Source organism: Patella vulgata, chromosome 5 (genome assembly GCF_932274485.2).
Source record: "Patella vulgata chromosome 5, xgPatVulg1.2, whole genome shotgun sequence".
NCBI classification, from domain to species: domain Eukaryota; kingdom Metazoa; phylum Mollusca; class Gastropoda; family Patellidae; genus Patella; species Patella vulgata.
Window position 1 is genome coordinate 26,310,748 of NC_065883.2, and position 144,179 is coordinate 26,454,926.

The following is a 144,179-nucleotide window of genomic DNA, read 5'->3' on the forward strand; positions in this document are numbered from 1 at the left end:
TATACGAAGAATAGAGAATAACGAGCAAATAACAATCAATAATAGGAATAAAGGGAGGGGAGACACGCTAATCTCTCTAGCAATATAAAGACTAATATTGTATATGAACGTGTAAGTAATGAGTGTATTAGTCGCAGTCAAATGCCTATACTGGATCATATTGCACCCTATTATAGACGTATATACGTTATAAGCCCTTAATTCCAAGCATCGACTTTTCCCTAATAGGTCTATTTATTTCCATTGACAATTAAGCGTAATTCACGAACAAGGTTTGTCCGTTATAAGTAATCGTTTATTCTGATGGTCGACTGCCAAATCATTCATGAGATTACTGGGAGCAGTCCGGGTGATTCCAGTTTAGTCGTCTTTCAGTGGACGGTCATTCCTTAGTTACCAAACCTTATCAGTCGATAGAAACAACTGCTTTGTCGAGCATAGAATAATATATCCTGTTAGGAAACAACCTTGAGTTGGGTCGGCCTAACGAATTTGTCCTTAATAATAAGTTGAGAAAGGCACTATAGGTTAACATGGCATTCTGTCTGAGAGTATAGCAGGCTCACGTAGAGTAGCTTACTAGAACTTGTCACTTAGCCACTGAGCGAGTGACATAGATATGTTTTCTGTGAGTGTTCAATTTGGTTTAAAACAGCTAGCAAAGAAATTCCATATCGATTGAACATCTTGATGACGGAGCTTCTTTAACCATCTTCACACCTTAATGACCTTTTTGATGAATGTCAAGTATAGGGAGATGAGCAGCCGATTATAATACACACGCCATGATTGATCGGCGGTATTGCTATATTCATTAGCAATTGTTTCTTGTGACATATCGTTAGTGAGTGAAAAAAGCTATCACACATGAATTGGATTTTATGTCCTACAACATGAATCGAGAAATGGGATCATTACCTGAACCAAAGGTGAGTTGATTCTTACATGAACTATCATCTTTCCTTTGGATTTAAGAATTTCTAGGTTTACTTATTTTTATTTTTTTCCTGAACTACATTTTCAGTTTTCAATTTATTCTTTAATAAAGGTGGTTAGGAAATTATATAGTGCCGTTTGAATACTTGCTCGCCGGTCAAAACTTCTGACCCTTAGACGTATCTTAAGCTTTTAAATGAATTTGGTAACTTTTAATATATTTTTTTAAAAATGAAGACCACAATTAGCTTGGATAGCGCATAAAATAAAAAAAAATATTTAATAAGATGTGACCCAAACCTTGGACATTTAATAATTTGAAACGACGGATGTGTCTGTTGGGATAGCCCCCCCCCCCAATCTATTTCGTTTTTTAATTTGCAAATTTCATTCTTTTCAAGGTACAATTTTAATTTGCAAATTTCAGTCTTTTCGGGGTACAATTTTATATTGTAAACTATAAAAAGGTCGATAAATTGAACATAATGGTTTTGACATCATTTATTTCGATTAATCGATTTATTTAATTAAACTAGAAGCGTTTTTCGTGTAACGGAAAATTATTCGGTTTTTGAGAATTTCTAACATAATGGCAAAATTTATTAATCAAGAGATTATTCCCAAATGACAAACAACAAAGTATTGGATAATAAAATATTTTATTGGGTATAGATGTAAGTTAATCCAAATCAACTAAACGAGCTTTGTATACATAGAGGTAATCAAATACATATTTTTCTATAAAAAATAATAACGATGATATATCGACATTAATAGTTAGTAAAATGTAAGGGTGATATTTAAAACTGAGCTACATCCGTAAGCTGCGATTTAACATTTATGACATGTATGGCATTAGATATCATGTATAAATGATATTAACTTAATTAACTAACCACGAGGTAAATGAATTGATGAACTTTCTCGGCCAACACCAGGATAGAACCCGCGACCTCCAGGCTAGCGAGCCAGCGTCTTACTCACTTAGCCACCGGGGCTTCAACCATTAGGTATAGATTGGTTGAGAACATTCCTAGAGATTTTCTAACCTTGTTTTCCCCTTTTTCGGTTGCGTCTACTCGTTTAGATTGACATTACATTAAAGAACTCTGCATGGGCAGTTGGAAATAGAAATACGAGTAGACAATGGTGCCATAGACGTACGGGAAAATTTTTGACTGGGGGGGGGGGGGCGTTGGTGGTTGGTGCCCAAAAAATGTAGTTAGGTTCTTAGTATGTTACATAATAATAATAAATTCACTGTTAAATGGGACACATTCAAGAACGCAATATTTTTTTATACAACTTTTACAAAGTACAATATTGTGTGCCAAAATTTTCCCTGCATTTGGTGCCCAAAATGGGGGGGGGGGGCGACCGCCCCCCAGCCCCCCCCCCCCAGCTCTTACGCCTATGAATGGTGCCGATGTTAGGCAAAATTCCACAGGTTGGTGCAGAAAAGTAAGAGGTTAAACCCCCGATTTCCTTTCCGATTCATTTTTTATGAATAGTTATAAAATTGTTTTATCAGTTGAATGAATACGCTAAAATATTTAGAAATTGTATTATCTTGTATGTGAAAGTTCGGGGAAAATTATCATTTTGTTGAAGCTGGTTCTACAACTGGACTATCTTAAATAATTCAATTTATGGATATAATAGAAAATATTTGAAATCGAAGTACATCTACCTTTAATAGGAACGAGTTCTAGTTACTAAGCAGATCTGCACATTTTGATTTATGACTTGTAGGCCAATAACCTGGCTAACAAAAAACGAAAACCCGGAACAAAATGATTACATCTACATTATTATTAAATGATAAATATTGTCATAATCAAAACTGAACCAAGTTCGTGGATAAGGATGCTAAAGTTCTTGTGATGTAATCTAATAGTTTGATCTCATTATTCATGTATAAGTTAAGATTGGTATACATGTACATTATAGATACGGTACGGCACTCTAACATACTTCGTGTTTTATTTTGAGCTTATATCAAACAATTCATTTATTTATAAATAAACCAGATATAAATATATCTGATATCAGAGATAAACAAATAACGACCTATACACAGACAAACTGTGCATGTTGATCGCCCTGTTTCAATTAGTATTGTTATAATAGAGGAAAATAGTTTCGAAATAAAACAAGAAAAATCCATCATAAAATATCTTTCATCGGATTATATACTCATACCCCAGCATTTTTCATAGAAACCACCAGACAAAAGGTCCTATTAAAACCTACAGAAAATATAGTGTTATAATCGTCCAAATTCATTAAAATTTAAAGGTAGACCTACTGTAAACGGAATGCAACGTTGTGCTCTAGGTGAAGTGCTAAATATTATACGAAAACGAAAGGAGACGCCATTGCCAGGGTAAAAGTAATATGAACACCGTTATTTTATAATTACGACGAGAAGTTTCCATAAATTACTGGGCCCTTATTCACGAAAACTTAAACTAAGATACAATCGAAATTTTAAGAAATACTGCAATTCGATTGGCTGACCAGTAAAATCAATTTGCATATATCCAATGAAGTTGCAGTATTTCTTAAAATTTCAGTTTTATCTTAGCTTAAGTTTTCGTGAATAAGGGCCCAGATCATTAGAACGAGTAAAATTATAAAGAATGTGTAAATAAACTTAATGGAGCCTTGAGGATATAACATGATTATAATATAATGTTTATGTAAGAGAATAATGTTATTTGTATTACGTGATAGTCTGGTGCTTAAATAGTGTTGGTGTTTTATCTTTCAACGTTAGCTTGTTGGGATTATTCTAAGAACTACAATTACGACAAGAAGTTTCCATAAATTACAGATCATCAGAACGAGTATAAATATATAAAGAATGTGTAAATAAACTTAATATAAAGGCTTAGAAGCCTGGGCGATATAACATGATTAAAATAATGTTTATGTTAAGAGAATAATGTTATTTGCATTACGCCATAGTCTGATAACGCTTAAATTTGGTGTTTTATCTTCTAACCGTAGCTTGCTGGGATTATTCTAAGAACTACAAATACGACAAGAAGTTCCCATAAATTACAGATCATCAGAACGAGTAAAATTATAAAGAATGTGTAAATAAACTTAATATAAAGGATTAGAAGCCTGGGCGATATAACATGATTAAAATATTTTTTATGTTAAGAGAATAATGTTATTTGCATTATGTCATAGTCTGATAACGCTTAAATTTGGTGTTTTATCTTCCAATCGTAGCTTGCTGGGATTATTCTAAGAACTACAAGGAAGAAGCCTTTTTGTAATTATTCTAATGCGGCTATTAATCCTGAAACCAAAATCATATGTAATTAAGTCACTTAAAACGCCTGTAACTTTCGGTTAACAATTTTATCACGGACAGGCGACCCGCTTTTCTTAATATCCATAAACCCAATTACTTTTAATATTCAGTTTCCGTAAACATGAAAATAAATTCAGTATAGACACGCTGTATGCTAATAATTTGGAGGTTTTGATTATTAAAGAGTGAGAATTAACATTAGTGAATTCAATATAGGAAGGAAGGGATACTGACATTGCAATATTAAATATTGACAATCACGACTCCAATCACGACCGTCCTGTGAGTCGTGGCTCACATGTCGTGCGAATCGCCATACGACTGTTAGGTGACCGGAGAGTTCCACTACCAACCATTACAACGTAACACCACTCATGTTATAAGTATAGCACGGCTTTCATGAGTTAACAGGTTTAACCAGAGGCCGTAGGCCGAGGCGTTAAACCTGTTAACGAATGAAGCGTGCTATAAATGACTTAACATTGACACCTGCTCAAGATGCTTGTTGTAATTGCACAGAAAACCCACCCCACTTCTCCAAATAATTCCTACTAAAACTAGTGTAAACCAGCAAAAATGTGCAATAACATTGTCATTGAACATGTGTAGTTATTGCACGGTTAGGCTCCACCCAATCTACTAGAGGGAAAACAATCTGCTAATTCAACGAAAAGAACCAAGGAAGATTTCCTGTCCATGTTACAAGAATAATTATAGCACGGAAATAACACGACTGTTGAAGACCTACCTTACACCAATTACGGCCAGATTGGTCGCATTCAGGATTTTGAACATAATCGAATTCGATGTGGGACTGTATAACCAAGACCATCCAAGGGTACCCGTGACTTGTGACGGGACTTTCCAGTCTTAGTCGACCGTAAACTGTTGTAAGTTGCGTTATCCTTCAGTATGGCTTGCGTGTTACGTGAGTAAATAAATATAATTGAAGTATAAATTATTTATGACAGTTTATATTAAAGTTTGATATAGTTTTTTTGTGGACGTATTGTTGTTTATGATCTTATATGGACGTTTCTCTCACTGAAATGGTCCATTTTAGAATCATACGGTTTTATTATTCGGTCTGGTTCTGTTATTTTGATTCTAGCCCATTGTCCCTTTAATACATATTTGCGCCATTTGCTTAATCTGTTTAGTCAAATGTGGCGTGTATTTTTATCTCAGTATAATCGCTTTACATTTGGATAATCCATTCGCGAATGTTAATCTGTAAAATAACATGTATTATCTAATATGGAATTTTGTGGCATACATGTTTTACGTGGGAGTAGTAAGACTGACGTAATTCTGAAAAGTAATGACAAGACGGGCACCTGTGACCCCTGTTCTGGTCTATCTGATGTTTATACTTTTTTGACCAGGAACTGGGCCCCAAGCCCCACCGTATCTTTTTGTTCTTGTTCTTCTTGGGTGCGAAGAAAACAAATACATGGAGTTAGATATAAGACAGACCCTAATATTATTGTAAGACATTTATTGACAAATTCTATATTATCATGGGGAATTGGTTGGTCAGCGATGTTTTTATCAAGGAGTTAGATATAAACCAGACCCTATTATTATTGTAGGACATCTATTACCTGCGAAATGGTTTTGTCAGCTACCATGCATATTAGAAATAAGAATTCAAATAGATTCAGAATATTGGGTAGGGAACAAAAAAATAAATCCTCCTCAACGAAGGTTCAAAATTTATAACACCCATCCTATGATCCAAGTAAACATGTGATTAATTTATAATACACGGGTTTTGATTAGGTCAAACTATATTAGTATATTTCTAGCAATCAATATCGTTGTGGGAGGCGACATTTTACCCACTTTTATATCCTCCTTTTAAAATGTCCAACTAGTCATGCAAAATTAAACTAATTATTGTGAAGTGACATTTAGCTAAGATCGTTGATCATACTAAAATTTGTACCCATTAAAATATATTAAGGAAATAAAAAATGAAAATATTCTCCTCGACATCAACAATTGTTTCTATTTCAAATCGATATACGAGAGCGGGCTGAAAAGTTCAAAGTCTGAAAAGGATAGATCAATTGGGTTAAAATAAACTTTTGCCACCAACAAGTACAATCGTCGAATAAATCATAGACATAAGAGTGAGAAATGGGGTTTAAAGTCCACTCTACACAAACTAGGTCATTTCGGGACTAACATATGGTTTTTAATTTTATTTCAATAATTCGCTTGTGCGTAGGGGTCTTTAGCAGTGGGAGGAAACCGGAGGACCCGGAGAAAACCCATGAGGTTGGACAGGCGACCCTACTCCTTGTCACGTACAACCGGGGATTCGAAACCACGCCACTTGACTCAATGACAGGCTTTATGATACAGCACGCACGGGCTAACCATTCGGCCATCCACCCCCCACATAGACATCAGAACAGTAACTGTTGTGTTATTATTTTCTTTGTACCAGACCATCTTGTAAAACTTCCCATTGAAAACACCAGAAACGGACAAAAGTCGCTACAGGGCAGTCATCAAGTAAATGCCACTGAAACGACCAACCCCAACACAGATACACGCCGACATGGTCTCCACTTTAGGGGATGATGCCCCTTCCCTTTCCACAGTAAAGAATATGAGCGTGGCAGAGCGAAACTTGGAGGGCCACCAACAACAAACATTCAAGAAAACATTACCCGGGTGCATGACATGGTGATGACTGATCGACGATTGACCACTTGACATATTGTCTAAAAGATAAAGAGCATCTCTTATGAGAGGATTGAGCACATTATCGCCAACGAGTTAGGGATGACAAAAGTTTCTGCAAGATGGGTATCGAAGCTCTTGACTGCAGATCAGAAACCTGTCAGATTCCTGACGTCCCGAAACAATCGTCCTCGTTTTGAAGCAGTTCCTGATAAATTTTTGGCCAGATTTGTAACCATGGATGAGACCTGTTTCCAAAACTGAAAAAGGAACCAACCGGTCGTCATTTTTCTAGTAATGATGACGTCATGTCAGCTTTTTTAGGGTGGCTGAAGAATTTTTTTTCCTGGAAACCATTGTCTTTGTACAGGTCTTTCACAGACAGGCTTAGAACTTTTCAGCCATCCCTCGTAGCATGGTTCAGGAACCTGTCAAACCATTCATAGATTAAACAAACATGATTAGCCTACAGGAACTTCATATTCGGTCATGATGATTAAATGTCATTTAATCCATGTCAACAGTTCTGTTTTAAATTCCATCGATCTTTTGTTTTCTAAAATAATCAGAACTGCTTTCGGGCACAATTTCTTGGTGACGTGAGTTTGATTAAATGAAATTCTGGTAAACTAGGAGGAATTTTAAAAATCATTAACGACCTTGAACGTTACATAATCTAGTAAGGTTTTATTGTTATAAGAGTAGAAAAGCTCAACCGAGCCTTTTTATGCATTGGACAGCTGTTGATTTATTGGCTACACATTTTCTGGTCTCGTGAGTTTTTCAGAACATTGTCATTGAATTAGGCAGGTATTTCACGACAAAGCCGTTTGGCTTCCAAGGCAACCCACACAATTAGCTTACTAGGCAATGGAATGTGCATGACCACTTACTACATGGAAGTAAAGGCTATTCACTATTATTGTTCTCTGCCCCTGATAGCCCCTACTGAAAGTGTCTAGCAAGACGGCGGAAAGATATTACCAATTCTGATATAAATTAATTTGACTGATCCACTTGAACATTGGCTGTGAATATCTGTTATTTAATTGCTTAGTGTGTGGGTGTAGCGATGCATTAACACAAGATGCTGAGAAAGGGGGGGGGGGGTAACGTCCACTCAACACAAACTAGCTCATTTTGGGACTAACATATGGTTCAGTTTTATTTCAATAATTCGCTTGCGCGTAGGGGTCTTTAATAGAACGAGGAAACCGGAGAAAACCCACGAGGTTGGACAGGCGGCCCTACTCCTTGCAACGTAAAAGCGGGGAATCAAAACCACGTCAGTTGTTATATAACCTGCGTTCTGGATGATGTGAGTGATAAGTCAATGAAACGGTATGTAACGTTGAGTTTTTGGCGTGAGATGCACGGAACTGTGGGTAACCCACTAGAAACATCAGCACTGATTGGTTAATCAAATGTCTGACGTCATAAGGTCAAAAGTCGCTCGTATGACCTCTGACGCGATCTTCCACTACAATCGGTCAGATCTTCATGTAGTGTAGGCCATTGACAGTTTAAAAACGAAACAAAATATAGCTCTGTATTTTAATCAAACTGTGTTGTTTATTACTTGCAATGTCTATAATTTGTCTTGTCAGTTTTGTTTTGCCGGTAGTGCGATACCCCTGCACTGACTAATATATAATATGTTTAATATATTTTGTGTCCTAAGACAAGGTAAGATTTTAACTTTGTTTTACTCAACATTCACTGGTACTTTCCTGTTTTATTTGTTCAATTGTTTTTGTCCGATTGGGAAAATAACAGAAAACTAGCGGTTGACCCGGCGCTGTACGGGTTGTGCCCGTTACTCCAGAAATTGTAGGAAATCGCCACCAGGCCTATGGTACTCCCCTATGCATCAAATTAAAGCTTCGGGACAACCCTAATGTAACCTGAACAGACAAGCAGACAAACAAACGACAGTCACAAATATTAACCGTCATCCCGAATTATTGTCCAGTTCCAAACCATTGTGTTGCCGATTTTCCACATAGTTATGTCGATTTTAATAGCCCTGCGTTCTGAGTGACGACACACATTTATATTGTATAGCACAATCCGCGGTTTCCTGGACTGATACACGGTTGAACCTCTACATTGGTAGTGACTTCCTATAAACAGACCTTTCTCGATCGCATGAACTATACCCATGACCATGGAATGTTCCTCTACACATGATCAAGTTTCGCCGCTCGAGGTGTTCAGCTACACCGGTATACTTAGTATTTAAAAAAAACCAAGATTTACAAAAGTTATCGTTTACGCGATAACATTTAACTTCTAAAATCAAGGTCCAACCTAACAATTCAGTTAACCATGACTAGTGACGTGTCTCGTACACGGGGAAGGATATTCTTACCATTTAGGTAAATATTTTTAACATATCTACGCAAATAGACGAGTTTCTACCTGATTTTAACACTGGTTTTATATAACAGTAGTTATATATCAGTGTTAATTTTCACCAATATGTATCAATGAAGATTGGAATAATTAATGGAGCCGTAATCCAATCTGTTTGTAGCTATATGATATGTTGGAACAATGCAGGCCTTGTATGAGATTCAATTATACTATAGTTACAACTGCGTAATGTCATATATCGTCATAACAGAATACATTTTGGATTTTCCAAATACAGTATGTGACAACATAAGCGAATGTCAAGTTGTATTCATTCGAGTCAGGGGATGGGAGGGGTCTGTCATCTCAAATTCTAACAAACCAGTGTGAAAAATTCCGACAAGACAAGGACACAAATTTAATTGATGGCTAATATTCAACCAGATTGATTGAAGACTGATTGATAAACAGTATTTTTATAATATGGCGCGTTAATATTTTTCAGAAGTATTTAATTTCAATTAACCCAAGACTCTTATTTTTCTGCGTTCACTGTCAATTGATCTTTTTACTGCCAAGTTGCATGTTTTCTAATATATATGCTAACTGTATATCGTCGATTGATAAAAAGATTATTTTTTTATCAGAAATTGGTAATTGTTTATTTATCTTGTAAAATGTCGAGTAAATCAATATCTGCCCTCTTTAATCCAAGAACCCTCATAATAAGGGCGTAGTAGCTTTTTCGTTTTATTACAAAAAAACCCACCCTTTTATTCCGTACATCCATACAATCTACGTATATCAATCTACGTACTAATAGAATAAGCTAGATGGGCTACATGCTTTATACGACTCTCGCTAATTATGGTCTAGAAAAATATAGTAATTGCCCCTTCTTTTTGCGCGAGTACGATAATCGATGCTTGTCTGTCCATGATTTTTGTACGTTAATTAGCCTGTAATAACCCCACATAGATTTTTCAACCCTTCTTCCTTCGATTCCATTCAATCTTAAAATAGAATCGATCTCACCCAGTGATTGCAAATATTAACATAGCTGTTATGAAACAATCTTTTTGTAAACAATACCTTAATATTAATAATTTCTCAACAGCTTGGCATATAGTTTGTGTGAAAGGCTATTCGCCACCCGTAGGTGGTCTACCTTGTAAATTAGAATGTGCCTTGGTGTGCAATAATTATCACATCCGACGTAAAATATTTATGATTGACTTCCTGTCATTATAAATTATGACAATATCCTTGAGACTATAATAATATATTATGTTGCAGGTGCGTGTTAACGGTGTTATATGAGACAGGTAGCTGTAACATGAATAATATGTAAAGCACTACTGAAAGTAAAACAAAAAATTGTCAGCACATCCTGTCTTGTTCACGACACACGTCGCTACGTATCTGGAGCGATAGTTTAGATATGGAGGAAGATAATCTTCAGACCTGTAGTATAAATACAGCAATTTGTCAACTATAGGATAAAGTAAACCTGAACATGGTAATTACAAACCAAGTTTTGGCTATTCGTTGTAATGGGAGCGGTAGCGAGTCTTCGAGAACGTCACTTCAACCTCCCTGGCATCATCCTCCCTTAAAGACATGCACTGAAACGGAAACGCGCGACAAAATCTACTTTCTCGCTGCATACATTGCATGTAGATATTCAAGCTTTTTTCATTCTTTTATTATTTCTGTCAACGAGATAAGAAACTATCCTTCTGAAAAGGAGATCAGAAGGTCAAATCCTATTGAAATAACAATGAAACGTGTCTTAGATATTATCTTTCCAAGTTGTTACATAATGTGAATGTTTGTAATACATTTTTTTGTAGCTGTTGCATAACTCTCCAGTCTTGGAGTTGTTTTCTATTTCAAGATTTCTCCTCGTTAGACAATATTTATCTTCTTTTAGAAATGTAACACCACCGATTCTCACAGAACACAATCTTCCAGCCACGTTTCATCTTCGTCTCTTATTTGGCACAAAGAAGCAACGCCCTGAGACAAAAATACGCGTAGACAGAAATAGCAGTCATCGATGCATAATATTCCATTATAGACGTGACTACAATCATCATTAAAGGGGTTATTTTCTTAATTGCGAAAAATTCAATAGGCTGAATTTCTGCACAGCGGCTTCAGAACAATAAATAACCGTTAGATTTATACAATTTCTGGCATGTTCATGCGTAGAGTCTCTTAATTAAGGCATCTTGTGAGAGAGAGAGACACGTGAACCTGTAATGATTTGGTTTCAGTGTTTCGAGCAAATGACTGTATTTAATTAGAAAGAAAACCCGTTTTTGTCCTACTTGATTTTTAAGGACGTGACCTCTATTGATGCCGGTTGTTAACGTTACTACTAGCTTTTGTTTCTGTTTCAATTTTATGCTGTCTCTTTTGTGTATTTTTTTTCTGTGTAAATGATTGTGGTGTTTTCCCGGATTCTGTATTTGATTCAGATGGAAATTGGAAAAGTCTGTTTGATTAAAGTGCCGCGAGCAGTTACAACAATCTTTCTCTCACCTACATATTCTCCTCAAAGGGGCTTACGATAATTGAATATAAATAACTAATTTATTCTTTATTTATAGTTTGTAAGGAATGTAAGGAAGTGTTCCTAGAAATGGCCGACCAGGTGGTCATATCTCGACAACTGATAAATCTTAAATACTCAAATTTTGGAATGATCTTCCCTTGCGATAAAAATTTATTGGAAACACTCACATATTCTCTTTAAATGGGCTTACGACTAAGCCCAAATTCTTCTGATGCATAAGATGTTTCCAACAGTGATAATTTAGTTCAGAATAAAGTAATCTGACTTAAATTTTCCATACTTTCTTTTTTTATCATCTATTTTTAAACTGTTATATCAAGAATGGCCAACTCTTTATTAAAATCTTAACTAATGTATCTTTAAGGATAAATATTTTAAGTGTAACAGAAACGATTTGATATTCAAAACCAAAAGTTGTGGAATTTATCCCCAAGTTTACCCTTTTCTGCGGATTATATGAACTGGACTATGGGGTTCGGGGGGGGGGGGGGGTGGATGGCTGAATGGTTAGCACGTGCGTGCTGTATCATAAAGTCTGTCATTGAGTCTACTGGCGTGGTGTCGAATCCCCGGTTGTACGTGGCAAGGAATAGGTCGCCTGTCCAACCTCGTGGGTTTTCTCCGGGTCCTCCGGTTTCCTCCCACTGCTAAATAAAATTGAACCATGTGTAAGTCCCGAAATGACCTAGTTTGTGTCGAGTGGACGTTAAACCCCATTTCTCTCTCTCTCTATGGGGTTCGTTAGCATGCAGTGGTTGTACTGTAGGCCTGTAATATGGAGTGTACTTTTTTCTAACTTGTTACAAAGGACAAAGCACAAACGTGACGGATCGATTGGCTAGTATGATATACGTGCCGCTGTCCTGACAATAAAAAGTTTCTATTTTCATCGAGTTTATCTTAGTTATATTGGTAATTTTATAATATCTGATTGAGCGTGTTGTCAAAAACATTTTTTGTCATTAATATCGTGTGTAGAACCCTATTGCACTTGCTGGGATTCTTAAATACATTGCCACATAACGTGAATGGAATAATTAGCCATTTTGTTTGAGTTAATCTCGATTATTGAGTGGAAGTTTCAAAGTATTGCTGATACTCTATCAATAAAACAAGCTATATATAGCAACAGTGTTTGCTGTGTGTGCAGAGAATTTTATCACTTTAAAGGTCACCTTAATAGAAACACGGAATACCCCTAGGTCTGGTAATGGATAAATTACGTGAGATGTGGCCGTTCTCTTTATGGAATTGTATGCAGTTACAGACGAGTCATCGTCCGTTTCGCGGAGAATGCATAAAGTTACATACACGAAACGTCAACATAGTTGTATAGTAAAATGTTTGATTTACGTGCGTATGTGCGTTGTGAATGGGGAAGGGGTGTACAATGATATGTGCTGGGATACACAGGGACAGGTTAAAGCATCGAAGATAAGTCCAAATCCTTATGGTTATGGTACGTAAAAGGCCTTCTGTATTTCTGATTATTGTTATCTTCCATTCTGCTTCAAATGTATTCAGACTGTAGCATTTTCGCCCCATCTTCCAGTCCAACCTACACAATGGACACTCTGGAACTTAGATAAGAAACCTCATCTCTCAACCCTCCGTGTTTCAAGATAAGAGATGATGCTATATAGTTTTATACCTAGCAGTCCCCGACGCGAATAACACCGGGATTCATTAAGCGCAATTAACAACATTTTTCATCATTTATAACATTTCTACCACACCCAATTACAATTAAGCATGTAAACCTACCTTAAATGGGTACAAATCATCGTATTTTAAATCGATGCGTTGTAAGCCGTCACTAGGAAGCCATTTTGAAACGCTGCTTGTTATTATAACTCCGGTCCCAACAACCCTGCAATGAAAGCTCCGCACACTCTTCGAACGACGCCATTTTGAGAATTTCTTTCTAAGTTTTAATAATAAATAAACAGGTATCCCCATCACATATTGTATGGGTGTAGCTATGTATCGTCATGGACCGTATTTACGGCCCATGATATCACTTACCGTCATGCAGTCAAGGTTAGATGTAAGGTACCAGGCATGTACAATGGATTTCGATGGCGTTTTCAAGTTGGATAAAAAACAACGCTTCATTAATTTAAACGCGAATATTTGGAGTTAAGGCGATAGTTGTATCACTGCATTGGCCTCTGTGAGTTTAATTAGTCATAACAGAATAAAATTATTTTATTTTTAAGATGTTACATGTATTAATAAAACGAAATGAGCTTGCCAGGTGAAACTGAAGGCACCCAATTGTAGCTGAAAACAAATACACCAGTATATTATCTCAACGTTTTTAGTTACGTTCTCGTAGCTACCTGGAATTTGAACATAAACAGCAAGCACTGAAATGAATGCTGCGCTGTACTGACTGGGTGGCATATACACTTCATTCAGTATCAATATATACAATTTGGACATTGTGATTCATTGTCCGGTCCTACCAGTATTTATAGTTGTCGCTCCAATAGAAGTCCAATTCCACCCAAAATATCCCATAGAATACCTGACTATCCTTGTTATAACTATGGAATTGTGATAGAACATGAGTAGAAGATGTGATATGTTTTAAAGCATGGGTGCATTAATATCCGCGAACTTTTTTTGACTTTTTTTAAATTCGATAAGACGGCTGTGGTGACAAGGTTGCTTTTTTTTTACTTTCTTTAAATTCGAAAAGACTGCTGTGATGACGAGGTTGCTTTTTTATTGTAAAATTACAAATGACTCTTCAACAGATTTCAGTGATATTATTGATGTCTGTAGATATAAAAACGCTTATTACTAGCTTTCTGCTTGAAATTCTGTGTCAACTGTGGGGGGTAACCAGAACTGCTGAACATAAACTTCCATCAGCCGTGGATTCAAGCCAGAATGGTTATCAGTCATGCGCGGTGCTGCCTATTATATAGTTGTCATTCTTCATTCTTTACTCCAATGGGAAAACCCAGTTACTAGGCAACAAGCTCTAATCCTGCTGTTTTGAATAATTTACAAGTTTTGCTCAAATATTTTTCTTCTGGAAAGATCGTTTCCTTGTTGGTGATTGGAAAGTATCGCCAAGCGCATAATGTTAGGGATAAAACGTTCAGAATAATAAATGATTTTCTGTCTTATTGTTATGCTTTACTATCAGTATTTTTGTTGTGAAGGCATCAGTTTAAGCATTGAAAAAATATTAGACATCAAAGCACAACAATAAAAAAAGAAGAAATTATGGAGTGCAGCTATTAATAATTCCGTTTGCAGGTCGCACACAGCTCCTTAGAACAAAAGTTTTTATTGGCTAATCTCCCATATCAAATAGAACGCGGTTTATTTAAACAACTTTTCGGATCCTGCTGTCGCGAAGACATATAAAAAAGAAATTTGATCTTTGCAAAATGGAAACAAAATATTTGTCAATAAAGATATAAGTGGAGAGATTGAATTAATGGTTGAAAATAAGAGTGACCAAATATACTAAAACAGAGATAAATCATTTGTGCTTTACCGCTTTGTTTTCATTTATCCGGAAATGTTTCATTATTTTTTATATTGTTTTCTGTAATAACATATGGTATTGCTATGTAAGACTTGGGTTGGTAAGTTTGGAGGTTTGCACAATTTTTTTTATTAACAATTTATTGACGGCCTATTGCAGTGTGTCATGGTTGATATTTCTATCAATCAATCACTACGAATAGATATTGTGTAATACAACCTTGGAATTTGCGGAAGCATTATGTCAATTTACCCGCCCATGTTTCACATACCGCTTTCAGATGGATTGATTGATTCGGCCAATCATCGCTGAAGTATCGGGATTACGAGGTATTCTTCGGGGTGACTATGGAACGCCATTAGACCATCACATAGAATATTTATCTAAACGTACGTAACAACAATATACCACCTTAGGACATATTTACATTAGATGATCTACCGTGTTTGTTTTATTGCCCTTCAAAAAAAGTTAATATCGATTATTTAGATTAAAATCGATGTTAAGAATCATGACTCACTTGCATTGAGTTAATGGAAGGGAAACAAACGGAACGAAACCAGACCAGATACACTATTTTGATAGACTATTTTTTTTATATATAAAACGCCCACATTATCTGGGTACAATACTGTTAGACTCCCAGTCCATCCGTATTGTCCATATTTCACGGTAGTTAGTCATCACAACAATCGTTAATCGAAGAAATTCTCATTTAGGAATGATATTGGATGATAATAAAATCTCATGCCGGTCTCTTGCTGTCAAACATATCCACACGTTCCGATAAAGTACAACTTCTCATCATTATATAAATTCAGACTAATTTGTTTATTTTCTTGGTGAATTTGCAAAGCTTAAAAACGATTATTTCTTAAAGAGCTGCAGCACACGGCCAATGAACATTTTCCTGATCTAATTAACAAAGGCCTGAACAGCGTTGTCTGTAGACGCATTCGAAAAAAAAAGCAGCATACTATTCTGACCTCGTTTTTTGTTGATATAAAGAAATACGAACTTCAGATGAATTGATCAATTTTAATAACTTTTGGACAGACTACTTTTTATTTTGTATAGTTTTGAATATTGGTTCCTTTATATAAATATGTTATAATTCTAGGCACCCATGAATCAGTATAAAGAAACATTACGAAGACAGATGGCGAAATCCACACGCCTTGATTCATATTTGGAGGTAAGGCAAACCCACATCAAACCAAACCTGGTATCGATTCAAGCCACAACCCTGTCATTGAGAGAGTTGATGGTCACTTTACAAAAACGGATACAGGGAAACCTGAAACCCATTAACCAATAAATTTTGATGAATATTTTGGTCTCAAGACAACCAATAACGCACCCTTTTGTACAACTACTAACGAATATAATGCCAATGTAGTGGTTTTCCGCCAGTAGATTAAATAATAATGCAATCTTGTAATTAGTTCATACACAGGGGAGTGTAACTTAGCACATAAAAAGCAAATCAACGATCATAACTGGCTTCCGCAACAGGGACTCTTATCACCATTACCTTAATAGAAGACTATAGGTCATATCCTGGCAACCAGTATACTATTTAGGTTTACAAATTTACATATACATATATATATATCTGTGTATATGGTTTCAGTGTCCATACTAAATTAATCTACAGGCGTAAAAGGGATACAGTACCAAACATCTAATTACATTTTTAAAACTCATTTTTATAAGGAAATGTGTATAGGTGACGAAAGGCCTACATTCCAGTAGAGTATCATCTTGGATAAAGTACAGTAAAACAATCCACAACTATTTTACGATACTTTATACTCAGTTTCATATCACTTTCATATCCTTGTTATTGTCTTTCCTTTTTAAATTAAAGGATAAGCGCAAGAAATCCAAGAAAAAGAAATCGCGACATAAACTGGAAGCAGCAGCTGAAGAAACAGATATGGAGAGTTTTAAGAAAGATGGCAGATCTTCCTCGAGTGAACTTCGAACGAAAAGTGTTTGTTCCCGTTCAAAGAGTGTTGGTCTTGATTCGGATTTCGACAAAAGAAGTGTTTCGTCTCCAAGACACAAAACTGTGACATTCGCTCAGGATCGATTGGTAGAACCGTTTCAGGTGCAAGTGCATCCTGCTGATCAAAAAGATACGTTAAGATACGAATATGATTGTGGTGTAAGTGATAAGGCAAACTGTGATAAGGAAACAACCGAACGTGTGACGAATGATTCGTCTCGTGATCACGAAAACAAAAATTGTGTGTCTGCTAGTGAAAAGGTTGACATGGATTCCTTGCGTGAACAAAATGACACGGACGAAAATGAAAATAAAACTAATGTGACGGATAGTAACTACCCCAAACAGACTGTGTTTTGTGAACCAGACAGTGATATATTACAAATCTTACAAGATACAAGTGACGTAAAGGGTGCCTATAAAGACAGTCGGTCTTCCATAAAGACAATCAGTAGTATGGTACGTGGTGTAAAGGTAGGTTCCATCACAATATTGGGAATAACTTTTAAAATGAGATAGAAAATTCCATCGAAATAGCGTTTTCATATTTTCACATGTGTCCGAAATGCAATCGAGCCTCCATTACGCCCTTTGGTATCAATTTAAGTAAAAATCCTGCGGACCTTCAAGCGATAATGCAGTCATGTAGTCATTGCAGTGGGTTATGAGCGTACTCTTTCCGGGCAACAATTCCAGATATGGTTTTCTTACATGCACGTCAATGTGTATACGATGGAACTCCGTTTTTCGTCTGATCCGAACGACTGACAGCTTTTTAACACGACTAACAATGAGGCCCCGATGAAAGCCAAATGGGAAATCTTGATGCTTATTTAATAATATCTAATAACTATAAATTACACATTTATTATTCTGTTTCTGTGAAACGTGGAAATATTCTGCGCCCGTCACTGGTAGATTATAATATTACAGGGTTAGTTTTTCTGCTAGAATTTTATTTCTAATATAGCCTTTTATATCATCCTGGGTAGATTTTCAATTATTGCCTTCATATACCAAATACCAAAGTATCGGGTAAATCATCAACTCAGAAACTAATTTCAGCTATTATTACCATGTATATATAATACTTTGTAATCATTAATATTAAACATACATTTTAAGGTAAAGGGAATGGATACCTACACGGAACATATCGCGTGTGTAGACTACTCTCCATTTTACATAGCAGAATACCAATCCTTTCAAGAAAATTACTTGTCCGTCAAGGGTGCTTGATTCCTCTGATCTACTGTTTTTTACCGACTCATATCAAACGACATTTGTTACCAGGTGTTAATCCTTAGAGACCAACTACTTATTTATAAATATATGTTCATATATTTTATTAATGAACACGTGGGGTCAATGATTACCTGTATTCTATATACAGAGTCTGGGTAATTAGCTGATTAGACACCTATATTTACATTGGCCTTACGTATTCGCAAAATTCCCATAAAGACCACGGCAATGGCCTTTTAGAAATACGATATCATCCTTTCGGAAGGGCAATATTTCACGAATTTCTGAACAGTATTGGAAATAATTGCATTATTTTTAGTTTTGAAAACGACCAATTCTAAGATAAGCATCCCTATAAACTCCATAATTGTTCTTTGGATAGAATTTGGAGAAACTTTTGAAATTGTCCTTTGAAGATCTTGTAATGAATTTGGTCTGTGTACAATGTGACCCCCTTCCTCCATGATGAAAATATAGGAGATTCACTGCTTTCATTTCGCGATACTGTGTATGCTTACTAAAAACAAAGGGGTCAGAAATAAGGTATGTCTCTTGTAGTAGTACCCGACCCGTTACATATTTGATCTGATCAGACAAAGTTCCGACGATAAATGATGGAAGCGTTAATTCGATGAAATGTCCCATAGAATGCGATTGTACACATCTCTGAACGCTTCTTGATATTTCGATTGGCACTAGTTTTTGTTTACATTACATAACTCCCGTGGGGTACGACTACTGGGGATTTACGTACCCTAGGGGGTATTCCACGGAATCAGATCCTCTAACGTATGTCAATAATTCATTCTTTGCGGCAGCAATTCTTCAAGAATCGAAGACTCGTGGGTTTATCCATTGTTCTGTTTACGAAACACTTATTGTATTGTTTCTAAGATACAGTGATATGCATTTAACAAATTTCCTTGTGTTGATTGATATGTTTCCAATAGCAAGAGGCAGCAGTCATGTGGCATTCCACTGCTAATATAAACAATAAAACTTATTTAATATTGATATCATAACCACAAAGTATCACCATGGAGATATTGAAAACGACACGATGTAATTAAGATTAAGTGAATGATTTTCACTTGTCATTATTGCAATTAAAACAAAGCGTAACAAGCCATAATATTATACCAGATAACAACAAAATCGACATGACGCAGAAATCAGTACTATAAGTAAGCCTTAAGCTTGGCGCAGACGGTCAACTTTTCGTCGCTTGTTGCTGCAATAGGGAACTACTGGCAACTCCGAGCAATTGGCAACTCGAGGTCTCCCGTGTGCGCTGACTGGCAACGAGAAGCATGTCTTCCATCTCCACGGACCATGTTAATGTTGTTAGCTGTTCCATCTTGAAGTATCACATGACAGTAGAGCTCTCGCTGATTGGACAGTTAACCAGTTGCTTGTTGCCTGTTGTCGCCTACCGCCGCAGACGAGCAATTTTGAAGCAACAGATGAACAATTTCTCGGCGACGAGCGATTTTCTGTTGTCGAATATCAAACATGTTTGATATTTGGCAACGAGAAGCAACTCGGAGCAACAGCAGGCAACTATTGTTGCCCGTTGGCGCAGACGAGCGATTTTTTCTTTCAACGACCAGCGATTTCGCTGTTGCCTAAAAGTTGCTCGAAAAAGTTGCCCGTCTGCGCCTGGCTTTATGGAAATAGCGAATAAACAGTTTAAGCATTTAATAGAAAATAGAGAATTGATGTTCACATGATTGCCATAGTATTAGAAGTGTCAATGAACCCTTCAAAACAATGCATTTTGGATGTCGCCATTGCATTGCAGTCTGCTCGATTTAGAGAGAAAGAGAGAGAGAGAGAGAGAGAGATATGGGGTTTAATGTCCACACGACACAAACTAGGTCATTTCGGAACTAACACATAGTTCAATTTTATTTCAATAATTCGCTTGCGCGTACGGGTCTTTAGCGGGGGGGGGGGGGAGTAGGGCCCGGAGAAAACCCACGAGGTTGGACAGGTGACCCTACTCCTTGTCACGCACAACCGGGGAATCGAAACCACGGCAGTTGACTCAATGACAGACCGTTTGATACAGCGCGCACGTGCTAACCAGTCGGCCATCCCCCACCCTCCCTGCTCGATTTAGAAGACCCGAATCTAAACTGCAAATTGCTTGTATATTCCGGTGTATAACTTCCACATAGTATGCTGTAGACACCATAGCCATTTTTTAAAACAATATTAATATTCAGGATATCTGAATGGGATTGGGGAACATGCTTAGCCGATGTAAAAACCCTCTCCATTATTACAACAAGCGACACCCGAAACCTTTAACTTCACATCTTCCTGTTTATATTCACATTATGTTGATAGGCTATGAATGTCTTCCGTCAAGGGAATTCTAAAAGGAAATCATTTCACCTTACGTAATATAAGGTCTGATCAGTATCTGATGGTGGAAATCCCATATTTAATCCCCGTAATGGAAACGATATGATAAAAACTTATGAAGCCATTAAGCATATTAGTTAATAGTGGTTCTGTTTATTTAAAAGGATGACGAATGGACGTTAAACCCCATTTCTCTCTCGAACTCTATTTAAAAGGCCGTCATTTTTTGATGTTTGTGAAAAGTCAATTGATGACATAGGAAGTAATAATATATTCGGTAGAACGTCTCTCTAAATTTTAACATTTAAAGTACTGATCAACATTGAGATGCCGTGGATTGATATTTAACTACCCATACGAAACTTTACTAAAAGTAGTCGATCAGCCATTTCAGGGGGTGGGGAGGGCAGGGGGTGGGTGGCCGAATGGTTAGCGCGTGCGCATTGTATCATAAGGTCTGTCATTGATTCAACTGGCGTGGTTTCGATTCTCCGGTTGTACGTGACAAGGAGTAGGGTCGCCTCTCCAGCCTCGTGGGTATCCTCAGGGCCCTCCAGTCACCCCCTCCCCTACTGCTAAAGACCCCTACGCGCAAGCGAATTATTGAAATAAAATTGAACTATAAGCCAATTTACTTTTACTTGGCAAACTTAATTTCTTTATTAATGGATCATCTTGGAACTTGGTATATGTATGTATTCCTTATAGCCTAAGGACCATTGATTTTGGTGCATGCCCCGACTCCCAGGGGCAGAGCCACGCCCATTTTTTGTGTTTATCGTATACTGGCAGTAATTCTGAATGGATCTTTTTGATACTTGGCATATTTATTCCTTATAGCCCAATGGCGGTAACATTTCAATAACATAGTTGTACCTATTTATATTGTTCCATATCTAACCCCCATGTGAGAGCCACGCCTAATTTTTGTGTTTATCGTCTACTACGGGCCGTAATTCTGAATGGATCATCGTGGAGCTTGGCATATTTATTCCTTATACCGCAAAGACAGCAACTATTTATTTTGGTACATGCCCCGACCCACTGGGGCGGTGTCACACCCACCTTTTTGTTAATATTTAGTATATGTAAATTAGGCAAAACAAACAACAACGGATAACCTTCTTTGCCTCTTGTCATATTACAGTCATTGCAGCAATTTCATATATCATGCTCTACATTTTAGAATGCACCTTATCAATCAAAGCAGGAATGTGGAGGTATATTGCAGCGGTAGCGATGCTCTTGTTTTCATTCTTTACAGTAGATATTTGATACATTGTTAAAACATTGATTTTGAGAGCAAGTTGTAATATAAGAGATAACTGTCAATATAAACATGAAGTAAGTCTGATTTAATGTTCTAGTATTTATCAATTGTACCTTGAGTGAAGATCATTTTCTGTATGTCATGTATTTTTCTGTTTTAGCAAGATAAAACGGATACGGTGGCAGAATGTCGGAAAATGTTCCGAGAAGAAATAATGAGACTTCGACAAGAGACGGAAGATTTTAGAATTATGTGCCTTAAACAGGTAATTCATAAGCCTATATTTCTGTGTTTCTATGATCAAAACACGGTGAATGTGGCCTAAAGTCTTACTTTCTGCACCAAGCACGCTATCTTGTGATAACCATGTCTTTATATGAGTTTAGTTATATAGAGTCAACTTATCACCAATGAATATTCATATGCTTACCCCTTCCTAATTACATAGGCTACACTATTGCCATGCCTGTAAGATCCACTGCGGACGAGTTTGGTGGCTCATTATCAAATCTGCGTTCGACTGATGTGTTATTGAGGTCATGAGAATTGCATTCAAAGGGTAATTTTTGTTACAGTCGCGAACTAGAATGTTATTTATTTTAACGCCGTATTTTTCCCACAAAAATGATGTTGGCATTCAGAGTGTCTTTTTTATGGTTCGCCATTAATTCCACACTTCAATAGTAAGTGCAAGAGGACGGCACTGCACGCTAAACAAAATCGACAAGAACATAATAATAGAACACGGCATTAGGTATTTCTAATTAGAGACATTTGACATGCGGAATTTTTTCCATCCGTATCACGTATCCGTATCGTCAAGTGATACATTGCGTCAATGTAGTTTTAGAGTTTTGGCATTTGCGACACGTATGAGTATAGATAGCTGAGCTGAGCTGAGCTTAGTTCTATTACAGCATGATCAGCCATCAGTACTAGTCGAATCTTATTAAAACATCTTCGACTTCGACTCGACAGCAATTTTTGGTTTCAATAATTATTATTTCAGAAAATTTATACCCCTTTACCATAGAATTACATCATTTACAGATTTGCAAGGTGCACTTCCTAAATTTAGTACGTACGTAGATCAACAAGCATGCAGGCAGACAGAAAAAATGTGAAAATACCGAGAAAAACTCATCAAAAATAATGATTAAATTCCAATGTTTATAATGGTTAAAATCACATCAAATGCAGTTTCGTGTTCTAGGATACACATAGATTCATAAAAACGCTATGGCACAACATTTCAGCGTCTAAAAAAGCAAAAAAGACGGTAAAAATGATATGCGGACATTTTTCGTATCAAAGCTGTTCGATACGCGCTGCCGTATCTGTGTGCCGTGATACGCCTGAGAAATACACACACATTAGAGACTTTTGGCAAGCGGAATTTTCCCCTCCGTATCACGTATCCGTATCGTATACGTGATACGTTGCGTCAAAGTAGTTATAGAGTTTGGGCAGATTTTTGAGTCGCGTACGTATGTGTCGATGAGCTGTGTCGAATCTTATTAAAAATCTTCGACTTCGACTCGACTGTAATTTTTGGTTTCACTAATGTATCATTTCAGGAAGTTTATACCCCTTTACCACAGAATAAAATCATTTTCAGATTTGCAAGGTTCCGCCTCCCTAAATTTAGCACGTAAGATCAACCATCAAATATACACATTCGTGTTCTAGAATACACAAAGATTCATAAAAACGCTATGATACAACATTTCAGCGTCTAAAAGTAGCAAAAAAGTCGACAATGTTATATTTTTTTTTTTATAAACAATATTTTTATTCAGGATGTCTGAATGGGATTGGGGAACAGACTTAGCCTATGTTATATACGAACCTTTTCCGTATGAAAGCTGTCCGATACGTGCTGTCGTATCCGTGTGCCGCATCATGTATGAGAAATACACACACATTAATGACGTCACACGCAAAATCCATACGGATATGCGATACGGACCAGAAATGTACGCTTGCCAAAAGTCTCTATTGACGACGTCTCGCGCAAAATCCATACGGATACGCGATACGGACCAGGAATTTACGCTTGCCAAAAAGTCTCTATTGTCTGCAATAACCCTCTCGTTTTGTATACCTTGGCGTTGTGTTAATTCTATATTTAAAAAGAAGAATTTGAGTAGGAGACATGGACGATTAATTTCTGATCTGTTCTTTCTAATTATAGTTTTTGTTTCAATAGACCATAGTTTGATGTTTATTTTATTAAGAAGTAGTTTCCTATCTTTCATATTCCATTTCTTCTGTCTTACTTTTCACCTTTGTGTTTGATGAGAAATTTGGTTACCCTGACAACGTAATATCAACCATCAAAGCTTTCTATTTGTTTTTTAAAGATTAGAACAGACAAGATGTCGTTCAAAAATAGCAAAAATATCTTGACATTTTCATCAATGTTTAAGAACCCTGACTGAAGCATTGAATCTTTCTCAACGCCGGGTATGGTTATCGTGTAAACACAAGACTGCGATATAAACGGACCCGTGCAGAATATTGATTTACTTTCTGCAGGGTACGAATTTGTCGATTGTATTAATCTTAGGGTACGATTTGCCGCTTGATTAAAGAGTTGGACACAAAAGTAGTTATATTCTGTTTCATAATTCCCACCAAATTTCAAAAGTTTTCTGAGATTCATATAAAAGTATAAGGATATTTGCATTATTTTCTATATGCACACATTGAAATGTGGTTGTATATTGCCGTCGGTCCGCTGGTCTTGTTCACAAATTCTTACAAACAATCTAAAGGCTATATTTATTACCCAATCTTGTTAAAATTCGTGTATGCATATCAAATTTCGGCTATTTTCGATGATAAATTCCAGAGTTATTGAAAATACTCATGCTTTAGAGTTTTGTGAACGCTTTAACGATGAATATTATCATCTAATCTTCTTGAAATTTCTATGCATTTCTCAAATTGGTAGAACAAAGTCATTTCAACGATATCCGATACTAACTTCCAGGGTTAATGCTCTTGCTCAATTTTGTAGAATCTTGTAAGCTTCCGCGCGACATATATTATAATTATATCTGTTCGAAAATCCTAAACATTAATTGTATTGGTGCGTCGGCGATTTTTGGTAATGATTTCTAGATCTACTACCGTTGATCACCCTCTCCACTCTCAGATAAGAGAGACAATGAATCGAACTTCTCGGAAGACTTATGCTAGGGTGACCCATGTACACACAGATATACAGTCCACCGCTGATAGTTCGAGACTACCACTGAAGCGTACACATTCGCCGTGCCGAGACCAACTTTCTGACAGTATGATACTATAAATAGCCATGGCACGTGCAATTCTCTACAAATCTATCAACTATTACAGCCGTAAAAAAATTATTGTTGACGATTTTGAATAGCAGTAAAATTAAGCTTCTTGGTTATTACAGCAGATTTAGAAATTACGTTCGTTTCATTTTTTAAATCGCTTTATCATTAACTGTACCGTTAAGAGCGGCATCTTTTGGTTTAGTACAAATAGTATCTCTGAATCACTCGGGTTAGGCAGGAACATGATACTAGCAGTAGTTTCATTTTACTTTTACAAGCTTCTTAAAACGATTGTTGAGCTACCTAACGTGCTTATTTATAAATTCAATTTCTTGTTCTAGCTTTCTGTTATGTTTCGTAAAAAAGTAGTCTTGATTATCCCGACCTGTCAATCAGACGTAGAATGGTCGATAGACTGGTTAAGCGAGACTAATTTCAAAACAAGGGCACGTAACCTATCTTTTACTCAAAAGTGTCTGGATGTTATGGACGACTCTTGGAACCAGTTTTCAGTCTATTATTTATACATGATTAATGGTCATAGCTTATTAAGTACAACATGATCGTTTATTTAGTGACTATAATTGTGTGAAACTGATTTGAGGCTTGGCATATATATAAATATTGTGGCGTAATTCTCGAGATATATGGAGATATTTATTTATGGTGGGTCACCCTACTTATGCTAGGTTCCCACTGTCGTGCGATGCGTTACGATATGATTGTCCCGATTGAGTTCACGATCTGGTGCGTGCAGATATGTTCGGATACCTTCCGATACGATCAACACGATTGTTACGATTGGCCACGATGTATGATTAGGGTGCCCCACCATAAATAAATATCTCCAAATATCTCGACAATTATTACACCACGATATTTATATACCAAGCCTTAAATCGGTTTCACACATTTATAGTCACTAAATAAACGGTCATGTTGCACTTAATAAGCTGTGACCATTTAACCATCAATAAATAATAGACTGAAAAATGGTTACGAGTGCCCTTAACCAGTCTATTCACCATTCTCCGCCTGACTGACAAGCCGGGATAATCAAGATTATATTTTTACGGAACATTATAGAAAGCTGGAGCAAGAAATTGAATTTAGAAACACGTACGTTAGGCAACTCAACAATTGTTTTAAGAATCTTGTAAAAGTAAAATGAAACTACTGCTAGTATCATGTTATTGCCTAACCGGAGTGTTTCAGAGATATTATTGTACTAAACCAAAAGATGTCGCTCCTAACGGTATAGTTAATGATAAAGCAATTTAAAAAATAAGACGAACGTAATTTCTAAAGCTGCTGTAATAAGCAAAAAGCTAAATATTACTGCTATTCAGAATGGTCAACAATAGATTTTTTACGGCTATATATAGTTGATAGATGTGTAGAGAATTTCACGTGCGATAGACTCATAGACTCTTTTGCTGGGTGTTATCGCACAGCGTGACTAGCTAGAAATCACTCCGAGACAAGCCATTGAAGCGTGCACATTCGCCGTGTCGATTTCAACTTTCAGTAGGGTAAATTTTGGCTGCATGGGACACCCTATATGATACGACCTGATAGGATCACCACGATTAAAACCATGAATTCAATCGTAGCGCGAATCGTGATAGTGGGAACCTAACATTAGCTGCTGCTGGCGTATGTTTCGTTGCCAGGCCCGTAACCTGCAAAAAGTTTCGCCCACCCCCACCCGGTGAAAAAATTGTCGACCATAAAAAAAATAGATATACATTATCCGTCAATTTTACAGCACCCCTGAGACCCCCTCCCCCCTCGTTGCTCTGAGCTAGTTACGGCCCTGTTCGTTGCCTGGTAACAGATCTTTAGTTCTTTAAGTTAATAGAATAAAAGCCACCAAGTATTTGTTCGGATGATAATTTGTACTGTAGTTTTAATGATCGAGTGGAATATTCTAGTAATCTGGTTTGCGGAATGAAACAAAATAAACGATGATGTAAAAACCTTCATATGAATTTTCGAATCCGGCAAATATAATCATTTGTTTTTTTATTTAAAATCATCTGCTCTCTTTTCACGTATTCTTTTTAAACATATTAATATAACGAAAGGTGTGGCGTTGGGTTTTATTGCCAGAACGTGATTTCAAATGGATATTTAGCAGCAACAATTCTCTTCACACAATGAAATGCATTTAGCATTCTCATGTTTGCAAGTTGTATCATTCTGTAAATATCATACAAATATTACATGATAAACCCCACTGACACGTTTACAATATTTGCTATTTACGTTGCAATTAGTCCTGACATTTTACACCATTGATATAGATAGCATTTTGAAAAGCAAAAATTACATGCAAAATTTTAGGACAAATATGAGTTATTACTAAACTTCCTTAAAAATAAATAAGATAGTCAGGTAATGTAAATAAATAGTTAATATCACACGAGTGACAATAAGTCTGAGAATATAGGCGAGAGAGGGAGAGAGAAATGGGGGTTAACGTCCACTCGACACAAACTAGGTCATTTCGGGACTAACATATGGTTTAATTTTATTTACCTATTTCGCTTGCGCGTAGGGGTCTTTAGCAGTGGGAGGAAACCGGAGGACCCGGAGAAAACCCACGATGTTGGACAGGCGACCCTACTCCTTGTCACGTACAACCATCGATTCGAAACCACGCCAGTCGACTCAATGACAGACTTTATGATACAGCGCGCGCACGCTAACCATTCAGCCATCCAACCCCCCCACGAGAATATAGGCCCTTTACTTCAATGTGATAATAAAGGTAATGATATATGTACATGTAATAATAAAAGTAATATGCAAAAAATGCCAAAATTTAATCTGATCTACAAGGTGTTCTCAAAAGACTGCAAAATTAATTCCCATCATCAAGACAATTCCTTCCCAAATCCGCTTGGAGGTAATAGGTATTCCTGAAATAGAGAGCGTTATTATTAGTATGCCCCGTCACGTCACTTATAAAAGGATTGTTTTTGTAAGTCAATTCTAATTTACCATATACAACCACTTGCTCCAGAAAACTGATATAGATTTAAAGGTGCCAATCAATATTGATATGTGTCATATTTTAGTGTAAGTAGTGTAAATAGTCGTGTAAATGTTGGAACAACCATCATTCAATATTATGGTTATAGTGTAAATATAGATATTGTTAAACATAGTACATATCTAGAATGCTTAAACCCTCCCTTTTGAAGCAAACATCAATTATGAATAGTTTAATCAAATGTTAGTTTAAATTGCGTTTTAGGAGGCGCGCCGATATGTAAATATTTAATAGGGGTTATCTAGTGATAACCTGGCTTCAAAGTGAACGTACTTATTAGAAATCCTATTAAACATTAAAGCGCGTGTTTAGTAGTCTTTCAATCTCACAGAACTTACATGTCTGCTATCCATTTAAATCTTCTATAATTTAAATCATTGATTAATTTGTAAACTGTTTCTTTAATATATTCAAGATTTGCGCATGTACATATACTATCCCTTTAAATATTCTCAACTTTAAAATATTGCTACGTTTGCAAACTATCCTTTAAATTTTCAAGATTTTATAACATTGACAGTGACACGTGTGTCTAATATCCCTTTAATTGTTCTAGATGTTATAACATTGACACGTATGTCTAATATCCCTTTAATTGTTCTAGATTTTATAACATTGACACGTGTGTCTAATATCCATTTAATTGTTCTAGATTTTATAACACTGACACGTGTGTCTAATATCCCTTTAATTGTTCTAGATTTTATAACATTGACACGTATGTCTAATATCCCTTTAATTGTTCTAGATTTTATAACACTGACACGTGTGTCTAATATCCCTTTAATTGTTCTAGATTTTATAACATTGACACGTATGTCTAATATCCCTTTAATAGTTCTAGATATTAAAACATTGGCAAGTGTGTCTTAAATCCTTTAATTGTTCTAGATTTTAAAACATTGACACGCCTGTCAACTCTCTTCCGTCGTTACATAAATCGTAAAAAGTCACGGTAACTCAGCTGTATAGGGTGCAGAAAATTGTCATGTATAATTGACATTTTGATATAGCCTACCGTTATTTTTTCATATGTTATTATAGAATCATAAAACATTGATTCCTACACTTGCTAAAACAAATATTCAATCTGATAGGTCGGTGCCATATTATGTCAGTTCAGATAACGAATGGCATTTTGACATGATACTGCATTCTCGCGTGTCGTGATTCTCTTTTCTAAGTTTGTCCGCGGTAGTGCTTGATATCCGTTATTCTTTTGGTGGAATGTTTTCAAGAATTAACTGAAACCGATTCAGGATTTCAGCCTATGAGAATAAATTAAAATGTTCACGTCTACTGAATAATACAATTATTTCACAATTTTAAAGCCTTGAAAATGGAGGTCTACGTGTGTGACATAAGAACCAAGAAATATCTGATAGACTTTACCCAAATCCATCTTCAATCAAATTTAGATTTGGCACCGCGTTAGATAAGAATTCGGCCATTTTCTAAGCCAAATGGCTTTCTACAGCGGCGGCGTCCGTTCGTGGTGAACAGTTTATGTTTTCTACTTCTTCTTTATCAGCGCATGTTTTTCTTTTGAAAACAACAACTGATTTTGTTATAAATGTATATATTAATGCACGTGTGTTCTTAACCGATAAACTAATTATAGGACAATATGATAGTAGAACGTGATGGCGTGGAGAGAGAGAGAGAGAGAGAGAAATGGGGTTTAACGTCCACTCGACACAAACTAGGTCATTTCGGGACTAACATATGGTTCAATTTTATTTCCATAATTCGCTTGCGCGTAGGGATCTTTAGCTGTGGGAGGAAACCGGAGTGATGGCGTGGTGTACGTGGTATACAGTAAGTGTTAAATGGCTAGGAAGCATAAATCCTGGACGATGACGATGACTCATATTAGTTGCGTAAGATTGTATTGACATCCATTAAAATAATTAGTTCGGTGTTTCCTGAAACATGCCGATAAAAATGGTTAATATTACTGAATAAATCATCCATCAACGAGTAACTACAGTGAAACAATTTCATTCGTGGACAGACGAACTACTGATAACAAAGCAGCGGGTCATTAGTCCGCGACTTTTCTAAATGCCAGTATCATGTAAACGTTCAACTTTCAAAGTAAAATCGGTATGAAGTGCTTTTAAACAACAAGTTCAAACAAATTAGCAACTGGATTTAGATTCTAAAAATGGAAATTACAAAATAAAAAAACCTTTATAAACCAGAAACGACTTCTGCATAATTTAAAATAAACTTTGGATTAAAAACATTTTTTTTTAAATTTAGGGTTTTGTGCGAGTTAGCAAACACACAAAAAATATATCTTTCAGTTTAAAATTCCATGTTTTGTGCTAGTTGACAAAAACAAAAAATAAATCTTTAACTTTAAAATTTTGGATTGTGTGCGAGTTGATAAGGTTAGTTCATGAGGTTCTTGAAAAACTTTACCTTTCCCAGATTATAAAATCACTGTTGACAATCGATTCAGCGATCCTCCAAATTTACTTGAATAAAATAAGCGAACTGATAATCAGCGAGAACCATTATAAACGATAAAATCGTTCACGGTTGACGAAAATAAACACTAAGTATATCCGTGTATTGACACATGGCTTTTATAAAAGTAGAAAATGTTGTGGGTTGATAAGTAGACTCACTTCCTTTTTATTTAAAACTAATTCTCAGTATAGCTTTATTCGGAAATGCGATTGCCATTACGACTACTGCCAGCCATCTTAAACGTGAAAATTTATTAGTTTCTATTCACCACATCTCATACTAAGGATGCTATTTTTCGTCTCCCACATTGAAACACAGCCACAATCGTTTATTTTGTCCATGGGGTACTTTGGTGGTTATCCTACACGGAGTATTTTAAAATGCGGTATGATTATTTTTTTTACAGCATTTCATTTCGTTTTATTTTCGGGTAGTTTATCTACTTTGTCTTGGTCAGCAATTGGTCGAATCCAATTAAACCTATCCAATCTAAATCTGATAATGTTTTTAAAACATGTATATCTGTTTTTCGTTTCGTCTTTATGGTTCTGATTTTCTGCACTACATAAGACATAGATGTTCAAAACGACTGCCGTTCACGCCCGAGGTCGGCTGTGTTATATGTATGTACAAAACGTATGCTGAAATGAAATGGGGTTTAACGTCCTACTGTTCTGCTCCTAAACTGGGCTAATGAAGACGGGCACTGGCGCTACGGCCTACCCATATATCGAATTCCAACCGCTAAGGGATCTTTTACGTGCACGCCAATATGTACACGGGACCTCGGTTTTTCGTCCCATCCGAACGACTAGACAGCTGTCCTTGTCAGGCCCTCCGTCCTGCATCACTGACAAGGGGAAACCACGCCGGAAAATCGGGATGAACTTTCTCGGACAATGCAGGGATCGAACACCCGACCTCCAGGCTAGCGAGCCAGCGTCTCACCCACTTAGCCATATGATCCCCAAAACGTATGCTAGTTTATAAAAGGAGGCTCTTTAGAGTACACGCGTAAGATGTTCAGGTATTCTGTAAATGTAAGCCCAGTAGAATATAAAATACAACAAATCAGATTTTAACCACATTGTCAGAACCAGTGATACGAAGAATCGTTTTAAAGGAGCTAAGTCGCTGATATTTGGAACCTAGAATTTGACACAAATGGGTCGCAACACAGATATTAAAGATACATTATGGGAGATTCGATAACGAGTTGGCAGATCTCACTGTAATAGTTAAAAGCTAGATAATGTATAGGCAATTTGCTGAAAATTTCATTCAAATTGATCCAATATGAACCGAGAACTAAGCGGTTGAAATTTCCGGCTAGCCTTGATCATCATTACTAAAGTCAGTACGATAAACAGCATAGTCTCGATTATCCACTTAATCGTTAAATCGTGAAGGAAAGTTATGCAGTAAATCGGCTCACAATCCACTTAAGATCGCAGGCTAGCGATGCCATCTAGAGTTGATTATGGTCTGGATAGGTTAATTAATGTTTAATTAATAATTTATTAGATAACATTTCAGGCCTAAAGAAAGACCTGCAATAGACAGATTTAGCTCTTGCATAATGTATGTTTAATGTAATATGAATGTATATAAACTGATTTACATCCAATCGTTTCTGTTTTTACTGTAATTTGTAATCAGTTATATTCGGCGAAATACGTCAGAAATCTCGACCGAAGGGCAATCTCTAGCGTCTTGTTATTCCAGTCTACACCGATAGTATTTATTGCGTATGCCCTCAGATAAGAATATGGCGTCACCGTTTGACATGACTTGTGGAATATGCCTAGTCTCGTTCTTCGAGTCTCTTGTTACAAATGACGCTGAAACACATTATGTTACGCGATTCATGTACCAATGGTAAAATGTTTATTTTGTCTTAAATATTGAATATCAGAAGCCCATATATTCCCGGTAAGATCACAACATCAATGTTGATTTAAATTGACAAATAATTTGTATTTCCAATGTCGAAGAATTTGGATGATTTTGAGTTAAAGACTTGACTACTTTATCAGAATATTTGATTGGCTATCTAATCAAGATCAACCGCACTATTATTCTGCTATCGTCGAAGATCCAGAACGCGCTTTTCTTAAACGTGCCCTTAGATTCCCAAACACGTTAAATACTGTACTGTTATTGGGGGAGATTACCCGTTTGTGAGTTACATATTTGGAGTAGACAAAGACAAGTAAATCAAAAGATATCAATGCCAATTGCAATAGTCTTACCATATCGATAGACGCGTCTACACTATTGGATGATCGAGACTGGTGTTACTAACATTTTGGTGCGTATCGATCATCGTTTTGTGACTATCAATAATTTAGGTATTCCCAGTTTTATGTCAATGACCTATCCAGTGATAACATCTTGTCTGCTTGAAAGGTGATGAAATATTTAAGATGACTATTTGAACTTGTTAATGACATGGAGCTGTAGAACGGACTATAATGAGAAGTAAATCACTTTATTCATTTCCCTGGAGATGCATCCAAATTTTGAACGAGCTGTAGATGAATTATTTGTGAAAAGTATGGAGGCGGTTCTAGTCCTTAAGATATACCAATTACAAATTACGACACTCAATTTCAGGCCTACAGTTGCAGTAGTTAATGAAGCGAATTATCAATAACACCACAATACGCTTCAGTATCCTATTTATATCAATTTGTGGAGAAAATGACATGAATGAAATACAGGAAGCTCAAGGTCAACAATACCTTATTGTAACATATAGTTGCGAATATTATAATGGGAAATGTATTACCAAATATGCTGTTACCAAATTGCAGAAATGTTGAAATTATAACAGTATCCAGTCCATTTTTACAAACATAATACGTTTATTTTTTTTTTTTTAGCTTGATACATAATTATAAGAAGTGTGGAATATGAGCTAGTTTCCGTCATTTGTGATCTCGGCCATCACAAGAAATTTGATGTATAGATGGCTAATTTTGATTAATTATCGAGTTTTTAATTAAAAGTGTATTCCTTCGGAGATAGTTTCTCGTAAGATAAGAATATAGTTTCCAACCGTGGTGATGGCTATATTTAGGATCTCGGTTCTCAATGAAATATAACTATAATTAGATTCCACTCTAAAATATTATTAGTACACCTTTTTAATATTACTGACAATAGATATTGATTTTACAACTTGTTTTTTTTTTCTTTTGTCAAAAGGTTACTATAGATAGTGCCCTTTCAAACCATGTCCATAGTTAGTAACGTAGCTTATATCATTTCTTACTTTGTCTGGTTCATTAATTATTTAATCTGTCATTTCTAGCAGATACCATTTAGCCATAAATTGTTCATGGTAATAACCTAATAGCGTGTCGCAAGCACAAGATGGTTCTGCACTAGAAAGAAACGAAATGGACTTAGATGATACCAGATCGTAGATGACAGACAGATCATTTTCTGAATTTGAATGACAAAAAAGCGAATTAATGATTATTGCCACCACCGCCTTGCAATCCAAACTTTAGGCTTGCCCAATGCATTGGCAGTGTGTGTAGAAATTCCTATTCTCAGGCGTGAAAACAAATCAGACAAACAGCAAATACATAACGCCGGTCCCAAATATATTACATTCTACGTCAGAGAATTGAATTAAACTATTTCTAGTCTTTGTACACCCAGGTTGATTCATGTAAATGCACCATTATTTTTATACGAACTAGAAACTTGACGCGGTGTTTGCTCATATAAAAAAGCTTTTTCAATTCCTCAACAAGAACCACCCATTGTGATAGACCATTTTGTAAATCATTTCCATCACTTTCGAATACACACTAATACACACTAATGGAAACATAACCACTTTCAGATGACAAGATAATTCTTTCAAACGAGCATATGACCAATTCTTTCAAACGACCATATGACTAAGCATTTATACACCTGGACATAAGTTATTATTATTTATTACGTCAACAGTCCACAAAATGACCAATTCTTTCAAACGAGCGTATGAATAAGCATTTACGATTGACCATTGGACATACTGCCAGTGTTGTCGGCATCTCTCATAAGAGGGTTGAGCACATTATCGCCAATGAGTAATGAATGACAAAAGTTTCTACAAGATGGGTGCCAAAGCTCTTGACTGCGGATCAGAAACGTGCCAGATTCCTGATGATTTTTTGGCCAGATTTATAACCATGTATGAGACCTGTTTCCAAAAAGGAACTAGCCGGTCGTCATTTTTAGTGTAGCTGAAGAAAACTTCTTCCTGACCGGCATTCAGGCCTTGCAACATCTTTGGCAAAAATGTGTACACCTCGAAGGGGATTACGTAGAAACATAAATGTAAACCATCGTCTTTGTAAAGGTCTTTCACAGATAGGCTTAGAACTTTTCAGCCAGCCCTCGTCGAATGGTTCAAGAACCTGTCAAACCATTCATAGATTAAACAAACATGATTAGTCTACAGCAACTTCATATTCGGTCATGATGTTTAAAATTCATTGAATCCATGTCAACAGTTTTCTTTTAAATTCAATCAATCTTTTGTTTTCTAAAATAATCAGACATGCTTTCGGGCACATTTTAATGGGTTCATTCTTTGTGACGTGAGTTTGATTCAATGAAATATTGGTAAACAAGAAGTTTCTGCAAGATGGGTGTCAAAGCTCTCGACTGTGGATCAAAAACGTATCAGATTCCTGACGTTCAGCTAGCCCTTGTGGTGTGCAGAGTTCTATCACGTATTTCGCACCTTTTCACAAAGATTCTTGCAGGGATTTCCACTGTCAATTAATCAGGTACTAAGTATCTCTTAGTGGCAAAATATAAAGCTTTAGAAATTTGTATGACATACTAAATTATAATGGTGAATCTTGAGTCATCGTCTGTAAAACTATTGTAGAATTTTTTCCTTTAAATTAATAATAGGATTATATTAATAAAAGTGTCCTTATGCGTACCATATTGATAGACAGGGCATTCATATCTCACGCACTCGAATTCGGTGAATGATAGGTTGACACATAAAAAAAAAGCTGTAATTGATAAACATAGCCGATTCTGGGTGAAACCAGAATATCATGTAGGAAAGTCACCATTCCATATTTGGCACGAGTGACCAATCACATAATTAATTACATCATAATTAGTCAATAGAATAATTAATAGCTGTGAATCTGGGCGTATAGAACAGATAAAATTTTAATGTAGACACCATGTAGATCCTTAGAGCACAGACAGCGGCTAGATTCTTAGAGAGCAGGATCGTGTGGATTTCTTGGGAGAGACCGTTGAGGCTCAAGAGATACCATCTGAATTGAGTAGACCCCATTGATTTGTCGGAGAGCCATATGATGTAGTGTGTTCCGTCAGTAAACACATCTGCGAGTTAGTTGTAGGAGAGAAAGGCATGTTAATTTTAAGTATTGTAATGTAACTTATGCTTGTAACATATGTATCCAGTGCTTGATATAAAATGTAGAAATGAACTGTAGCATTGTTGTACCTGGTAGACAAACGTCTTAGCGGCGGAGATTAAAAAGAAAATACACAACGTGGAAAGGAATCCTAAGAAGAGAATCATAAATACAACCAGATACAATACTAGACGATCACACGTCTATTAAAATATGTAGCAGGAGAGGAGAATATGCGTCACACGTCGGCTGTGGGGAGTTTTCACGTGTACTTTCCATATCGACCAGCGACGCATATCAATGCACAGTACTACACGTTTTGTTGACCTAATTCCTACTGTAACTCAACAGCTACAGATGATATACGTATGTTATCGGTAAATGTTATTCACTGTTTTATGGAAACTAATAATTGTTATTTTTATTTATATCTACCTCATTCGTGACATTGAAGGCCGCGATATTCGAAACTTTACTATGCCGAGATATAAATAAATTTTACCAATAACATTTTATAAAACTTAATCACGTTTGAAAATTTTTAACGGTTTAAGCCCCCCCCCCCCCAACAACACACCACAACATCACCCACATATTAGTAATAACGTTCAATTATTTAACTTATTGTGTATGAAATGGGAGTTAGCGTCCTAAAGTCTTGCGTATGTTTAAAGCAAAAACTAAACGGACATAGAAGTAACACACAGCGATAATAAATATTCGTAAAAGTGCGCAAATATAGTAAAACAAAAACGTTTAATCATCAACAGAATACCGATTGAAATTTTTAAAATCATAGGCCATGATTTCTTGGTTGAAGGATAGGTCTATTGATCGGGAATCTGAGTGTATTTCAACAATACGTTTTCTTTTAAAGCGTATATCTGACCTTCTTATTGTCGCTACTATGATTCTAATGATTACATTTTCTATTCTTATTGCGGGTAATCCAATAATTAAGGTATAAATGACAGATGAAACATTATTCTACGCCACCAGCAGTGAAAGTATCGTCACTCTGTGGTTTTATTGCCGCAATTGTAGAAGTAGTATGGGATTAATATGGTTAATATCACCGATCAATAGTTATTTATATTGTTATCAAGGATGAGAGGGTTATTAATTTCTACTTTGTGATAGGACAAAACTCGTGTTGTATTAGTTGAAATGGGGCTTACATTGACCAGTAACTTACTATTATAACTATCAATACAAATTAATACAGACTCTTAATTTCCGTCTTTAGGAAACTGATTCCAGCAGATTCGCCAATTTATTATAAAACACTAATCAACTCAATCGATTGTTTTTCGACGCCTTAAAAACTTATCAAGAGATCTGCTCGCAAGAAAACAGGGCACTGGTAACCGATTTCAGCACACTCGCCAATTTACCATAAGATAATGCCACCGTCAGACCGGGGTGGCGTCCTTATTGCGCTGCTGCGACCGAACGGCGACTAGAAAATACACAAGGTCGCTGGCAAACGTGAACACAACACGAGAAAATGTCCCAAAAATTTACAAACTTGAAAAAGGTTGCGTTCTTACAGCTTTCCAGGTCAGATCGCAGAACCTTGGTCGGCGATCTTTGGCGACCATAGAGACCACAGCACCACGCTTATGGTGATCTTGAGTGCTTTGAGACTATTTTCCGTCGCCGTAAGGACGCACCCCCTGTCTGGTGGGGGTATTATCAACCCAAACGATGCGATCTTTTTTTGGGGACTTAAAATCCTTTCGGTGGATCTTTATAAAATGGTATAACACTTCTGGGTCACATTTGGCAAGTTTATGATTTTAAATTATTAATGTAAGCATTGTATCTGAATATACGGATGCCCTGATGGTGTATACAATAAATATCAGACACTAACATTTGTTTTATGACAGTCAATATATAAAAGTTAGTCATCTTAACATTTGATTGGGAACAGCATTATAGATGTTTCATTCATATAATTTGATAATATTGAGCTATATTGGCCAATTTACAATAAAACTAGACACATTAAAAGCAAAACTTCGGGCTGGTATATCTATTGGGAGATATATTGATAGTTATTAGATTAGCTGACGCTAATTATATTTTTAAAATATAAAACACGACAGCAAAACCCTTAGTTATCGTTAAGAAACCTAAAATAGCAGACACAATGCCGTTAGTAATGATGTTAATGCTGACAATAAACAGACCGTTGTTGTTGGGGTTTTTTGGGTTTTTTTTGTCAAATTTAGTCTATTTATGTATTCTGATCAATTATTATTATACCATAATGTTTTTACAAGATAAATTATAATAATAATGTACATTTGTGATTGCGATCACCCCATCCATATTCCATGCTCTTAACGGATGAAAGATAATATCTTATCCTGATAATAAGTAACAAAGGGGTTTTCTGGAGGTGGTGATTTGAATTTCGCACATAAAGCACTGTTGCAGTAATCGAGTCTTGAGAATATCAATGCACGAACAAGCTGCTTGCAGGCCCGAACTGCCAAGAGGTGTCGAATATTGCCAAAACATCGGAGATTGTAGTAACACGTGCGACAAAGTTGTTCGACCTGTTTCTCCATGGTTAACGAGGAATCCAGTAGCACAGCAGGATTCTTTAAACATGCTGAGACCTGAATGTCGGTTTCACAGATTACCACACTTGAACTTGGTTTATACTTAGTCGTTGATATGTCCCTACAAGCATGGCTTCCGTCTTGTGATCATTCAGTTTGAGCTTACATGTACTCTCCTTTATCCACGATTTTACAGAACTAGAGCAGAGTGTTGTCTGTTGAAGAGACTCGTCAATTTCATTTTAATATGCGTCACTGATTAATTGGGTGTCATCAGCGTAGGAATAGTGCGTGATCCCGAAGCTGTCTTATTACATCACCAAGGCATTTTGTGTATAAAATCGGCGCCCTGAAGGTGCCCTTTCCATTGGACGCAATGATCTGTGACGAGATCATGTGCGCCCAACCAAGAAACCGACCGCATACCGACACCCGAAGAAATCAACCATATGAAAGCCAACTAGATATTGTATGAATTTTCCAGGTCAAATTCACGATGTGGATGAGATTGATTCAAGCCCTCACCAGGCGTGATAACCTACAAAATTCAAACAAGTCGCACTCTAACCCGATTCTGAACTTTTAATTTCTCTTATAAATTATTATAGGTACGCTAAAGTCGTTTTCCTTCCTTCAAATTTTTATAATACATAATACGCCAATAATAATCCATCATGTTCATAGTTCCTCTCCTCTGGTGCAAACCCTATTTTCCAAAAATTTTTGGGGGGAGAGCTCTCTAGACCCTTCTTCGAAGGGAAGCGCGTCTACGGTGCCGTTCGCCTTGGACCTTGAAGTGTAGGTACATCGTCGCCCCCAGAAGACCCATCAGCACCCCGGGCTAGTCACGGGCCTGGATATATGCAAGTATTGACGTAATCTATTAACAAGAATCGGGCGGATTTAGGATGCAAGTTTACCACCATCAACTATCCGCAGGAGATCATTCAACACCCGAACTATAGTTGTTTCAGTGATGTGATGAGGTCGGTGGGCTGATTGGAATGTATCCAATAAGTTATTGTTGTTGACAAAAGCCAACACTCATTGTTAACAGCTTTTTCTATCAATTTGGAGAGATAGGACAGATTGGACACGGGTCTGTAATTTTTGAGGATGTTGCGATCCACGCCAGCTTTTTGGATTAGAGGTCTAACTATAGCCTGTTTAAATAATTCTGGAAAACAATCTGTTTTCAGTCTAGTGTTGACAACTTTGGACCCCATCGGAAATAAGCAACGGATGTTATATCACTGGCTTTATATGGACTATCCTAAGTGAAGGTCTTTTCATGACACCATACTTGCCATACTTTTCTATTCTCATCCCGTGTCACTTTGTCAATCATATAATGCAACATATATTTCTTATTTCATATACATAAGGATGAATAAATAAATAAATAATCACTGTAATGGCCGGCAGAAGAAGATCAATGTGTTCTGTTAAAGTTTGGTTGGTATAGGGTCAATTGGGCAAGTGTCTTTTTGGGTGTATTTATAATCCTTGCGATTTCATCTTCACTATAAGGCTCAAAATCAGTCAGATTGTGCTGAAATAAGAGTTTCTGTTTCTGAGTTACACTGATTTAGTTGCTTCCTTAGTATATCAATCTTATTTAGAAATATTCCGAGAACGTGCTTATGAAGTGATACCTAATAAGGATTTTATAAATGAATAACGCTGATTACCTGTTCATGAAGCATTGGTTAGTTTTTCAACCGTACTTTGATTTATCTTCCTTGGTAGTTCTTGAAACCTTATACCTATTTTCCTTGTACATTTGTCGGTGAACCTCTAATTGAGAACGACGCCTTTTACGTTCTGCACGTCTGCGTTTTTGAAACCTTATACCTATCTTCCTTGTACATTTGTCGGTGAACCTATAATTGAGAACGACGCCTTTTACGTTCTGCACGTCTGCGTTTTTGAAACCTTATACCTATCTTCCTTGTACATTTGTCGGTGAACCTATAATTGAGAACGACGCCTTTTGCGTTCTGCACGTTTGCATTTTTGGTTTGCCTTCGCTACATTTTCAGAGTACCATGATCTGCCAGGAACAAGTAACACCACTTTTGTAACAACTGGTGCGTGTTACCGAGAAGAGTGATCAGTGTGTTGTTAAAGGCACAACATAGTTCAGTGATAAGATGAAAGATGGCCCACACTTTCAAAGACTAACCAAAAATGAATTGATGGCGGGTCCAGTTATTGGATAATACCAATAACGTAATTTGAATGTTTTACTTACATAGTGAAACGATGAGGAGTCTCTGAGAATTTAGATGATTTCTTACACGAGTTTAAGATACCACTAGCCGCTCATCACTTCGATTACTTGTAGTGAACTTGGGATAGGGTTCCGATTCTGTGGACATATTCTCAAATCTAGTAGTGTAACGGTCGTAGCTGAAACGGACCTTATTAAAGGAAATATTCCTATCTGTGGAATAACCAGCTGGTCTCATTTTAATTGTATGGAAATGATGTAGTTGTGGCAACGTTATACAACATGCGAATTAAGCCCTTTTGTCATTTGGCAAACCTCGTTAGGCTCTGGTACCCTACATCTAACCTCGGCTGTATGAGGAAATCCGCCATTGGAACTAATTTCAAGTTCCTTAATTAAAAAGGCGGCTCCCTTGAAGCTAGATACTCAATCTTGGCCATCATACAAAGCTTTCAATGTCTGAAGCTGTTTTCCTTTCAAGTTTATCTAATTTTCTTTAAACAAAGGACAACTTTGCAATGAAAACTCTACATACTCTTTGAACGTCGCCATTTTCAGAACTTCTTTCTAAAAGCGATAAGTTTTCCTAATAAATAATCTGGTAGCCGCATCACAGTTGAATGGATGTAGCTACATATCACTTACCGTCATCATACAGCCGAGGTTAGATGTAAGGAAGACCCGATGTTTGCCGAATGCCGCTTGTGCACGGCAACTATTGTGAAAATAATGACGATTTTCTTAAACCGCTTATATAATGGAATCATCAAGTCTTATGGCTACTGTATTTGCTACATTGTAATAGACATCTAGCACCATATTTCTGGCGTGTACAAATCTCAAATTTGCCCCAGAATTGACAATTTAAGTTTTGACCAAAATTAGAAATATTTTATTGGATTAACCACATAACAGTGTCATATCTGATTTAATTTGTCACGTAGGATGTCTCATTGATATAAAATATGTTTTAACAATGTGAAATGGATACAACAAAGTCATTTACCGCCGCCCCCCCCCCCCCCATTTCATTTGCGACAACCTTTACATTTCACCTTGTCATAAGTCTGTGTTCTTCATAATATCACCCCTGCTGATATTTACCACGGCAGTTTGTTTCACTGATATAAATAAATATTAAAATATAACTTTTATGTTTATTTTCCAAAAATTGCTATAACCGAAACACCATAAAACAATGTACGAAACAAAGTGATTGTAATCCCCCCCCCCCCTCGCCCTGCTACTTTATAAAAAGAATTCAGTCATTAATAAATATAAAAAATGGTGGATGGAACCAGGGCTTAGGTCACATGTATTTACAAACGTTAATGATTCTGTCTATAAATCTATGTGTGTATTTTCTCCATATAATCATGGCCACAAAATTCCATGTTGATATGACTATAATAACAGTCATCAATCATTATCAGGAATATTTCCTTCAAGACTTACAGACTATAATAAATGACGCGGATATCACATAATTGCCTTAACAGTGTTACCTCATAAGTTATATCAATATTTAAGATTTCCATGGTTATATCGTCTTAATGACATGTTCATGTTGTAATAGATTTCAAATACAAGAAAGAATATCGGTGCTTGACGTATATCTTGAATGTGGTTTCGTTTTTTGATATCTTGCAAAACTTTAGTTCTTGTACTGGTAATACTTTCATTGATAAGGATTTGATACTACCAGATAGCCGATGGCCTTTTTAGAATGCTAGGTTTTTGATATCTTGCAAAACTTTAGTTCTTGTACTGGTAATACTTTCATTGATAAGGATTTGATACTACCAGATAGCCGATGGCCTTTTTAGAATGCTAGAGATATAAGCTGTATTTCTAAGAGTTTTATTCAAGAAGTATTTAAGGAAAGTTATTATATCAACGAAGTTTTCAAATCAGACTGATATGGGTCAAACTTTAGTCTTGTAAGGTAATATTCAGAGATAAAATGGAAGATTCTTGTCATGGTTCACCTTTCCATATCCAAGTGTGAATTCTCCCTATTCTTGACTCAAAAAGTTGAACAAGGTTTTGATCTGAAAGTGTCTGCCAAGTAGATTTTAGACAGCCATTTTGATCTGTTATTTTTATAGCATATATACAGAACGATCAGTGAATATCATTAGGGAGATGAACAGAAGTTGGAATTGTAATAATTATTACAACATTTATATAAATGGTGTTTTCTTTGTAATTAATGTTACAGATAGAGAAACAGAAAAAAGCCGTTGAAAAACACAGAAGACGTAGCTTAAGTCAAGTTACTGACAGGTAGGTAAATGTATGTTTCTGACGTTCTACATATTAGATCTCATATTTGAGGCTTTTCGCGGAGACTTGAAACATGTCCCCCAATAGAAGTAAAATAAAATCCGAAATAAACACTTTTTTGACAATTAAAACCGTTTCTATAATTTTACTTTTTATGCCAGAAAACATACTGATGGAGTAAGATTTGGAATTATATTCGTTGAAAACTCAAGAGAATTCATTGAAAATAATTAATATACATATTAGGAGCTTAGGCGTCATCAATATTGTAATGGAGTCCAAATTGTATCAATTCTTGAAACTTAACTCAGCAGCAATAAAATTCCAACAGTGTTAACGAGAATCAAGTCTCATTAAAAAAAACCCCAAAAAACAAAAGAACTAAATCGGTTGACATGCATGGCCTATTCTGAGATTGTCAATTATTATCACGGGACGCTACGTGTCTCGGTTTGTAATACTCTCAGGAAAGGTTGAATGTCAATGAACAAAATCTGATTTGAAAACAGAAGGTGCTTCATCTACTAATTATACTAATACACTAGATTAAAATACAGATTCCAATTCCAAGGTCACTTGCGGAGCAGCGGTCTCGCAATAAGTTAATCATGGGGTGGTTATAGGAATCTCTGAATGTTTACAGTTATTTATTTTCGCCTGCGTCTTGTGAACACTTTGTGTGACACTACAGGTAGGGTTACGTCGTGACCATCCTTCGTCATGGCATTAAAAAATAGTGATGTGATACCACGGCACAGATATGACTACCTAATCAGCAACTTCCAGAAACCAGCCCGAAACACTAGGGTGACACTTATCTAGTCAGGATTTTCACGCTGTGTATATAATCAATTAACTCCGGAACACTTTTTTATAACTATGTTTAAATATGAAATACATGAAACTACAACATCTATGATAGCACACTGGTCAGCAGTGAATATTCGCTAGGCCCCTACAATCACTGATAAGGATCACATCGATGCGACTTAATGAGCCCCAAATATTACCTTTTTTCCTCTGACAAATTAATTTCTAAAACATTTTTTTTATGTATTAGAAAAATAAATAAAGACGTTTGAAGTATTTGTATGTAAAAATTATTTTCCATTTAGTGTAAATGAGTATTAAAATGAGTAAATGGCACCATTCTGTCCGAACAAGTAAAGTAACATCTTATATAAACAATTGAGCTAGTGATTGGCGCCGCGTGATGTGACGTCACGTGTTGGAGACAGTCATCTTTTACAGAGATATTAGAAAACTTTTGTAATCCTCTGTGAAACAGATTGCTATGATAGTACATTATATTATTGTGATATCTACAGTCTGAGTTTAACAAGCTAAGAACTAAGACCTAACGACTGAAACGTGGCAAGAGCCACACATTTTATAGTTCTACATGATGCTCTTGCCCGGCCTGTAAGCCGAGATGGCTAACGGTATATCTCTCTAGGAAGCCCACATGGTGTCTTCTCTAGTAACTCTAAATGACGTCTTCATCCTAGCCTCTAAGCCGGGGAGGCTGTGGGTATGATGTTCCCCCAGGAACTCCGATTGCTGTCTTAAGGGAAATTTAACCCCGCGCTTTCTTACATAGAAAGTATAGGTGCGTCAGCTATTAGGGCGGGGCAATTACCATTTTAGGGTAAGAGTTTCCTATGGGCATCGTGTTACGTCAACATTATTCTATTTAATTGGACTACTTTCAGCAATTGATGGTGGCAGGGAATGTCTGTTAGTCTAAGAAACTTGAATCTTGCAAAATACCATATTCTTGAAGTAAAGGCCCGTGAAATCCCTCTCTGGCCATTGACCACTTTCGGCGAATCAGTTCACAATTTTTGTAAACGCAATTTATCACGAGCTAGAGGATTGCTTTACTAGTTATTAAGATAAACCCTATCGAAATTCAGCTACTTTTGAGGATTTACCAGTGTGATTGAAAGCTTGTTACCATGGTCAAAAAGTTTTTAGTTTTGCTTTTCACGCTTTTCGGATTTCATACGAATTCTTTTTTAAGAATTCAAAACATTAAACTGCTGACAATATTTTTAAAGAGCTAGGGCGATTATGCTGCTGGTTAGCTTATATAAAGTAGTATGGCTAGATTACATAGGCATTTGTGACTTAGAGGATACCCTAATTTGAAGCTGGAAAATTAAATTAGAACTCAGTTGTGCACTTATTGTAAAGTTATTTCCACTGTCATTGAACTCTTATAAACACGATTCGTACGGGTCCGAATTTTTGTTTAGTTTTAGTATGGTTATTATCTTAACAATACTAGTCAAACTCATTTATTTTTCTATAGACAATCAATGACAAATGAAACATTACCAGAATTAGAATCGGAACTACAAGGTTTATCTCAAAGTATGGAATATCTTCAACATAAACAAATAGTTTTAGATAAAGAAGCAGATTTGCTAAACCGCGAAGAAGACATCGAGAAAAAACAAAAACATCTCGAAGATTATGAACAAGAGGTTAGTATAAGCGGTAACAGTTACCGATAATGGTCCACTGCTTATGGACGATTTTATTCTTTGGATTTTTCTGCACTGTGGTTAGTGGCATTTATTCACGATGTACTTTGATACTTTTTCGACGAGAAGCTGTGACATAGCGGGATTTTACCGTTTCCGTGCTCGGTACCTACGGTTACCTGCCCTTGATGATGTAGAATTCAGCATAAATTATGTCCTCAGATCATGTGCCCGGAAAAGAAAAAAAAAACGGTGTACTTTGATACTTCTTCGACGAGAAGTTGCGACATAGCGGGATTTTACTGTTTCCGTGCACGGTTCCTAATGTTACATGCCCTCTGCCGCACCGGGCATGCCCCTTGATGATGTAGAATTCGGCATGTTATAAATTATGCTCTCTGATCATGTGCCCGGAAAAGAAAAAACGAGTCGGTGCTGCATTTTGACTGGGTATCCCGTTTGACCTCGTTCAGCGTGCAGTGACCTTGAGTGAAAGCATATGCATGTCTATTGGTTTTTTCACATGGAACATATTTTACTTTTTTGAAAGAATATGGGACTGTATTTTTTTTTATTTATTATCACTTTTTGGCGTATTATTAATATGTCTACCACGCCTTCTGAATTTGGTTGATCCATTTCCTATACCAGTGCTCAAGATGTATCTGTGTTGTTTCTAGTTTTACGTCTTCATTAGCCCAGTTGGTGCAGAACAGTAGGATGTTAAACTTAAACCCCATTTCAACTAGTTTTGCATTTTGTTCAGCAGTTTGTACTGTCTGTTTATTGTCTATATTTAAGGTAAAAAAAAAACAAGTATTAGGCGCCCAACAAATTGTGTAAGATTGGGCTAGTACAATAAGGAATAATGGAAAATAATTGACCAAACTTTTGTATATAACCTTTTCTCCCCTACAGATTCAAGATGTAGAAATAATGTTACGGCACAGAAAGGCTTTATGTGATAGAAGACAGGTGGCGCTAATAACGTTAGATGAGGTAATTAGAATCACAGACTTCTTCGTTTTAATTTAGGCCAATACAGTTCTTTTTCAGAAAAGCATTTTAAAAATAAACATTTAATTTTAGGGGTTTGGAATTGTGATATCCGATTCCATATAATTCCCTGGCTCTGCATTTATCTTTCGGATGCTGTCATCTTTTGACGTGGTAATCATGTATGAGAAAATAATTAGGCACGTTATTAAAGCCAGATCCTAAAGGACACTTTCTCATTCCACAATACGATCTTGGATTATTTTACAGGAATTAAATAAGTTAAAACATGAAATTGAAGAAACTAAGGATCAGATGGAAAAGGATGGTATAGATACCACAACAGCATCGGAGAGAGCAAAACAGAATTGGTAAGCATCAAATTCAATATAGGGGAACGGGGCGTGGTAGTCGTGCAGTTAGGGACTGGACTCTTGCCTGGATTGTAATGGATTGTGCTGGAGAAGTATCTGGGGATTTTTCACGCCCGGTTGTCAGTTGTCAGGGCAGGGCCGTAACTAGCTCAGAGCAACGAGGGGGCGCCGGAAGTGTTGTCAGGAGTGCTATAAAATTGACGGACAATGTATATCTATTGTTTTTGCAGCCCCCCTCCCCCTATTTACGGGCCGGTGTCAGGGGTAGCTCCTGCGGTGCTCACAAGTAAAGTGTTGCCTAGTCAACCGGATGGCACGAAAGACTGAGATCCAGTCGTTTACACATTGATCTGGACGTAAAAGAATCATTAGCAGTTGGGAATCGATGATGAGTATTAGAAAGAGAACAAAAAGATATATAGTCTTTAGAATTAAATGTTGAATCTTTAAAGATGCATTGTGTAAAACTAAATCTGCCAATTGAAGGGCTTTCCTGGCGTCAAATCTTATATAAATTATTATTTAAACATTAATTCACATGTCAAATCTAACATCAACTCCTTAGACCATCGGATGACCGAGCTACGTTACATCTTCAAACAGTCATAACTTCACCCACAATAAAGTACTTTGAATGAAATTTTCAATATATTCATTCTTTATCTATATTTGAACTATTATAGCAAGAACGGTCAACTTTTTATCTAAATCCTACATAATGCATCTTTAAGAGCAGAAGATCGATCACGAGTGTATCATGTGATTTTAGCTATATTTGGAGACCAAAGAATACATACGAACAGTTTGGTCGATATTTGTGAATTCATATGTTATCATTTCCCAAGCTTACAATGTTTCTTGGGAAAAAAGATATTTACATAGCATCCGATATATTTTCATTAATTGACGTCTTCAGATCTAATCTAAATATATTTAGTGTGTCATTGCATATTGCAGAAAATATAAATAAATAATGAAAATAAACATGAGCTATTAATTTTAGGCGTTATACAAGAAGTAACCATACTACAGAATGGTAAGGTCATAATTTAGACCCTCACATTTCTATTCCAGTCTCGTAGTTTCACAAGATAGCATGTTTGTTATATTATTTTTGTAAATAGTGCACATTTTCCCCCTAATTCCTATGAAACTCCAATCGACCACCATATGCGCATTACGGATGTAAACGCCCATCCATGAAATGATTAAATCGTTTAACTTAGCTATTATTTCCTAATATCAATATTTAAAGACTCTCTGGCATTCCTGTCGAAGCTTCGATTTTTAATTTTTTTATGTTCTTTTTTTTTTATTTTGTTTTATTTTCCCCCCTGATCACATTACTGAAAAACGAGGTACAACTGTAAGCTAATACTAAAAATCGATGCTATTTTATCAACTTAAAAAGGCCTGTTTTTCATGTATAATCGAAATAACACCCGCTTTGTTATTATCCATTCTGGTCCTCCTCTAAATCCACTGAAAAAAAATCCAAACAAAGCAAGAATACAACACCGCAGACCTAAATCAAGTACATGTAGTTCGCGCCGTGTATGATCCCAGCATGGCCATGGAATGAAATGGGGTTTAACTTCTTATTGGTCTCCACCAACCGGACTAATACAAAGTCATACGCTGTGAGTGTGCTTTGAATGAAAATTTACCTACTCTTAGTCGAATCATGACTGCCGCAAGGGTTCTTTATATACGTGCACGCCACGGTTTTTCGTCCAACCCGAACGACTAGAAGCTGTTCGAATTGTAGCTGCTAGGGGTTAGTTTACGCACGTGTGTACAGGGGACGGTTTTAAAGACCATACGAACGTCCTGAATCATTGACAAAGGGATACCAGGTTGCAAAATCGCAAGGAACATTCACGAACAACATCTGGATCGAACCTTGGCCACTGAGACAAAATTCTCTCATAGCAGTCGCAATTTGTAGAAAAGTAATACCATTTCATTTCATTACCTTCCCGAGTATTTGTGTTTAAAATAATCATAAATAATGGTCTAAGTATGTGTTATAGTTTATTGCTCTATCCAGTTACTAAATGCCTCAATGAGAATAATGATCTAGGTAGTTTTTAATATCGACGAGATGATAACCCACACCCAAGTCTTGTTTCTAATAACACACCTCACGACTAGGTTTAATTTATCAAATAAATTTGTCACTAATGACAAACAATACGCAGGATGAAACATTCATTGATTTCTAGAATGGATACGATGTTAAATATAGTCCCACGGCTAAGAGTCCATATGACCTAAAACAGGAAGTGTTTATACGTCGTTTCTATTCGTGTAAATAGAGACTTTTGGCAAGGGGAATTTTTTTCCATCCGTATCACGTATCCGTATCGTCACGTGATACGTTTCGTCAATGTAATTTTAGAGTTTCGGCAGATTTGGCGTAGTTCTATTACAGCATGATGGCAGTTTTCTACCATCAGTACTAGCCTACAAATTAATGTAGGGAGTGAAGTCGCCCGACAGTCGCTGAGCTATTAAAAAAAACAACAACATTTATGTCGAATCTTATTAAAAAATCTTTGACTCGACAGCAATGTTTAGTTTCACTAATGTATCATTTCAGAAAGTTTATACCCCTTTACCATAGAATAACATCATTTACAGATTTGCAAATTTAGCGTGTAGATCAACCAGCATGCAGACATGCAGGGAAAATATGACAAATTCAGAGAAAAAGTAAACAGAACTATTGATTAAATTCTAGTCTTTATCATGGTTAAAATCACATCAAATATACACTTCGTGTTCCAGGATACACATTGATTCATAAAAGCGCTATGCAATCTGATTAAAACACAGATCCTATTTCGTTTCGTTTTTAATTGTTCAAAATTTCGATTTACACTAGGATCTGGAAGAGTTGTTATCATTAACGTGTTATGGATGATGTGAGGGATTAGGCAATGCGCTTTTGGCGTGAGGTGCACGAAATTGTGGGTAATGCACTAGAAACATCAATGCTGATTGGTTAATCAAATATCTGACGTCATAGGGTCAAAAGCCGCTCTATAACCGCTGACGCGACCTCCCAGAACAACTGGTCAGATCTTCATGTAGTGTAGGCCATCGAAAGTATATCAAAAAACGAAACGAAATACATAGAGGATATTTGTCGTTTTAGAGTGAATAAGATATTTTATTTCATCTCTAAGCAAGAAAACTTATATAAACGTTTTCTTGCTTAGAGATGAAATAAAATATGTTATTCACGACAAAACGACAAATGTTCTATTTATTTTATGATTTTACAATCATTTTAGGTAAAAACAACATGGACTACTGCTAGCCAGTGGAATAACAAATTTATTTCACTGATAAAACGCGGTTTTCCACTACTGATCATAAAATAAAGATCTGTATTTTAATCAGATTGAATCACTATGTCACAACATTTTAGGGTCTAAAAGTAGCAAAAATGGCGGTAAAAAGACGACGATGTTATACGGACCTTTTCCGTATGAAAGCTGTTCGATACGTCCTGCTGTGCCCGTGTGCTGTATAACGTATGGGAAATACACATACATTGATGACGGCACACGCAAAGTCGATACTGATACGCGATACGGACCAGGAATTTACGCTTGCCAAAAGTCTCTAATGTATTGTTAATTATAGTATGTCCAAGCTTAGCACAATGCACCGCTTTATATCCACCATCGCCCTCTTATTGTTCGATCTTTCGTGTAAACACACTACTGTGTAAAATATATCACTGACTCACTTTCTTTGCGGAAAGCATTCACGGCAAGCGTTGCTAGCCATTGGGCCATAAGGAAGAAGCGCATCCAGGTGCAGAATTACCCCCCCCCTCCCCACACACACACACACACACACACACACCGATGAGACCACGTAAGCGCCCCCACGGTTCACAAAACATTATAACAATATCAATAATAATCATGATATGGCATGACCTTACTTGAATAAAACTGCTTCCCGGTGAGATAACGATCGGCTAACAACTATACAGGCAATACCAGTGACGTGGGGGAGGTGGGAGCTCCACGGCGACAGGCCCAGTCCAATAAATTAGTGCTCAGTATATTACATATTATGCATCGCTATCTGAAATTTTTTCGCGCCGTACGCGTTCGATTCCATTATGTCATCATTCTCTCACTGTGGTCTATCACAAGGCAAATGTCTAGATTCTGTCCCTTCTCCGATCATCTTGTACACAAGAATTTGCTCCCAACAATGACCTCAAATGCTAGGAAATTGACTCAAATTTGTCCAGATTGATCTTGCGTGAGACTCATCCCATTCACAGCTTCTAGATCCGCTACTGAACGCATCCAAAATTTAAAATTTTCCGATAGCCAAGTACGGAGCTTTCACACGTCATCATTCAGTCTCTTGACTTCTGTACGAAATCAGGAAACAACCTCACCAGCTCGGTCTATGACATGTAAAGTTGTTTAGTTCGTAAATATCTAGCGTTAAGGCAGTACTTGCAGTCCGTCTGCCGCAATTGTCACATGCACCGACCATTTGAATACTTGGTATTAAGACATTGTATAAGTCTCCAGTTCACAAAAATCATTTTCAGAGTTTTGTTATAGGCTAAACCTTGCGTCATGCTACTTCAAAGAACAACGTTTAAAACACATCCGATCTTATACAAAGAAGACCCAGATGATAAATAACATATAACCAGCCCCGTTAAAGGTTTTGTAGTGGTGGATGGGTTTTCTTATGGATGCGTCTGTATTATGTAATACAGTCCTAACTAAAACATATACACCTTTTCTTCTATTCATCACAAACCAATTGTCCCCGAATTAATTGTTCCGCCAGTCAGACATACTAGGTCTAAAGAAGAATACAAACCAAAAGACCTAGTCCTTGGGCATTTACAATCAATGATCGCTGGTCTTGGACTTCCATTCGGCATGTCTAAACTCGAAGGGAGTGATTTCTAATAATTCGATTCCCAGTCATATGTATGTTTATTGTCTTTTCAGGGAAATGCTGAGAAGAAATATGATGGACAAGCAGAATGTTTTAGAGAGCACTGTACAGAAATACCGATCTGAACTGGCATCTGCCGCATCCAGAATGGTGGGAAAAGATATCCTTATACAGAAACTACAAGAACAGGTAAACCCAATGACTTGCTTTAAGGGTTTTTTTTTATTAAACTGCAAGAACTAAATTTACGATTTTTGTTTATCTCTCTTGATATTTATTTATGTTTTCAATCAAAATTTCAGCTGAAAGATCAAGAAGACGTGCTAAAGGTGAAAGATAAAAAGTTAAAAAATTTAGAACTGAAACTAGAGCTCGCCTTAACCGAAATACATAATATGGAATCCAAATTTGATTTGTTGCGTTCGAATACAAATAATAACAACATTACTCTCGACAAACTCCATCTTGTGAGAAAATGTAGTCAAGATTCAATGATACTTCGGGACTCCAGTCAAGACTCGGGAATTGGACCTCGAGACTTGTCTCCACGGAACAGTCAGGATTCACACAACACTAGTCATGATTCTCCTGGTTCCAGACATAGTTTTACTGGATCCCCGGACTCACAGTTATCTGTTAAATCTGGCAATCATAATGAGGTTGGGTCGTCTTCTTCCATCAAAAGTCATTTACTGTTTCCAGAAATTCCCGGAACCCCTATGTCTCAACCTAGCAGCTCTGGTTTACCATTAACAACAGATGGGTCGTACAGACCCTTTAACTCGGTGGGTGCTGAAAATGACATTACTCACTATCCCAACAATTTGGTGCTGGGTAAACAAAAACTTCGATCTAAAGACAAGATAGTCCGGCATTCATCGGCAAGCAGAAAGCAGAGTATAGCTAACGGAAATCTGACGAAACTCTCAATGTTGAAGCATGTTGGTGATGATATGAAAAGTGGAGCATGTTCTGTGATGTGATATTAGTTATTTTGTTCGTTTTTAAAATGAAGCTGCAAAAATTCTTTCTTTCTTTCTTGGTGAGCGTTGACCTTCAAAACGATGCACATTTGTTTGAACTGTGCAAATAATAAAAGATTTAGTATACTAGTTATCCACATATTTAGACTTGCATCTTCACCATGTGCCATGTCAATCTATATGGCAGCAAGATTTTCCTTCAGGCGATTGTGAAAGTTAAATGGAAAGTGACCATCATAATAATTCAACTAACAAAGAGCCTAGTCAATATTTCCTGCATGGGTTGATCTGTATGGCATGTAAAATGAACTATAGTATCGTATTAGTTTCTGGGTTTGTTAATTTGGATATTAAAGATACAAATGTGGAAAATGACCTTTTATAAACTGAGAAACTGTACTGTGATAGGGGGGAGACTTTAATGTGATACAAGTGGTAAAGTCCTTACACGAATAGATAGATTTTTCTGCTAGTGGTTATTGTGCTTTGGAAAACCGGGATCGAAACTGTGATATACTGTGTTAAATTTTTGATTCAGGATACTGGCTGGACAATGGGCCTACATGACTGGACAAAGGGCCTACATGACGTGGGAAATTATGCTATATGTAATCTGGACAAACACCACAAAGAAATGGTATTAGTTATGTGTTACCATCCGTATGAAAACAGACTGATCAATACATAATTGATTCAGCATTTGAATATCTTGTTTTATAGGTAGCCAGGTATAGGCACACATTTTGTAAGCCATTTCAAACTTCCATCTTAGTGGAAAGATACATTTTGATTTGAAATATAAACAATGAGAAGTGGATGTGTTATTAACTTTGATTACTGATATTCACAACAAAACTTTGATATATCTTGTGTGTCAAGATCTATGCATTAAGTAAATATTGAGTTTCTCTCTTGTGGGATCAACTATCTACTACAACTAAATTATATGCATATGTTGAAAACCATGTATTCACTTTTAAAAGAGCAGTCCCACTTGAAAGATTTTCTATAAAATATGGAAATTATTTAGACAATTTGATCTGACAAAATGCAGTAGACAACCATTTAAAGATCGTCTAACTTGAGCATTGTTAAGTCATATATTAGATCTCATACCTTTATACTGAAAGGTATGGCTATGCCTATTTGTGGACATCTGATGCCAGCTAATAAATGTATGTGGCAAAGATCAATCACATATTGGTCTTGGACACATCTTTAAACCACTGTATTGATTTTCAAATCACTTATGCAACTGTTTTATCGCTCTATGGCAGTGGTTCATAAAACCTCTGCATGCCACTCAAATTACTGATATGCAACTATTTTGTAATTCTATGGCAGTGGTTCCCAAACCTTGATTTAGGCTAATCAAAATATTTTTGCTTGTTTTAATCTAACTATGCGTAAAAAAAGTTTGGGAACCACTGTTCTATTTAATAGAATATAATCAATGCCTTAACTTTCAAAGGAGTAAACGGGATGGGTGTCCGAATGGTTAGCGCATGCGCGTTCAATCATAAGGTCTGTCATGGAGTCAAAAGGCATGGTTTTGATTCCCTGGTTGTACGTGACAAGAAGCAGGGTCGCCTGTCCAACCTCGTGGGTTTTCTCCTGGTTCTCGGGTTTCCTCCCACAGCTAAAGAATCCTACGCGCCAAGCGAATTATTGAAATAAAATTAAACCATGTTGGTCACAAAATGAAATAAGTTTGTGTTGAGTGGGCGTTAAACCCCATTTCTCTCTCCCTTCAAAGGAGTATATGTATATTATTAACAAAAAGTGGGATTGTTCTTTTAAAGTTACTATGTTTATAATTCGTTTTCTACAATTTATTATAAAACATCTTCCATTCATCATTTTGCTTCACATTTTATTTATTAATTTTTAATCAGAAATGTTTCTTATTCTTTCGATATCTTTGACAAGAATAATTAATAAATAAATCTTTAAACACTTTTATGATTGTTTTTAATGTATCGATAATATTCACATATCTATAGAATTTCAAATTTGTTTAATAACATCCCACCAATGACTTGTTTTATCAAAAATATTTTTTCTATTTATGGATAGGCAAGGTATAGGTTGGGGGAATATTTTTTGAAAAATGTATTTTGCTTTATATCAGGAAAACTTGGCACTAAGCACCCATATAGGGCAGCAACTATACCTTATATTGATTGCATCACAATCCATACCCCACCATACAATTATCATTACAATGTAGGAACATAAAAGAAACAAAAAAAAACCCCAGAAGAAATCTGTTTTTTGTCTTTTAATACTGAAATACAATATCATTATATCAAAAGGGTTTAATAAATTTCAAACTTATACATGATACACCAACACTGTATAATGATATAACAATATTTATTGAGTATCAGAATATTGTTCCACAAGCTTTAGATATATAATAACAGCACTATCTAATTATACAATAAATATATATCTATTTATATACACAAATAATTTATCCAAATATGACCAATCTACATGTATATATATCTTGCATAAGAAAATTATGGACAAAAAAAAAAGAATGGAATTCGAATTCTTTTGAATTAATTGGGATCCATTTTAGAGAGAAAGTACTGGACATGAAAGTGAAGGAAAAATAAAAATGTCTGTTAAATATAACTAAATATTCAAATTATAATTTAATATATTTATCATACAAACTTCAATCCTTAGGTATATATGCCTACTTCTGTCAGTTGTTCATTACAGTTCGTCAAATTCCCAGTACTGTGATGTCTTGCATTTTCAGATAAGCCTTTAATAAATAATACAAAATCATCACCAACACTGTAATTAAATGTATTTGGAATACTCCCTATTATCAATTGTTATTCATTGTCAAGAATCAGTTGTAAGAGCAGCTGTAGCTCAAACTGAGGACTGTCATTCGCTATTCAAATGGTGAGAAATGGAGGAGAAGAATCTATGTCACAATCAATCGATTAATTTGACATTCCATATTTTCCATAGTCTCCAGTCCAGGGCCAAAACAAAAGGATCTAAATTTCACTAATGTTACTATAAACTAATAAATTACAAATATGCATTATTTTGGAGTGATATTCTTTTTATATATCTACATGTGGAGGTACTTTGTTGTCGCCCCTGTCCGTCCAGGCGTTCACAATTTGTTTGTGGATATTCTACAGGTCACAATTTTTATCTGGTTTTGATGAAACTTGAAATATGATTTTTCATACCATCTGGTGCCATTATCCATGCAGTTATCCATAGAGGGTCGACAATCTTGTTATTACAATCTTTTACGCTATTGAAATTGAACTTGACCATTATTATGGTGAAATAGTGACCACAAGTTAAAAACATGATTTTTCGTACAATCAATGTGCCCCAATATCGAAAGGAACCAAGATCTTTGAGATATAAACATACATTTTAAGTTTCGTCAAAATGGAATAAAGATAGGTTGCCAGGCAACAAAACAAACACCCACGACAGCTAAATAGTCCGACAAGGGTTGTAGATTATTTATTCTATTTAAGGTATTTGGGGTCATTTGCAAGACAATTTCATACAAATCAGATTGTAATTTTTGTTGTTGAAGGTTTACAAGGTTCTACAAACTAAAACAAGGGCCTTAATTCTGAAAGTAATTTACAGAAATTGTTGAAATTCGACATGCTTTTTCGTTTTACTAATTTAAATAATGCTTATAAATTTCACACAGATCGGATGATAACTTCCCATGGTTCAATAAAGTAAAACAAGGGCCATAATTCTAGAAGTAATTAACAGAAATTGCTGAAATTCAATTCACTAATTTAAATGATGCTATAAATTTCATACAGACTGGATGATAACTTTTGTCGTTAGAGCATTTACAATGTTCAACAAAGTGAAACAAGGGCCATAACTCCAGAAGAAATTATTGAAATTAAAGAGGCTCCATCATATCACTGATGTAAACAACATATATCAATTTCAAAACAATCAGATGATAAATGTAGTCTGTAGAGTGTTCAAAAGAAACATGGGGGCAACAGCAATATACAAACACATTTGCATTGGGCTTATAAAAATTGTGGACATTCCACAGGTCACAATTTTTATCCAATTTTGACGAAACTTGAAATATAGGTTTATCACCCAATGATATGGCCCCTGATTGTACGATAAATCATGTTTTTAGCATGTGGACCCTCTAAGAGGTGACAATTTGTATCTGATTTTGATGAAATTTAAAATATATGTTTATATCCCAAAGCTCTTGGGTCCTTTTGATATTGATGCATATATGTCAGACCATAACATCCTGGATTATGGCCCCTAATTTTAGCTTGTGGGCGTATCTTGCATGTTAGATAAGCAAGAAGCTTACTGTTATTATCACATGGAAGTATTTACAGAATTTTCCTTAATTTAACTCAAACTACTTACCTCCATTTCTGAGTTGGCACCATTTTTAGCCATATAGTTCATCACATCATTCATCATTTTATTATTAGAGTTGATATACAGTTGAAACAGTGCTTTAGCTTCCTTTAATCTAAAAATAAAGTGATTAAATTCAAACATTTGAAGATTACAGTAGCCATTTATTTATCACAAAGATATTGTTTTGTTTCATTTAAAAGTAAAAACAAAACAAAGATGATCGTCATTTGTGGAAATGTTAATTCCTTGCAAACTACAATATTATGAAAGATGAATCTCTACAAGTAATTTAAGAAATGATTCAATTCTATTTAGGAGATAAACACTGACTGTTAATTTGGAATTTAGAGGATTGTTATTGCTCATTTAATACCACTTAAAACTAAAGATATGTTGCCAGGCAACGGAACATACGCCCACAGCAGCTAAATCGTCCGGGCAGTCGCATATATTTTTACTTTTGTATGTAAAGAAACATTCATAATAAACTAAAATCTGAATAAGAGTAACAACTCATTAAGTAATTATCAGAAAATCATTAGAATTTGTTTGGCCCATGGTAACCGTTAGTATACAAAACAATTAATATCATGGATTTAGCTGTTCAAGTTATCAAAAATCAGTGAAAATCAATATACTTGTTGGTCTCAAGACCTTAAACACTGTGTATCAATCTAAAGTCAATCAAAACGATTATATATAGGCGTAAAAACGGAGTATAAATATAAATTCATTTAGATGATAACTATGGTGCCTAAAGCATGCACAAGATTTTTCATTATCAAGGACCATAACTCTGGCAGTAATTACCGGAAATTGTTGAAAATCAATAGATTGGATATTAACTTTAGCCTCTAGCGTCCACAAGATTTATCAAAGTGATCAAGGGTCATAACTCTGGCAGTAATTATCAGAAATCATTGAAAGTCTATAGGCTTCTTTGTCAATCAGATATTCACTTTAGCCTCTAGAGCATTGACAAGCAATTGTGGAGATCGCCGGGTCGGCTGGCTGGCCAGAGAGGGGTGGCGACAATATACGACCACATTTCAATTTGGTCGTACAAAAATGGAAATGAAGATCAGTGGCTTTAAAAAATGCAACATAAAATCTATTAAAATTATAAATTAAGATTAAATTTTTACCTTTCGTTGCTAAGGGCGAATTCCAGCAAACCATTAATTTGATCATTTTTGATGACATAAACAAAAAAAGATTTCTCTGAAGGAGAATCAATAACAGCAACATAGTCATCATCTTCTAATATCATTGCAAAAACAGCTTCACGAACCTAGATAAAACAAATCATTATGTAAAAAATAACCAATAAGGTCCCACTCATAGTGAAACAAAGAAAATAGAAATGTTCCTTGTGACATTATGTATTATTAATAGGTGAAACGACAGACAATCTTAAAGGGACAGTCCCATAATTAACTGGACACCGTATATAAAAGTGAGTTTAAATAATATGTATATTTAATGCTAAGATGTGATGAAATAACTTTAAGATTTGAAATCAAAATATTGACCCTAGAGGAAAATCATTGCCATTGTTTGTGTATTTATTTTCGCTAATTTGTTTCTGAGTAGACTCATTAATTTAACCAAGTCTTTTGGTGAGATTAATTATGGTTGTCATGCCATTAATCCTGATTAATTTCAGCAAGTAATAAAACTGTCATTATTTGTCAACAAAGCATGGTGTCCATTTTTCTGGAGGTAGCATTGCTGGAAATTAAACTATATTCAATGAAAAAGGCACTAAGTTTGTACAAAATACATTTTTATTTCAGAGTATATACGTTCCATAATCTACAGCTCTAATCGACCATGTTTCTTTTCGAGATCTAATTCAGCATCAGTTTAATTAAGATTATGTAATGATCATGAGTAGGTTGTTTTTAATAAAAAAGAAAACATTTGTTACTAACCAGTGTAACTGCTATACTAGTCATTCCTAGTTTAGTTAATGTCTCTATTTTCTCTAAATAATCTCTCTTACTACCTCTTAATACACTCTACAATAATAATAAAATACAATCATTCAAGCTCTACCAATGTCTAAATCACATGTAGAATTCCTGTAAACACTGAGTTACAAGGTAATCAATAACTAATATTTCTGTTGAAATCATTAAAAGAAATGGGGTTGAACGTCCTACTTTTCTGCACCTACCTGGCTACTGAAGTCTGGAATTCGACATGCAGAGTGTTATTAGGGAAATTTTGCCAAGACAGTGGCTCTACATTCTGCTTTTGTTTTGAATTCTAACTGTTGTATCTTTTTACACGCACCACAATGTGTACAGATGAGGAACTTTCTCAGCCATCATAAGAATTAGTAAAATATGTCTATTCAAATTTGGATACCTAATTCAGTAAACCTTCCATTTATCTTTCCAAAATAGGTTAGATTTGAACTTACCTTAACACAATCTCTATCAGAATCAGGTGACATCAGTAAACAGGCAGCAGCACAGATATCAAGATCTAGATTTTCATATTGTTGGGCTAGCTGTTGTAAGTTTAAATTACATGTAACTGGACATCTAGAAATTAAAATAATATCAGTAAAGAAATTAAAATAATATCTGTAAATAATATTACCATTACTTCATGATTACAAACATCAGTCGGGTTGCCAGTTAGTGATACTGTGACATTTTTGCCCAGTGCTTGCCCCGTGGGTGTTTTTTTTGGTAATCCAGTTTTTTTCTAGCAAGATTGAGAGAGAGATGGGGTTTAACATTCACTCCACACACACTAGGTCATTTCGGGACTAACATGGTTCAATTTTATTTCAATAATTTGCTTGCCTGTAGGGGTCTTTAGCAGTGGGAGGAAACCGGAGGACCCAGAGAAAACCCATGAGGTTGAACAGACGTCCCTACTCCTTGTCACATACAGCAGGGGAATCGAAACCACGGCAGTTGACTTAATGACAGATCTTATGATATAATGCGCACACCCTAACTATTCGGCCATCCAATCCCCCACAAAAAATTTGAAATTTTATCGGGATCTGCCTTATAACCTAATGTGTTCAATCATATATAGGGAGATAACTCTGAAATTTGTTTTCAAATTTTTTTTTAATTGTTCCTTACGACTAAAGACTAAATGAACAATCCCTGCAAATTTGAGATAAGTACAACAAAAGCTGTTAAATGTATGGATATAAAAACTCACTGGTAAAGAAGGTTGAAATAATGAAGACATTCTTCTATTTGACTGTCATCAAGTGGAGCTGAAACTGTTCAAAGAATTAAAACATAACTATGAATTAAGTTTTATAGGAAACTAATTCAAGAGAAAAATATTTGGCAGACGGTGAAGCTACAGGTTATCATGTACCGTAGCAGAAAACATCTGAACCCTGGTGACTGTTGTATTGGAGGTATATACACACTAGGATGGTCAGGATAGTTTTCCTTTTAATGCAAACAATTAAGATTAAACAGCCATTTTTAATTTCAATCTATCTCAGAATCCGTCTTATCTGGGATCAAAGCCTCAACAATAAAGGGAAATAACTCATTTCAACTCATTCAGCTGGAGTTTTGACTGAAATGAATTTGGATTTTTAACGTCCTACTTTCCTGCATCTACTAAGGAAGTTTCAGACCACTTTTCCTTACTAATAACGACTATATATGCAACAATTGAAAACCAGATTATATCATGCAAAACTACTGAAGATTGTTACAGTGACAGACTTCTATTTCAAACCTGATTCAACCCTATAAATGGATATCAAAATCCAACATTAATGCATGCATCCCAAATTTATTCAATTAGAATTTTATTTAATATATATGTGTGTGTCAATATTATTTACCTTGAGAGAGTGAAGAAGATAACAAGTGTTGCCAGGCTTTAGTATAATAAGGTAAAGACCAAACATTAGCCACAGCTGAAAGTCGCACCAACACATATTCTAAATTCTTTAACTGAAAAAGAAATTAGCTCATTGATATCATACATAATTCCACATACTAATTACATGTACATTTCAAATCATTTTAATAGAAACATATCCTACTTATAGATGTAATTTTGTTTACTTACATTACTGAGCAAAAATAGTTGTTTGAGAATACCATCCCATAATGGTGGACTGTTGATGTTATAATCTAAACACAAGGCACATACCAATAGAATACCCTGTAAAATATAAATATATGTTTAATACCCTACCATCTATACTAATATTTGTGAGTTGTCACTGTTGTTTGTTTAGGGTTGGTGGCTACACTAGGGCTGTCCCAAGGCTGAAATTTGGTGTATAGGTGTAGCACAGACAGGGGAGTAACATAGGCGAGGTGGCACTGGTCTACCGCTTCCGGTTTCACATATTTTTACATACCTTGGGATGTTATGAAACGTATCAACCTGTTGTGATGTCAATAGAGGGTGATATCTGATATCAGCCCTAGGGATGTTATCACCCTCTGATGATGTCACCACAGGTTTATACTACTCTTTCTTTTAACATTAGGTGGGTAATATTCATCATTTTAATTTGCTTACTTCCAAGACGAATCTAGACATCCAAAAAATAAGATCTTATATACTCATATCTTCCAGTGCACACAGGATTTTTCGCTCACTATCGTGTTTATTATTCTGGCACACTGACCCAACTGTTAAAAAAGTTCACAGCCCACTGATTTCTGTGTAAGGTATTTATGGACACGGCATGGTTGGCACATTCACTGACATCTTTTTGTCACTCAAAATTGAAAAGCATTTATCATTTTTATCTTCCTCACAATCGAAATATCTCGAGTACATTAAATTCTTGTTAAATATTTTCTGCATAAGTTCTGCACTTTGACTAGCTTTAAATAATTCTTTGTCGGCAAATTGACTTGCTCAGATCACTTCGTTGTCCGAATCGTCTGACAACATTGTACAAAATGAATGCCAGTTTGTGAACACGTGGTTACTAAAATGTAATGCAAGTGCAACTTACGACATGTTTTTTTAATTTTGTCATATCAGTCGCAGGGCTGATAAGGGCTAAACCATTGTCTTATAGGTGAAATCAATTAGGATAGATTTAACATTGATGTCGGTATGTAAGACAAATATTACCCTAATACCCTTCGGCCTTAGGTTATTCCACATCTTCTACTCTTAAAATTTAAATACATGTAGTCAAGATGATGAAATGGGTAACCAGAAATAATTTACTGATACATCCCCTGATCCCGACTGTTCATTTTTGGGACAATGTCCATACCCATGTTAAAATGTATTCAAAATGATCATATAACATTTAATTAAAGATGCATTATGTAAGATTTAGATAAAGAGCTGGCCGTTCTTGCTATATTAGTTCAAAAATAGATAATGCAAAAAGAATATATTGAAAATTTCATTCAAATTACTTTATTCTGAGCGAATTTATCACTGTTTGGAGTTTTGACAATATGCGGCATTGATTGATTATTATCGTAACAACGGTACTGGTTATTCAAGTGTTAGCCTCACTTCTCCATTTTTAAATTAAATCATTCAATGGCCGAAGCGTTCTAATCGACTTAAAATCAGGGTCTTCCAATGGCTTAGAGAGTAGATTAAGGGGTTGTCATGTGTAGTAATATCAGACTTCCCTGTTGTTTTTCCTTTGTGATCGTAAATAAAACTACAGGTTAGTTGGTTTCTACAACTTTATAGATGATAACTGCTCGGAATATCTGGGTGAGCTCTGATCAATTTTGCTCAACACCCTCTTTTATGACCCCCCTGTTTCTGCACGTTATAGACTAACCTTGGTGTTAATTTCCTTCCCAAATATGGAATAAACAAACCCCATTCTCCCAAGACCAGGGGAGAGAATATTACCTTATTTGGTCTACCAAACACATGTCATAAACAGAATTTGATGGATATTTTGACAATTGTAAGGATTTTCACAAAATATCACTAATATTTTATATATAAACATGTCATCTACTTCCATTAGTATGTGGGATTTGGCTCTATAGAAAGTGTTAACCAACAATTAGTTAAAGATACACTATGGTCTTAAGGACCAAAGTACTACACATGTTGATAAATGTTTAAATAATAGTTTATATAACATTTAAAGCAAAATATAGACCTGCAAAAGGCAGATTTAGCTCTTACATAATGCATGTTTAAAAAAACAAAACCAAAATATCAATGGTAAGATAATCTCATGCTTTGGATTTAATTAAATTAAGAAGCATAACAGATTTAATTGGATTAAAAAGAGGCTTAATGGACAGATAGGGGTGTATAGAATAATTACACGAAAATGCGTACAGTTTTCTGATGATTATGATTTTTCCAGATTCCTCTTACTAAACCTTCTTTGTTACATTCTTCAAATGTTGATGCAGAGTGTTGAATATGAAGTTCACTTAAATCTACCAAGTAACTTCGAATCCTCAACTTATGCCTGTAATAGAAAAAAGATATATAAACTAATTGAGCTTTTATAAGAAAAAAACTTAAAGTTGGATATTACTTGAATTCCAACCTTTGATCCATGTGTATACCCCATGGATGCTACTTCGCCTGTATATTCCTGACATGTCCCACACGAATTTCGAAACGTCAACCAGGAATATGCCCAATCGGACATTAAGATACAGTGAATAACATTCAGAATTCCAAAATATAAGCTTATTTACGGTATTAATTAAGTGATAACTACTACTCATCTCGATTATTGTTGATAACAGACTGGATTGATTAGGTAATTAAGTGATTAACCTATTTATCACGTTATACCGTCTATACACCTACCTTGATTAACTACTATTAAAAACTTCATATATGTGATAACCTTGTGGTTTCTCGATTGTCAGACATTTTAGATGTCTGCTGACAGCATGTAGAAACTAGTCATAGATGTCACATATCCTAATAGTATATAACACCGCAAATCAATGGACAGTCAATATAACTTTCAAAATGCTTTGATTCTTACCTACAGCCCAGTCCTACCAAGCATAAATGTGACAATGCTGACACACCTATGTCCGATGGTTCTACTTCCAAGTTCTGTGCCATAACAGAATAATTTCTATCTGTAACCATTTTCCTTCGTAAGAATTGCCACATGGTTCTACCTGGCAACCTATTCCCCATTACACAATATTTTAACCATTTCCCATTCACCGACAACAAAATATTCTGTACGTATACACAAAATGTATCCATACGAATCGCTACCTATTATTAGCTATTAACAAACCCCTTTAACTCATTTTCTGTAACCAAACTAAGTTTTTTTTAGACTCCATATAGAAATTCCCATCTGTAGTGGCACAGTCGCATGAAAATCATCGCTGGTCATATGTATTGCTTAATGCCAACTAAAAATGTCTGATGTGCTAAACGTTTTAATAGCATCCCTGGTAGGCCCCAGTTTTTAGTTCAAATCCAAGTTGTCTTAGTAGTGAGACCAGTAGCATGTTTACCTCCAAAATGATCACCGAAACTCAGTCAAAATATTCACCTAATGAATATGCTACGTCAATTAGAACCAGAATTAAAGTGTTCTCAAGTTTCGACCAATCAAATTGATTATTCCTGCTTAACTTAAAGGGACAATAACACTCTTGCTGGCTTGAAAGCTCCAGAAAATAAATAATATCTCTATCTAAGTACTAGATGTTTAAGTGTCCTACCTGTTGTGTAAATTATCCATTACATCCTATTTTACTTGTCCAGAGGGTTCGAAAATATTTCTAAATCGAAGTTTCATTTGAAAAGGGTTACATTAGATGTTTCAAACCATTATGTTGAATTTTTCAAAATTTTTAAATAAGGTGTGTTAAGATAAAATTTGTATCATCAATTAATTGAAATAGTCTACAACAGTACAATTTGTTGACCAGAATAAAGATTGGGACATATTATTCAGTTACAACAAGAGTGGTATTGAGCCTTTAAGCAGAAAATGCTCATCAAACTCATCAAGATATTCACCTAATAAACATCTACACCAAGTCTGAATGTTCCAACTCAATTATTAGCAGAATTATTGCGTGCCAAAAACTATAGACAGACAAACAGAAAAATTCCTGTCTTCTCTCAAAGGCAGGGGACAATATACAAATAATAAAATATAGGAAGTGAGAAATCTAAATGCATCACAACTGTGATTGTCAACAATGACATTTCTGATACATAATTTATGATGTCCAAATTGTGATCAGTAATATAAAATACTTCTTACCTTACATCTTGTATTGAAACTGACCATGTTTCTTTTATTGTTATTTCATCCACTATTTTCAACAAACACAGTAAAGCTCGTGCCTTACAAAGACTGGTGATAGTAGAATTATTCTGATAAATAAAACCAAACATAATTAATTAACTTACAGAGAGAAATCTTTTAAACAATATACAAATTAATTGTATCTCACATAATATAATTCACTGTGTACACGTACAAGACCTCAGTTTTTCATCCCATACAAATGACTATACGCTGTCCCTTGCCAGGCCCTTTATAGTGCACCACTGACAAGGGGGAACCATGCAGGGACATCCAGATGAACATTCTTGGCCAAAACAGGATCACCAGGCCCTTTATAGTGCACCACTGACAAGGGGGAACCATGCAGGGACATCCAGATGAACATTCTTGGCCAAAACAGGATCACCAGCTGAGCGAGCAAGGGCCTTACTCACTAAGCCACTATGGCTACCTGACTGGATTAAATGAAATGAAATGGGGTTTAACGTCCTGCTGTTCTGCTCCTATACTGGGCTAATAAAGACGGGTATACGCCATACAGTGTGCTATGAGGGAAATTTTGCCCGGGCAGCGGCACTATCGCCTTCTCTTATATCGAATTCCAATTGCCAAGCGATCTTTTACGTGCATTCTAATGTATACATGGGACCTTGGTTTTTCGTTTCATCCGAAGGACTAGACAGCTGTCCTTGTCAGGCCCTTCGTTCTGCACCACTGACAAGGGGAAACCACGTCGGAAAACTGTTTGGAATAAGAAGTATGTAAACAGTTACTTACACTCTCAGCAAAATTATATAAATAAAGGGCATTTTCTTTCAAAGCATTCTTTTGTAATATATACATCACTCTATAAAATATAGCATAAAATTTTTTGCAAAAATATATTTCTCTAGTTATATATTTTGATGAAAGGAGCACAAAGAGTGTTTTATTTTTCTAATGAATATTTTTAAAATGGAAAATTTGAATTAGATAATGTGCCTCAATCAGTAAAAACATACTGGTACATTATATTTGAAAGTGACATTTAAAGTGGGTACTGTTAATTTGAGAGAATTTTCTCAAGAACATTATAAACCATACAAATAAAAAGTTACCTCTTTAAATTTGCATCATCATCATCCATTTCAACAGGTTGATCAGACAGTTTAAAACTGTTAAAACTAAATGTACAAGTCTAAAAGAGAATTGATAAATATTTGTTAGTTACTTGACCTCCTCAAACGGCGTTCTTGAAAATAAAAGACCCTCTCTTGTGAATGACAATGACACCCATCTTTACTTAAAACTAAAGGGGGTGGTAGTTTAGACCCAGGGTTTCATATTACCTTGAGACCATAGGCCACCAGCAGTTACTAATTCTATTCACCTCAAGTCCATAATGGGTTAACCGAGTCACTAATTCTATTAAACTCAATACCAATAAAGGCCACAGACAGAATAACCAATTCTAGTCACATCTGATTCAGCTCATATTGTACGAAAAATACGGTTGCTGATAAATGACAGGGTACACATGAGCGTTCTTTGAACCCTCTTCCATGATTCATAACACTTGTATACTTACTGCATCTTCATTTTGTTTTGAAGCAGACGATGGCAGCCATTTTTCTATTAATGACATACAAATATTTCTCAGATTTAATCCATGAATTTCTACTATTTCTTTTACCATAGTATTAACATCTGGAAAATGAAAGAAATATTTATGAATAATAATTGCTAACATATAATCTTCTAACGACATTGAGAAATATGGTTTAAGGTCCATGCTAGGATTTTTCAAGACCAATTTATGGTATATTTCTATTTCACAAATTTGTTTGAGGCAAGAGACATGAAGAAAAACCACAAGGTTTGACACACTCCTTTCATGCCAAGGGCATATAATTATGTGGATTGAAGTCACAAATTACATAGATGATAGACCTGTGATCTGCAGAACAAGATCTTGACTATTTGACTAACACCTTCAATCCCATTATGGTCCAGTCAATGCTATCTGATTTTAATAATTCAGTTCCACATCTCAATGTTCACTCTGATCATTATTAGTATTACCCCAGTTTCTAGGATACACAGAAAGCCAGATTATTCCCCTTCCCCCCCCCCATCTCAGCTTTATATCCCTCCAACCTGTACTGTGTGTAAGGCTCACATGCTGCAACACATGCACTACCCTACCCAGTTAGGAAAACCAAAATACACAGTGATAAACTGTCTCTCTAAGGACCCATGAACACATCACCTGGTCTGGGGATCAAACACAACCGTGTGAATATAAATATAGCTCTGTATAAACATGACGACAAATCTCATGTTTTTTAATGCAAATGAAATCAGGTTTATTATCTGAATTAACCGCACCAATAGAGCTAAACAAGACAGACATATGCACAGGTCCCCGGTTTACCATCCTATCTGAGCAACTAGACACATTTCCATGACAGATCTTCCATCCTTAACCACAGACAAGGAGCAACTATTCTGGTAAACCCTATGGAACTTTCTCAGCAGCTAACACCAGGATTGAATCCTGGACTTCTTGGTTAGAACCATACTTACCATGTTTTTCAATGGAGACATCTAATGCATCAGCTGTAACACACGGTAACTCATATAGTTTATTTATTAACTCTGATGGTTGATTAGATAACTTTAATATATCTGGATCAGTAATATTATGATAAAACAGTACTCTTTGTGTTGAAAGTTTCTTAAGAACTGTAGAAAACTTAATATAAGCCTGTTCTGCTTTCTTTTTTTGTGGATGCTGAAATTAGCAGTGAGTTCTTATGAGTATTAAAAATATCAGTCATAACACATACATATCGGTGTTGTCTATTTTCAGGATGATTAGGAAAGAGTTGAGGAGGTCATTTTGGAAATTTCATCTACCCGGGATTTGGGGTTATAAATAGTATTACCTACATCCTGTGGTGCGTAACTCAAAGTGTGGTCATTTTCAACATTCACAACCAGCCTGAAAATAGACTCTCCTATACATGTTGACACACCCTGACCTTCGCAATATTTTTTTTTATTTATATAATGTTTGAAGAAAATAAAAATTCTCATGACATTTTTAATTAAAGGACAGCAAAAATTTGAGATTAGTGAATAACTATGAGTAAAACAAGATGACACTGATACACCCACACCAATCCCAAAATAACTTGATGACATCCATTTATCACAAGCTGATTTTTATCTTTTTGTAAGGCATCAAGCAATCAAATTACTAATCAAGTTTGATTAAATAACACAGTGATTAAATAGGGGTGAGGCTTGATTAAATAATTATGTGAGTATGGTGGACTAAGTAGATATGTCTTTGATTAAAGAACAAAGTAGGCAGAAGTGAGTAAATGTCAGTGCAGTTTGATCAAATAATAAAATTGAGTAGAAGTGAGTGATTAATTAGTTAACCAGCGGTTGCCAGACATGCAAGAAATGAAGAGAGAATATGCTAAAAAAACAAAACATAATTTTTCGTACAATCAGGGGCCATAATTCAGGAAGTTATGGTCTGAAATGTGTGAATATTGAAAGGGACTAAGATCTTTAGGAATAAAGATATATTTAAAGTTTCAACAAAATCGGACAAAAATTTTAATTTCTATTTCTAGTTTTCTCAAATTCAGATAAAAACTGTGACCTGTAGAGTGTCCACAACAAATTGTGGATGGACAGGCAGGGGCAACGACAATATACATCCAAATGAAAATGTGAGCGTATAAAAATAGGGTGAGAAGATCTGACCTAAGTTTGATTAATCAATAGAATGAGATCTCAGGTGATTAGAAGGTCTTAAAGCAAGGTTAAAGTCTGATTGAGAGAGAGAGAGAAATGGGGTTTAACATCCACTCGACACAAACTAGGTCGTTTCGGGACTAACATTTGGTTTAATTTTATTTACATAATTCGCTTGCGCGTAGGAGTCTTTAGCAGTGGGAGGAAACCGGAGGACCCGGAGAAAACCCATGAGGTTGGACAGGCGACCCTACTCCTTGCCACGTACAACCGGAAATTCGAAAACACGCCAGTCGACTCAATGACAGACTTTATGATACAGCGCGCGCACGCTAACCATTCAGCCATCCAACCCCCCTAAAGTCTGATTGAATAATAGAATAAGCTGATTAGAGTAAGATGTGGGTGAAATTTGCATTCATTAAAAGTACTCAGTGAGTAGAAGTTGAGTGGAATAATCGAGTGAGTAGATGTACCATAATTGAATTTTGATTAAATCAGAGTGAGAAGGTGATTAATATCGTATACAAGTGAGTAAACTCGGATTAAATAATGTAATCAGTAGCTAAAGATTTCAGCGAGAAAATTTGATTAGATAAAGTAAGAGCATGTAACTGTCAATAATCACAATAGGAAATCTTACATCATCATCTTTACAACTATGTTTCATTTTTTCTGCAAACTTGACACTGCACCTTAATCCTAGAATCTTCTCACCTCCTATAATATAACAAAAGATGAAGTAAATTATAACAATACAATGAAACGATTATCATGAAACAAATAATTATTTAGGTGATTCTGAATCATTTACAATCTACTGTTGAATAAGAATGTCTATAAGGAATACCCGTCCATAAGATGATTCAATTCTGTTCAATATTTAGCTACAAAGCTAGGATAATTATAATCTACTGTACCATTAATATTTCGATTTGGTTTTGCTATAAATAATGAAATGTTAAATCTTCAATGTAATTGATAATTGCAAGGAATGACAGTTACTTCCTTTTTGATGAGCCAGAGCTGTTTAAACTTTTTCAAAATTAATAAATACATATCCAGGGCAACTAATTTATACTTACCCATAGGAAGTTCTCTCACCAACCAAGATGAACAAGCAAGAACTAGGCTAATTTCACTAACATTAGATAATAAAGCTTCTATACTGTCTAAAAATCGAATACTCCTTTCATCAAAATTCCAATTACATTTACTTTTATCAGCAGATGCACTATCTGCCTGTTTCACTTCTGACTTTTGACATGCTACATGTTTTATCACCATGTTCTGTACAGCTATTAGATAAATCTCATCTACTTTTAGCTACAAATAGAGAGAGAGAGAGATTAAGTCCACTCAACACAAACTAGGTCATTTTGGGACTAACATATGGTTCAATTTTATTTCAATAATTCGCTTGCCTGTACCGGTCTTTAGCAGTGGGAGGAAACTGGAGGACCCAGAGACAGGCGACCCTATTCCTTGTCACATACAACCGGGGAATCGAAACCACGCCAGTTGACTCAATGACAGACCTTATGATACAGCACACACATGCTAACCATTTGCACCCCCCCCCCCCCGATCCCCGCAGTTACAAATAATACATATTTTAAACTTTAATGGCTTCTTTTAAGATACACTGTGGTGAAAAGAATGTCCATGGTTTTGATCTCTGGCATGGGCGGAGAAAAAACACGGGATTTATAAAGGCCAGCCTTCACTTGTCAGGGCTGAAACCTGTGACGCAGATAACCAAGTGTGCCTAGTCATTCAGATGGGACCAAAAAAATCCCCAAAAAAACAAAGTCTACGTGTGTACATATTAAAATATAGAAATCAACAAAGAAGAGAACATGAAAACACCTCTGTATGTGCAAAATTTTCCTACCTTGAATTGTACTAGTAACTAAGTACATAAAGATTTCCATGTTTGTCTAATAATGACAGAAGTATTATGTTGATGGGATATCAAACCCCACCCCATTCCATTCTTAAGAATAACACAATGTAGGCTTTGTTATGTTAATGCTTGCATTTAGCACAGTGTTTGTCTTCACCAGCTGGGATGGAACATAGTGTGGTTTGTAAATATACAAGTTTACTGATGTTTAGTTCTTGATGACAAACAGTAGCTAACATAACATTACATAGCTTTACTGAATGCAAGTTTGAACATTCTACCTCAACTAGAAGGAGAGTTATTGTGTTTCAGAGTCTCGACCAATCAAATTGCTTTTCGCTCTGCTTACCCTAAGCAGAAAATGCTGTTTATGGAACTTAGTCAAGATATTGATGTGATAAAACCATACACCAAGTGTCATCACTCTCACTTAATTAGAACTAAAGTTATCGTGTCCCAAAGCATCAACCAATCAAATTGCTTATCTATGCTTACCCTAAGTAGAAAATTTTCATCTTCTAACTCCCAACTCCATCAAGACATTCACCTAATAAACACCTACGCCAAGTGTGAACATTCTAGCTCAATTAGAATGAGAGTTATTGTGTTCCAATGTCTCGACTAATCAAATTGCTTGTCGCTCTGCTTACCCTGAGCAGAAAATGCTCATTATCGAACTTAGTCAAGGTATTGATGTAATAAAACTATACACAAAATTTTCTCTCTCTCACTTAAACATGCATTATGCAAGAGCAAAATCTGCTTATTACAAGTCTTTCTTTAGGCCTGAAATGTTATCTAAATTATCATTTAGACATTAATTAACTTATCCAGACCATAATAAACTCTCGATGTCAAGGCTAGCCTTCGATGTAGGCTGGATTAGATTCCTATATGCTGCTAACGGCCAAAGATAATTAAATTAGAAAAAGTGGATAATCGAGACTATGCTGTTTATATTAATGATTTTAGTAATGATAACCGAGACTATGCAAAAATTTCACCGTGTTCTTTCTCGGCTCATGGTGGATCAATTTGACTGAAATTTTCAGCAAATTACCTTTACACTATCTAGTTTTTAACTATTATAGCGAGAACTGCCATCTCTTTATCTTATCTCCCATAATGTATCTTTAATTAGAACTAAAGTTATCGTGTCCCAAAGCATCACCCAATCAAATTGCTTATCTCTGCTTACCCTAAGCAAAAAAAAGCCCACCTTCGAACTCCATCAAGGCATTCACCTAATGAACACCTACACCAAGTTTGAACGTTCTAGCTCAATTAAAACGAGAGTTATTGTGTTCCAAATTCTCGGCCAATCAAATTGCTTATCGCTCTGCTTATCCTGAGCAGAAAATGCTCATTATCGAACTTAGTCAAGGTACTGATGTAAGAAACTATACACCAAGTTTCATCACTCTCACTTAATTACAACTAAAGTTATCGTGTCCCAAAGCATCAACCAATCAAATTGCTTATCTCTGCTTACCCTAAGCAGAAAATGCTCATTTTCGAACTCCATCAAGGCATTGACCTAATAAACACATACACCAAGTTTGAACATTCTAGCTCAATTAGAAAGAGAGTTATTGTGTCCCAAAAAGTGTGACGGACGGACAGACAGACGGACGAACCTATTTTAATAGTCCCCTGCTTTCTTCAAAAGGCGGGGGACAAATATTATACACCTACCTTCAATACATGGGCAATAGGTATCCACATTTTAACTGAACTGCTATCTAACTCTGGAGCTGAAATAACAACAAGGCCAAAATATTTTAAAAAACGGATGAATTAGTTTATGTAACTCTTGAACTCGCACAAAATGTATAAGACAGTTTTTATGAATTTTATTCTTTAGTTCAAGGGTTCTTTGTTCTAATGAAGTTCATTTACATCCCACCCATGCCATTTTCTTACACCTAATCAGTTCACCATTTAAATCTCAAATTGTCCACAACTTGATAACTTCAGTTGGTCAATTGTTGACCGATTTTCTTTCCATCAAATTAGTAAGAATTTATTTTCAAAGAATATAATAACCAGGGAAAGTATGACTAAAACTAGTGCACAATATGTAATACATGTATGAAAAGGAAAACTTACTGATTATATTCCATGACTTCTCACCCATGAGAAGATGATAAGGCATTCTTGTCTTTCCTATCGCTGGTATTGTACCTAATACAGTTGAAAGCTGCAAAATAATATCTTGATAAATAATGTTTATCAATATTATGAGCTGCCCTTTTCTGTTTTTTATTAAAATATTTGTGCCATAAGATTAATATTGTCAATGGCCTGATTGTGGTAACACCCCAACTGTTATGCGGAATATAAAACTAGCACTGGACACCAATCCTGGTCAAAATATTCACAGAAGTTTATGACAGAGAGTATATTTTTGGTTGTCTATCTGATATACCTGATTTTGATAAGACCACTAATACAGTATTTATTTCAAAGGCGGTACTAAATACACCTACCTCTAAACGGTCATTGTCTGAATCATATTTTAATTCTTCTTCTGATGGAGTTCCACGTCTCTTATAAACTTTTAAATAATGTAACAATTCTAAACCCTGAAAAATAGAGACATTGAATATTTGAATCAGGAGACCCAGATGTCTTCCAGTTAAGCAATAAATATGACCAATTTTGAACCTGTCCTTGACTTTGATTTTATACTTTGGGTAAGACAGAAATAAAGCTATATTACTGTCTCTGCATGATGGAGACAGATATTACAAGTGAGTTGTCCAAATATAATTTTTAAAGAATTTTTCAGGAAGGAAAATTTGATACAAATTTTTACGTTTCTACAGTTACATATACAATGTAGTGTGAATTTTGCGTAATTTGTGGTGTTTAGACTTGAGCAAACATATACCTGTTGAGTATTTGGATCAACATCAAATCTATTAAGTTCTGTCAGTATAAACTCTAATGATTCATAATCATATAAACTTGTCTGAAACAAAACAAAAAAATCATTTAGTTTGAAACAAATAGGTAAACCTGGGACTAACACACAGTAAATATATTTACCTGACACCATGGAGCAGGTATTTGGGACAGTGGGAAGAAACTAGACATAGTGGAGAAAAACCACATAAGGCACCTTGCCTAGTCAATTACAGTCAAAACCATCAAACTTATGACTGCAATGATGCGATCAACGTTCTGCAATGTGTAGCTCTAGACCAGTCCAGAATTATGTTAGCAAACTCTCAATTTAATTACAAGAGCAAAAGAATCATGGCATGCTAGATATTTTGTTGTGCTAAATCAATTAGAATAGGCCCATTTCCTAGTTATTCCTAATGGCAAGATATCTTACAAATTATACCTTCAGAAGAATCTGTTTCAACTTTTTTCTGAGAGTTCCCTTTTCTTTAACAGCTTCAATAATCTCGCTAGCCTTGGACAACCTTGTCCGTAATTTCTTGGTATCTTCAACATCCCAGACAGAATTTTCTTTAGTTAAAACATTTTCTAAATACACATATAAACCATCATCTCTTTCAAGATTAAATGCCCTGAATGATAAAAAACCAACAACTTCATCCATTTCAGAAGATAATATCACAATTACTATACGATCCATCTACTTTACATATCAAATTTTGATTTTCTCCAAAACTGAGCAATGAACCATTCTAAAACCTTTACAGCTATTCTTGGTGTTTTTGACAAATAAAAGAGTTAAAATCCTTACTTGCAAAACTGTTTAATGGTGTCAACATCAGCTACCCCACTCTGCGCAAACTGGGTTATAACTTTTAATTTTTCAGTAAATCCACCAGTAAAAGCATCTTTGAAAGGAATCTAGAACGAGAAATAACGTACATCCATGCATAGTATTCTAAGTGTGACAAACCCATAATGTAGCCCTATTATCGTTTAAATCAATCAGAATATCGAGCTGCATTTGCCAAATTTTGTAAGTACTACTTTTTTCCCCATTAAGTCATTGAGGGTGTTTATTCAGACTGTCTCTAGTTCTAAAGGAAAACTGTTCAGATTGTCATAAAAAATTACTGTCTCTAGTTCTAAAGGAAAACTGTTCAGATTGTCATAAAAAATTACTGTCTCTAGTTCTAAAGGAAAACTGTTCAGATTGTCATAAAAAATTACTGTCTCTAGTTCTAAAGGAAAACTGTTCAGATTGTCATAAAAAAAATTACGTCTTAACAGAATTACTATCATGATAAATACAGAATCGTGGAATAAACATAAGATATAATGATTTAATAAAACTATTACCTTGAATTTACCTAACCTATGACCCCAAGTACCATTAGTCTCAAGTTGTTGACAAATTTGTATTATCGCAGGATCATTATATATTTCACCAACTCCAATACCCACTGTAGCTACAGCCTGTACATAAACATAGTAATATCAAACATTCACATTATATGTACCAATCCTGTCCAGGATGGTGCATGGTTATCATATACACAATCTGATTAAAATACACATCTATATTTCATTTTGCTTGTTTTATACTTTCGATGGCCTCTACTGAGTGAAGATCTGACCAGTTGTAGGTCACTTCAGGGGTCATACAAGCGGCTTATAACCCTATGACGTCAGACATTTGATTAACCAATCAACATTTATGTTTCTAGTAGGATACCCACAGTTCCGTGCATTGCATGCCAGGAACTCGCTGCAACAGACGGTTCTATTGGCTAATCCCTAACATCAGCCAGAACGCAGGTTATTTAACAACTCTTCCAGATCCTAGGGTACTAAAGACAAGTAAAATAAAATTCTGAACTATAAAAAACGCAACAAAATAGGATATGTGTGTTAATCAGATTGTTATATACATCACTGTAAATAATGTTCAATACCCTGTCAATTGGAAGTATGGAAATTATCCAGATAGTGATCTTGAATGTCACACTGATGGACTTTTATTCACATAAAAAAATGTTCATAAAAATTTCAATTCTCTATTAGAACATTGAGTAATGAACACATTATAGAATGTAATGGAATGGGCTTCAACATCAACACCACAATACTTTGGTTATTTTGAGACTAACATGTTAACTTTCATATCAATGTCTATGTGTGCAATGCAAAGGGTTAATTTTGCCTGGACAGTGACGTTCTTTGTATTCCAATAAATACATGGGTATATCTCGGTTCCCATCCATTCTGAATGACTAAGCACTTCTATATGTTGTAATTTGTTATTACAAATAGACATACCATCAATTTTTTATAATTTAGCCCAGCAGATGACATCATTTTCTTCATGGTTTCCGTACATATCTTGTTGGGTAATGTAAGAAAACAGGCCAAACCTAATTTGTGGTCAACTTTTGTACAGTTAAACAACTGAAATTGACAAATACCTTGTAAAGCGAAAATCAAAACAACAAATCTTTTTCACAATGACAGCAACAACTTTGTGGAATGTGGCACAAGCACCACTTACAAGTTCATGATTAGTTTTAACAAAATACAAAGCATTACACAATAATAGCACTTACTTTACATAAAAAAAAATAATCTTAAATCTTGCTTTACATATATACTGCTATATTTTACAATGCAGCAAAATGATAATCTTACCTTTGCCAGAATTCCAAACAATAATTCTTTAATCAAAGGGAAATACTTCTGCTCTACTTTTTCAATTTTTTTGATCAAGGTTGCTAATTCGTCCTGAAGACAATTGCAATACAATTTTAATATATAAACAAAATCTTGGTATTTTTCTCTTGTTTTACAGACAATTGGGAATTTATTAGTTTACAGAAAACAAAAAGAATCCTTTGATTGTTCTTCTCAAAAGGCATTAGCTCCAAATTTTTAAATTTAAAAATAAAATATAACTATATCAATATGACAACAGGTGTCGGTACATCAATCAAGATCCTACCTTAGTTTCTAGGAAGCTCACATCAAGAATCTGCATCTCCATAGAGATGATATACATCACAATTCTGAAAGTTAATTCAAAATGGCTGTTTCCTTTTAGGTGTTGAATTAAAAGTATGGATGCATTAAAACAGGATTCTAACATACTAGAATCAGCTTGTTCTACGGATTCTGCAATATAAAAATTTAGTATTTTTAAAGGAATATTTTCTATTTGAGAACAATGTCTTTTCTTCTAAGAAACGTACAACCAACATCTATTAAATTTTATTACTTTCTGCAAAAAAACATTTGTCATATCTCAGAACTACTAATATTTAAATAAATTATTAAGTTCAAGCAACAATACCATTGTTGCACACACCATTTTGCAAACAAAACCCATAAGACAAACCTGCAGACAAGACACTCAAACTACACAGACATTGAAAGCAATAAACAACAATGTATATATCAAATGAAGTGAATGAATCCAAGGCCAGCTGTCAGCATCCACTGCACTGTACAGTCCCAGGTATGTAATGATACAGGCTTCACTCAAAACAAGACAGTGGCAATTGTTTGGCAATTCCAGAAAAAATTAAAACTCACAGTAAATTTTCATATAAGATATCAAAGACAATGCCAAAAACAAGGCTCTTTCAAAATCAAAAGATAGGTTGCCAGACAACGGACATACGCCCCACAGTAGCTAAATCGTTCGAGCGGTCTACAAGGGTTGTCGCATATTTATTCTTTTGTAGGTAATTGGGGTCATTTACAAGACAATTTAATACAGATCACATTATAATTTTCGTTGTTTGAGGGTTCACAAGGTTCTACAAACTGAAACAAACTGGAAGTAATTTGCAGCAATTGTTGAAATTTGACAAGCTTTTGCGGTTTACTTATTTAAATAATGCATATAAATTTCATAGAGATTGGATGATAATTTTTGTCATTCGAACGTTCACAGGTTCACAAAGTAAACCAAGGGCCATAACTCTAGAAGTAATTGACGGAAATTGCTGATATTCAATAGACCTTTGTTTCACAAATTTAAATGATGCGTATAAATTTTATACATATCAGATAACTTTCATACATATCAGATGATAACTTTCATCAATTGTGGTTAAACAAAGTGAAACAAGGGTCATAACTCTAGAAGTAATTATTGTAAGTTGCTGCAATTCAATAGGCTTCGTTGTTTCTCTGATCTAAATGATGCATATAAATTTCATACAGATTGGCAGATAACCTTTGGCGTTTACAAGGTGCAACAAAGTGAAACCAGTGCCATAACTCTAGAAGTAATTAAGGTAAATTGTTGAAATTCAATAGGCTTCTTCATATCACTAATGTAAACAACATAGATCAATTTTAAAACAATCGGATGATAACTTTTGGCGTTCACAAGAAATTGTGGCCGAATGAATGGATGGAGTGACAGACGGATGGGGGCAATGGCAATATACATCCACATTTCCATGTGGGCGAATAAAAATCGGAAATAGTCTTTTAACTAGACAATTATCTTACCTATTTTCAAGAATGGATTGGTTTTTAGGAAATTAGCTACTAATGGTAAAACAATAGCTGAATTCATGACAAGTGAATCTTCTTTAAATGATGTATCAAACGTCCATGTTTTATATCTGTCATCTTTACTCTTTCCACTTACACTCGGTTTTCTGGTATTTCTCTAGAAAACAATGTAAAATAATAACTCTTATATCACTATGTTGGAACATTGAGTGTAACTCCACATGAGATTAGTACAGGAGTCCATCCAGATGCATAGTAATAATTGTCTCAAGGACTATCATGGGGTCCTGCCAATCCAATGTGGAATGTACTCATTGTTGACGGTTATTTACTTACATTATTTATCAGTGTTAGTCCTGTAGCTTCACATTCATTACTGATACTAGTTAATAGATGAGTTGATTTACTAAGCTCTAAATATTCACATAGTCTGTCTGTAAAATACACATAAATATTCACAACTGTAAAATATAAATAAATATTCAAACTTATGTAAAATATACAAGCATATTCTCACAACTGGAAAATAGGAATAAATATTCACATAACTCAGGAGACTGGGCTAATGAAGACAGGCATATGCCATGCAGTGTGCTATGAGGGAAATTTTGCCTGGACAGAAGCGCTACAGCCTACTCTTATATCGAATTCCAAATGCCAAGGGATCTTTTACGTGCACACCAATGTCTTGACGGAACCTCGGTTGTTCATTCCATCCGAATGACTAGACACCTGTCCTTGTCAGGCCCTCCTTCCTGCACCAATGACAAGGCGATACCATGCCAGAAAATCATGATGAACTTTCTCGGCCAACATCGGGAGCGAAACCGCAACCTCCAGGCTAACAAGGCAGCATCTTACTCACTTAGTCACCGTGGCTTCCAACAACTATAGAAGCCATTCAGTAGAGGTTAAGAGTTTAAATATCTATACCTTGTGAGCATTCTGTAAGTGCTTGAGATGCGAGTTGATAAGCTATTTCAGGTAATGTACGTATCTCATCTAATTCCATATCACAATCTGACAATAATTTGATAAAGGCTTGACATACTTGAAATATAGCTTTTTCTTTCACTGGTGAGGGATCGCAGTCAAATAATTTACTGAAAATAACAGTCAAATAAACGAATATTGAACAATTGAAATACTTTACCGTAAAACAACAAATTCCAAAAGTATGATCTCTTTAAATATGGGTACGATTGGACCAAATGGAATTAGAAAGCAAGTAGGAAGGAGTCACTACTAGGAATAAAATTCTGCATGAATTATCATGATCTGGGGTTTATTTATAATGGTAAAAGTGCAAACTCAAATTACTGAATAGAAAACAGTTTCAAAAAGCTGCCAGGCCCAGGATGTAAAATGTCGGGAACCCCTGTACTGGACACAATTGTATTATTGGTTCACTAAGAAATGAGATCTGATGTATAATCATATTCTATGAAACGGTAAACTTACTTGCACAGATTAACTGCTGTACTGATATCACCTTTATTGGCTGCATATACAGCTAGTCGACTCTGAAACTTGACTCGTGGTATCATTAACAAGTCGGCTAATCTGTAATCAAATACAGTTACTTAGTAGTAGGAAAACAATAATTGCCAACAAGCTTCAAAAGCTCTAATTAGAGAGGTTCCTTATTAGAGTATTCAGTTCTTTAATACAATATACATTATTCATATTTTAATCACATCTACCAATTTCAATGCCAACAAATATGTTGGTATAAATTAAGTAAGTATTAAAATTAAGACTGACTTTTATGCAAATTACATGGATGCTCTATTACCTGTAGATTTCAAAATAATTGACAGCTTTCTGAAATATAAATGTTCATAGCATAATTTATAATCTAAGGATAAAATTACTGATTTTCACTATGTCCAAAATATGGTTTAGAAGATAATCCAGTTCAGTCTTCTGACTGATTTTCAAGAAAATGCTAGAACACCCTACATTGTTGATGACCTCCGTTAAAAATATAGCTATATAGATAACTCTGACCAGAGTTTGTGGACACATGATTAACATTTCCGAATAAATCAAATCAACAGAACACCATTATATGGGATCAAAATATAAAATAAGACGCAGCTAAAAGTCAACATGAAGACCTACCTACTCTTATCTTGGTAACATGTTTCATAATCATTATAAAGATAGGTTGCTAGGCAACAAAACATAGGCCCACAGCAGCTAAGTCATCCGGACAGTCAACGAGGGTTGTTGCATATTGGTTTCTTTTGTCAGAAATGAAAACATTTACAACATAGTAAAATCTGATTACGACTAACAACCCATTCAGTAATTATCAGAAATAATAAGAATTTGTTTGGCTTCTTGTTCTGCAATATACCAACATTTAGTATACAAAACATTTTTTATCAGGGGCCATAACTTTATCCTCCAGAGCGTCCACAAGATTTTCAAAGTGATCAAGGGCCATAACTTTGGCAGTAATTATGGGAAATTGTTGAAAAAAACAGGCTTCTTCGTCTCCTGACCGTAACAATGTGTATAAATTTCAAGTGAATTGGCTATTAACTTTAATCTCTAGAGCGTCCACAAGCTTGTGGATGCCCGAAAGATAAGGGTGACGCTAATATACAACCATATGTTAACGTGGGCATATAAAAAGTGTTTTACCTTGTTATTATCTGTAGAAGATGAGGCTGTGAAGAATTTAACAGCATGTGATATAAATATAACATCTTCTCTATAACTTTCATCTTTATATTGTTCAACTGTCATATACTCTCCATATTCACACTGTAATTTATAATAAAACAAGTTGTAAGAACATATTTTTGTGCGAACTATTCTAAGTGAAGCTTTTAAATAGGACAATCATACAATCATTGTTAATAGATGTATTATAGAGAAATTTGGTTTTAAAACAAAATATTATTTAAGAGTTTACATCTGATTTTGTTTGAGGAACCAGGGTTTAAATTATAAGTACCTGTAATGCTAGTATATTGTGAAATATTTTTTGTAGATTCTTCCATTCATCTATTTCCATGGCATCTAAAACCATAAAGATCAATATAAATTATTTGTATTGCCAAAAATATATATTTATCTATTTCATAAAATAGAATCAAAGAATTATAATAAATATTTTTTTGAGCTTTGTGTACTAGTGAGTCAACCTATTAATATTTTTTTCCTCCAGTGCCATAAATAAGTAAAGCAATAAAAATAAAAATTATACCATGAACTAATGTCTGTAGATATGTTGCTGTAGCTACAGCAGCTTCTGTATATGATTTCTTCTTCTGCCTTGATACCTGAATTAAAATACATCTTAGTCTATCTGTAATAAAAGCTCGCTCACTAAAGCATTTTATTTAAGTATTCATTATTTTATAAAAATTTTCCAGCACATTTATTTTCAATCCTTCCAGACTGGCAAACGTAATTGAAATGAAAGCCATCAACAAAATCTACTGTAAACTGTTTCAATGATGATAAGTAACTGAACTGGAAATAATAGGACATATAATTACAGTAATCTATCTATCTTGTACTAAGTTATAGGTTTTAAATTGAAACCTTAATACTTGTATCTATTAGATAAAAAAATATAGAAACATTTCTATTTACTTCTCTAAGTGTTATGACCGGAAAATAAATGTATATAATTATAAATTCTATTTTTGATGTTACCTCAAAATATTCTAGTTTAGTATCTTCTAGTAGAAGAGTATAGTTGACTATATGTTGACCTGTAGAAGTAGCTAGATCTGATGGTAGTGATCGTAGTAACTTAACATAGTCTGATATCTACAATAAATATTAATATAATACAAGATTTCAATATTTCTCTTTCATTACACTAAAAGATCTGAGAACAGGGCTAGTGAAATTGCAGAACTTATTTCTCCAATATGACCAAAGGAAAATTATGTTGACAGTATCGTGATCTATACAAAACAGATGTTAAGTATGTAACCCCGCCCCCCCCCCACACACAAGAAAGACTTTACATATAAAATAAAAAGACTTTACAAAAAATCAGAAAAATATTAAAATATGTAATGTTAATCTTACACACATGGCTTCAATAATATCTAAATAACCATTTGTGAACATACAATAACAATTCCCACTGTCTATCATACTCTACAAGTGATCAAGTATTTTGTTGCTGTAACCTACCCTATTTTCTTCTATAAGGAATAAAGCTCTAACTTTATATAATTCCACTTTACATGTTAATTCTAATGCCTCTGATACTTTTATAGCATCTTCTACTGCTGTAGGTAAATCTCTTTTTAACATATACTTTATTAGATGCTGTAATATAAACATATACTTTATAGATGCTGTAATATAAACAAGAATCTTAACATATATTCTTTATTAGAAGATATAATATCAACAAGGACCTAGGACCTCCAGGTTAGTTAGCCAGGGCCATATACTCACCATGGCTCCCTTATTACATTGAACTTCTACAATCTATACGCTTATGTTTTGCAAATGATTCGGCGAGAGATTAATAGATCTTTCGCCAAGAATAATAATGATAGAGTAGAAACTGGATGGAAATGTAGCTGTATCGGCTTAACTGACCAAAATATATACTAGAAAGTCTTTTAATGCCCCGGAAAGACTATTTGCTTCAGCTATGATCATATACTATGGACTAGTTTACATACCGCAGCCTTGTCTTGAGATGGAACTTCCATATTCTTCAAACCATATTTGTACATTAGTTTTTTCACTTCTACCAATCGACATTGTTCTTTTAATTCCACCACCCTGGAATGAGTATATTAATAGGTGATCAAACTATTCATATTAAAAAGTTGTTAAACAAGAAGATATATCTTGGGGGAAAAAATTGGAAAAATATATTCATTACAAAAATATCCTCATAATATGGGATGATAACATGGCTATTGCTGACACTCATCACGATATACTTATGATACGAATAATTAACATCACTTAAAAGAGCTATTTTTACAAATCATGAAGGGGTTTAATATCTTACGCTTCTACACTAACCTGGGCCATGAGACGTGCATATGCCATGCAGTGAGACAAGAGGGAAATTTTACGAAGCAAATGTTACGGCCTATACTTATTTTGTTTTTCAACAACATGTTGTTGTTATCTTAAACTGATTTACATTTTATAATAAGCTCTATGTATTAGACCTCCATGTGATTACGAGTCTTGATGCAAATTACGGGAACATTAAGAGTTAGGGGTGGTGTCCATTATTTGATACGGGACAAAATTTTGACATTAAGTTACAAACTCACATGGGATGATTAAGTTTTAGTCCAGATTGAATCATTTTTTCTGTATCTTCCGTCCATGGTAGTGGTGCTATCCTCATAATATCTAATATTGCTAAACATTTTTCCTAGAAATTAAATCAACCCAATATACAATAGTAATTATTAGGCACTTCAAACCACATATCCTTTGTCTTCCTACATAAAGGTGATTGGATTGAAAATCAAAGAATATTCATATCAATATCTCCAGATCATGTAAATAAAAATAGAAGTCAACAGTAATGTCCTCCGCCTCAATCCCAAATTAATAGCTGACACTCATTAATTTCTTGAACAATTAACATTTTATAAAGCACTGAGCAATCAAAGTCCTTGTCAGTCTGCTTAACCTAAACAGAAAATAATAATTATCGAACATACACCAAGTTATACATCACTTAAAAATTAATATGATCAATACATCTCTTTGACCAGTTGATAAATATTCTTACGGTACTTACTCTTTTATCTTTTATAACACCAATAATTGCCTCTGTTTTAGATTCCCATAAAGATGTTCCTAAAGTTGGTCGAATATGTCCACATCTCTCCACCAGATCCTAAATATAGTGAAATCTTTTATACATAGAATACAATATCACACAATATGGAGCCCAAGATAGGTTGTTGATAAAAATTGGTGGTTTTTCAAAGGCTTGGGTTTCAAACATATTTTATTTATTTCAAATAATTTGCGAAACATCTAATAACTAGTTTATCTTTATCTTCATACTAACCTTCACATATCGTGATAAAATATAATCTACATCTAAATCATGTTCTTCTAGATATGGAATAATTTGTCTCTGCAAGGCTGGTACGATTAATTCTGCAGCTTTTATCTGATCTAACATACGAAATGTTATAGATTCTGTTGTTTCCTGAAATAACAATAATTACCTAGACATTAACATAATGTTATTTACAGAAATAATCAAGGATTGCCTACAAATACAAAAGAAATAAAATGGGGTTAACGATATTCTACTTTCCTGCATCCTAAATATGCCCACTGCCAGCCCAACTTTTTATGTAATCAACTTAATAGAAGTCGGCACATTATAAAATTGAATACCTTATGACAATCACAGACAATTCTTGAAAGTAAGATATTCAAATGACAAAAATACATGCTCAGTATGATAAGAATCAGAAACATATGATACTGGTTGTTTGCAATATTGACTCAACAACTGATCACATAATTTTAATATTCTCAAACAGATAACATAAATACATCAACATATATGAAGCAATGCTATTAAAATATTACTTATATTTTACCTGTTGAAACTGAGCTAGTGACAGACGACAACTGTTTTTAATCTCTAGATTATAGAGATTTTGTAAATCTATCACCATTGAACATAATGGCTGAACATCATATTTACTGTTTATCTCTGTCTGTAAATAAATAGCAAACATATCAAAACTAACTCAAAATTTATAAAAATAACTAACAAAGATTGTTTTTAAATATTATGTTATTGGAGTCAGGATTTGTTTGCCTTCCCATAACATAATTCAGTTACATTTAATATGCACTACTACAGATCGACTAGGTAAATATTTTAATACTGAAGTTTTGGCCAGCAACTTCATTCAAAATCACCTACCTTAGCAGCATTATCAGCAGGTGAAACAGAATCTGTTAGATTTATCTGTAAAACTTCACTAATTTTCTTATATAACGTTTGTCCGAATTGCAGAGCATTTAAAGGCCAGCCTTTCTGTACATAAAACAAAACAAAGAACTATGAAATAATGAGACATGGAAGATCTAATCAATACTAGCTAACAATTGATAAAAATATATTTTTTGAGTAGACCTACTGACATTAAACAAAGCAATTTTTTCTAACCCTATAAATTTCTCTAGAAAATAAATATGCTATTCCCCAGATAAGTAACACCAGAGCTTTCGAGATCGGCAGTGCGCTTTCCGCCCTTAACAATATATATTTCAGAATCAAATTAGAATTTAAAGTTTTTGCCATTTTTTTTTTTTTTTTGGCTTCACAATCTGAAATACAAAGTATTTTAAATATTAAATTAATTTCTTCTATGGGTCCTGCATTAGATGAATTATAACTTTTAATTTATAGTTATATATACCTTTTCTAAAAGTTCCATGTTGGTAATCTTATCTAGAATCCAGTTAACCACCAATTTCTAAAATAAGAGATAATAATTCAATATCATTAACCTTTCATGAATCACAATGGTGAACCAAAACAAAAAACTTTAAAACATTTTTCAAACAAACAATTTTTCAGTAAACATACTTTGTTTTCAGCAAAATAGAAAAAACATTTAACACAATAAACAAACTTCAATGTTGTATTTATGGCTGAATCAAAAACAAAATAGTGCATCTTAACTACTCAATTTGATGCATGCAAAAATGGCATTCATTTCTTAATATAGACTGACAGCTGCAGATTACATTTTTTTCCCCAAAAAATAACCCAATCAATTTACCATAGCTAAGGGAATAGTTGTACTTATGTAAGGTATAAGATCATCCTTAAACCAATCAATTAGTTCATTAGCATAAAGTTCAACTGGTATAGTATGCAACAACTGTTGAATCACTTTCACATTCATCATTTTGTTCCATTCCGTCTTAGAAAAAAAAAGAGAAAAATATATATAAACTCTCATTTTCATATAAATCATTATTTACTTTATTTAATTAATAGATGCTCTAAATTCTCAATCTTAGACAATCTGTAAATGTCAGGTTTACTAACAACAGAAAATGTAATATGAAAAAGGCCAAATAATTATTTTACACACATGTGGCAAAATTACTTGCAATAGAAGAATTTTGTGCTGTACTTTTGAATCCAAGAAAGTGTAAAAATAACTATATTTTCCATCAAAAAAAGCACTCTAGTACACAGAGACAGTCAGAGGTTTCAGTTGGGACAGTGACTAAAATATTTTGGGTTAAAATCCTTATGTGGACCAGATTAATCGTCAAGATTTTTCAAACACAGTTCCCAGTTTTGAAGGGTATGTTCTGCTAGTCTAACAAGTGAGGTAGTTATTTCAACAGTACTAAAAATTAAGGCCCTGTGTAAAAATAAGATAGTGCATGAAAAAAAAAATCCCATGGCAATTGAAAATCAAAGAAAAAGTTATATTTGCCAATTAAAATACATACCTTGTGTCTCTTCCAGAGAGTTATGGTTATATGTTGTTGACCTCTACTAAGTGCATTAATACTATTCTTTAATAGATTAGCATTCATAAAAATATCCCAATCAGATGCACTGCAAATAAATATCATTAGTACTAGTAGGCATCTATATGCTCATCTTATATTCTTTTAGCCTCAGCAGGAATAACACAATTGGCTAATATTATGACTTCCACTACATTTACTTATATTCAATTCTCGAAATTATTGAGTAATATCTTTAAAATAGGATAGGAATAGAGTTTATTGGCTTGATAATTCAGTTATTGTGAGACTAACATACAGTTATGTTATTCTATGGTCATCTGTGAAATGCTACAGAGAATAATTTTGCCCAGGCAGCGGCATTTCAGTTTACACAAATTTCAACTGTCCAGGGTTGGCAAAACTTTCCTTGTCAACTACTACTGTCTGGGTTTGAAAATTCCAAATGTTTTTTCTCTGCCCATACCAGGATCTGATCCTTGATGTTTTGTCGTATAATTACTGTTATATGTAGTTCGTTCCAACAATATTGGAGTTCGTTCCCTTTTGTTCATTCTTGTTGTTAGAGTTATTTCCCGTTGTTAATAAATGACCTTGACCTTCTTCTGGTGTAAGGTGAACTAAAGCATGGTGTCGTTAGTTACTTAACTGCTTTAGCGAGTTTGCTCAATCCAATAACATCGGAATGGTGACAAGTTAAGAGATCCCAATACCACAGTTTTAATCAAGAATCCAGCACCCTTTCCGCTCGATTACCTCAGTCCCACATCATTTTAAATTAAATGTGCTTCTACACAATGAATGATTACCATCATCAAAATGTGAGTAATAATTCCATGTGTAATACATGCTATGTTGTATCAATTTAATTTTCATAGACGTATATACCTGTATTCATCAATACCATATATTATTCTATAGGTTAGAAATCTATGTAAAATTTCTAAAACTTCTGTTAGTAGATTCTGTTGTCTTTGTGCGGTTTCTGGTGAGGGCTTTGTTGATGCCAACTTTATCAACTATTAACAGAATAATACAAAATATTTCAAATTAGGCAAGACACTGAAATTATGAATTAAAAATATTCAAGTTGGAAAGAAAGAACTGTACGAATATATATCTCCATATAATTGCAAATCAAACTGAAATTTTTAAAAGTGAAACTAAAGATATCCAATTTAATACGCTATATTTAGAAAAAAGATTATTGAAATACCCTATTTTTACAGTATTGTAGAAGTTTGTTTGTCTCGTGATATGTTGGTAAAGCAGCCTTCATACAAGATTCAGCAATCTGCAGATCATCCTACAAAAAAATATAAATCCTACATTAAGATAATGCTGAAAGACAAATTGAGAAGAATAAAAAATATTTTTACAGTAGAAATAAGTGTTACAATATACCCAATGGTCATATAACTTTAATCTTAGCAGAAAGATAAGATAATTTGTTTGTCAATATACACTTCAGCAGACACCATTTTCTATACCAAGTTCCTCTTAATCAACCATTCAAAACTTTTGCGATAAAAACTTTAACAATATGCAAGGGAATAGTCCTATAAAGAAACTAATGTCTAAAATAATACACAAGTCTATGGAACACCATAAGAGTTTCCTCCTAAGCAAAGTTTCGACTATGATACTCGAGCAATGAAGCCTAGCTAGCTGTAATCCATTGAAACAAGTCACAAAATGTATTATATAACGAAACTTACTGTAATCAGATCTAAACATCGCCATAGGTCTTCTATCATATTGTCAATAGATTCAGAAGAATGGTTGCTACTATTCCATGATGCTACTTGATCTAAGATATCATGAACTTTAACAGCATACACCAGCTATGGAGCAAATAGTCAAACATACATCTCAATAAAATTGAAGAGATAAAAATGAAAGTTTTAACAGCCAACTGACCACTTGATTGACTACAATCGTGATGTCAGCAACATTGACATCTTCATGGTTACCATGCCATACATTCTTTATATTTTCCAAACTCAATTAAGGAAATGAAATGGGGTTTAATGTCCTACTGTTCTGCTCTGACTGGGCCAATGAAGTGTGCTATGAGGGAAATTTTTCCACAACAGCAGCACTACAGCCTACTCTTATATCCAATTCCAACTCCCGAGGGACCCTTTACGTGCATGGGACCTCAGTTTTTCGTACGATCTGAATTACTAGACAGTTGTCTTTGTCACACTCAATTGAGAGAATTCATGAGATAGGCATATTTAATGGAAATAGAATGTTAATTCAAATAGATAAACATACTGTAAATAGAAGAATTGGCATTTTAAAAATTCTCTAGTAAACTGGATGACATGAATCGGTACCTTGTTTAAAATATTACATAATCTGCTTTGGGGACTATTGTGTTCGGTGCATGAGGTACTACATAACCCATTGAACCAAAAAAAAATAAAACTTTATTCTTGATTTGTTACATGACAGTTGTTTCTACATACTGCCAGTAATATATGCAATGGAAAGATAGGTTGTCAGGCAACAAAACATACATCCACAACAGCTTAGTTGTCAGAGATTGTCGCATTTTGAATCTTTTGTTAAATAAAAAGCAAAATCATCATACTATCATAGGCAACAAGTAATTATCAAACACTGCTGGAATTCGACAGGATTCTTTATTTCATAAAAGAGCATTCGCAAGATGTTACCAGGTGATCAAGGGTCTTAACTTTAGAAGCAAGTGTTGTTCAATGTGTTCATCTCACTAATAGCAACAATATACATATATTTTAAAAGATCTGGTGATAAATGTAGCTTGTAGAGCTCTCACAAGAAATTGTGGACCACTGGACGACGGACAGAAGCAATGGGAATATACCTCAACATCTAGATTAAATTTCTTTGCAAATTCTTCAGCTTGCTCAAATAATTTCTTGTTTAATAATCGACTCAATCTGTAAAATAATATATGAAATATGAAAAGACAGCAAAAGGCAGATACATTCAGTGACTATTAACAGTAAGTGGTCTGGATTGTCTTAAGAGTGTTGGTGACTAGATGAAATCATATTTGAAAAATGAGTGATTAATTACCTTGTTTCTGGTCTAGCTTCAGTTAAACATCTATATCTTATTGTTTCTATAGTAGTCGAATTACTACAAAATAAAATCATTTTAACATTAAAAGCGTATCTGCGAAAGAGCACCATGCAAAGGGGGGTGGGGGGAGATAAACCACGGGTCAGGGATTTTGACCAAATGTTTTCTGTGAGACTGGTTGGTACCCAGATACATCCCCATCCCCACATAATATTAGAATTGATTCAGTTGACACCGACCTGGCCAATTGGAAAAATATTTTTTAATAGAAAAATAATCAAAAAATGGGCTATTTTGACACCATATTTTGGATGATCATTTATTCGGACAATAATTGATTTGGACAAACAAAATTTTGGGAATTCGTAGGACCAATCAGGCTTCTTCCACACACCAAGTTTGAAGTTTCTACTGCAAATGATACCTTGGTACTGTGCGATACTCGACTCTCTCTGAAAATTGAACTTAAGGAAAACCAAAGTTTGAGAGGCTACAGCTCGTTCTTTGCATGGACTAGGACCAAAGTTGGATGTTACACTCAACTATCAATCTTCCTACTAACAAAATAAAAACGACCAGTACAGGCATAATAAAAACAGGAGAAATAAATTAAAATCACCGAAAATTGGGACAAAATGTTCATTTATCAATATCCCAGACTAAGTATATGTATGGACATCTTTACAAATTTAATATATTCCATTTAATTGTTAGCAAAGATGATTTAGACTTGAGAGAGAGACAAAAATTGTGTTTAACGTTCACTGACACAAACTAGGTCATTTTGGGACTAACGTATGGCAATACATATTTAAATCAAATCAGTTAGTTTAAACAAATTTTATTCCATGAACTAAATCGGACTGAACAGGCAGTTGTTTCATATACAAAATTGTTCCTCCCAAACGGTAAAACCCTGTGTGAATACCTGATTATAAGAACAAATTCTTACCTTTCCTCACAACAGCCTTCAGCTACATACAATGATTCCTGAAATATAAACAATTCATAACTATTAATACAGTGGAGGTCTTTTGGAACACAAAATAAATGATACACAAAAGCCACATGGAATTATGTTTATCTTATTCTAATGATATCAAAGATTGTAACACTGGCTACAATACTGCCCTTCTTATGCTTTGAATAAACATATCACTTCACAACTTTGGGCATGACAGATGCAAAGCATACCACTGCGATGAACACAGACATACAGCACTATATACTTATATTTATTTATATACCATACCTGGTAGGGATTACAATTGGCAATATAGGTAAATTCATTTAATTGTAATGTATAGACAGTATTTAAAGATGGTAGCTCTTGTACAGATAATACAGAACTTTTAGTGTCTTTTGTAAGAATAACCAATTTCATCCCTTCAGTTCTGAAACAAAAAGTAGTGATTTTATTTAATAAATAAAGCAGGAATTTTGTTTACTTTGAATGAACAATATCTGGTTAGCTGAGATAAACAATATTATATGATTATCTTTGAAAATGTAGAGTATGCTGACAGAACTTGCCAGTGCAGAGATATTACAAGAAACTGCTAATTTCAGATGTTTCATGCTCCATTTTTACATCCAATCCAGGCAAATAGGCCTACTTTTATCAAAAACAGAAATGACGCATATGCAGATAATGCTCGAGTAGTCAAGTACTTAAAATGACTTAATACACCCCCCCACTTCGGCTAAGTAATACTTCACATCTATATTCACCTTTTAATACCATAAAAAAGGTAAATAATTTAAATATCATGTAAAATAAAAATAGCTCTTTACAATGACCTAGTTCTGACAGGTGACTGTTTCTATTTTTTCTGGCATAAATTTGACTTTTTCAAATAATAAAACTATGTCCATGTTAATAAACTAGATAGAGAGAGAAATGGGGTTAAAACGTTCACTCGACATAAAGTAGGTCATTTCAGGACTAACATATGGTTCAATTTTATTTCAATAATTTGCTTGCGCTTAGGGATCATTATGAGTGGGAGGAATCGAGAGGACTCACAGAAAACCCACGAGGTTGGATAGGCGACCCTACTCCTTGTCATGTTCAATTGGGGAATCGAAACCACCCCACTTGACTCAATGACAGACACTGTGATTTCACACGCACGGTGACTCCTTTAATTAAACATCTAGACCACCACCCCCATTAAGTTAATCTGCAAGATATTCTAGCACTAATATCATATATTTATTTAATTAACTTACCCATTATTTTTGATTTCACTTGTTTCTAGCAGTTGGAAATCCATGATAACAATATCATGCCATATTCTAGCTATTACAAATATTTGCGTATTCCACATACTTAGTATTCTCTGTGAAAGTGAGAAATCAAAATAAGAGACATGAACCATTCACCAAGATAGGTGAGAAACAAGCAGAAATCAAAATATTTAAAATATACATTCACAATTTATTTATTGTCCTTTTCAGTCTTTCAAAGTTTAATGTAAAAAGTTTTAAATTCAGAAGTAAATCAAATTATTTCAGTTGAATCAATCTTATTTTGAGTTATCAGAAATGAAATGAAATGGGGTTTAACGTCCTACTGTTCTGCTCCTAACCTGGGCTAATGAAGACGAGCATACGCTATACAGTGTTCTATGAGGGAAATTTTGCCCGCTACGGCCTACTCTTATATCGAATTGCAACTGCCAAGGGATCTTTTACGTGCATGCCAATGTGTACACGGGACCTCGGTTTTTCGTCCCATCCGAACGACTAGACAGCTGTCCTTGTCAGGCCCTCCGTCCTGCATCACTGACAAGGGAAAACCACGCTGGAAAATCTGAATGAACTTTCTCGGCCAATTCAGGGATCGAACACCCGACCTCCGGGCTAGCGAGCCAGCGTCTTACCCACTTAGCCACGTGATCCCCCTTGAGTTATCAGATATGAGATTATAGATTCAAATGGGATTTAAGTACATGAGAAAACTTACATCCTCATTAACTGTGAATAAATGTTTACCATCTGACGACAACTTAGCAAGAACAATTCCAGTATCTAAAACAAATTTAACTAATTATTATATCATTGACATGATTGACTGTACCATTAAATCAGGATGTTCAAATTAGACTGTATAAAATATTGGAGACCATCAATCAATTGCTGAGATAAAGATGTTTTAAGTTTCAATTCACCAAGTTGTAGATTTATCAGTAGTATTCAAAAAGTATTAGGTATGTGTTGTGCAGATATAGGCCAACACTTTGATATTTGATATTAACCTACAGGTACATATGTCTAAACTTAAAATGAATATCATTTCATAGCATTCAAAATTAATATGTATTTTCATAGTAAAAGTGATAATGGCTCTTTAAAGGGTGCTAAACCTCTTTGATTTAGGACAAAATAAAGTAGAGTTAATCTGATGTGTTGCTTAAAATGGTGATAGAGCGAGCTCTATTCAATATCATTTTTTTGTTTTTCAAGATAACACATTTGCATGTTTACTAATTTTAAGTTAAATTTTCCCTTACTGTGCCTACAGTCGAACTCAAAATTGCTTTAATCTCAACACTGGCATTTATAGACATAAAAATTTCAATGGAATCAACATTTTTATTTTTGACCAAAGTTTTGCATTGTTATTTGAAAATTAGATAAACCTTGAAAACGGATATTGTTTATTTTTTTAGAAAACATACCATCTCCATAAATATTGCCTTCTTCATTAATTAATCTAACCTCATCTCCTTCAAACGACCATTTACAGATAATACAATCTCCTTTACCCTGTAAAACAAAAGATTCAGAAAATGCTTCACTACCACAGCCTTATGATCTATGGTCATGAAACAAATCCTGATCAAATTTTAACAAAGTAATATAGACTGTCTCATAATCTTATTAGTTTCACAAGTTGTTTCAGTCCATTGCAAAATGTTTTGACATTCAATGAGCATTACAGCATTTCTCTACCACGAAAGAAACAGGATAGAAAAAGAGAGGAACTGTTTAGTTTACAGAACATTTTGTGTAATCGATTGATATTTAAAACTGCATCATACTTACAAAAGTATAAAAGTGATGTTTATAAGATATAATCTCTGTTGTAGATATTGTATGATATTTATTTGTTTCTATCCTCTCTAATTTCATCTGATTTTTTAGAAGTGCACCCAGATTTTCTGGTCCTGTCAAATATAGATATATTAGGCCACACCAAAAAAATATGATGGTTCTCAAATAATTCTGATGTGGAAGGACAGTTTTTGTTCTTACTTTTTCAAAATTTGGCTATTTTTTTTCATTTTTAAGAAACACAAAATTATTATAATTTAATATTTAGATAAGAGTGCACAGGAGAAGGCATTATGATTGTAAAATAAGGCAGATGGACAGGAAACTTGCTCTCTTCATTGTCAAATAAAAAATTAACAGTTGATTATCCAGTGCCATTCGTGATTGTCAATAGTGAAGCGACCCATTTTTGATGATGCAGCATCCGAGTACCAGAATATTTTTTTTGTGCAGCCTTAGTAAAATCAAAACAAAAATAATAATATGAAAATAAAAACAGAACATCACCACATGGTACATTTCTAAATGCACTATTCAACACAGACATTTACTTCATGTATTCTACATATAAATGAAATGGCATGAAATGAGGTTTAACATCCTACTACTATACTGGGCTAATGAAGACGAACATACGCCATACAGTGTGCTATGAGGGAAATTTTCCCCTGGCAGCGGCACTATGGCCTACTTTTATATAGAATTCCAACTGCCAATGAATCTTTTGCATGCATGTCATGTATACGCGGGACCTCGGTTTTTCATACCATCCTAACGACTAGACAGCTGTCCTTATCAGGCCCTCCGTCCTGCACCACTGACAAGGAGAATCCACGTTGGAAAATATTGATGAATTTCTCGGCCAATGCAGGGATCAAATACGTGACCTCCAGACTAGCGATCCAGTGTCTTACCCACTTAGCCACTGTGGCTCTCTACATATAATGAATAGTCTGAGCAAGATAATATTAGTGCGGGCAGTTGCTGCAATAGAAATACCAACCAAGATTTATGGTTGGTCTAGACGAATATCATCATTAAAAAAAAAAGTTCCAGTCCGAAATCTAGACCATCCATAAACCGTGGTCCAAGGATCTTCTCAACCCTATTAAAAAAACATGACTAATATCCATACCTTCTGTAAATATAGAAAGATCTAAACTCTTCATAATACAAACCAAACCATCCGTTGATAGAAAAAACACATCACATACAAGTTCTTCTATAAAGAGAAAAATTATTCATACCGAATAATTATTCATACAAGAAATTAATGATTTGTGACATCAATGCAACCTGAAGAGGGTCCACATAATAAATACGTATTGAAATTAATGTGACATTATTATTATGTAATCAACGAATTTGATTAGCCTGCCATCTAATTATTAATCTCTCTTAATTATTGTAACGTTTTGATGGGTGTTATGTTTGGTAATACCACTGCCGCATTTTATCTAGGTTAGAGAACAGGAATGCAAATTGAATTAATGCATCCAAGAGGTTACATTTAATGCATTCTGTTTACATGTCATAAATTGTAATGTATCTACCATTGTGTTTTTCTTGAAACAATATTCGTCTAAAGGCTGCTCCATTAGTTATACTAGCTTCTGGAAATACTGCCTACAAAGTAGTAAAGGAAAATAACTAAATGTACTTTAACTAAGTCAACAGCACTTTCCATATCGATAATAATTTCTAGCTACAGTATGGAAACAGAGAGATCTGGCACATAGTGGTACATTTACAATAAACAGATCACAATATTTAAGGTTTCTAACTCTATGCCAATCAATTCTATTAATTTTACAAACTACCATTTGAAATCATTAATATTATGTATCATCATATATTATGGAGAACTTAAATTAGGATATGGATTACAATAATAAATATTCTCAAGTTATCAACAAATATCAACATTTAATCAGTAGAACCAACAGAAAATATATTGTGCTCCATGCAATCAATGTAAGGACATCTATACTATTCAAAAAAAGTAGGGGATATTTGATTTTGGGGGCATAATACTAAAATATGCAAATGACTACGAAAAAAGTCACTATAGAACCTAACAGAAGAAACATTTCCAGTTACATGTGACGCCCAAACGCACCAATAGCTACCGCATGGAATGCAGGTGATGCTTGGGATCATCATGGGGGTCCAACCCAAGATTTGCACGACTCTGACTTTGAATGTTACAGTCATTGTGGCATTGAATTCCAGGGTGGAAACATCAGTTTAATTGTTTTAGTGACCAGAAAACAAATTTTGATATGCGTCGGCTTACCCAAAAAGAAAGGTTACGTGCCCTTGGCATGCTACAGATCGGCACAACACAGGCGGTTGTGGCGCGGACGATGAATGTTTCTCAGTCTGTCATAAGCAGGCTATGGTCCAGATACCGTGATACACAATCTGTACAGGACAGACCACGCTCAGGTCGACCAAGGGCGACAACTCAAGCCCAGGATCGATTTATCCGTACCTTGGCCTTGAGAAATCGTGTCATCACAGCAAATCAGATCAGCGCTCGTCTTCAAACAGACACTGGTGTGAGAGTGAGTGGCCAGACGATTCGGAATCGACTGCATAGGGGTCCCCTTCGCGCCCGACGTCCTCGCGTGATCCCTTGTTTGAGAGATCATCACATTCAGGCAAGATGTCGTTGGTGTAGGGATCGTCAACACTGGGATAATCGACGCTGGAGCAATGTGATGTTTTCAGATGAGTCAAGGTTCACTGTTGATTTTTTGGACAGACGTAGGAGGGTGTGGCGTCGTCGAAACGAGCGCTTCCAAGAAATTAACGTCATCAGACATGATCGATTTGGGGGTGGTTCTGTTATGGTGTGGGGAGGCATCACTGTTGCTGGAAGAACGGCTTTACATGTTGTTGCAGGGCGTGTTACAGGCCAGTACTACCGGGACAACATCTTGGCAGTCCATGTTGTGCCGTTCGCACGACGTCATGGCCGCCGTTTCATCTTCCAGGATGACAACGCAAGATGTCACAGGGCCAGGATCGTTACAGGTTAACTCCAACAACAGAACATCACCACATTACCTTGGCCAGCACTGGGTCCCGACCTCTCCCCCATCGAGCATGTCTGGGACATGCTTGGACAGAGGTTACGTCAACGTCAACAACGTCCTGCCAATGTCCAAGAACTTGCTGCTGTGTTGCAACAGGAATGGGACAATCTGGACCAAAATGACCTTAGACGTCTCATTAGGAGTATGCCACGTCGGATCAATGCTTGTTTGGCAAACAGAGGAGGATTTACCCGTTACTGACTTGGTTGTGATGCTGTGGTAACTTTGCTGTTTGACCCCGGGTATCATTTTACCCTTATAATGGTCAGTCTGTGCCTTACTTAGTCTAACGACCATTTGGAATAAATCGATGAATGTGAACTTCATTTCATTTTGTCATTTGTTTCTTCGTCAGTTTCATTAGGTGACTTTAATAACACTTAAAAATCAAATATCCCCTACTTTTTTTGAATAGTATATATCAATTTCACAATGTACTTACGAAAGTAAACAATATTTGATAGGTTTCTGTTTCTACCAGATATATTTTGCCATCTTTAGTTCCTACAACCAATAATCTACCATCTGGACTCCAACCCACAGCATCAACAGCATCATCTTAAAATAAATATAATAGTAATATATACATTTTCATAATAAATTTCAATAAAATAAAGATCAAATCTCAAACACTCAACTGCAACAGCTGTAAAAATTAACCATCAAAGCTTTGAACAATGTAAATATAAAGCTTGTAAACTGGGCAATATCATGATCAGTGCCTCATTTTCTACAATTAAAGAGTGTAACAGGCCACCATACCCAATACAGTGCATACGTTCACTGTAACATCACTGGCGTCTGAGCGAATAAAGAGTGTTTTTGATAATTGGCAAAGTCGTTTTTACGGGAGGTCTATATTTGCGACTGAGTGAAGATGCCATAAAGTAGATATAACCAACCATTGGCAACAAGTACAGAATATTTTTTGGGGTCACTTGATGTGCTCTTTAAAGTATACTCAATCAAGGTCAATGCTTTGATTTGTAATAATTAGGTGAGCAATATTAAATAGAAATCATTATTTACCAAAACTTAACGTGAAAGCAAACTGGAAATCTTTGAATATGGATAGGTCTTTACAAATAGCCAAACATCCAAAATCTCCCAAAACTGATGACACTACTTTGAGCTGCTTTGTTCGATTCTAAAAAATCAGTAAAAAAAAATTTTTTAGTTGAAACTTTTAGGCATTTAACGTGGTAAATTTTTCATTAAAGCAGATTCTGTCATTGAAAATAATATAGTGTTCTGTCAGTATTTTTAGTACCAGTACTATGATACTCAACATCCATGTACCTGATACATGTAAGCTTACATATGATGTAGTATGCCCTAATTCTCCCCACTGAATAAGAGAGAGAGAAATGTGGTTAAACGTCCAATCGACACAAACTAGGCCATTTCAGGATTTAAATAATTAAGTCTGGACATAAGGCACCTGGAGAAAACCCACGAGGTTGGATAGACAACCCTACTTCTTGTCACATACAAGCGGTGATTCGAAACCACGCCACTTGACTCAATGACAGACCTTATAATCTAAACTGCACACATTAAGCCATTCAGCCATCTTACCCATCTCTACATGTGGTTACAGGACTACTTTAAAAAATAATATTCATTAATTCATTAACAGAAAGAGTTAGTACCTTTTCTTGGGAAGATATTGTTGCAAGAGTATCAACTTGATACAGGGAGGTACCGGTCTCTTTCCTTGGTCCAAAATGAGCAGTTTCATCTCCATCAAAATCAGTATTAACACAAATCCAACCACTCATTTTTCTGTAAAATAATTTTATGTATTAAAACATGTACCTGGCTATGTTTCACAATACTTTTATGTATTATTTCATGGCATGCCAACTGCAACCATAGAAAATCACCAGGGCCTAGAACTGGATAGCTGCATGGGTACAGGTTCAACATAGCGATAATATTCATTCACTCTGTTCAAGTCACACTTTCTGGTCGGATAAGCTAGTGATTTGGCAGCAAGCAGTATATGGTCAGCTCTATTTACATGAATCTCAAGATCTATGATCAATGCCTGAAATACTGCCAGGCTGCATTTCAAACAGTCTGCTTTTCAAAATTTTCAGCGGAATCCCCCCCAGACCACCCACTGAGGCTCGAGCCTACGGCGCAAGTCCGTTCAGTTGGCACTGACCTCTCTGGTCAGATATGAGATAAACTAGTGATTAGGTTACAAGGGGTATTTGGTCAGTTCTATTTATCTCGACAACCTGTGCCTGAAATACTGCTGGACTGCATTTCTGGCAGTCTATATTCCAAAATTCTCCAGGGGGTTGTGGCTTTGGCGCTCACTTTGCCCCTCCAATAGGGTTACCAGATTATTCATTGAAGAAAAAGAGACATTTGTTATTCTGACTGGACAAGAGCAAAAATGAGCAAGGAGTGCCCGAAGGGCGTGACTTTAATCAGCGTTCATAGGGCGCAACATTATTGAGCACCGTTCGGAGGCGCAAATTTAATAGAGAATTTTGTTCATTTGTAGAAGCTGAAAGATGCGTTTTCCGTCATTTTGTGATGGTAGTTACACTAAACATATATGTTGTTGAATGGACCATTGACGGGCATTATATTGATTTATCAACTTGTAAAAAAAAATTATACCCAAGATCTCACGACAATACGTGTGCATTGTAATTCCTGTTTTAGGCCTGTATTATGCACTGAACTATATTTAGATGATGAAGCACGATTGTTTGTAGCAAACGCAGTATACCGTACAATTATTAATCACTGTTAGTGTGACTTTGATGATAGTTTATTAATATTATGTGTTTTGACTTGTGTTATTATTTTCAATTGAAAAACACCTAATGTAAAAACCGAGACATTTAGGCATGTGAGAGGCAAGGGGACGGGACGACAGAAAAGACCCTTCAAACCGGGGCTGTCCCGGTAAAACTGGGACGAATGGGTAACCCTACCCTCCAACCACATTTTGATAGTTTTGACACTGACACCCAGTCAGTCATAAAAAATAAAGTAAAAATAGCCTAAATAAACTATCACTACAAAATTCAGACTCCCTTCACCATTTAATGTGTTTATTGTGTTGTAAACGTGTCCTGGTTCTGGACAAGCATTTTGTGAAGCAAACTGTACCGTTACATACGAATTTTGCTCGCTGATACTTACATCGTTAATATGTGTTTACTGTTCTTATTTCACATGTCAAAAGCCTAATTGAAATTTTCCGCCAACATTGACAGATCTCGCTTACCATGAGATAAAACGTGGAATTGCGTTGGTCATAAATCCAATATGTCTGCGCCCATGATGTCCATAAAATGCCTTTGTAAAGTTTGTGGAACACCTTTATCTAGGATTAAGTACAGATTAAACGTCATAAGAAGATATGTAAGCAATCCATGGCGAGACGCAAAATCTACTGAAACAAATGTCAAAGTTGGTCAAAGGTATATGTTCTTGTTTTTATTGATATTTACTGGCAATATGTAAAAACAAATTGAAGTTACCTCCCCTTCCTTCACTTTGGACATTTTGACATCAGCTGTACATTTATATATTCTTTTAATATTTAAAGATGTACTTACTTTCTCTTTGGTTATTTTATTTTACTATACACGTTCCACAAGCAATTCACTCTTTTGCCCTTTGCGTTTTGTGGAATATTTTTATAACCAGTATTAACCACTGACTGTACTGAAGTCGTAGCCTAAGCACTTCACAGAGTTCTCTTGACTTGAGTCTTTTGAAGGGCCTCAGCTTCACTTCAGGACGAAAAAAAGTCATTACCAATATCGTTATTGTCCGTCCTTATTAAGCTGGCTGCAATATGGAATTAATGAAAATACCTCTCTATCCCCACTCTGTTCTAAGAAGACTATTTTGAAGTCCTTACAAGTACCTTCTAATATATTTTTCTGTGTACAGTAATTCTTTTTGGTTTGCCAAGGCAAAAGGCATCATTTCTCGCCACATCTGACACAAATTTATAATAATTCAACACTATTTTCAAACAGAATTTTGCAATTCAAAAACATACAGTAGTCGTTAATTAGCAGGTGTATAAAGGAGCTAAATCGCTAATATTTGGGACCTAGAAATTGACACAAATGGGTCGAAACGCATATGAAAATGTAATATGAATGTATATAAACTGATTTACATTCAATGGTTTCTATTTTTACAAGAGTCTGGTTATTCTACACTGATAGTATTTATTGCGCATGCTCTTAAAATAAAAACATGGCGTCACCGTTTGACATGACTCATGGAATATGTCTAGCCTTGTTCTTTGAGTCCCTTGTTACAAATGGCACTGAAACACATTATGGTACACGATTCATGTACCAAAGGTAAAATGTTTATTTTGTCTTAAATATTTGATATCAGAAGTCCATCTTTTCCCGGTAAGATCACAACATCAGTGTTGATTTAAATTGACAAATAAATCGTGTTTTTAATGTCGAAGACTTTGGATGATACCGAGTTAGAGACTTAATTAGCTACTTTAACTAACTGTAAAAGATGTCATGACAAGTTTAACAGCCTGTCTTCATTAGCCCATTCCGAGCAGAACAGTAGGACGTTATTCATTTCATTTCACTACTTGTTGTTTATTACAAATTTAATGTCCAATACATTAAAATATCATATTACAGACAGTTGGAATAAAGACAGGGACATGCATGATCATTTGAAGACAAGATTTTCGGTATCAAATGTCGTTTTATTTGTCAAATTCTGATTTAATAAACTGTCCAAGAACCAAGGTTTAACAATCAAAGTGGATTACCCAGGGCTTTAGAAAATGTATGGGTACATTCACCATTGACGTACAAGATAAGATTTTTTTGATTTTTTTTAGGCCCGGGATTGTGCAGCACAACTGACGCTTGCGGCTGCCCCCCCCCCCTCCGGATCCATATATTGATTTGATATTTGTTGTTTATTCCATGCATTGTCTATATGTCTATGTAGTTTGTCTTCTCTGCAGGTTTATATTGTTGGTTTTTTAGTGCTTTGTAAGCAGCTATTGTCATGTCTTTTGTTTAAAAAAGTTCATGTAAATTTTACTAGGATTACACTCAATTGTCTATTTTACCTACTTTTATTTTAGCACTAAACATATATTTATTTATTTTTAGTTCATTGAAGATCAGTACAGGAAAACTGGCAAGATTTTCAGATGGAGCAGCTGTAGTTGAAGTATGTTTTTAGTTTATTTAACATATGAAAGTTCAAGTGTTTTAGTTAAAAAGTACATTATTCTGTCAGTTGAAATGAAATATAGTAGTAACTATTATAACAGACAAGCGAACAAATACTAAATTATTTTTGCTTTCCTGCAAAAAAACATGTATATTACCTGAAGTAAAGTACAAAGTTGATTTATTTTGTGAAATGACGTGTAATTTTACATGTATAGATGAAAATGATTGAGTGTTACATACATGTAGTCAAGCCAGAAGAAAAGATTGGTTTTATTTGTAGAAAATGATTATAATTTATTAATTGGTAATGATAACCATTTTTATTATTTTAGCTTGGAAACACTTCAGTATTGGTTACTGCTGTAAGTAAAACAAAAACCACACCAGCTTCATTTCTTCCTTTAACAGTAAGTATGTCATGATAAGATTTAATTAATTTTTGACTTCTGATTTATAAGTTACCGTTAAAAGTAAGGTATACGTCTGTCATTATACATTTGAAGCATGATAAATGAACAATATATTATGCCATTCACAAATTTAAAAATATTAATAATAATATTCCCATGAACCTTTGATTCCTATATCCAAAGTTTTTTATAGTTCAAAATTTCGTTTTACTTGTTTTTACTACACTAGGATCTGGAAGAGTTGTTATATTACCGGTGTTTTGATTGAAGTGAGGGATAAGCCAATGAAACGGTCTGTTATGGCGACTTTTTGGTGGGCCATGCATAGAACTGTGGGTAAACCACTAGAACCGTCAACGCTGATTGATTAATCAATGTCTGACTTCATAGGGTCAAAAGCTGCTCGTACGACCCCTGACACGACTTTCAAATACAACTTGTCAGATCTTCATGTAGTGCAGGCCATCGAAAGTATAAAAAAATCCGAAACAAAATATAGATCTGTATTTTTATCAGATTGATTCAATGCCTAATTTGCATACAATGACAGTATAGCTAGTCTTTTTGGGTGGGACAAAAAACAGAGCTACACCTGTACAATCTTGCATTACACCTTTTCATAAAGGTCAAATGATACTCAAGTAGAACAGGCAGAGATGACAGTGATTTATTCCAAGGTTTATAAATATATATATTTTATCTTTATCAAATAAAACACATGTAGAATTTGCTATAAAATTTCCAGGGATATATAGCCTGGTTTTCAAGGATAGTTATATCTAAATAAGTTACCTGTCAAGATATATTTTGTGTTGATTTTATTGAAGGTTGATTATAGACAGAAAGCTGCAGCTGGAGGTAGAATACCTACAAACTATATCCGTAGAGAACTTGGTGCATCAGAAAAAGAAATATTAACTGGAAGAGTAATAGGTACATTTGTACGCCTACATCACCAATATCATTCCTGAATTAGTTTGTATTAAAACATAGAAAAATACCATCAATGTTTAAGTTTTCTTTTATTTGAAAATACACAATAATTTTAACCTTCTTTCTCAAGTGTGAAATTTATTATTATTAATAATATGCATATGAATAATATGCATTTTAGTTGAATTATAATTCTTAAATATTATTCTATAAGCATAAAATTAACTTTAGTCATATCTTCTTCATGTCATTTATATATTTATTTAGTCAAAGAGTATCCATTTTAAAGGATTTAATTGAAATTCAGGTTTAAAATTTTAATTGGTGTGACCCAAGTCTGTATACCACATATGATATTATTTCAGATAGATCTTTAAGACCGTTATTTCCTAAAGGTTATTTTTATGAAACACAGGTAAATGCTTATTTACTTGTGGATATTTATTAGATTATGGATATTCATTTAGAGTAAATTAAATGGTGCCAAAGTAATAAATTTAAGTTTAAGGCCTAGTGCCATTTGTAAATTACAGGCAGCAGAGAATATATCTAATTCAAGGGACAGAAACAATATGTGAATTAACTTCTAACTGATGATCATGAAGATTTAAATGATGTTATGTCATATTACAATTTTTTTTTCAGTTAATATGTAATTTATTGGCCGTAGATGGTGTAAATGATCCCGATGTTTTAAGTATAAATGCAGGTAACTCCATCGTTCTGTTTGTATATTAACATTTAATTTTGTTGATTAAGTTAAAGAGCTGTATAGTAATCTGTATGGTTGACTGACTTAATAATGGTATGACTTCTACTCTCTGTTGCTGAAAAATTCAAATTTGCATTATTTAAAGGACAATATTGGTGCCAGTCATTATCATATATGTGATAGAACTTGTTAAACACGTTCCAAATATTATTTTATCACAGAGATCATTGCTATGATATATGTGGAATCAAATTTTCAACAATCGGAAGTGACAAACGCAAAAGGAAAACACGAGTTATCCCTCTATATAAATGATTGAAGTGACGGGTGATAACAGGTACATGGGCGAATTTCTGCCCATTAATAATTCCTTCGAAGACCAAAAGTTGTTGTGTGAGACTGTGAAAGGATATCTGAAAATTCATGAAAAAAATTGACTGTCACTAGATAAGAGAACATGAAAGAAAAATAGAAAAAGTCTGTGCATTACCATGAATAAACATGCGTGAATTTACAGACTGTTTCTATTTTATTCGTGTTCTCTTATCTAATGACATTGAATTACTTTTTTGAATTGTCAGATATACTCTTACAGTCTCATATAACAACTTTTGGTCTTCGAAGGAATTATTAGTGAGCAGAAATTCGCCCATGTATCTGTTATCACTCCTCGTCACTTCAGTCAGTTATATAGAGGGATAACTCGTGTTTTCCTTTTGTGTTCGTCATTTCCAATTGTTGAAGCATTTATTATGCCTCTATCGTAGCAATGATCTCTGTGATAAAATAATATTTGGAACGTGTTTAACCAGTTCTATCACATATGTGTTAATGACTGGCACCAATATTGTCCTTTAAAGCCACACATCATCATTTTACTGATTTTGCAGCGCTAGCAAACTACAATATTGTAAAAGTTTACTCTCTATATTAAAGGAATATCAGTCTAAAAATGGTTCAATTTCATTTGGTATTTACAAAGATCTAATGAATTGAATATTTCTCATGATTCAGTCAGCCATTTCTGCAGAAGCAAACCAGTGTCCCCTATACATGTTGTGTAACATCTATTGATGATGTCAGGAGACTGTCTACCATTGATATTTTGATATTATTTTCTTAATTAAATGTTAAATAGTTAATTTGATTACATTTTAGCGTGGTTTAAGCTCTGAAAACTAGATTTTGTCTTAAAAATGTGTGATATGGATTGGTGAAGTCATACACTCCAATGAGAATTTAGCAGTTGTGTTATACATTGTAAATCTATTGGAAGAATATACAATGTGTTTTTTTTGGTTTTCTTTCAGCTTCAGCAGCATTATCACTGTCAGATATACCATGGAATGGCCCAGTTGGTAAGATTTACTCATATTTACTAAAAGACTATGATAACTGAGTAGAATATTTTAAATGAATTTGCATTGAGTTTTGCTAGTTTGTGGTCTGTGCCTATCCCTGTATTATTGTTTAATCGTATCATTATATATAGGTGCTGTTAGAGTAGGATATATAGATGATGAAGTTGTCATTAATCCTACTAGAAGACAGTTAGCTCTTAGTACATTAAACCTCATTATAACAGGATCGGACAAGAAAAAAGTAGGTAAGTCATATAGCTGATATCATATTCACAATAATCCTCTACTTACTTTATTATAGAAAATTAAGTCAATGGCCTGCTATGAGCGAAGTCTGGTTCATGAGCTTTACATGTAGGCCTACACTACTTCTCAAAATCCACAATAAAATAGATTGTCATACGTCAAATCAAGTCATCGAAAATTTTGTTTTCATATGCCAACAGATAAAGATTTAGCCTTTTGGACAGCTCAAACAACTAAGCTGCTGTGGGTGTGTATTTGTTGCCTGGCAACTTATCGTTGCCAATCTGCATTGATGTTTCTGTCAGAATACCTCTTTAAGCAAATCAATCTTAAAACATGTATACCAGACTTTTTGGTATTGATTATTATGTAAATTCCTCTACATTTCTTACAAATCTAATTAGATTTTAAAAATGTATGCATTTCTATATCTATGCAGTGATGTTAGAAGGTTCAGCAGAAAATATTTTACAGCAAGATTTTCTCAAGGCTATAAAAGAAGGAGTAAAAGAAACACAGAATATTATCAGAGAAATACAAAATTTACAAAAAATATATGGTCAACCTAAACGCGAATTTATACCTGCAGCAGGCTGTGATCAAGAAATATCAGAGGCAGTAAAAAGGTTAATAGAATCTATATGCAATAGATATTTTGAAAGTTGAAAACTAATGCTAAAATGATAGAGACCAGGAGAAATATTCTTTCAGAGAGATAGAATGTTCTTGATACATTTAGAAGGATAGAACGACAGTAAATTTATTACAATTCGTTTTCAAATATAAATACCTGCTTCAATGATAAACTTGACTTCTATAATTTTTGGGAGCCATGGTGGCTCAGTGAGTAAGATGTTGGCTCGATAACCTGGAGGTACCGTGTTCAATCCCTGTGTTGACCTAGAAAGTTCATCAGGATTTTCCTGCATGGTTCCCCCTTGGCAGTACCGTACCTGTCTTCATTTGCCCAGTCGAGACAGAACAGTAGGACGTTAAGCCCCATTTCATTTTACTTCTATAATTCTTATATGATATTTTTCAGTGTAGCAGAAACTAGAATTAAAGAAGTTTTAGAGGATGTTACACATGATAAAGTAAGTTCTAACTGAGTAATACAGTTATATACATTGTGTTCTTTATAAATTATATATTTCTGGCTCACTATTATAACAATTCTTGGAAAACAAATTGTCCCGCTTATTGGTCCAAGGGTGACTTGTTCAGTTTTTGTCATAGCCATCTAACCTCTTGTTTTGCACTAATAATGATGTATTTTTCATCACTTTTGGCCGAGTAGCTAACAAGGAAAGAGTGGCTAATGGTTTGGTACTTCGAATACAAAGAAAAAATCGAGGTCATGTGTAAATTATTGGCAGCACAATAGACATCCCATAGCTGGCATTTGGAATTGAAATAAGAGTAGGCTCTAGCCCCGCAGTCCAGTCAAAATTTCCTTTATTTCACACAGCATGGCGTATACCCATCTTCATCAATATGATCAGAGCATAAAAGTAAGATGTTAAACCTAAATTTATTATTTATTGAATATATTAACTGTTTCAGATATCTCGAGACCGTGCATTATTTGATATTAAAAGTGATATGAAAGAGATGTTTAAAGAAAGTTATCCAGATACAGAGAGTTATAAAATAGCTGATTGTTATGATGCCGTTGTTAAAGATGTATTCCGTACATTAATTCTAGATAATGAAAAAAGGTAAGTTGATAATTCCATAAAAGAAAAATAATCTGGTTATCAGATAATCCTGCACCCCTTAAAAATGACCGCATGACCCTTTTTAAAAATTTTAATAGATAAAAATAATCTCATTAATTATCGCATGTAAATCTTTTCCCCTGATTACAGAAAATAACTCTATAAAGAATTTGAATGAAACCAGAAATGTGGCATAGGCTCATTTATCAAGTACACAACCCTGATAATGTTATTGGCATTCATAAATGATACTGAATAATCATACATAATACATACCTATAAACAACATAATAAGATAAATGTAATGCCTTGAAATATGATGTTTATGAGAAGTTATTTAGCTGGGACAAAATAAAAACACAAAAATAAAAATCTCCCTCCCACATCAGATTTTGGTAAGGAATGTTTGAAAACCAGAATATTTATTTTGTACGGCTTAAAAGAAATAGTTAAACTTACTGGGATATTTGCTGGTAATAAAAAGGAAAGTCTATATAATAAGAATATATATATTGTCATTAGAAATTAGTTGATGGGTGTTGATAATCTGAAATGCGCATTTTATAGACCTCCCTCCCAATAAAATACACATATTATTTCTTAATCCCGCTCAAACATTCTGATCCCAAATATGCAGAACAATTTTCAAGAGCATCTTTACAAATAGAATCAAAGTTTTCTAGACCACCTCCACCACCAAATCATTTTAAAAATTAGTATTTTTTCACTAGTACCTTTGTAGTGAATATATAATTATTATGTGTCTATATTGTAGATGTGATGGTCGTGGTTTAACAAATCTTCGTGATATAAAATGTAGTGTTGATATGTTTAAGACATTACATGGTTCAGCTTTATTTCAACGTGGTCAAACTCAGGTATTTTATAATTATTATAAAAAAGTATTAAAAATCAGGCTATTTTTTATGCAGCATTAGTCCCGACGTTAAACCCCATTTCTCTCTCTCTTCATTCAGCATAATGTGAACTCTGTAACACAAAGATGTTAGGATGTCTTAGCCTACTGGTCATGTGCAGTCTATAATTCTGTTTTCATTTTTCACACTTTAATCAAAAATAATTTTAATGACCCAGATACATGTACGCTGACAAGAATATGCCTTTAATAATAAAACATCTGTATGCATTATGGTCAGGTCAATCATAACACATTGATTTCAATAATACTTGGACAATAAATTCTGTTGGGTATGGTCATAGACTTTTATTCTGTCATATTTTAAAATTGCATTTAATTGTTCAGATTTTTTTATGAATTTGATTATCTTTTGTAGGTTCTTTGTACCGTGACTTTAGATAGTTTACAGTCGGCTTTAAGATTAGACCCAATGTCCATTTTAACAGGGTATTTATATTCTCTTTCAATTTTAACTCAAATTTCTTTTCTTCTGACTTCTATACTGCATTGTTATCTGGAGCCACGGTGGCCAAGTGTGTGAGTTGCTGGCTCGCTAGCCTGGAGGACGTGGGTTCTTTCCCGGTGTTAACAGAGAAAGTTCATCAGGATTTTCCAGCATGGTTTCCCCTTGTCAGTGGTGCAGGATGGAGGGCCTGACAAGGAAAGCTGTCCCGTCGTTCATATGGGACAAAAAAAGGTCTTGTGTACATATTGGCGTGCACGTATAAGATCCCCTGGCAGTTGAAATTTGACATAAGAGTAGGCCATAGCGTCATTTGCATTTTCGCTATGATGTCAAATTTTAAAACATATATTTGCATAAGTAGAATCTGTTTTATTGTGTTTCAGGGATTTAAAAGAGAAAAACTTCATGCTACATTATGAGGTAAAGATTTTTTAATATGATAATAACTTTGTTATATTGAAATGTTAACCACCATTTCTTTTTATGTAAATCATTAAAAAAACAAATTAAAATATTTGTTGAGAAATTGGTTTGTTTATCTTACTCATGCTATCTGATATAAGGTCTGGCAGGGTTTTAAGACATTTTGGCTATTGGCTTTCACTTCCCAAATTTATATTTATTTCATGTTTATTTCGTTGGTTTTTCTTTTTTTAGTTTCCACCTTATGCTACTAATGAAACTGGAAAACCAGGAGGAGTGGGTAGAAGAGAAATTGGTCATGGTAAATTATAATATTATGTAGCATTGAAAAAATGGCATCTTTTGAGAAGTCTATTTTTTTAACTGTTTTAAGGGATGCATTAATTCCTGGAGCACAGAAACTCTAAAAATCCTATGACAGGTTACTTATGTTGGCGATTTGATAGACTGCTCTTGTCAGACCCTCTCTGGGGCTCTAATTGTATTTGAACTTTTTTCCAGTATGGTTTCCCCTTGTCAGTGGTGTAGGATGGAGGGCCTGACAAGGACAACTGTTTAGTCATTTGGATGAGATGGAAAACCGAGGTCCCATGTACACATTGGCAATTGGAATTTGATATAAGAGTAGGCCGTAGCGCTGCTGTTCGGGCAAAATTTCCCTCATAACACACTGTATGGTGTATGCCTGTCTTTATTAGCCTAGTCGGAGCAGAACAGTAGGACATTAGACCCCATTTCATTTCATTTTGTATTTGAACTTGAGACCAGAGAATCATAGTCGAAGTGTCCAGCAGTAATTGTAACCCATTGAATTGTATTCTGTATGCTCCCAAGTTCAAATTGAATAATTTTGTGTTTGCAGGTGCTTTGGCTGAAAAAGGATTAAGACCAATTATTCCAACCAATTATCCCTTTACAATTAGACTAACATCAGAAGTGTTAGAATCAAATGGTTTGTATTATTATGTAATTTCTGTCGTCTGCTTGTTGTGTTGTAGATCTCTAGATTGTTAATTGAATGAAGTGTGGTGCCAACCTAACTTGGTGGCTTTTCTCTGAGACCTCTGGTTTCCTCGTACTGCTAAAGATTTCTTAAAATAACAAACTTGAGCAGATGAAAAACTTCATTACTTTTAGGTCTGAGGTATGAAAATAAGTATTAAGAAGTTCTAGATTTAAGTGCAAGTTTCCTCACCAAGTTCCTCCATTTCACAATTAGGGATATAAATTGGCAGAGTTATAATTTATTGAGGAATAGGTGATACTGCAGTTACTAGATTTAAGTCCAAGTTTCCTCACCAAGATCCTTCATTTCACAATTAGGGATATAAATTAGCAGAGTTATAATTTATTGAGGAATAGGTGTTACTGCAGTTACTATTCATATGTTCCGTTAAAAGGAATAAATTAATGGACCATTATATCTTATATCTATATTGAAGGTTCATCATCAATGGCGTCTGTGTGTGGTGGTAGTTTAGCATTAATGGATGCTGGGGTACCAGTTAGTGAAACAGCAGCTGGTGTAGCCATAGGTCTGGTGACACGACCTTCGCCTGAGAACCCCAATGAAATACAAGATTATAAAATATTAACAGATTTACTGGTAAATTTTGTTAGAAATTTGCATAAATCAATCACAAACCTGGTTTCATATTTTTATACAGCCACATTTGTGACCACTCTACAGCAGGGTTTGATCATAATATCCTAGGGGATCACATGGCTAAGTGGGTAAGACGCTGGCTCGCTAGCCTGGAGGTCGGGTGTTCGATCCCTGCATTGGCCGAGAAAGTTCATCCCGATTTTCCGGCGTTGTTTCCCCTTGTCAGTGATGCAGGACGGAGGGCCTGACAAGGACAGCTGTCTAGTGGTTCGAATGGGACGGAAAACGGAGGTCCCGTGTACAAATGGCGTGCACGTAAAAGATCCCTTGGCAGTTGGAATTTGATATAAGAGTAGGCCGTAGCGCCGCTGCTCGGGCAAAATTTCCCTCATAGCACACTGTATGGCGTATGCCCGTCTTCATTAGCCCAGGTTAGGAGCAGAACAGTAGGACGTTAAACCCCATTTCATTTCATAATATCCTAAAGAAAACCCCTATCAAAATTCAAAACTTTTCCAACTTGTATCACAGGGGTATATCACAAAGTTATTTATCTTCCAATTTATGAAATCTTGTGAAAGTGAGTGATATAGGTCTCAACAGTATTTTTATTGACAGGGTATTGAAGATTATATGGGGGATATGGATTTTAAACTAGCAGGAACAAGAAAGGGTATTACAGCTATTCAGGTATGTTATATTATTTCTTTAATTTATACACATCAAAGATGGAACATCAATATTACCTTCCACGTTTTATATGCTCATGACATCTCTAATTTTCAACATCTACAACCTTCAAATTAGAATTTTTTGGTAATGACTCGGAGAACATAAAACTAATCTGTTGATGTCATGCAGTATTTTATTGATTTTTAATAAAAATGAAATGCAGTATGGACATCTTTGGATTGTCCCATGTTCTGAGTGTAATTGGTGGCCAAAGATCAAATCAAAAACCAGTGTTACGGCAAAACCCCATACACTGTGGAGATTTATGTAGGGGTTAGCCTTGACAAACGCTTTTCCTCTTTAAATTTCACCCTTATTTTTACAGTTCGTCAAAAAAGATGGATCATTCTTCTGTGACTGGTCAGTGTAGCATTGGCCGAATATGGGCTTAACTTGAGACATGTACAATGTTGTTTAATTGTTAATAATGTTTCAAGTTGACTTGAAATGCATTGAATTGTCCATCTGATTAATACAATCCGATTTTAAGTTTAAGAATTCTTTGTTTTTCTAGTGGAAGATTGGTATTGGATATCTGAATATTTCCATACCCAGATTTATGTTTATATATATTTGTTTTGTTTCCACAGGCGGACATTAAGCTCTCAGGGTTACCATTAAAAATAGTGGTAGAAGCCGTCCTACAGGCAATAGGTTAGTATGACAATAATTACAATACTAAATTTAATATTTCATTAATGTACCACCACAATGTAGAAAATAAAGAGGAATATATTTATAATAAAAGCTAAAAGTGAAATAATGACTATTATGTTTATATTTAAATAGAAGCAAAGAGTTATATTATCGGAATAATGAATAATACTATACCTAGAAGTAGAAGTGAAAGAAAAGAGTGGGGACCTGTTACAGGTAGTTAATTTTTTTTTTTTCGACTTTCAAATTCTTAAAATTTTAAGTTTTGCTCATCTGTGTGGCGATGATTCACAATTCTTTTACATTCAAATTCTGCTCGGAAGTTTTAAGAAGCAGTCACTGAGTCAGTAGCTATAGTTTTCCCTATTTTTAGTTTTCCTTGTGATTGTGTGCCATCCATATAGAAATCAAAACAGAGTATAAGACGAATGCCGGACTTCTGCTGAAAAAAGTACCAACTTATACCCTGAAAAATACGATAATTGTGGAAGTGAATTTGAAAAAAAGTATGGTAATTTTGGAGGTGAATTTGAACAAAAGTATGGGTCGTATTACGACAACTCATAATTTTGTAGGAATATTACTGACATAAATTTGAATACTGACGGGAATTAAATATGAAAAATAACGAGGCGCACCTATTTTTCATATTACGTACGAATTTGAATATTTTGTTGACACGTGAATTTTTAATTGTGGTTTGAAACTGCCTGCTTAAATAACGATAAGAGTTATGCCCCTTTATTTTCGGTAAAAATGTCCGACAAGAAAAATTTTGAAATTTCATCACTGCTGTGTGGTGATGATCTTTACATCTTCAATAAGCTTATATAGGTAGGTATGATTTTATTTCTGAATTCCTGTCTGTTAACATATTAGAATTATTATTTACAGAAAAGCTGAATATTCCAATTGCCAAGCGATCTCGATTTATTGGAATTGGTGGATACAACTTACGAAAGTTAACCAATGACACAGGAGTACAAGTTACAACTATAGACGAATCAAATTTTCAAATCTATGCTCCCAATAATGAAGCTATGGCAGAAGCGAAAGAAATGATAGAAGAATTTTTGAAAGATGATGTAAGGAATTTTTATTTTGTAATGCAAATCTATTACTTAGGCTACTGTTTCGTTGTAAAGGAGTTTCTAAGAAGTTGTGGACAACTTTTTTGCTTTGATCAATTTCATGTCTTCAGTACACTGAGTTCAATTAGATAAATGTTTTCTCGGGTTATTAAATCACTGTCTATTAGATTGGAACAAAGTTTAAAAATGTTGACTATTTCCATCTTTATTGTTTATTTCATTCGACAGAAGCTTTCATCCCTACAAAGCAACTCATCGAAAGATTTTGACATTTAGGCCAACCATCCAGTTCACTCTGGGATACACAATTAAATGTGCCAGAATCAAATTCTCGCAACGTCATAAAGAATGGAATCAATTGAAAAAGGGAATTTCGGGATGCAGCACATGCATCGATCAAATAAGAAAATACCTCAACTAAACTTGACAGTTGAAACATTTGTTTAATTATGTCACGATTCTATTCATGCTAACACAGAAGTATGACAGGACTGAATTCTGTCTCCCTTAATGGCAATTTTATCAATTCGGGATGTTCCAGACTGATAACTGAGTATGGCCTATGTTAATACTAACTAAGAGTGGATGTAATTTGATAGGTGGCGGGGATCACTGTGGGTAAGACGCTGGCTTGCTAACCTGGAGGTCGGGTGTTCGATCCCTGCATTGGACGAGGAAGATCATCCAGATTTTCCAGCGTGGTTCCCCCTTGTCAGTGATGCAGGACGGAGGGCCTGACTAGGACAGATGTCTAGTCGTTTGCATGTGACAAAAAAAAAAAGAGATCCCACGTACACATTGGCGTGCACTTAAAAGATCCCTGACAGTTGGAATTCGATATATGAGTAGGTTGTAGTGCCGTGTCCGGGCAAAATTTCCCTCATAGCACACTGTATGGCGTATGCCCGTCTTCATTAGCCCAGTTTGGAGCAGAACAGTAGGACGTTAAACCCCATTTCATTTCATTTCATTTGATAGGTGGCATGAATGTATATTTATCTTTCAGTTTAGCTATTAGAACTGGTTTGTTTCTTTTCTATTTTTAAATGTCCAAAAGTATCATAGATGCTTTGATGTCAAAATTATATATATAATTGATTTTGTTTATTTATTTAGAGAGAACCAGAATTAGAATTTGGTGCTATTTATACCGGTACTATAACAGAAATAAGGTATATACTCTTTATGTTGTATCATCTATATTTACTAAAGACAAGCTTAAAGTAAAGGTCCTTACTGGGTCTAAAGTTTCTCTTTTATTGTATTTTATAGGTTTATTTTATATTGTAGGATGACACTTTGTTTTAAGTCCTTAGATTAATTCTATATATGTTGAGAGTTGAGACATAATCGATTGTGTGTTTTGTCGACAAGCCCCAAAAAATAAAAAAATAAAAAACAGATTATCAAACAACCCTAACTTCCCCTTTAATCATCAGGAAACAAGAATTTAATCTTTTAGAATTTGTTCCATCAATATACAGAAAGTTCATTGCCTTCAAAGTATAGATACTTACTCATATTTAGTATACCAACATTTAAAGTGACTGTTTGTTCACATCATTTGCTGGTGGCTCAGTGAGTAACACATTGGCTCAGTAACCCGGAGATCAGATGTTCAACAATGGAGTTGGCTGAGATAGTATATCACGATTTTCCAGTGTGCTTCCCATTTGTCAGTGGTGCAGGACAGAGAGCCTGGCAAGGGACAACGGACACATTGCCGTGCACTTAAAAGATCCTTTACCAGTAGCCCGTGGTGCAACCGTCCGGGCAAAATTTCCCTCATAGCTCACTGTATGACATATGCTCGTCTTTATTAGCCAAGTTGGACATTGATAAACCCCATGTCATTTCACATCACTTGCCATTCCACAATTACTTGTAAACACTATTCCTATCATTCACTACATTTGAAATAAATTTCATGATGTATTTTTGTAGAGAAACTGGTTTAATGGTTCAACTTCATCCCAATCTACAGCCAGTATATTTACATAATTCACAGTTAGATCAAAGAAAGGTTTGTCATATAGTACACATTCTACAACTTATTTTATAACACACAAATATGGAACACAATTACTATTTTAATTAAAATGATGTTTCGTTGAGGGTTCTCTTAACATTATTACTTGCTTCATTAAAGGGGCATTGTGGGAGATTAGATAAAGAGCTGACAGTTCTTGCTATAATAGTTAAATAAAATAATCAACGTAAAGAGAATATGCTGAAAATCATACATCACAAAATGTATTAAAATCCAGTAAATTTCGCAGGCTAGCGATGGCATCAAGAATTAAATTATGGTCTGGATAAGTTGATTAATGTCTAATTAATAATTTAGATAACATTTCAGGCATAAAGAAAGACTCGCAATAGGTAGATTTAGCCCTTGCATAATACATGTTTATTGTTGAGAGAACCCTCAATGAAACGTCACTTTAATTTAAATAGTAATTGTGCTCCATATTATGTTTCTGTGCTTATTACATGTGCCAATTGCTAAATTCCGCTTAAAGAAGATATTCTAAAACTTACTGTATTCAACTCAAAACATGATTGTTTGTTGCATATCCATCTGTTGCTCAGTGAGTAAGGGGCTCGCTCACAAACCAGAAGTCTCGGATTGGATCCCGGTATTTACTGAGAAAGTATCTCAGGATTTTTTTTAGCAAGGTTTATCCCTGTAAATGGTGCAGGACGGAGGGCCTGGCAATGAACAGTGTCTAGTCATTCAGATGGCATGAAAGTCTAGTGTGCTTGTGAAAGAATCCTCGAAGAGTTGGCAGGGGTGGTGGTTTAGCTGGATTCAAATAGTGTAGCAATAAGGGTGGACGCATTTTAGATAAAAATGAACGAATTTACTTCATTTAAATTTCATAATTTATTATAAATTTTGTATATCCTGATTCTAGCAAACAATAAAAAAAAAGTCAACTTATTATGAAATTATGACTTTTTTTTAAAATGCAGATTAATCACCCAAGTGTCCTTGGTTTCGAAGTGGGACAAGAAATACAGGTCAAATATTTTGGACGAGATCCTACAAATGGAAAGATACGGATTTCTCGGAAAGTCTTACACTCCATCCCAACATCTATCATGAAAAACTTAGCTCCTAAGGGCTGAATTGATATATAGTAAAATCAGAGTAACTCAAAGTTGAAAACAGCTCAATTTGGCTGTTGTTAAAATCGATAACTACAGAAATTGTACAGTGTCGGTTAAACAAGATTTGACTGAATATACCAAATATATAATTCTTGGATATGAATCAAAATATGGTTGTCTGTGTGTTCAGTATGGTACTAGTCTATTGTGACAGGTTTTTGTGCCAAGGAAAAAAAACCTTAAAATTTATGGAGAAAAGAACCTGAATATCTATGATTACCGCTTAAAATCTAGATTACAATTAAATGGAACAAATGGTACTGTGTTGAAAAAAAATACCTTTTGTAGTTGAACAATTCTCTAAGGCAACACAAATAAAATAACTTGTTTCTCGGGCACCGCCCGCACGCAAAATTGGTTGCGCGTGCAGTCTATTTATTAGTCTTGATGAAAAAAAATAAATATGTAACGCCCGCCCGCACATCGACAAGCAAGTCGTAAAAAAAATATCCCGCATGTACCTACATCCGCCATACATGTATATCTATTCAAATGTATTAAAACTGATTCAGATGAACATGCTGTCTTTTTTATCCGAACAATGGCGAAGTTTGGCAGATTTGCCTTTTTTATTGATATCGAAAGAACCTCCATTTTGTATCACGTGATATTAATTACCTCCCCTGATAAACTAGAATTTGATTCGTGTTAAAAGTCATTGGCGACAATATTTCAATCATTCGATCGTAATCGGTCCTTGTTTGGAAAATCCTATTGATAAAATAATGAACCGTAGAACAGGTTAATTAATTATAGCTAAGAATACGATACGATGACGATAGTCGTCATAATGCATACCTTAGAATCTGGGTCATTATTAGCACATTTACGGTAGTTTCGATAATCCGGAAAATAATAATTGGATTACCGATTTGATGGTTTTACTGACCAGTTGTTAGTTAGATTTAAATAGTCATTCAATATAAACACCGGATAGAACACCGAATATCCTGAGAAACACACCGAATATCCCAAGAAACAGTATTTCCGGCAATCTCCAATACCGATGACACGGTGTGACATGCATTGGTTGGAATTCGGTAAATAATTATAAATAAACCGGCGATACTAGATTTAGTTTTAAATACTGTTTACCATGATTATTATTTTTGATACACCTGGTGAAAGAGGCTTAGTTTTTAAAAATATTGTTGTCTTTATGGAGGGCTATTACATAGTCGTATGGAATTTTATTTTAAACCAATTTCAATTATGTGAATTAAATATGGAAAATTATTTTCCTTTCAGTCAGTGTTCAGTCTCAGTGTTTTAGTAGACTTGATTTTGGGTTTATGTTTTAAGTATGTACAATAAAGTTGAATATAACGGAAAGCAAAAACGTAAACAAGTAATGACTTTCTCATTTAAAAAAAAAAAAAAAGAAAGACCGCCCTCCCGCCCCAACAATTTTCAGCAATAGCCAAATTTTATTTTGCACCATCAATGAGTAAAAAAAAAAAGAAACCGCCCTCCCTCCCTACAGTTTCAGCTGTCAGTTGCCCGAGAAACAAGACATTTATTTTGTGTGGCCTAAAATTGGAAAAGAAACTTTTTTAACAAATCTCATTGTATTTAGATAAGAATAAGTTGATACTTGTCGATATTTACTTATAATGTGTATTATTATATAATGTTAACTGCTTGTATGTGATATTGTTCAGATTTAGTTGAAAATACATGAATTACCATTGTATATTAAATACTTGTATATAAATAAATACATGTATATAATTTTATAAATTAAAGTAAACTAATACACCTAGTGGGATTTTATTGTTTTCCTACAGTGGTCACGTTTTTCTATCATAGATGAAATATTAAATCAGTTTTCAGTCATCAGATTATTAACAACATACATGTTGCTATTCTGAACTAAACAACAGCGGGGTTTGGATAGCCGAATGGTTAGCACATGCGTGCTGTATCATAAGACCTGTCATTGAGTCAACTGGCGTGGTTTCGAATCCCCTGTTGTACGTGACAAGGAGTAGGGTCGCCTGTCCAACCTCATGGGTTTTCTCCGGGTCCTCCAGTTTCCTCCCACTGCTAAAGACCCCTACGCGCAAGCGAATTATTGAAGTAAAATTAAACCATATGTTAGTCCCAAAATGACCTAGTTTGTGTCGAGTGGACGTTAATCTCCATTTCTCTCTCTCTCTCTCTAAACCACAGGTTTTTTTGGGGGTTACCCTCTAAGATAGTCTCAGCTATTTATAGACAGATCTTTTAACAACCCCATAAAGTCTAACTTGTTGATGATATCCAGTGATTTAGACAAAGGGCTACGACTTTTGTAATAACACTGAAATAACCTTACCGGTAATAGACATACCTATTGTGATCGATTGCCTTTAGTTTGAAAATTTTTGCAGAGTTATCTCCCCCTCGTCTTCAATTCATCCAATTAAATGTATTTTATTCTGTTATCTTAATAAATATAAACGCAGTAACTGCATAATTGGTCATCGCACATAATACACATAGATAGAATATGGACTAAATTTTACATATAACAAACGGAATTAGAGTATCGTCAAAAAAGAATGTGATAACGCACAATTATAGAGCTGTCTCCCTTTAGTCTCCCAATGTGGTTTTCTTGGCGAATACCAGATTGAACGTTCCGGATTTAAATTCCCTCAATCCCCCCAAAAGAGTGACAGTCGGTGGAAAGGGGGGATTTGGGGCTAAAACGCATGCACCGACTGCATATATCTAAACCAACCACGACAGCTGAAACATGTTCGTTGTGTTTAACTCAATTGCAATTCGGGTCACTCAATTGCAATTCGGGACGTTCCGGACTGACAATCGAACACCCCACCCCCCATTGATGACTGTATTGACATAAAACGGAATGGAACTGGAACTAAAAGTTTTGAAGATAAATATCTCGCGGTTTATCAGAAGATAAAATAGTAACACTCAGGAAAGGTTCGATATTATCCCAGAATAATTTTTTTGATAAACTTAATATTTCTAAAAGAAATTATGTTTATTGTACAAGTTAATTTATTCTACTTCACAGTTAATGATAGGTTCCCATTGTCGTGCGCAGATGCGTTACGATAGGTTTGTCTCTATTGAGTCCACGATCTGGTACGTGCAGATACGTTCGGATACGTTTCATCACGATTGCTCCACGATTAAACTCAAGAATTCAATCGTAGTTCGAATCGTGATAGTGGAACCTAGCATTATCCAAATACCAATACGCACAACGATTTTCGTGGCTTGAAATAGTTCATATGATTATAAGAAATTAAACATGACCATAGGCGTTGGAGCCAGATGATTTTTTTTAGGTGTGTGTGTGGGGGGGGGGGGTACAAAAATGAAATGCAGGCCGCATCGTTGGGGGATTTGTGGATCCTCCCGAAGAAAATTTTGAAATTTAGATGGCCGCAGACGCGTTTTCCTGTTGTTTTGACTGGGGAGTTAATATAACCTTATTTTTATGAGGTTTTGAAACCAAAATCCCCTTCTATGGCCATCCTGAATTCCAGTCAGAATGTAACAAATCAATCGGACTGTTGGAGCTACATGTACATTCACTGGACAGTGTCAAATGAAAAAAAAAAAAATTGAAAACTTGACTAGACTTTTCTTCTTTTTTTTTATTTTTGCAGTTGAGCTTGCCCTATTATATAGAACACACTTCAGCGCTTATATTTGTTAAATTTAAATAAGAAAAATGTTTATTATCCTACTGCCCCGTTCTGTTTACAATTTCTGTTGTATGTCGTTTATAGTTGTACAGCAGCTCTGGTTTAAATGTCATACTGGATTAACGAAGTCTTTCTAATATTATAATGGCTTTGGATTTTATCAGCTGCTCCACAGAATGATCATTACATTATTACCAGAATAATCCATCATGAAATGTATTTCAGTTCTTATAATTGGTAATAGGACACTTGATAGTTATTTCAGCCTCGATCCGTTTTAAAGAACTTGGTGATATATTTCATTAAAGAATCCGTCACAGATATATTTTAATGAATAAACTGAGCTAATGAAAACAGACATACGCCATACAATGTCCTGTTAGGAAAAGTTTGTCCGTACAGCAGGGGGATCCCGTGGCTAAGTGGGTAAGACGCTAGCTCGCTAGCCTGGAGGTCGGGTGTTCGATCCCTGCATTGGCCGAGAAAGTTCATCCAGATTTTCCGGCGTGGTTCTCCCTTGTCAGTGATGCAGGACGGAGGGGCTGACAAGGAAAGCTGTCTAGTCGTTCGGATGGGACGAAAAACCGAGGTCCCGTGTACACATTGCCGTGCACGTAAAAGATCCCTTGGCAGTTAGAATTCGATATAAGAGTAGGCCGTAGTGCCGCTGCCCGGGCAAAATTTCCCTCATAGCACACTGTATGGCGTATGCCCGTCTTCATTAGCCCAGGTTAGGAGCAGAACAGTAGGACGTTAAACCCCATTTCATTTCATTTCATTTCCGTACAGCAGAGTTTCTGTCTAGTCTCCATTGATTTGCGAAGGCCGTCGATTTCCGACGGAGGACTATGTTACTTGCACGCCAACGGGTACGCAGGAACTCGTTTTTCTACCCCTTCCGAATGACCAGACAGTGTTCCTGGTGAGGGGAAACCAAAGGACGTTTTCATGTGATTGGCTGTACAGGTTTATAAACTAACACTAATTGGTTTTTAAAGCCATAGCGAGGTTGTCGCGTTTATCAGGACACTCATCCCACGCAAACGACAGGCCCGAATTCTGTATCAGTATTTGTAACAGGGGGGTGGATGGCCGAATGATTAGCACGTGCGCGCGCTGTATCATAAGGCCTGTCATTGAGTCAACTGGCCTGGTTTCGAATCCCCGGTTGTACGTGACAAGAAGTGGGGTTGCCTGTCCAACCTCGTGGGTTTTCTCCGGGTCTTCCGGTTTCCTCCCACTGCTAAAGACCCCTACGCGCAAGCGAATTATTGAAATAAAATTAAACCATATGTTAGTCCCGAAATGACCTAGCCTTTGTTGAGTGGACGTTAAACCTCATTTCTCTCTCTCTCTCTCTCCCTCAGTATTTGTAACACCAAGGTAGTGAGAGCAGCCTACGAATTTTGTTTACTTGTGGTTCAGAAGAGTGTAAATATACTGTTATGGCGATAACAAACATAAACATTGAACGTTACTCACTAGAACTAATTAATTAATGGAGTTCTGTGAGGATTGGTCTGTCCCCAACGATTTTATTTCAGGACGAGTTGACAATTTTGTGCTTGATAGAAGCTATCAATGTAAGTTACGATGTAAACAGATTATAACACAAATAAAAACAAAGTGAATCTGTTAAAAATCACAATTACCTAAGCGCATCAATTCAAGTCAATGGCCTGGACTGAATTCAACACTGTGAAAGATGACATAACCCGGAGGTCGCGCCGAGTTCTGTTTTGTTGAACCGTTGGAAATCATCAAATTTCATGTATTTAGCCGAATCACTCACATTGTGCGCTAATAATAGTTCCCGGTACATCAAATCGGCTGTTTTCGAATGAACTGTTGATGTCAAGATGTGGAAAATATTCCAAGGATCACTAATTGTCGAGAAATCGGGAGAATTTCATGCTAACAAATCCTGCCAATCAGGTGCCGGCGAGTTTTACCAGAGATAAACGAAGGGTAAAGTTATCTCAGGGGCAGAGATTGCATATATCATAGAAATATAATTGTAAAATCAAATCGCTCGCGGTTTACGTTTTGGTTAATATAATAAGTAAGGCCTCGCGCAGCTGAGATTGACACCTACGCCTATGGTAGCAAGCGACAGACAAAATGACTGAAAGCAGAAGTACCTGCTGCTGATGTGAGGCCCAAATCTCTTACTGACCCACCCCACTTTAATAGATTTTGGGCGATCGGTACACGGCTGTGTGAGATGACGTTTGTTGTACTGACAGTGACAAGAAATGACACTAATCAGTTGATGTCCAACATCCATTGACCACGTGGAAGAACATAACTTGAAAGGGTTCGGAAAGTGACATATATAGCACGACCCACATCAAAATACATTAAGAATCCAGAAGATTATGCCGATATCAAAGTAAGAATTTAAATTTAAATCGAGACTATTCGATCAGACTGACATTACAGTAGTGGTGATGAGATTAGGATATCTAATTATAGGAACGGTTTTATAGAGCAGGTGTTATTGAATATTAGGATTGATGCTACCCAGAACTACTATTAATTCCCAGGTTTCGGACAAGATCGTAACCAGTTCTCGCATGCAATCATATGATTAGTCTAGTAGCTTGAGCCGCAGACCAGGCACCCATTCTCTAGTTTGTGGCCATGCTGTTTTTATCAAGCCGATGTAACAGTGATGCACATTATCTTAATCATCTTCGTGTTAAATAATGTTATTTTTACACGGCAACATAGTGATATTAAGGCACCACCACTATAACGGTATTAAACTCAGCTCTATCTATTGTATCCCGATTTAGCACGCCTTTATTAAAAATGGCATTCAAGTTCCATGCTGACATTACCGGCATGTTAGCAGTCACAGCAATTATTGTTGGGTAATCCTTAATTGCGGGATAAAACTATTTCATGCCCAAAAGACTTCCAGTTGGCACTACATGACTCATGCCACACTAACGACGAACAAAAAAAATGTCCATAACATCGAGTTTTCAATTGGATTGATTAGGTTATTTGGTATTTAACGAACACGCGCGTCTCTTCAGGGACGCCCATTTTCAAAGCTGCAGTAATTGTTTTTTTGAAACAGTTTTCAAAAGCTTTTCGTGGATTTAGTTTTGTTACGTTTAAAATCTCTATAGGAGTTAATCATTTACCGATATTTCACATCACTGTCTGGGAGATTTTGTTCGGTTTATTTTGTTATTGTGTGGATTTATTCCTAAGTATAGATGAAATGATATGTGGTGTAACGCCCTACTGTTCTGCTCCGGCCTAAGTATAAAACAACCCATACTGTGTAAATATCAGGCGAAGTAACAGTAAGTTTAAACGGGGCATGTATACAAGTCATGTACTTAATTTAAGCTTAACGGCTCAGTTTTTAGGCCTGTATAAAACTGAAATTTTAATATATGAAATGAAATGAAATGGGGTTTAACGTCCTACTGTTCTTCTCCTAACGGGCTAATGAAGACGGGCATATGAAGTCAAACTATAATAATTACTTTAAACTGACAGTTTCAGTTGCTGGGTTGCTTCAATTACACGCTCAACATGCTATTTTACATCTTCTGTAATGGCTCTTTTATTATGTTCCTGTCTTTCAGATGCTTCCCAAACTATTAATATAATATTATACTTCTAAAAATATCGAGCAGTTTGTTTTGACGTTATTCAAGCATTCTATTTCTATTAATGCAGTGATTCTCAATCAGTGTGCCGCGACATACAGGTGTGCCGCAATATCTTCCTGGGTGGGCCGCAAAATTTTGAACGGCACACTTAAAATGCGAAAAACCACGTGATCCCAATTGAGTTTTCACTGTTGGTAAGTTCATGGCTGTAAGTTCTTAATTGAGTTGGAGTAATTTAGTTGGAGTCACTCTATGTGTCTATATGACTAGTCTGTGTCTACGGTTGTATGCCGTCGATGACTTGCCATGTTTTTATTTTGCAGAATTTTTCATATATATTTAGCCAGGTGTGCCGCTATTTTTTTATGTGTTCCAAAGTGTGCTGTTGGCAAAAAAAGGTTAAGAACCACTGTATTAATGGCATAACAAGCCAGTGATAAATATGCAGTATTAGAATGTAAAGGTTGTTGATGTTATGTAATTAAATAGCTACGAAAACGTAGCTAAAAACGTTGAGATATACTGATGTGTTTGTTTTTAGCTACGATTGGATGCCTTTAGTTCCAAGTGGCAAACTCAATTTCTTTATTAATGCATGTAACATCTTTAAAATAAGATAAGTTTATGCTGTTATGATTAATTAAACTTACAGAGGCCAATGTAGTGGCACAACTATCGCCTAACTCCAAATATTCGCGTTTAAATTAATGAAGCGTTGTTTTTGTCTGACATTCACCGCCATCGAAATCCATTCATAGTTACAGTGCTTTAGATTGCCCTTTTGATTGGCTGTTATAAAAGCCTTATATTTAGCCTCGCCTTCATGATGACAGCGTATCGTTTAAAAAGATGGCGGTCTAAGTAACGGCTTAACGCCTCGATTTTAAAAACGACGATTTGTACCCGTTTCAGGTAGAATTATATGCTTAATTGCAGTTGGGTGTGGCAGAAATATCATAAATAACAATAATCAATCGTTGTTTTGATTAAAAATATTGTCAATTTTGTTTACAAATGCCGGGTGCGAATGGCTCCCGCATGTGCTACGTTGCAGTTAATAGCACCAACTCTTATCTCAAAACACGGAGGGTTGAGAGATGAGATTTGTTATCTAGTTATTAAATAGTACAACGAATAACTGCTGCGTTTATCAGGGGCATCTTTCAAAGGTGGATATAAGTTTCAAAATTGGCATAAATAATGACAGCCATTTTCAAGATGGTTGACTTTACGGGCAACGAAATATCTTTTTAGAGATAAAATCACACCAATCTGATTGATCATGGACTCTTAAACCCCGCTGAAGTCGATTTTAGAACTATTGAATTATTTTGACGATATCTTGTATCATATTTAAGCCTTACTAGATAAAAAAAATATGGGTGGGTATTGCTAAATAGGCTATCAGTGCATGGCAGTGTGGCTGCTTTGGCTGTAGAGATCTAGCAGTAGAGGTTGTACATTTTTTTCAGCGGTCAGCCTCAATTTCTAGATGGAATCCTGCCACCAGTCCTTGCTCTCAGAGAAGATGCCTTTCGTTTGTTTACGTGGTTTCCCCTTATCAGTGGTGCAGGGCGGAGGGCCTGACATGGACAGGTAATGTCTAATTATTGGCGTGTACGTAAAAGATCCCTTGGTAGCTGGAATTCGATATAAACGTAGGTCGTAGCGCCGCTGTCTGGGCAAAATTTCCCTCGTAGCATACTGTATGGCGCATGCCCCTCTACATTAGCAAGAAACGTCCACTCGACACAAACTTGGTAATTTCGGGACAAACACGTGGTTCAATTTTATTTCAATAATTCGCTTGCGCGTTTGGGTCTTTAGCAGTAGCTGGAAACCGGAGGACCCATATAAAACCCACGGGATTGGACAGGCGACCCTACTCCTTGTCACGTACAACCGGGGAATCGAAACCCCGCCAGTTGACTCAATGGCAGACAGTGATACAGCGCGCACATGCTAACCATTCGGTCATCACCCTCTCTCTCTTTCATTACATTATCCCAGTCGGAGCAGAACAGTAGGACGTTATACCCTATTTATTTTATTTCCTTGCATTTGTTTACTTTGAAAATTCTTTTGGCGCCATGCCATAGAGGCTAAAGTTATCACCTGATTGACTTGCAATTTTTATGAATAATGTCAATACTAAGAAGCCTATTAACGTCACTGTTTAATAGGTTGTTGCCTTCAATCACAATTTAACGTCTTAGAAATGCTCCAGTTATTTGTTTAAAGAAAAGAATCACAACCCGGGGTCTTTTCAGGACTACCCGTGCAACTGTCACAGGCGTATATTTCGTTACTCGACAACCTATCTTTCTTTCAGGAGATTCAGTTCGCACTCCATAGGCTAAATGTCACAATATTCTTTTCTTAGTATACGCGACCCTTTATCGTCTTTAACGAAATGAAATATGTTCATTTGAGTAATCAGTATAAAGGCTTTCAGTTTCGGATTTTTATTTTATTCTTCTACACGTATATCAATCCTAAAATATTCTTTATCAAATATTTCAGACGACGTTTTAGCGTGGGAAATATATCAAAAGATGAATTTATTAGTCTGTAAATTTTGTCATAATAGATAAAAGTCATGATAATATTTTATCCAAATTTCCATAGTTTTCGATCAATTACATATATTTTTCTGGCAAGACGTAAAGGGGCGTTATAAATAAATCTCTTATTTCAGCAGAAAATATAAATTATTTTTGTTTTAAAGATAAATTCCTATAATCATGTCTGATCTCCTACTGTTGCCTGGGGATACTATGTAGCACCATGGATCTTCTGTCAGACGTGGAGAGCGGGAGTTGGAAACCGATCGCCACATCCTACGTACGACCCATGCATCTTTTCTTACTACATATCTTAGTAGCCTTGTGATTGTCTAGAATTAGTCTCTAGCTGTATTTGCTTCTGCTTCACGTTGTGTATTTACTTCTTACTGTTTTCTTAAGACGATTGTATTCTCAGTAGTTATAACAATGCAACATTTCGTTTTTACATTTTATATAGCATAGCCGGATACATAGATACAAACATAGTATAGATTACAATACTAAAGTCATTCTCAAACCCTAGCCAGCCAGACTCGATATGGGCGAGTCTGCTGATAGAAATTGCTACATCTTTCCCCTTCTGGAATCAAGCTGCTGTCTAACGAATTCTCACAAGTGTGTTAGTTTTGTAGCTGTGGGTTTTAGACGTTCAATTATCTAATCGGTCAAATATGATGTAAACAATTATAGCTATTGGTTAATTAAGCCACATGACGTCGAAACCCACCCTTATATGGTTAAATAAATGGAAATTTACTACTGGAGAAACTTCCCATGAGATATCTGTTATCATGTTGTTGACATATAGAACCAGCTATGTTTTGGTTCTATAACTCTTTTTTTATATAACAATATGTCATTCGTTCACTCATTTTGTTTTAATATTTTTAGTACATATATGTGAATATGTTTGAATCTACTAACTTGCCAAATCATTAATTAATACAATATGATGCCATCTTATTTCTCTATTCCTTAACTATAAATTAAAAACGATGACCTAGAAATTGACACAAATGGGTCGCAATGCATATAATAATGTAATATGAATGTGTATAAACTGATTTACATTCAATCGTTTCTATTTTTACTGTAATTTCTAATCAGTTATGTTCAACGAAATACACCAGGAGTCTCAATCGATTGGCAATCTCTAGCGCATGGTTATTCCAATCTACACCGATAGTATTTATTGCGCATGCTCTCCAGAAAAAAATATGAGTTCACCGTTTTACACGACTTCTGGAATATGTCTAGCACCGGCCCTTGTTACAAATGGCGCTGAAACGCATTATGGTACACGATTCGTGTACCAATGGTAAAATGTTTATTTTGTCTTAAATATTGGATATCAGAAGCCCATCTTTGCCCGGTAAGACAAGAACATCAAAGTTGATTTAAATTGGCAAATAATTCGTGTTTTCAATGTCAAAGACTTTGGATGGTACTGAGTTAGAGACTTAGCTACTTTAAAGTAATGGTAAAATGGTGTTGTTGATAATTCTGATTCTGTCTTGAAATTAAACATAAACTCATATGGTGCAATAAGGTTTATGTAACAGTCCGATGTCATCAATGCCAACCCATGACACCTACAGTTTTAGTTGGCTATGTTGAAAATCCTTGTTAAGTGGGTGGTCTGTTAAGCGAGACACCTGCTGAAACGGAAATCGATCGTGGCATTATATCAGACACACAAGGAACTCAACACGAAAATGAAATAAATTAACTGCTGGTCACGATCTTGGTTAAAATGTTTGCCAGGAATAGTAGCTTCAGTACTCAATTACAGCGGTTTCATTCCATTAGGCAATGTTTTCCCCAGTTTCTATCTCCAGTTCTTTCCAGTATTCTGTGAAATGACAACAAAATATTCCTTAAAAAAAAATCCTGGTCAGTTAAAAGGACCCGGTCAAAGAGAAAGGATCTCGTTTAGAAATTACGAATAATGCTGCTTCCTGGTTTGTGCTTGTACGCTCTCGTAAAATGATACTGTAAATCCTTTCTATTTATAGATACATGTATTGATGTCCGGTTCTTAGTATTAGAGAGAGAGAGAAAGAGAGAGAGAGAGAGAGAGAGAGAGAGAGAGAGAGAGAGAAAATGAAACGGGATTTAACGTCCACTCGACACAAAATAGGTCATTTTGGGACTAACAACCGTAGGACCCGCAGAAAACCCACGAGGTTGGACAGGCGACCCTACTTCTTGTCACGTACAAGCGGAGAATCGAAACCACGACACTTGACAAACATTGTTATCTACCGCGCACGCGTTAACCATTCGCCCACCCAACCCCCTGCAGTAAGATTGATAGAAGCATTGTATTAATAATATATCTTTGGCTCATTGTTGGGTTCATATACATGTGTTGTGGAGAAGTCATGTCTCACGCACTTAAATCAAAATGAAATGAAATGAAATGAAATGAAATGGGGTTTAACGTCCTACTGTTCTGCTCCTAAACTTGGATAATGAAGACGGGCATACGCCATACAGTGTGCTATGAGGGAAATTTTGCCCGGGCAGTGGCGCTACGGCCTACTCTTATATAGAATTCCAACTGCCAAGGGATCTTTTACGTGCACGCCAATATGTACACGAAACCTAGGTTTTTCGTCCCATCCGAACGACTAGATAGCTGTCCTTGTCAGGCCCTCCGTCCAGCCTTCTGTCTATTGCAGGTCTTTTTTTAGGCCAGAAATGTTATCTAAATTATTACTTAGACATTAATTAACCTATCCAGACCATAACCAACTCTAGATGGCATCGTTAGCCTGCGATCTTTAGTGGATGATGAGCCGATTTACTGCATAACTTTCCTTCACGATTTTACGATTAAGTGGATAATCGAGACTATGCTGTTTATCGTACTGACTTTAGTAATGATGATCGAGGCTTGGCGAAAATTTCAACCGCTTAGTTCTCGGTTCATAGTGGATCAATTTGAATGAAATTTTCAGCAAATTCCCTTTATATTATCTAGTTTTTAACTATTATAGTTAGAACTGCCAACTCATTATCGAATCTCCCATAATGTATCTTTAAATGTACATGTATAACAACTTCATAGCAATTAGTATTAACAAGAAACTGAAGACAGTGGGACAGCTGTGCAGTCTGTTCACAAAACTTGATTAAAGACAAAAAGATAACTGTAGAATTTACTACAGAAAACACTATAAAAAACTATAGAATACTTTATTTTATTCTTTAAAAATATTAGCATAAAGCTGTATGAAGAATTATGGGATTTGCACTACAGAAACTGTGGAATATTTGGGACCATTATTTCCTATAAAGGCCTCCAAAATTCTGTAGACTACTATATAATTTCATATATAGTATCTTTTACAAATTCTAAAACTGAGAAACGAAGGAACAGTTGTACTAAATACGAACCAAGACGTCACTTTGACATGCAAGACTGGAAGTATTTTGTACTAAATAACCTTTCTGTGACCTTTCTGGGTGCTGCATAAAAGTTTCTTTGTCTTTTTTATTCTATTTTTATGCCATAATAAAACATGACGATTAGAGTCTTGCTAAAGACGTTTTATTATAAAAAAAATCAGCATGCCCCTTTTAGAAATAAAACCTTGCCGCGTCTAATATAGTCGACGGTGGAAGTCTGTTCATATCAGAAAATCTAGTTGTAACAGCCCAAATTACTTTAATAAAAAAACAAGTTTTTAAGACAAAAATAAAATTGTGACTTCATTGTAGCTAATGCCTTTGCCTATTTCAAATGCAAATTAGAAAAGCTTTAGATATCCCCCATCGTGTGTTATTTTAAATCTGACTGATGTATTATTTTTTCCGGTATAAATTGAAATCTCCGTCCACTTTTTCTTCTGTCTTATTATACGTCAATAGATATATCTTAAAATACGCAGTTCTTCCTTCAATCTGGAAAATAGAAATGGATTAAAATATAAAAACGTCAAAATAAGATATATGGCTACAAGACAATTACTCATTATTGAAAACATTGTTACTAACAAAGACAGATGTATCACTGCTACCGGGAGTCATAAATCATGAACACAGTTGAAGGTAGAGACAGAAATCTTCACCGTATATAATAGAAGAAAGGAAGAGCCATATCGTCCTCGCTCGCCAGTGTTTCGCGACGTTATTGATGATAGGTGTATCCGTAAAATGTGCTGACAAGGGTTGATAAATAGTTGCATACAGAATTCGCTGTTAATACTATATGATATTTGAAAATGAAATACAACGTGGGAACATTTCTAAATTACAGTCGACTGAAGATCTTGTATTTTTATCTGATCTATCTTGGTAAAAGTTTCACGATAACGGGTTGCTACAAGGCCGAGGATTTCCGGTGTGGTTTTCCCTTGTCAGTGGTGCAGGATGGAGAGCCTGGCAAGCAACAGCGTGTAGTCTTTCGGAAAAATCTGAGGTCCCGAGTACACGTTGGCGTACTCGTGAAAGAACCCTTGACGGTTGGAATTCGAAATAATAGTAGGCCATGGCGCCGCTGTTTGGGCAACATTTCCCTCATAACACACTATTTTTGGTGTATGTCCGTCTTCATTAGCCCCGAAAAGCGAGACGTTCAACCCCATTTCATTTCAGTTCACCTGTATTGTGTTTAAAGGAAGTCAACACATTATTTTGTTGCATTGCAATGCAATAAACTTTTTTGTGACCTTTATTAGCGTTAGCTATTACCCGGCGTAAAAAAAACCCTAAGAACTCTATCTGTAAGAGGTAGATCTATATATACCCTTACAAAACACAAATGAAATTCCTCAAAGGTACAAATAGGTATTGATTTTACCGCTTGATGAAACAAACCTTTAACGATGTTATTTGATGTATACGTATATAGATATAGAACCAGGCAATTTGTCGTCTGCATTTGAAAAAAAACGAGGTTTTAAGAGAAAGATGGAGAAATAAAGCTGATTAGCTGCCTTAAGTGGGAAGGGACGAGAAACGTGAATAGCTTGGTGAAAAGCACTAATAATAATCTTTTTCCTATAAAACTCTGATTTCTTGCCTTGTTTGAAGAAGCCGGTGGCTAACTATATCAACTTTGATTATTTCGCCAACTCGCCAGGCAAATTTTTCTCTGCCAATCAAGGCGTTCGATTCCTATTCCAGGTCATTCATAATTAAATCTATCGATCTTTTCACGAAAGCAATTTCAGACAAGGGAATAATTAGGCAACGATTTGAAGGTCGCTCTATCAATCACCACAAGGACTTGAGCTTATACGGCTTCACTGAAGACTAAAGAACAATTTATACGGCAACTTTAAGTAAGTTTTATTGTATCGGGGCCGTTGGTAATAAATCATTGAATAAATTCTATATCTCAAAAGTTCAAGATCTTTAATGGGTAAATAAATCTCAGTTGCTATCACCATTGGAATAAATTAACCACCAAAAGGCGATAAATATCGATAAAGTAATGATACGGTGCCTGGGATAGAAATATTTCTCTCTCCACGCAACCACACTTCCTACAATAACTGCTGAAAGCAATCGGCTTCTGAAATCCGGGTAAAGGCATTTCATAATCTTTCTAATACACACGAAACACCTTCTCATTTGTGGACATGTGGTTGGGTAGTTAAGTGGTTAACACGGGGTAGTTCAATACGAACTTGTTTCTCACCACCCCTCCTCCCCCGGACCAGACTTATATTATCCAGAAGAGGTGCGCGTTACCGTCGAGATTCGGACACCTTCCCGTGACTTTGTTTGAATGTGACTGGGTAGTTAAGTGGTTTAACACATGCGCTTTAGATCCACGTGTCAAATTTCGATCTCAGGCTTCTCTCCCTCATATGTGAAGTTGACTAGACTAGTTTAACCGGACTTCGCGTAAACATCAGGGTTAGTGATCAGATGATCAGGTAAAAAGAATGGTGAACAGATTCTGTAATCGCTAAGAGGAGTCTTATCACGGTATTGAATTGAAATCGTCTTGGTGATGATTTCTTAAACATTCCAGGTTCGAATTGCTCGTGCACTGCATTAAAATTGAAACATGTTTTTCTCCTTACAAATATACATTATGTGGATTAGTTTCTGCATTTCCCATTAGCCAGGGGAATAGAATGGGAAAGTAAATTGACATTGATGCCCATGGCCCAGCCTTTTAAGATGCTTATTATACTTCAATTTATATATCACTGACGAATAAACACAGAACTCTAGATTAAAAGCGCCTTTCAAAGTAAAGTTCTCCAAATAGATTAAAAGTGGCTTCCAAGGTAAAGTTCACAAAATAAGTGAGAGTTGCGTTTATAATATGTTTATTGTATACCTTTGAACAGTATTCGTTGACAGGAACGTCATTGGTTATGTATGCTTTTAACTATCGCACGTTTTAGTCAACGGTGCGTTCCATTAAATTTCGTTCAATATAAAATTTCTCTTACAGAAAGTGTTTAATAACAACCCTTTTAAATTTAATCAGTGGTCTTATCCCACCGACGTTTCCATAGATAAAAAATTCGACCGTTAGGATTTCTCTCTCTCGTCAATCCATTTCACGTGAACAAACCACTCGATGAAAATGTTTGAATTTGCTGCGGTCTTAAATGTGGAATAATTTGCTGCCGATTCAACAGGTTATTTACCAGAATCAAGTTACTCTCGGTTGTGCTAAATTACCGATATCTTGTGGAAAAGGAGCTCTAAGAACATGAGCTATTAAAAATAGTTCCGCTTCTAAGACGGCAACCGACAAATTCCATGGTAGCCATAATGCATAAAACAACTCTCCCGGGGAAATAAAATGGCCGGCGAGCAGTATTTGAACCAAGGGATTCATTAAGAGCAGCGCGTTTAAACGTGTGGAGTAAAGACTTGGTCAATATTTTTTTAGCTTTAAATTGCACGTTTCTCGTCGTTTGAGTGTTAAATGAAACTAATCTAACAAGAACAGAAGACAAAATGACGCACTTTCAGTGAAAAACAAAATGTTTTAACGATAAATACCAAAGGATCTTCAATAGCCATTCTGTGAAATCGGTTAACGAGATTAAAAATAAAGATTCTTTTGTTAAAAGTTTTCTTGTAACGTATGTTTTTTGGCCGAGATATTTTAGTAAATCATGTTAAATTTAATAGAGGCTAAATAGATCATATTCTCCAGCTGAAAGGTAATATTTATTGTCATTTCTATGATACAGCGCACTAATTTTAATTCATGTGATTACATGGGTTCACACATTCTACATAACCGTTTAACAAAGTCAAAGAATTATGCCCGAATGTCGACGGTAACACCCACATCTTCTAAATAATGACAGTGGTTCCGTATGGAACAACCCCATGTCGTCATGGTGACGGTTGTTTGTGGCCACATGCGAACTGACTACAAGAAATGAAATGGGATTTAACGCCCCACTGTTCCATAGCTAATGGGCATATGAAGGCGGACATAAGCCATACAGTGCGTTGTGAGGGGAAATTTTGCCCTGACAGAGGCACCACGGCCTCTCTTATTTCGAATTCCAACTGCCAATGCTTCTTTACGTGCACGCAAATGTGAACACGGGACCTCGGTTTTTCGTCTCACTCAAACGACTATACGTTGTTCCTTCTCAGACCTAGCAAGACTGGCTGTTAACAATCTAAAATCAGTGATTCTCAATGAGTGTGCCGCGCGTTCTTCCTAAGTGTGCCGTGAAATTTTATACGGCACACTAAGAAAATGCAAAAAACCAGGTGATCCCTATTGAGTATTCACTGGTGTCCTGATAAGTTCATAGCTGTGTTTTTCTTTATTTAGTTTGAGTCACTTTATGTGTCTATGACAAGTGTGTGTCTACGGGTGTATGTCGTCTATGACTTGCCATGCTTTTATTTTGCAAAATGTAAATATTTTCCATATATATTTAGCCAGGTTTGCCGCTATTTTTTCATGTGTTCCAATGCGTGCCGTTGGCAAAAAAGGTCGAGAACCACTGATCTAAATACATCTCTCTTCCCAGTCGTAAAGTACGTGACAATGAGTAGGGTTGCCTGTCCAACCTCGTGGGTTTTCTCCGAATCTTCCGATTTCCTCCCACGGCTAAAGACTCCTACGCACAAGCGAATTATTGAAATAAAATGGAACCATATGTTAGTCCCGAAATGACCTAGTTTGTGTCGAGTGGACGTTAAGCCCCATTTCACGCTTTCTCTCCCGGTCATAAATATTCACAATGAGGTGATTTGTTTATCAAAGACATCTTCTGTTTTACAATTAAACGTTTTGATTCTTTAAATCCACCATATAGTTATGAAGATTGATAACACAATACCAGAAAAGACAAACAAATAGAAATTATCTTTTAATTTGCAGCTTGTATCCCATTGTTTTCTTCGAGGCACTGCTTTATATCTATTGTTTGACAGCGAATTTTTTAAAATACTTTTTGGAGGGTTATAAGATGAATTTTCTTTATTCCCGATCGTTTTTTGTAGATATTATGTTTCTTTGGGCTATTATAATCCTTTCCTCGCGACACAATCATGAAGCAAAACAAAATCATGTATAACACAATTTCAAACGTTTTACGTTGAAGTACTGCCGTATTAAAAAATAAATAGACTAAACATAATCGATCCTAAAAGGTAATTTAATGTAAGCGAATCGAATGAGATAGTATACAGACGTACTAATTAGTAACCAATCAGTCTGAGTAGTGTTAGGTGATCTAGAAATGAAATGAAATGAAATGAAATGGGGTTTAACGTCCTACTGTTCTGCTCCTAACCTGGGCTAATAGGTGATCTAGAAAGTGTAAGCAAACTAATGTTACCTGTCAGGTGTAAACAAACAGGTGTTACGTATCACCATAGGCGTACGGGGAAATTTTTGACTGGGGGGGGGGGGGGGCGGTGGTGGTTGGTGCCCAAAAAATGTAGTTAGGTTCTTAGTATGTTTCATAATAATAATAAATTCGCTGTTAAATTGGACACATTCAAGAACACAATATTTTTTTTATACAACTTTTACAAAGTACATTTGTGTGCCCAAATTTTCCCAGCATTTGGTGCCTAAAATGGGTCGCCCAGCCCCTCTCCCAGCCCCCCCCCCCCCCAGCTCGTACGCCTATGCGTATCACTAGACGGACATAACATGACTGTGGACTGTGATAGGCAACCATAAACACCAGTATTTAGAATGTAAAAGGCACTTACTAGCACTTTACTTGTCAATAATGATCCTCTAAAGAGAAAATCGTGATAAAATGAGAATGCTCTAGTAAGTTGGTTAATCAGAGAAGTGATAACAAAATATGATAGTCACTATCGCTTATGTTTTTTCATTTCTAATTCATGATTGATGGTATATTGTTATTTGGTGCTCTGGTTCTCGATATAGCTGAAGTTGAATTATTTTGTTAGATGTTCTATCATTTATCCAGAATAAAATCGGATCCGTAAGAATAAACACATCAGATGTTGCGGACACAGTAGTTATCGAAATTGCACATAAATATTGGCAACGTTCTCGTGACGTCAGCTTATCTGTGATTTCGCTGAAGAACTGTACTGTAAAACTAAATTCCCTCGTCAAACTATAGTTTTCACCAATCTGATTAAAATACAGATCTATACATGTACTTCCTTTCGTTGTTTATACTTTCGATGGCCTCTACTACATGAAGATCTGACCGGTTGTGGTGGAAGGTCGCGTCAGAGGTCATACGCGCGGCTTGTGACCCTATGACGTCAGACATTTGATTAATCAATCAGCGTTGATGTTTCTAGTCGGTTACCCACAGTTCCATGCACCTCACGCCAAAAACTCGCCGTAACAGACCGTTTAATTGGTTACCCACAGTTCCATGCACCTCACGCCAAAAACTCGCCGTAACAGACCGTTTAATTGGTTAATTCCTCACATCACCTAGAACGCGGGTTATATAACAACTCTTCCAGATCCTAGTGTAGTAAAGACAAGTAAAACTATAAAAAAAGAGACACAATAGGATCTGTGGTTTAATCAGATTGTTCTCAAACGGGTCCCGACCAGAACAATCCCATGGATTTCAGCGCGTGTCGTCAAGTTACGGTGTTGAACTCTTCAAAAATATCAGTTACTACCGAACTTCGATTGGTGACCACTGTATGTTGGGAAGTGGGTACTGGAAATAAAGCTAGAATATAGATTTTGTTTAGTTGTTTTCTATATAGCTACCATGTCACATAATCTAAAGGCGTCTGGGTCAACGTTTGATGTTTTAATCAGTTTTATTCAGATTCCACATCTATCCGGAAGTGGAATCAGTTGAAAGACATGTCAGTTAGATCACTATCTTTTTAAAGAAATTATATATTTAAGCACCATGTACATGTATAATACTAAAATTGTACTTACTGGCGTTACAGCAGAGGAAAAACGAGTCCGGGAATAGATTCCTTTCTTTTTATATTTAGTGTGGTGTGAATTGGTGCCAAACTTAGTTTTTCAGTTTAAACGACCTGACTTGAGACCTTGGTGGTGGTCACTGTGTCGAGGATATACCTACTACCATGTAGATTCGTGCAGTTAGTTTAACACTTTTGTCTTCCTTTTTGTCTATAAAGATCTGCGAAGGATTTGGGCTTCCAAAGTCCAACTCAACTGAGCCATCAGCAGTAAATTGCACTAGAAAAGATAGATTTGATATTTTGACGTCGCATTTCGCTGGGCAGTCGCACAGCAAACAATTCTTTGTCGTATTTTTAATAACATTGTTTCAGCACTGCGACTACTATAGCCGCGAAGGAGACAAATCATTAAGAAACGACGTTAATTACTTGGAACATTATAATGTTATGATGATTTTACGATAAATCAAACGCAATAGATATACCATAGTAATACCAGAAGATTGGGATCGGATTTTTGTTCTAACATTTAAACCCTGCAAATAACAACATCCTTTGATATTAAATCAATTTTCTATATAATAGACTCGACTATAAATTATACCCTGACACTAAACGTTTCTACCAAAATAATACTTTCATTTATCTTCTCAAATTATTGTTGACAACAAAATATGACATATGTCTCCTGTGCTGCTTTAATAAATTTCCGCAGTTGTCTGCATGCGATATCCGCTACATGTATTCGTCATGTGAAAGAAAATTGTTGGTAATTGAGATGAACTGTACTTTTGTTAATCTGAACTGGGTGTGTGTATATATATATATATATTCTGACAGAAATTGTCAGTAGTGCAGAGTGGAGGGCCTGGCATGACACAGTCTGTACTCGTTCGGATGGGGCGAAAAATCGGTGTCCCGTGTACATATTGGTGTACATAACCCTTGACAGTTGGAATTCGAAATAAAAGTAGGCCGTAGAGCCATTTCCCGGGCCAAATTTTTCTCATGGCACACTGCTTGGTGCAATCCCATATTTATTAGCCCAGTCGGTGTAGAACAGTAGGAACCGAAAGGCCATATATACAAAATGACAAATTGTGAAAATATGTTTGGGAAATTGGTATGTGACGGCGAATCAGGTGTGACATTCATTCCATAGTACTGCTTGTATATAGTTCTTGAGGTGTAATAATCTCCTCATAAAATGTTCTCGAATTTCTGATTATTTGCGTTTTAATCATAGCCTTAGTTTTGGTACCTCCGCCAACCTCTACTTCTTATTCTAACTCACGATGTCAAACGGCAGACTATCGACATACGGGAGATTTTAAATGAAGCCTGTATCATTACAGTACCAGGGCCCTGTTTTTCGAAATCTTAACTAAAGGTAAAATCCAAATTTTAGTAGATACTTCAATTTTGATTGGCTAAACACTAAAATCTCTCTAATATTTTCCAATCAAATTACTAAAATTTAGATTTTATCTTAGTTAAAATTTCGTGAAACAGCCCCCAGGACTGTAACAACGCAGTGACGCTTACGAATGGCTTCGGGATCCATACACTTGATTTAATATTTGATGTATATTTCTTGTAATGTCTGTATTTTTTCTTGTCCGCAGGTGTATATATACTCTTAAAAGAAGTAGGGGATATTGAAATGCAAATACCTATGCAGGTTGTGATATGATAAATAGTCATGGACACTTGATATGCTTTGAGAGTATGTTCACAGATGAAGAATCTATCGCCCCAACAGAACCACTGAGCTGCATGTGCGACACGCAATAACGGCATACACGTGGGAGGGGTTCATTGTCAAATTTGTCACTTCAAGGAAGGGTTGATGAAAACTGCCGCTTGCTGGTTTATCCTATACATGTTTGCTTTCCTATCGGTTCTTGTATAAGATTTACTGTTTAGCGTATCTTTGTTTTAATGTGTTACGTTTAATTTGATCGGGAGACGTGTTCGTCGACGTCAACGTCAACCGACAACACTGCAAAAAATGGCCGTGGCGCTGCAAGAGGAGTGGGTCAGATTGTCCCCAATCGTGATTGAGCGGTTGATTAGAAGCATGCCACGACGAACTGCTGAATGTCTGAGGATTGGTGGAGCAATTACTCATTATTAAGACAAAAATCAAAAACGTCTATTTTCACTCTCTGCGAGTGAAATGGGGCCGTTAGATAAACCGCCCATATGAACTGTTTATGTTCATGTGTAGGCAATTGGCCTATTATTAACATACACTGGTTACCTTTAATAAAAACAGCAGTGCATTTCCGCAGTTCTGTATTGTTTCTGAATAATCCCTATTTTTTTTAAGAGTATAATATATTGTCGGTTTTGTTTTTTGTGTATAGTGCTGTTCTCCTGCACTTACTATTAGGGAGTAATAATCTCCCCATAAGACGTTTTTCAGGATTCTGAATAATTACATTCTTAATTAAATAATGATAAACTTAGTATGATCTCAAGTTTACTTTTTCCCGACAAAAAGGAAAAATCTAGAAAGCGACGAAGTGTCAAATGATGTTTATAATATGTATGAGTGAAGACATTCTAACACAGGGATGCGATATAATATACTTAAAACAACAGGTATATATTTCCGTATATTTTAATGTATATACTATGACAACAATTAGTGTTAGACAAAAGTAGACTATTGTTACAGATATCGATATCAGTAACATTTCCCTGATGTCTAAAATAACTACAGGATGTAATTAACTAATTATACATACAACAGTCGTATTTGGACTAAGACTAGTAATTATTTCCCCTTATTTCATGATGGAGTGCGAGTTATAAATAGACAATTTTTCCCTTAATTTTTTTCTCCCCTCTTCCTGCATTTTTGGGTTGACTTTTTGGTCTAGAATTGGAGAAAAGGGATCAAATTTGCAATTTCATAGCAGTTTTGGGTAATACTGATGATATTACAGCGGAGGGATAGGGGGTGTAAAGTGTCTTTCTGCAGAGCAATCATTGTGTCGGAAGTGAGATTTTCACCCCTGTCAACTTCAAATCTGTGTAGCAAAAAATCTAAATGGTCAACCCCCTACAAAATTATGATGAGGAGATTGCCAAATGTTGTCCCCATTGTGCCTATAAAGATTGGAACCAACGGAATGTTGAGCAAAAAGCTACAGCCTGTGGTGTTACAGTCATTTAGCATTGAAGTCAATGGGCAAATAATTGCTAGTCTGAGTCCATTTATATTTATGTCCAGTTAATCATTGTCTACCTATATAATACTATACGTCCTGTCGTAGATTTTTATAACCTATTTATTTTTATCTGAAAGCGATTCTAGAGTAGAAAGACCATCTTTGGATAGATTTCAACGTGTATAAATGGTGAGACGAATAAAGGAGGACGACCGGAATCATAGTCTCCCGAGGGTTCCCTGTCATGGAATCGACACAACAGCGAATGGTATGTGAGAATTCAGGAATGCATTGAGAAGATGATGTTTTGATTAACGAATAAACTGACGGATTAACGTTTGCAAATGAAATGGAATGGGGTTTAACGCCCCACTGTTCTGCACCGAATGGGTTAATGAAGAGGGGCATATCATATAAAACCGTGTAAACAGCACATCCGTAATTACACACATATTACCCCCCCCCCTCCCCACACACACACACACACCTTCTTCTAAAAAAGGGGTAAGGGACAGCATTCTGTCAGGTTGTAGATTGTTCTACACGAATGGGGGCCACGGTGTTCCAGCGGTAGGTAGGGCATTGACGTCTTGTCGTCTTGACTTCCCTGTTTTTGAACCGGGCTCTCACTTCTACCGGGTAGTATCTGAAGGGCTGACAAGAAGATCACGATTAGTCGTTCCGTGGGACGAAAAACTGAGGTCCACCCCTGGCATATGGAATTCGAGTAGGAAACGGTGCAGTCCGGACAAACTTCGCCCCCGTCCCATTGCACACTTTGCCATAGAAATGAAATTTACTATATATAAGTTTAAAAATGGCCAAAGTATTGTGTTGACGAGACGTACCCCATCTCATTTCAATCCTTTCCTACACCATAGATTATACACAACCGATGAAAAATCGCCGATATAGTAATTCATTTACGTGTGCTGCCCTTCATTATCATTGTAAAGTAATACTGCAACGTATTATATTATGGAAGCCTATAACTACCATTCATAATTTCTACTTTTCGCCTCTTCAGAACACGAAAGTCGAAAAGTCGAAATTACGACAAAATGTGAGGCGACAAGACGGTATACAAGCCAAAATCAACTCGAAAATAGGAAATTAAGAAATAACACACCGCGATAATAGCGCCCCCCGTTTTTTCTTAATTTCTACTTTTCGACTTGCATTTTGGCTTGTATACCGTCTTGGCGCCTCACATTTTGTCGTAACTTCTACTTTTCGACTTTTCGACTTTCGTGTTGTGAAGAGGCGAAAAGTAGAAATTAAGAATGGTAGTTATAGGCTTCCATATTATATACCATCGAGTATTAAATCGTAACATCCCACGCTGTCAAAACTAATACTCATTTTCTTGAACCTCATTATTAAGAAACAACACGGACATGAAAAACAGAAAGCTTTTCAGTAACACCCTTACCTCAAAAATAACTACAACCTTGTGTTTTAATTGTGATGTAAAAGCTCGCAGCAGGAGTTAAATTAATTGTTAGTCTGGACATATTTTAGATCCACCTATAGGCGATATCCCTTAAAGTAAAGTAGCTTCCCTCATATAGCCATATTGTAAACCCTGACAGTCAACATGTCACGCCCAAACAAACTAGCAAACATATGAAATCACAAGGGCGTTCTTTTGCACAGACACTATCACAGTACTTCATCGCTCCGTTTGTTGATATGTTTGATTTAATTTCGTTTTCTTTCATCACAATCTTCAAACATAATAACACTTTTCTAGTGTACGTGAGAAATACTGTACAGTTCAAACACCTGACCACACCAATCCCTGACATTTTTTTATCAAAGTTTCGTCTCAAAACTTACAAATACAGACAGAATGTGGCTTCACGTTCACTCGATCAAATAGTTTTATCCCATTTGTGAATTAATATTTGATCATACGAACAGATTTAACATGTGCGAAAACTCAAATTAAGTAACAGAAAACCTAAATAAACGTATCCAACAATTCATAGTTTCACTCCCACGCTAATAGCATACGAGGACTGACTGATCAGTTCTAAGCCTGAAATGGATAGATCAGTTGGGTTGAAACGAACTATTGCCACCAACAAGTACAATCATTGAATGAATCATAAACATAAGAACTGCAACTGTAGTGTTATTATTGTCTGCGTACCAGACCATCTTGTGAAACCTACCCATTGAAATCACCAGAAATGGACAAAACTGGCTATAGGGCAGTCATCAAGTACCTGTAATGGAAAGGATTAACCCCAACGCTGATACATGCCGACATGGTCTCCACTTTAGGGGATGATGCCCCTTCCTTTCCCACAGTAAAGAAGTAGTCTGCAGAATTTAAGCGTGGCTGAGAAAGTCTTGATGATAACTCACGTCCTGGAAGGCCACCAACAGCAGCAATAAAAAAAAACATTACCCGGGCGCAACTGAAAGGACTAACGTCAACACAGATACATGTCGACATGCTCCCCACTTTAGGGGGTGATGCCCCTTCATTGTTTACAGTAAAGTAGGGGCCTTGACGAAGACCACCGCCCTGGAAGGCCATCAACAGCAACCTTAAAAAAAAACATTACCCGGGTGCATGACATGGTGATGACTGATCGACGATTGATCACTTGACATATTGCCAATGTTGTGAGTGTGTTGTGCACATTATCGCCAACGAGTTAGGAATGCAAGATGGGTGCCAAAGCTATTGACTGGGGATCAGAAACGTGACAGATTCCTGACGTCCCATGACAGTCTATACGCCATTTTGAAGCAGAACCTGGTAATATTGTTTTGGCCACATTTGTAATCATGGATGAGACCAGCTTCCAGAAATGAAAAAAAGGAACTAGTCGGTCGCCATTTCCTGTTAATAATGACGTCATGTCAGCTGTGAACGATTTTTTTTAGGGTGACTGAAGAAAATTTCTTCTTGACCTGCATCCAGGTCTTGCAGCATCGTTGTCAAAATTGTGGACACCTCCGAGGGGATTATGTAGAAAATTAATGCAAAACCATCGAATTTTTAAAGCCCTCGTAAATATCCACGCTATGTAATTCTTTCTTATTCGAACGATCACATTATTACAAACAGGTACTTTGGGTACGTGTATATTTGAAATATGCTTTAATGTATTTTTAAGAATACACAAGGAAAGAAAAAAAAAAATTCTCAATTTCTTAAATTTGACCGTTGAGTAACTAGA

The 144,179-nt window shown here is 35.4% G+C and overlaps 3 protein-coding genes and 1 long non-coding RNA gene across 7 annotated transcripts; 2 read left to right on the forward strand and 2 right to left on the reverse strand.

Annotated features, from left to right (window-relative positions):
* The first annotated feature begins 814 nt into the window (after positions 1–814).
* LOC126821842 (lamin-like protein) lies at positions 815–55,403 on the forward strand. Of its 2 annotated transcripts, XM_050550357.1 has the most exons (11): positions 815–929; positions 16,523–16,597; positions 17,273–17,887; positions 22,459–22,563; positions 43,584–43,648; positions 45,963–46,137; positions 47,056–47,136; positions 47,404–47,504; positions 48,511–48,543; positions 52,514–52,649; positions 52,763–55,403. In XM_050550357.1, the coding sequence occupies exons 1-11, from the start codon at positions 882–884 to the stop codon at positions 53,441–53,443; spliced, it is 2,115 nt and encodes a 704-aa protein (XP_050406314.1). In that variant the 5' UTR covers positions 815–881; the 3' UTR covers positions 53,444–55,403. The 2 variants fall into 2 exon arrangements, with proteins under 2 accessions (XP_050406314.1, XP_050406315.1); XM_050550358.1 differs by lacking the exon at positions 48,511–48,543.
* Positions 55,404–55,412: 9 nt separating this feature from the next.
* On the reverse strand, positions 55,413–94,933 carry LOC126821835 (kinetochore-associated protein 1). Its single transcript, XM_050550341.2, has 56 exons — positions 94,816–94,933; positions 94,449–94,536; positions 93,734–93,798; positions 92,998–93,107; positions 92,018–92,159; positions 91,718–91,755; positions 90,760–90,822; positions 90,545–90,620; positions 89,409–89,534; positions 88,907–88,996; positions 88,579–88,709; positions 87,670–87,778; positions 86,982–87,125; positions 86,616–86,672; positions 86,117–86,230; positions 85,785–85,904; positions 85,238–85,381; positions 84,962–85,060; positions 84,483–84,586; positions 83,871–83,973; positions 83,368–83,505; positions 82,876–82,992; positions 82,421–82,496; positions 82,169–82,233; positions 81,853–81,975; positions 80,996–81,024; positions 80,662–80,763; positions 80,134–80,303; positions 79,537–79,634; positions 79,195–79,357; positions 77,675–77,844; positions 77,365–77,457; positions 76,999–77,127; positions 76,039–76,155; positions 75,491–75,600; positions 75,122–75,311; positions 74,663–74,743; positions 74,259–74,354; positions 73,879–73,969; positions 73,465–73,523; positions 70,949–71,189; positions 70,507–70,583; positions 68,676–68,883; positions 67,678–67,796; positions 67,208–67,287; positions 66,888–66,957; positions 66,084–66,196; positions 64,160–64,295; positions 61,934–62,029; positions 61,704–61,815; positions 61,055–61,118; positions 60,291–60,414; positions 59,797–59,883; positions 59,008–59,153; positions 57,866–57,974; positions 55,413–56,222 (listed from the first exon to the last, which is right to left on the reverse strand). The coding sequence occupies exons 1-56, from the start codon at positions 94,900–94,902 to the stop codon at positions 56,181–56,183; spliced, it is 6,051 nt and encodes a 2,016-aa protein (XP_050406298.2). The 5' UTR covers positions 94,903–94,933; the 3' UTR covers positions 55,413–56,180.
* A 1,026-nt stretch (positions 94,934–95,959) lies between these two features.
* Positions 95,960–101,176, reverse strand: LOC130012999 (uncharacterized). The gene is made up of 6 exons (XR_008788273.1): positions 101,094–101,176; positions 99,578–99,710; positions 98,955–99,072; positions 98,368–98,483; positions 96,378–96,450; positions 95,960–96,046 (listed from the first exon to the last, which is right to left on the reverse strand). It is a non-coding gene; the product is annotated as an uncharacterized LOC130012999 (long non-coding RNA).
* A 50-nt stretch (positions 101,177–101,226) lies between these two features.
* On the forward strand, positions 101,227–118,990 carry LOC126821841 (polyribonucleotide nucleotidyltransferase 1, mitochondrial). 3 transcript variants are annotated; one of them, XM_050550353.2, is made up of 24 exons: positions 101,227–101,374; positions 103,070–103,130; positions 103,468–103,542; positions 104,373–104,478; positions 104,844–104,893; positions 105,124–105,187; positions 106,501–106,548; positions 106,683–106,796; positions 107,237–107,423; positions 107,840–107,891; positions 108,361–108,515; positions 109,291–109,393; positions 109,811–109,881; positions 110,284–110,320; positions 110,558–110,624; positions 111,186–111,275; positions 111,766–111,929; positions 112,548–112,619; positions 113,252–113,315; positions 113,451–113,534; positions 114,213–114,403; positions 115,526–115,581; positions 116,354–116,432; positions 117,386–118,990. In XM_050550353.2, exons 1-24 carry the CDS (start codon positions 101,232–101,234, stop codon positions 117,539–117,541), a joined length of 2,289 nt encoding a protein of 762 aa, XP_050406310.2. In that variant the 5' UTR covers positions 101,227–101,231; the 3' UTR covers positions 117,542–118,990. The 3 variants fall into 3 exon arrangements, with proteins under 3 accessions (XP_050406310.2, XP_050406312.2, XP_050406311.1); XM_050550354.2 differs by lacking the exons at positions 101,227–101,374; positions 103,070–103,130; positions 103,468–103,542; ... (1 more) ...; positions 104,844–104,893; positions 105,124–105,187 and having other exon boundaries at positions 106,539–106,548; positions 106,683–106,792; XM_050550355.2 differs by lacking the exons at positions 107,840–107,891; positions 108,361–108,515; positions 109,291–109,393; ... (10 more) ...; positions 116,354–116,432; positions 117,386–118,990 and having other exon boundaries at positions 106,683–106,792; positions 107,237–107,365.
* Positions 118,991–144,179: the final 25,189 nt, after the last annotated feature.

Coding starts and splice junctions, on each gene's coding strand:
- LOC126821835 (XM_050550341.2), bottom strand. CDS start 94,902: ATGAAATTAGAGAGGATAGAAACAAATAAATATCATACAATATCTACA. Junction 73,524..73,878: donor GAAGTCATGGAATATAATCA/GTAAGTTTTCCT, acceptor TTGTTATTTCAG/CTCCAGAGTTAGATAGCAGT. Junction 66,958..67,207: donor GATGATGCAAATTTAAAGAG/GTAACTTTTTAT, acceptor TATATTTTATAG/AGTGATGTATATATTACAAA.
- LOC126821842 (XM_050550357.1), top strand. CDS start 882: ATGTCCTACAACATGAATCGAGAAATGGGATCATTACCTGAACCAAAG. Junction 930..16,522: donor GATCATTACCTGAACCAAAG/GTGAGTTGATTC, acceptor TTATAATTCTAG/GCACCCATGAATCAGTATAA. Junction 47,137..47,403: donor CGCTAATAACGTTAGATGAG/GTAATTAGAATC, acceptor ATTATTTTACAG/GAATTAAATAAGTTAAAACA.
- LOC126821841 (XM_050550353.2), top strand. CDS start 101,232: ATGATGTCCATAAAATGCCTTTGTAAAGTTTGTGGAACACCTTTATCT. Junction 107,424..107,839: donor ATATCAGAGGCAGTAAAAAG/GTTAATAGAATC, acceptor GATATTTTTCAG/TGTAGCAGAAACTAGAATTA. Junction 112,620..113,251: donor AGGGTATTACAGCTATTCAG/GTATGTTATATT, acceptor TTGTTTCCACAG/GCGGACATTAAGCTCTCAGG.